This window comes from Peromyscus eremicus, chromosome 3 (genome assembly GCF_949786415.1).
Source record: "Peromyscus eremicus chromosome 3, PerEre_H2_v1, whole genome shotgun sequence".
In the NCBI taxonomy this organism is placed as follows: domain Eukaryota; kingdom Metazoa; phylum Chordata; class Mammalia; order Rodentia; family Cricetidae; genus Peromyscus; species Peromyscus eremicus.
Window position 1 is genome coordinate 73072470 of NC_081418.1, and position 144179 is coordinate 73216648.

Below are 144179 nucleotides of genomic sequence, written 5' to 3' on the forward strand. Positions count from 1 at the left end.
ATCCACCCTACTCCACCACCTTTTGCCATATACTAAAAGGACACAACATTCTACTACTTGCTTAGCCATGTTTATTGCCGTTCTGTTCACAATAGCCAGGGAATGGGGCCAAAATAAATATCCTTTAACTGATGAATGGAAAATGAATAGGTACACACACACACACAAAATGGAATACTATTCTGCTGTAAAGTAAAATGAAATCATGAAATTTTTAGGTAAATGGATGAAATTAAAATGTATTATAGTGAGTTTTGTAGCCTAGAACCAGACAGACAAATGCTACATATTCTTTCTTATTTGCAGTCCCCTGATCAAATCTTTATGTTTGGGTATATAATGAGGAGTAACTGCAGAAGACAGAAAAGTAGAAAGGGGCCATGGGTGGTGGGGGAGAAGGAACTCAAGGTGTGGATAAGACACAAATGTTATGAATGCATAAGAGGTAAAATGGGGGTGGCAAGAGGCTGAGAGTTAAATGGGGAGAAGGAAGGGAGGGTAATTCAGAGGGAGAAGGAGGGAGAGAAAAATAACACTAAGGATGTTAGAAAAAGTCATAGGGAAATATTTTACAAATTTACTTAAAGCATATATATGTATGTATATATATGCATACATTTATGTATACATATGTATACATGTATATACATACATACATGTATATATAAATGTATGTATCTAATTTTTAAAATGAAGTTAATACCTCATGGGTTGACACTTTTCCCCCAGTAACCATAGACTAACAAAAACTTCAGTACCAGTGTGGTGGTTTGAATTGGAATGGCCCCCATAAGCTCATAGATTTGAATGCTTGGTCAACAGGGAGTGGTACTATTAGGACAAATGGCCTTGTTAGAGGAAATGTGTCACTGGGAGTGGGCTTTGACATTTCACATGCTCAAACCAGGCCCCGTGTCTCTCTCTCTCTTCCTGCTGTCTGCCAATCCAGATGTAGAACTTATGGCTCTTTCTCTGGCACCATGTCTGCCTGCATAATGCCATGCTTCTTGCATTGACGATAATGGACTAAACCTCTGAACTTGTAAGCCAGCCTCAATTAAATGTTTTCCTTTATAAGAGTTACCATGGTCATGGTGTCCCTTCACAGCAATAAAAACCCTAACTGAGACAGCCAGATATGGGAAACACTCTTCAATTTGTTGGTCAGGGGAGTCCTAGGACTCCCCAAATAATATAGGCTACTTTCAATGTCCTTGGTTGCCTCCCAGAACTTGGAGGTAAGACCCTATTGCTGAAGACACCACAGCAGACACAGGATTTGGAGGATTTGAGCTGTAACTGACCTAGAAGTCTCTTCCCTGAGGATTAGCTGTTACAGTATCAGAAGGTGTTATGTAAATTGACAAGGGAGAAAAGCAATCACTAGTCCTACCCAGCTGTAAATCCTGCAAACCACAAAGACTATCCCAGCAAGATATTTCCAGTGGTGGCACTTAGATCTTTGGGCTAACCAACAGCTGTCTAATCAGATTTAAGGCCTGCTCAGTAGGTGGGAATTCTTGGTACTATAAACCTAGCCAGTTACCTATGACTGGAGAGGTCATAGACCTTAAAAGAGAACCTACTATTGCCATTTTCCTAAATTAATATAGTTTTTAACTATACTCTTAAAAATGTACTATCATACCCACAGATAAGTGTAGCGCTTGACGCTTGTCTAAAGAAGTTTCTCTTTTTGCAGTAGATGGAGGCTGTTATGAATTTGCATGAGTGGGGAACCCCCAGCTGGTCAGGCCAGGGTGTCCCAGGGTATCCCACAGGCGTGAGGAAAAACATGCTGGGCAGATGCAGCAGGGGTGGTGGTGTGTGGAAAGTCATTCACACCCAGACGCTGCATCCACGTGGAGAGTTTATTATAATAGAGAGATGAAGAGAAAGATAGAAAAGAGGGAGACAAGGAAGAAAGAGAAGGGAGAGAGAGAGGAGGTATGCACACCTCATGGGAATGGAGAGAGAGAGCAGAAGAGAGAGAGGAAGGGGGGTTTCCTTTTGTCAGGATGCAGGGTGGCCCCAAGGGGTGGGATTTCAAGGGGCAGGTCAGAATATTAACAGAGGCTACTATAAAAATCACAACTGGCCAAAATCCAGAGAACAAGTGACCAAGGGAGCTGAGCTTCAGTTGATATATATACAATACAACCTCTATACCTAAGGTTCTGTGAACATCATAGAGTAGGGCACAGAAAGAGTGTAAGAGCCAGAGGACCAGGCCACCAAGTGACACGTTTTCCCTGATATGGCAGGATTGCTATACCCATGGGATCTCAAAAGTAGGTTGCCCAAACAAGATCTGCATCATGTCTACCCCATTTGACAAGCTAGTGAAGTTGGGGGAAATTCACAAGGTCCCACTCTTAGATGAAGAGCTAAGGGCAATTAATGGTTGTTAAGAGGGAGACTAAGTTTTCTCCAGGAACGAGTCCCCTTTTAGGTTATCCACTCTCAAGTGGTCAGCCCTAAACGTGTTCATATGAACAACACTAAGTGCACTCAGTATGTTATATAATAAAAGTGTGTGTATAAATGTAACAATAATAATTGAAGAAGAGGTCTGTTGTGGGATATTTATACACTGTGTGAAAATGTATTGCTATGATTGGTTCAATAAAAGCTGAATGGCCAATAGCTAGAAAGAAGTTAGGCAGGACTTCTGGGGACAGAGAGGACTCTGGGAAGGAGAAGGGCAAAGTTGCCAGACAGGAAACAGGCAGTGCATGATGAAAGAGAGATAACACCATGTGACAGAACATAGATTAACATAAATGGGTTGATTTAAGTTGTAAGAGCTAGTTGAGACAAGCCTAAGTGTAGCTGGAGTTTTCTCCATTCCTGCTCGGGCCTGCAGCCGCTCAGACCCAATTAAACACACAGAGACTTGTATTACTTATAAACTGTATGGCCGTGGCAGGCTTCTTGCTATCTAGTTCTTATATCTTAAATTAACCCATTTCTATAAATCTATACCTTGCCACATGCTCGTGGCTTACCAGTATCTTTACATCTTACTTCTCATGGTGGCAGCGGCTGGCAGCGTCTCCTGACTCAACCTTCCCTTTCCAGAATTCTCCTCTCTCCTTAGCCTGCCAATACTATACTTTCTGCCTGGCTACTGGCCAATCAGCATTTTACTTATCAATCAATCAGAGCAACACATTCACAGCATACAGAAAGACATCCCCAGCACCTAAGCTAAAGGCCAAGCTTTCATAATTAAGAAGTCTCATAACATTATTTGGGGCTATTGGGAGAAAAGAAGTCCATCTACAGAGGTCATATATTTGTGAGGAAGTGGGAGGGTACAGGAGGAATTGGGGAGGGGAAATGGAGGAGTGGAATTGTAAATATATAGTACTCACACATGAAATTCTTTAAAAAATTAAAAAGTTAATTAACAACAACAACAAAAAAGATTTGTAAAGAAGGCAAAGTTACTAGCCTAATAATCCTTTGCAGGCTTTGAGCCATTCCTGTGTGCACACAAAAGTTCCCCAAAAGAAACCACTTGTAGTGACCAGAAAGCTAAGAATACCATCATGGCCAAAGCAGAGACTTCCCTGCTTCACTGTCACCCACCTATTTAATGTCACCCACCAACGGTCTTAATTTTTGTCCTTCTTTATTTTGTTACTATAAAACTTCATGCAACTATCACTGTGCTGGAACATGGAACTTGGGGTAACCATGACATTTCCCCCCCACCCCCACCCCCCGGCTTTACCCGCCAGGTGTTAACAGGTGTGGTTTCATGGTGCATGCTCTATCTTAACCAAATAAGTCATGTCCTGAAAGTTGGCAAAGCATTTTAGACTTGCTTCATGAAAGATCTATCTTTGTAAACTTCTTCCATGACCTGTTGGAGGTGGTTCTGTTCTTTAACTAACTATAGTTATTAAAAATATTTAATTTAATTCATTATTGTGAGTGTATATGTGTGCGTGTGACGTGTTTGTGAAAAGGTACGCACATATGCCATGTGCTCATGTGGAGGTAAAATGAATTGATTTTTCCTGTCTTAGAATTCCAGGGTGGAATTCTCTTCCTCGGACTTTCCCGGCAAGCATTTTCACCTGCTGAAGGATCTCTCTGGACCTAAGGACTCTATTTTCCTGATCTGTGCACTCAGCACCCTGTATCACACTTGTTTAAACTAGGTCTCTCTTTAGACTCTATGAGCTGTTTTCTTGTCCGCCTCTATGGATGTATCAGCTTAGGTCTGATACATCTTACAAGTTCAGCCAATGCTTCAGTAATTTCTTGAATTAGGTGGCATCTGAGCCTTGTGGAAAAACAAAAAGACAGTGTCTGCGAGCAAGTGAGAGTGGGCACGGCTGTCAGCAGCAATTCTCTGTGGTTAAAGGGTCTATCTACTTCAAAGGTACGTTGTGGGCTCCAAAGTTGGGGTCCTAGCAGAGCCAGACAGAAAGATGCTGGCATAACCCTACATCAACCTTTGGCAGTCAGCTGTCCTTTCCTTCCAGTTTAACTGTCCTTTCCATAACGCTGGGGCAGGGTGAGCCTCCCACCTCACCTGTAGAAACCACAGTGAGAATGTCTCAGGAGGGCAGAAACTTCAGGAAGGCCCCAGGGACGGGCTCATCCGTATCCATCTCCCCCAACACGGCGTCCTTTAAAAACCTTCCCAGAACTATCGAGGTGAGACGAGATGGTCTCCTCCCGGAGAGGAGACACCTAGCAGCAGTCTTCGCCCCCTAGCCCGCCGTCTCCGCGTCCCGCAGCGCGCTCTCCAGACCTTGCCGGCTCCGAGCCCGCGAGCGCGCGCCCGTGCGGTGGGTCGGGGGCGCGCGGCGAGGGCGGCCCGGCACGTCCTCGAGCTCCGCCGGCTTGCGGCGCGTCCCTGTGCCGGCGTCGGCCGGTGTCCCCGGAGTCTGCACACCGGTCCCGGGGTGTGGACCGGCCCTGAGGCCGCCGTGCAGCCGGCCTTCGGAAGGGGCCTCGCGGGAACCATGAGCCGCCGGCTCGGCGGGGCGGCGGCGCTGCTGCTCGGGCTGCTGGTGGAGGTAGGGCCGCCGGTTGCCCCCGCCTCCTGGAGTGGGGACGCGGGAAGGGCAGTCGCGGAGCTCGCGGATCTGCGGTGCGGGGTGGCGGAGGGGCCCGGGGCGGGGACGCCCCCAGCCCGGCCTGCTCCCGGGGTCCCCCGCTGCTTGGTTGGCTTGGGGAGGGACCTTTGTGCGTGTCCACATGCGCTCCCCGCTGCACAGGGCCTGGGGCGGCGCCACCCGCAGCTGGTCGGAGGGAGAGGGACATTCATTTCTGCTTTGGGAAATGAAGTGCTGGCCTGTAGAGACGAGGAGAAAATTCCACGGGGAGCTTGGGTCGGGGGTGGACTGAGGGGAAGCCGCGGTAACTTGGTGGTGGGTGGAAGCACAGCCGGGGTTAGACAGCGACCGCGGGCTGTGGAACCGCGACATCCTGTGACGCCAGACACCCTTCCTGCTCCAGCGGGTTCATTCAAAGGCAAAATAGTGGACTTGTGGTGTGTAAGATCTGAATTGGGGCTTGGGGGTTTGTTCACTCTCCTCCAGCTTCACTCTTTTGAAAGAATTTTGCACTAATAAAGTCAGTGTAAGTGGGTAATGATAACCCCCTGACTGTCGCTGTCCGAGACCTGCAAAACGCCCTTGGTTGGGGATTCAGCAGTGCTGGGAGGACTTACCGGTTTTCTCGGAGACGCTGGAGGGAAAGTCTTAGTTCTTTAGAAAGGAAGGTTACTGGAACAGTTTCTCCTTGCTCCAAGTTCCAAAACGGAGCAAAGATTGCTTGCTTTTCTTCGAAATATCGCCTATCGGGCATTTAATGTTTTTTGAGAAGAAGTGCCACCTCTCACTTTCTTCCCACTTGCTGAGATTTAAAAAATCTTAGAAACGAACCCCTCTGAGTGGTGATTCAACATTAACTACTGTGGGAAAGCGAACCAGAGACCACTGTTTACAAAAATAACCATGTGTTTACCTTAACACATCGCTGCCAGTTTTTGTAATCCGATTTGTGTGTGTGTGTAACAGTGCTTGATAAGATTATCTAGCATTCTCTGGTTTCTGTTTGTGCCACTCCTGAGTCCTTCCTAGCCTTGTGTGTGTCTATTCTAGAAGGCTGCACAGGGTGTGTGTGTGTGTGTGTGTGTGTGTGTGTGTGTGTGTGTGTGTAGCGGTGTTCTTTTCTGTCTTTTTGTATTCCAGTGATGTTTATTGAGGAAATGAACAGGAGACGACTGCTAGGCAGGCCAACAGTCAAGGGCTTCATATTCAAGGGTGGAAGTGAACAAAATCCTCCAAACGGAGTCAACTGTATTAGCTTTTGGGGAAACGAACCGGAAGTAACTTCAACTCTGATGGATAACCTGTGGTTGTTGCTTGTCATCAGTTTTTATTCTCAACGTTTTCATCTACGCCTTATGGAGGTGTTGTCTAGAACTGCAGGAATAGACTTTTTTCCCCCTGCTGATTTAAAGAATAAGAAGGCAGTAAAAAACAAGGTCTCAGCACTCAGCCAAGTTTTATTGCAAGCAGAAACACATGTGGGGTGCGGTAAGGAAGAGAGAGAGGGGAGAGAGACAGAGACAGAGAGACAGATAGAGACAGAGAGGAAGGTAGGTAGGTAGGAAGGCAGGGGATGAACACAGAGAGTTTCCCAGTGGAGAGGAGAACCAGACCTGGAAATCAGAGTTTGCCCGGCAGAGCTCAAACTTTGATGTTTGGGGATGGGTTGATTTCCCCTTTTTTCTCTTAATTGGCTGGTTTGGGCTAGTGCAGGAGATTGGGTAACCCAGACAAAGAAAGGGAAGCTGATTGGTTCCTACTGTAGGACCCCCCACCCCCTCCTTTTGTGGGAGATTTGAAAGCCCACTGAACACTTTCTGGATGGAAAAAGCTCACTAGTCTTGGTGAGGAAGAAGGAGCAGGAAGTCGGTTGTCACAAACATTCAAGTGAAAAGTGTATTAATCCACCTAGAGCCTCTTTTCCCTGTCTGTCTGTCTGCTGGGGAATCTGTCTAACGCCTAATCCTTTAGTGTAGAAGGTTTTGTTTTATCCAATAAGCTGGTTTTTTTGCATAGGAACTTTTTTCAAGTGCTGAGAATGGAACCCAGGACCTCAGGACCCTGAACATAGTAGTCAGACAGGGCACTCTACCTTCAAGTTGCATTCCTGTTCATTTAATTTTATTTATTTATTTTTTTCTTAGCTGCTGGAGATTGAACCTTGGGTTCAAGGTTAGACACATGTTAGACAGGTACTCTATCCAGCCATAGTCCCTGTTTGTTTTTTAAGACAGGGTCGTCCTACGCAGCCCAGGCCTCAGCTCCCCCAAGTGCTGTCATTACAGGGATGGGTCACCAGGTCTGGATGGAAGTTTTTATTTTAATAGGGAATTTAAAACTTCTTTGAAGGGTTGAAAAGACCCCAAAAGCAGAGCTATTTTGCTTTCACAAGGTACACTATCTGGGTGCTGGTAGCATTTCTAGATAACCCACTTATACATGATGGTGATCCTCAGTGCCTGATTTCTGGTAGGGAGGTATGCCTCCGAGGAATTACGGTTTTTTAACAATTTATCACATGCAAGTTTAATGTGAGATTTTAGTCTGAGCTTTTCCATCTTAAACTGTCTGCTTTGACTATTTTATTTGCATCCTTTAGATGCTTTTGATGTCCTTAACTGTGCAGTTATCTTTATAGAGTGTGTGAGGTGGCAGAGGGTCCCTTTTGAGGACACTAGAGAAGGCATTTAATGGCTTCAGTTTCTGACTGTTGACTGACCCTCAGGATACTTGTTTTGGTTTCTGTGTGCTGCTTGGGATGATTTCAATGTGTACATTTGTTTTGTAGTTGGCTTTGAACGTGTTTTGTGGCAGTGGACATCTCATTTCTGCCCTCTGGCAACCTTTCGTCAATGAATGCTGTCAAAATTAGTTTTATTAGTGAGATATCCTTGACTAGAGAGAGAATCTTAACAGTTTGGAGAGGGCTTTCCCATCCCACCCTGACATCCTTTTATAGAAGTTTACTTGGATGGAGAAATTTGTATTTTTGTTTAGTGAACGTTCACAGAATAACTTACTCTATCGCCAAGCCCTGCTCTGAGTACTTTACTAATGCTAATTCATGATTCATCCCGGCAATTATCCTCATGCCCATGGTTATTTTAAGTGGGAGCTATCGTATAAATGGTCCCAGGTTTCACTGTTGTTAAGTAAAAGGGGTTGAGATATAAATTCAGGTACTTAGTTCTTTTGTTCCCCCACCATGATGTTCTTCCCCAAAGTGTTTACATGGAACATGGACCGAATATATGCTTTGCATTATCCCAGAGAGATTTGCAGAGGTGTGCATTCCAACATGCAGGCAAACCACCAAAACTCCTCCAGAAACTTAAGTCAGTTCTCCTTTGGGGGATAATCTAATTTAGCACTTAAATGTGACATTTCAGAGAGGGAAGTTGGATGTGTACTGGATACCAGACATCAGCATGAACATCCCAGGAATCCTGGCTGTTCAACCAGACTTCTAGGTCAGGATTTAAACAGGAAGAGGCAGCTGACAACATCTTCCTACCCCATAGAGGCATATTGAAGCTCATTTCCTGGAACCATCCTTCTCCCCAATTTAGTTTCCTGTGAATTATATGATCTGTTAGTGGGAGTCCCTGTCTTATACTCCTCACACCTCCCAGTCACGGTCTACCATCTGGTTAAATACAGGGTTAAGTGCAGGTCAGAAATGTTGTGTACTCTGTAGGTGGGTCACAGACGAGTTCCCACAAGTGGGTGACACTAAAAGCCCCTTGTGAGTCCTAAGATTTTAAGGTTTGCTGCTTCAATTTTGCTGGCTCGCTCACAAGAGCTCCTTGTAAGATAAGAGAACAGGGATCCAGCTCCTGTCAGTGCCGGTAGGATTATTCCTAGTAGCCTTCACTGGACCACAGTAAATTGCAGGAACAAACTAAAAATCTGGTTGCACCTTGTTTGTAACAGGAGTAATTAGACACCAAGTGTAGATGCTTTCCTGGGACTTTTCCTCGTAATACATTGTTTCATAGCACTGTACTTGTTTTTTTTTTTTTTTACTCTTTGGGGACCCTGCCATCCAGCTTCTAAATAAACACACATGGAGGCTTATTATTACTTATAAATACTGGGCCTTATCTTGGCTTGTTGATAGCCAGCTTTTCTTAAAGTCATCCCATCTACCTTTTGCCTCTGGGCTTTTTCCTTTTCTTACTTCTGTATATCTTACTTTCACTCTTACTCCATGACCGACTGTGTGGCTGGGTGGCTGTCCCTTAGTATCCTCCTCTCCTTCTTTGCTTTCTCCTTGATCTTCTCCCAGATTTTACCTCCCATTTATTCTCTCTGTCTGCCAGCCCCACCTATCCTTTCCTGCCAAGCTGTTGGCCATTCAGCTCTTTATTAGACCAGTCAGGTGTTTTAGACAGGCAAAGTAACACAGCTTCACAGAGTTAAACAAATGCAACATAAAAGAATGAAACATCTTTGCATGATTAAACAAATGTTTCACAGCATAAGTGAATGTAACACATCTTCAAATAATATTCCACAGCATTTCACCCTTTTTGTCTACATAAAAATGAAAGGTTATAACTTTAACATAGTAAAACTACATACAACAAAAACAATTACCAAGTAAGAATTACATTTACAATATTTAGTTCATTTGTATTTAGCAAATTCAGAGAAAACATTCCATTATCTATCTTATCCTAGTGACTCCAAAGTTTTATATCTAATTTACTTCCCATCATAACTAAATAAAAACTGAAACTCTAATTGTTTAGTCTTTAGTTCCATCAAAGACCCGAGAAGGAATTAATGTTACCTAACAACAGAGACATCTGCCTGGATAGTTACCTTACAATGTTGAGGCATCTATCTTCAGCCTACAGGCCTAGAGTATCTGGCAGACTTTTCAGTGAAGCAGGAAATTTGAAGGACTGTCCTGCCTTGTGTTGGCAAAGTTCATCACTTGCTTTCCTCTGTGTCTTGCAGAATGTCTGGCAGACTCTTCTGTGAAGCAGGAATCTTGAAGGACTGTCCTGCCTTGTTTTGGCAAAGTTTATTAGTCACTTTCCTGAGTCGTGTATGTCCATTCTACACAGCACACAGTCAAGCATTCAAGGCAAAAGCAGTTTCTTGCCCAAATGGCTAACCTTGCCACAATGAAAGCAAACTCCTATGGAGTTTCTTTGATACCCATCATCCTTTTATGAAGTAAATTGGTACTGCCAGGAGCAGATGTGTCTGAAATTAATAGTTGTATTTTTATCCTATATTCCCCTAAATTATAACATCCATAACCCACCAAATAACCAAAAGCCTCCCACAACTCAACTCTTGGGAATGTGGACATCATTTTCTCTAAACTACTTCCTATTGTCTGTGGGTGAAGGAATCTTTAGGGGTCTCTGAGAAAATTAGAGATAATGGCCAAGTCCTGAGAAGACCAGCTATAATCTTTATTGATAGATATCACCTGTCAAGTTTCAGGAGGTCTTCCCTGATCAAACCTGATCCATATTAACCTGGAATGAATCCATAACCTCTCATTTCCTGTGCAAACAAAAACAAAACCTCTTCTCCAAAGCATTTTTGATTTCCATTTGAAAAACACATTTTTTTTAAAAAAATTCTTTTTAAAAGTTATGTTGGCCCTAAGGTATCTAGGCTGGTTTAATTTTGCAGTCCTGTTCACAAGCCCATGTCTACCACAATTGTTTGCTCATCAGCATTCAAAAAATTCAAGATCAGCACAATACTATATAGGATCCAGAATCCCTGTGTGTCTATGTGGCTTATTCTTTTTTTAATTTTATTATTTTTACTTCTCTCTTTAAAGACTTTATTATTTTTAAACTATTTCTTTCTTTCTATGACTGCCTGTACCCATATTCTTTCTTTTTAAGCTAGGCACATTGTAAAACACACTGGAACCTGTCTAGAGGGTTCTTTCTGTCTGGATCTGTATTTACTGTGTATCTCTTAATCTTTTTTTGACCCTGCAAGCAAACTTTAAACTCCTGAGCTACAGCTGGGTCCTCTGAGCAGCTCTATCAGCTGGCTCTGCCCACTGCTCAGTTTGTGAACCAAGCCTAAATCTTTTTTTTTTTTTATTAAGAAAATTTTTTTATTCATTTTACACACCAAAGATCCCCCTATTCCCTCCTCCTGCTCCCTCAGTCTCCCGCTCCCAACCAACCTCTTGTTTGCCTCCACAAGAAGGCAAGGCCTCCCATGGGTAGGCCCATCCAGTAGAGGCAAATCCAAGCCCCTCCCCCTGCTTCAAGGCTGTGCAACGAGTCCCACCATAGGTAGTAGGCTCCAAAAAGCCAGCTCACGCACCAGGGATGGATTTTGATATTATCGCCAGGGGCTGCCCAAAGCAGATCAAGCTACACAATTGTCTCACCATGCAGAGGGCCTAGTCCAGTCCCATGCAGGCTCCACAGCCGTTGATCCAACTTTCATGAGTTCCCACTAGTTTGGTTTGGTCGTCTCTGCAGGTTTCCCCATCATGATCTTGATTCACTTGCTCATAGAATATCTTTCTCTCTCTTTGACTGAACTCCTGGAGCTCTGCCTGGTGTTTGCAAAGCCTAAATCTTGAGGCTGGGTCAGAGACACACTTGACCAGGAAACTGCATTCAGTCCCCCATTTATAGAATGCCAGTGCCCTGCACTATGGCAGGTGTTTTTACTCAGTTTTTTTTTTGTTTGTTTTTATTAGCATGAACAAGGCTGTTTCTGTATGGCAGAACTTCTTAAAGGAGTCATATCCTTTTTTTTTTTTTTCCCCAAGCTTTCTCAGGCCCTATGGAAATTTGACCCTCACGCTGTACACCAAAATCTAGTTGGTTGGTTTCTACTCTTTGCTTTTTTGGGGGGCCCACCACACAGCTCCCAAATAAATACACATGGAGACTTACTAATACTTATTAATGCCCAGGCTTAGCTTGGCTTGTTGCTAGCCAGCTTTTCTTAACTTATCCCATCTACCTTTTGCCTCTAGGCTTTTACCTTTTTCTATTTCTGTGTATCATTTCTTTCTTATTCTGTGTCTGGCTGTGTCTGGCCCCATCTTTTCTTCCTCCTCCTTCTCTTGCTCCTAGATCCTCTCCCAGATTTCTCTTCCCATTTATTCTCTCTGCCTGCCAGCCCTGCCCGTCTCTCTCTCTTGCCAAGCTATTGGACATTCAGCTCTTTATTAGACCAATCAGGTGTTTCAGACAGGCAAAGTAACATAAAGGCAACATAAACGAATGCAGCATATCTTTGCATCATTAAACAAATGTTCCACAGCATAAACAAATGTAACACACCTTAAAATAATATTCTACAAGACAACAGTCTCTTTCTAGGAGTTAACTTGGTGACACTTTTGAAATATATTAAGTGTTTGTTAGAAGGGCTCCATCTTTCCTGAAACGTATACTTTAAAATTTTACTTATGTATATATTACTTTTTTTTTTTTTTTTTTTTGGTTTTTCGAGACAGGGTTTCTCTGTGTAGCTTTGCGCCTTTCCTGGAACTCACTTGGTAGTCCAGGCTGGCCTCGAACTCACAAAGATCCGCCTTTTTACAAATATCTTGTCTGTGTTGGGCATGCCCTTGTGCATGCCAGAAAAGTGCTATATCTCTGAGTTAATCCCCACTCCCCTCAAATATTATTTAATATGAGTCACCAGTGCAAGTCTGTAAGTTCATTTGTGTTTGTTCACAGGGGCATGAACTCATTTTATGGGTGGGGTCAGCCTCAGACTTTTCCTGATCTGTCCCTGGCACCAAAGCTGTGCATTAAATGATGCTGCCTTTTGCTTCAAGGCTGTTCTCCAAAAGAACAGCTGTTCTTGGCTGGGAAGTAAGGGTGGTTATCCCTGCGCGAGAGAGGATGAGGAAGTGAATGTTGCCTTTTGAAATTAGGAAAATAAGGGGGTTAGTGAGTGTTTTTCTGTACTTCTATGTATTTTGATACTCAGGAATCTCAAAATTAGAACTTCATTATTTCAGAGTGAGGGATTTTTGTTGTTTGTCAAATGTTTCATGCCCTGGCATTCCAACTTGTGAGCTTTCTGAAATAAACCTTTCAAGTATCTTACTTCAAAGAATATTTAAAATCTGAGCAACAGTTCATTTTGGATGGAAAAGGGATCAGGTTTATCCCTGGAAACTCCGGGGAGGGCTGGGTGGCTACAGGTGAGAGAGGAAAGGCAAAGACAGGCGAGCCAATGGCACATCACAGCGGAGGCATTGCTCTGAAGTGGGGAATGGCTGTCCCAGATGTCCGGGGAGCCGGGAGCGTTGTCCAGAGCTGGGGCTCTACATGGCCTAACTGGGAATGGGCATGACGGCGACATGCACAGCAAGGATAGGGTTATAGTCATGGCTGGCCACTTCATTAGGTACACGGTGCATGTAATTCCTAGCACTTACTTTTATTGTATTCTCTTTGTGAAGCATCTCACATGTCTCCTCGGCATAGCTGTCTTGACCACCCAAATAACTTCCTTCCCAGTTGCCCTCCTGGCTATCTCTGTCTTCCCCGTTAATCCCCTTCCTGCCGAGTACATATCAGCTTCAAAATATGATGGAATTTATCTTCTACTATATAAGTAGCTTAGAGACAAATGTTTTAATACTGTTTATTAACTGAAATATCCTCGGAGACTGGGGGTGTAGGTCAGTGGTAGAGTGTTAGTGTTACATATGCACAGGCTGGAGGTCCAGTCTCAGTGCCACCAACTATATACGTATCTGTAAAGCATGGCACTAATAGAAACTTAGTTAATATCTAAATGAGTAAATAGATAAATGGGTATGTAATGACATGGCAGGAGCTGGGCAGGGCTGTGGTAGGAGGAAGGTAAGTGAAAGGCTTTGAAGAGGGAGTGGGTGCCTGTGCAATGTGCATGAAAATCTGAAGCATTTGTTGAACTTGTAAGATATATCAGATATATCAGTTCATACTGAGGGCCACCCGTCCTCACCCTAGTCACCAGTTATTTGTTCTAGTCACCAATCCCATCCCTGTCTCCCTTTCAACTTCCTTAATTTTTGTTTTTGTTTGGTTTGGCTTGGTTTTTTTCAAAACAGAGTTTCTCTATGTAGCCCTGGCTGCCCTGGAGCTTGCTCTGTAGACCAGGCTGGCCTCGAACTCACAGAGATCCACCTGCCTCTGACTTGTCAGTGCTGGGATTTAAAGGTGTGAGCCACCACTGCCTGGTGTTACTCTTTATTTAAATATAATTCTCCTTATGTACCTGTTAGACCATTGTAGAACTTAACTGCCAATTTTTGTCTTTTCTTTAACTACAATGTTGTATTGCATCATACAAGATCCGTAAGGTTACTTTGCTGTTCATTTCTTTTATGCTCTTTTAGGACCCTGTGGTCAGTTTGATTATAGAGCTAAGAGTTAGTGAGAAGTGGGCTCTTTCAGAAAAAAAAAAAAAAAGTTCACTGGTGTGTACATTTTGTCCTGAAGCCTTTGGTTCCTAATTCTTCCCCGTGAATACTAAGGACACTGTTCTGTAAGTGTGACGTGGCTGACATTGTTATAGCACGGTTTCCCCTTCTTGTCCTTATGCTATTAAGATTGTGTTAGTTTGTGATCTTGCCTTTCGCCTCAACTTCTGAAACAAAGAAGGCCCACACCAAGTTGTGGTGCAACTGCACTCTTTATACCACATGTTACTGAATACAGTGGGCATGGAGCTGTGTGTTACATTAAAAATATAAATTAGTTCTATTTCAAAATTATTTGTCTTTTTAAACCGATCAAAATCTAGCTGTGTAATATAGTTTTTAATCTATTATTATTATTACTATTTTGTATCATTGACAGCTTTGGTTAATATACTATTCATTTTATCTAACTGATTAATAAAAATATTGAGCAGAGTAGAGTCTGAGATATTTGCAATTTTTCGTGGCCTAAATTGTATTAAGTCAGACTTCAAGTTTAGTACAGCTCTCAACTGCTGCTCCAACACCTGCCTGCATGCCACCGTCCTCCTCCCCGGAGGACTAAATGTCTGAAGCTGTAAGCAACCCCCCAATTAAATGCTTTCTTTATGAGAGCGATGCCTTGGTCATGGTGTCTCTTCACAGCACAGAGCAGTGACTAAGACAGAGACCCAATATTAAGCTTTTCTATTCACATGGAAAGAAGAACCAGGAACCAGAACCATCCAGAAAGGCCATCTCATCAAAACTCAGTCTCATGGTCTCACGAATACCTATTTTGACCCTTTTGTTGATGATGAAACATATAAAACAGCAAGTGACCAAGATGGTGGCCAGCTAGGGGGTAAGAATCACCTCTACTCTCAAGTTAATTGACAGCCAACATGTCACCTGAACAGCTGATGCTTTCTGCTTGACCCTACCCTGGCATCCCAGGCAGAGAGATGGTTACTTTGTCTTATTGGTTTACCCAGGTCAGAAAGTAAGAGCCAGGGATGACAGTCCTTTCCATCATCATAGAAAAATGAAACCTGGGATCTTAATCTGAACTGACATACTATAACTCCAAGCAAGGACTTTATTATTTTTATTTTTATTTTTATTTATTTATTTTTTTTTTTGGTTTTTCGAGACAGGGTTTCTTTGTGTAGCTTTGCGCCTTTTCCTGGAACTCACTTGGTAGCCCAGGCTGGCCTCGAACTCACAGAGATCCGCCTGGCTCTGCCTCCCGAGTGCTGGGATTAAAGGCGTGCGCCACCACCGCCCGGCTATTATTTTTATTTATTCGTCAACAACTTCATACATGTGTACAATGTGTTTTAGTCACGTTCTCCCCCATTACCTCTGACACCCCTCCCACTCTTTTTGAACCCCTTCTTCCCAGTAAGTCCCCTTCTATTGCATGTTGCTTTGGTTTTTTTGTGTTTTTGTTGCATTTTGTCACCCATGGATTTTAATTAGGGCTGCTTGCATGAGCACAGATGTGGAGTTATTTTCTGGGGCATGGACAACTGCCTAGAAGCACACCTTTTAAATAAAGGATCAATTGGAGCTCTTTCATGTAGGTAGACAGCTGATCTTGGTAGGGACCAGGACGTAGCAACCTTGTTTGGGAATTGCTGTAATAGTCATCATCTCGTTAAAAAAATATTTTTAAAAATTATTTTCATATAGGGGGATCACATGAAAACAGTAGATCCCCTGGAGCTGGAGTTAAAAGCAACCATAATCCACCCAAGTGGATGCTAGCCAAACTCTGGTACATTACAAGAACATTATGCTCTTAACAGAGCCATCTCTTTGGCTCCTATTCAGTGTCTTAATCCAACCTGTGGAACCAGTTAAATTCCACATGGGGATTTTCCAAAGAGCTCTGTCAGTGTCAAGGCATTTCTCTTTTACAGAAGAATCAACTGAGTCAGTGAGAGAAGGAGAGTTTAAATCTATAATTTATACAAAGATTCCCAGCTATTCCATGAAGAGCCAAGAGCATGTGTCATATGGTCACAATACCATCCAAACATGAGACTTAACTACTACCCAGATAGCTCCCGTGCTCCAAGCAAGTAACTAATCAATTTCAAATCTCATTTATAAAATAACATCTCTTTGTTGTAGTCTGGGGACACAGTTTTCTTAAAAAAGAAAATCTTTTAAGTGCACAACTCTGCTTCCATGGATTTTGTGTGTGCAAGTATGTGAATACTCATTTCCTCCTTGTCTTCCCTAAACCCTGACTACTTAACCCCAACAGGCAGTCACCTTTTCTGTTCACCAAGTATCAGGATTTTGTGGGAGGCTCCTTTTCAAGATACTTCATAGTTTCTGAATGCCAAGAACTAATCAGCAGGCAGAGTGAGAGGAAGAGTGGGGGTGGGGGAGAGAGAGAGAGAGAGAGAGAGAGAGAGAGAGAGAGAGAGAGAGAGAGAGAGAGAGAGAGAGAGAAAGAGATAGTAAGGGGGCAGGAGAGAGACAGAGACAGAGACTGGGCCTGACATGGCTTTTGAAACCTCAGAGCCCACCCTCCCAGTGACACACTTTCTCCAACAGGGCCACACCTCCTTCTATTCCTTTCAAACAGTTCCACTCCCTGGTGACTAAGCATTCAAATGTATGAGCTTATGTAGGCCGTTCTCATTCAAACCACCACAGTCTCTGTGCCCTAGGGCATTTTTCTAAAGCCCCTGTAGACCTCCTCTAAATAAAATCCTGCAGCCTTGGTTCTTCTCTGTTGCTCTCAAGATCAACTAAAACACTTTCACTTCCTCCCTTCTTTTCTTTTTTTTTTTTTTAAATTCTCTTTCCCTCCTATTCTCTTTCTCCCTGTCTTTCCTTTTCCTCTGGAACCCCTTTCCTTGACATAGAGGTTATCAGCACTTTTTATATTCCCCTAAGAATTTTCCAAAATCTGTATTACTTTCATGCCAGTTTTTAAAACTTTTATTTATTCTTTGTGGATTTCACATCATGCATTCTAATCTAACTTATCTCCCTGCCCCCTTTCATCCACCTTCTACCCTTGTGAACCGCCCCCCCAAACAAAACCGAATTTGAAAGCAAAACCAAAAATCAAAAGAGAGAGGGAGGGAGGGAGAGAGAGAGGGAGAGAGGGAGAGGAAGGGAGGAATCTTATTGTGGAAGCTGTAGTATGGCCTGTTGAGTCACACAATTTACCCTTAGTCCATTTGTCTTTACTTGCAAGTGTTCTTTGCCTTGAGTCATTGGTCTGGCTGGAGATGAATATGCAACCTTTTATTATTGGTTTTAAAGAATTGTAATGGATTTGATTTCTCATATATTATAAAAATATGAAGTAAAATTATAACATTAATAATCAGATGTACTTAGTAGAATCTAACTACCATTCGTAATTTGATACTGATTATTATTCCTTTGAAAATACCTAAAGATCTTTTATACCAGTTGAAAATATAATTTTCTCAAATCTTTGAGTTTCTACTTTTCCTAAAGAATTTTTTTGTAACAAATATGTATTTACGCTTGAAAATCTTAGCAACTGTGAAACATACACATTATATGACCATTCATTTATCTCTCTGGATGTCTAGTTAGGGTTTCTATTGTTGTGATAAAGACTACAGTCAAAAGCAACTTGTGGGGAGAGGGGCTTATTTCATTTACATTTCCATCATTTAGGAAAGTCAAGACAGGGACTGAAGGCAGAAACCTGGAGGCAGGAACTAAATCAGAAGCTGTAGACTGTGAAGAAATACCACAACCAAGGGAAAGTATTTAATTAGGGGCTTGCTTACAGTTTCGGAGGGTTAGTTACATGACCATCGTGGTGGGAAGAGTGACAGCAGGCAGGCATGGCACTAGAGCAGAATCTGAGAACTATCTCTTTATCTTCAAGCAGCAGGCAGAGAGCCACTGGGCCTGGCATGAGGGTTTTGAAACCTCATAGCCCACCCCCAGAGACATGCTTCCTCCAATAAGGACACACCTATTTCAACAAAGTCACACCTCCTAATCCTTCTAATCCTTCAACAGTTCCATTCTCTAGTGACTAAGCATTCAAATACATGAACCTGTGGAGGCCATTCTCATTCAAACCACCACATTTACTATACCTCAGGATCTGCCTGTGGGTGGTACTGTCCCCACATCAATCATTAATCAAGAAAATGCCCCACATACATACCAGCAGGCAATCTGATGGAAGCATTTTTTTCAATTGAGGTTCTAGATAGTTCTAACCAATTGGGACATTGGATAATGTTTAAAGTAAACAACAAAAAGGATGGAAGAGTTCTCTTAATTTTTATAAATTTAACATTAAAGAAATCCATGTTCTTTTGATATTCAGAAAGCTATGTGTAATTAATGTATGCAACTTTACAAGTTTCAGTATAGCCGTGCTGCACCTCTACCTGGATTCTAAACCTCTGCAGCTGTAATGATAATGATAATAATAATAACCTATTATCTCCAAAAGTTTCTACTTGCCGTATGTAGTGGTTTGAATGAAAATGACCCACAGAGGTTCATATGTTTGAATACTTCAGTAGGTGAAATTGTTTGAGAAGGATTAGGAGATATGGCCTTGTTGGAGATGCGTCACTGGGAACCTTTGAGGTTTGAAAAGCCCACACCAATCCAAGATAACTCTCTACCTTACACTTTTGGATCCAGATGTAACCTCAGCTACTGTGGCATCTCTGTTGGCCTGCTGCAAGGCTCCCTGCTGTGATAATCATGGACTCACACTCTCAGCTCCAAGTAAATGCTTTCCTTTATAAGTTTCCTTGGCTATAGTGTTTTATTATAAAAATAGAAAAGTGACTAAGACAGAAGTTCGTACCAGGAGTTGGGTAGTGTTGTGATGGCCCTGACCATTCTGGATTTTTCTTTTTTTCTTTTTCTTCCTTCCTTTCTTTCTTTCTTTCTTTCTTTCTTTCTTTCTTTCTTTCTTCCTTCCTTTCTTTCTCTTTTTCTTTCTTTTTTTGTTGTTGTTAAGAATGTGGAATGTTTTAGGACCTTGGATTAGGAAAGCCATTAAATGTTGTGAGCAGGGCTTGACAAGCCATCCTTATTGAAGCTTGGAAGACAGTAGTGCTGAGAGCAATGTGGACTTTGTAGGCCCAGCTCAAGAGGTTTCATAGGGGAACAGTATTAGCAACTAGGCTGGAGATCAGCCTTGTGATTTCTTGGCAAATAATGTGGCTGCTTTTTACCCTTGTCCTAAAAGTCTGCCTTAGGCTAAATTGAAAAGTTTTGGACTAACTTCATCGGCAGAGGAGATTTCAAGACAGCCTAATATTGACTCTGTTGTGTAGTTACTAGCGGTCACTCTTACACTGCTCTACAATGACAGAGGGCAAGCAGGGCAAAAAGGAAGTACAGTTATACAGTTTGAAGCAAAAATAGTACTAGACAATTTACTATTTGAGCCAATGCTTATGCTGAAAGAGATAATGAGAGGCCTGGTGTGAAATGGAATAAAGGGAATAGTGCACTGAGGGTCAGACCCCACCCAGCAAAGCTTCCAATTTATAAAAAAGGAACTTCCCAAGGGCTTTTCTGCTCTACAACCAAGGGAAGCTTGTGTAACAAAGGAAAGCAGGGAAAGAAAGCTTATGCAAATATAATTCAAGGAGGAAGCCAGACTCCATCCTAAGCAGGCAGCTGAACTTGGTAACCTTGGCCAAGTGGTTCTGGCTGTAGAGAGTCATGAAGGAGTTATCAGTAAATGGGTCACGGAATCTTTCTCTGCAGAATCTTTCTTTGCTTTGGTCCAGTATTTCCTCAGGATGTCCCATTCTGCCCTTTTGGAATGGTAATGTTCTGTGCCATGTTCTGCATATGTTGGAAATATGTCATTTGCTTTTGATTCTGATTTTACAGGGGGTTGCAACTAAGAGCTTGCCTTGAGTCTCAGGAAAGACTTCAACTTTGGACTTTTAAACTGTGTTGAGACTGTGAAAGCCTGCTCTGGCACGGTGCCAGCCCGCCTGCCGCCTGCTGCCTGCCATGATGGTCATGGACTCTGAACCTCTGCAGTTGTAAGCCCCAAATAAACTCTGTCTTCTCTAGGTTGCCTTGGTCATGGCGTCTTATCTTAGCCATAGAAACGTAACTAAGATAGCAACTCAAACAGTCATTTTAAAAAATTGAGCATGCCAGCACACTGTAATCCAAAGCTTTGTCTGTATGCTGAGGAATGACAACAGGAAAGTAAATTAAAATCTTTGCTTTTTGTACAGTTGCGTCTATAAGAACAGAAATGTTTATATATACAGTCAATCTGTGGCCAGTTATGACATACCGTGCATCTGAATTTGAGTAAGGTGTTTCAAGTTTCATTTCTTGGCATTTCGAGGGTGTGCACTGTATAAACTGGGCGTATTGTATGTTCAGAACTAAGGCTGCAAAGAAGTCATGTAATGTACTGCAGAAGAATGCTCCTAGAAACACCTTGGATTCTTCATGCAACTAGTTTTGAATTGATTTCTGGTTATCACACATTCTGAAGTTTCACAGCAATGAAAATTTCACCCCACATTCAGTAATGTGACCCTACTTACAGATTAAGAAACTGCAGTTTGAGAGACTGACTCTCTTGAGCTGGTCTTGTATCTTTGGTTCTATGACTGAGTTGTGTTATATCAGGGAATGATTTCCAGAAGTTCTTGCTCTTACTATGTAGTAAAGGAATGTCTATGTCCTTCCACAAACAGGCATTTTCTGTGTCCTTTTTCTTTCTGGAAAGTAGGGCCTGGGGCATGGCTTCCCAGTCCCCCTGACCTGGGTCATGTGGTAACCCTGTTTGTGTCCAGGGAGTGAATATGCTCTGGATGTGGATGGCCCATAGACTGTTTTCCTGGTCATGCGATCCATCTCTGCAGCGAACATGACCAGATTAGGAACGGCTATAACTGAAGGCTAATACGTGGGACTTTACTTAAAGTGGAGATTTCTTACTGAGTATTCCCATTCTATATTGACTATAAGGAAGAAGCAGTATACTTCCTAATGTGGCTGTGTGTATCTATTTAGAATGGCCTGTTGAGGATAAAGGCTAAAAACCAATCTCATTTGCAGACACTTCCTCCTTTTGTTTCTGTGCATGGTTGCCCTGCCTTGAATTGTTGGGGGGGGGGTACCCCTGCTCCTGTCAGTCACTTTGGGGTAGATGCCTTTTCTAGATCACCTGCCCTGAGAGAGGGGTGAATGATTGGAACTTTTGCTACCATTTTTGTCCCATGTCTGTGCATAGTAAGTTGACCTTTGATTGATGAGCTTGGATATCTCTAATGATTGAGAGTTGTCATGATGAACTAGCTCTGTGTCATTTGTCAGAGCTTCAGATTATTTGGAGTTGACTTGGAATACTGGTCTCTATGTGCCAGGACTATTCATTGTTTTGCAAGACCTCTTGCATATGATTAGCCTTGCTGGACAGGCTAGGACAGTCCCTGTACCTCACTCACCCCAGAGTCAAATCCTTTAAACTTCAATGTCTCATAGGCCTCCAGCTCCTAGAGACTTATGTCTCCATGCACCTAGTCCCACTGTAGCCACCTCAGCTAACTTCTAGATGGTAATGAAGCCTCTCCAGTCCCAGGACTGTGGGCTTTATTGGCTATAGGAAGTGCTAGGATTTCATTATCCTGAAGTGCCAATTATAGAACTTAAAATATATGTTGACTGCCTTTATCTTCTAATGTGTCATGGCAAAAACAGTGTTAATTATGGACTTTGTATGGTAATTATGGATCCTTTGTGTAGAAGGCCAGGCTCATTATGTTTTCTAGGGAGTCAGTGGCCCTGGGGACAGGGGATGTGGGGTACTTGCCATCACTCTGGTGTAGCAGATTTTCAGGAAGTCTTTGGTTTTTCAGAAGGAAATGCATATCTAGATTTTTATGTTAGGTTTCTATAACTTAAAATTACTATGGGATAATTAAAACACATGCACAGGTGGGTAGTTGGAGATCATCTTTCCAGTTCAATTTCCAGTAAGGCCTGTGAGTGTAGTATGGATCGAGTAATGCCTATGTTTAGTTGTGTGTATGCAGAGGTCTCTGTGAGTGTGTTTTCTTGCTATCTCTTAAATTCATGTGAGATTCTGTAATTTACTGGAAGTTGGGAAGATGTATTGGTTTGCAGAAGGTTAAATTAAAGACCACTGCATGAGAAGTATGAGGTTTCCCTATAAAATGCACTAAAATGAATCTAAGAAGGCTAGGTACTTCCTACCATGTTGTCTCTTCTTAGAAAGCCTCAGAGGTCACTGGAGCCAGCCTACTGCCTCTCACAGTTATCTTGTTTTATCGGGGAGAGGCAGCCTTAGTCTGCCAAGATCCTGTGTCTGTGGTATCTCTGGAGTGTCTATTTTAATTCCTCAGACTCTGGAGGCAGGCAGGGCTGGGTTAAAACTGGCTATGAGCAGGTAGGTGGTAGGTGAGAACAGTGGAATCAAAACTCAGTTCTCTGCCACTTCCGAGAGCTGTAGACTATTCTGAGGTTTTACAGCTCACCTGGGGCTGCTAAAATCCAGGTCAGTGGGATTATGATATGTCTGGCCCTCTGCCAGGTAGGACAGTTAGTGGGATGTGGGTCAAGTGTGATGCAGTTTCATTCATTTGCAAGTCAAAGACTTCCCTTCTGTGTCCCAGAGGCACTCAGGGCAGAGTAGGGGAATCCTGTGTTCCTACCTATGGCAGTAAAAACTGAGGCTCAGCTCTTGGCACAAGCGGGCTCTGTGTGATTCAGCCCTTATGCTTCAGCCTCTTGTCTCTTAGCCCTGCTATTCCATTTCCAAGCAGAGGCCTTAATTCCGCTTCTCATTAGCTTTTGGGTTTTGGGTTATACAGGGAGATACACAAAGTATTTGTATGTTTTTCATGTTAACTTTTAGTCTTAGAATAGGTTTTAGATTTGGAAAAGTTGTAAAAGTTGTACAGAGCTCTGTGTGTAGCAATGACCCGATTTCCCCTCTGTGAACATTTGCACTGCCATCCTATGCCTGCCTGAACCACAACAGTAAAACCCAGCATTGGCATGGTACTGTGAATTGTTGTTGTTTTTTAACGTTTATTCCCTCCTACTAATGGCCCGTGTTCTATTTCAGGATTCAATCATAGATCCAAACCCTCTCCCACTCTCCTTCAGATTCATGGCTTCTTTTTCCACTAATTATTATTGCATACACGTATGTATTTGTAGATGTATATGCATATATATTTTCCTAAATATAACCTGTTCAGTCTGTATACTGTTACTTGTATGGATGTTTTCAGGGCTGACTGTTTCACACTGGGCAACTGATTGGCATGCTCTTCCCTGGAGAAGACTGTGTCTCCTGCTCCCAAGATTTCCTAGGTTGCCTGTAGTTCTTTGTGTAGGGTTGAGGCCTTGTGGGCTTTTCCCTGGCCATGTTGGTGTCATCCTTCTTCAACTCACATTTGGACAGTTGTGTTGGTAAGATTTTATGATAGTACTAGGAGACACAAACTCAGGGTGATTTTCTTGGTACTCTGGCTCTTAAAATCTTTTTACCTCCTCTTCAGCAGTGTTTCCTGAGCCATAGGTGCTGGGAGTGTTTTGTAGACATATCCATTAAGACTGGGCTCCACAACTCTGCATTTTGATTGGTTGTGGTTTTCTGTAGTGGTCTGGTCTCTGTCTGTGGCAAAGAGAAGTTTCCTTGATGCGGAGTGAAGACTACACTTATCTGTGGATATAAGGACAGATGTTTATGGATTGTTGTCAGGAATTATGATGACTTAGTAAATTAGAGTTATAGATTCTCCTCCAATAACTATGATTTCAGTAGCACCGAATAGTTAGCTAGGGTGTTTTGCCAGTATGTAAGTCTGTGAACCATATGCATGCCCCAGAAGGGCATTGAATCTCCTGGAACTATAGTCACAGACTTCTGTGAACTATCATGTTCATGCTAGGAATTTTTGTGCCTTGCTGTTGGGATCTACTTTTTAGAGGAAGGTACTTTCAGTTCTTTTAATTGATTCTGGTAATACTACATCTACCTTTAATAAGGAGTGTACATGCACTTTTTAGTCTTGATTTAACAGTGTTTGCATTATTTTGTCTATCCTTTCAGTATATTTTGTTATTTCTGTAGGTTCAAATACAATAAGGTATTGTATACACTCTTGTACATATTGTATTTTTATGTCTGTATAAGAATACTTTATATGAATATAATATATATATATATACACCAATGTTTTATTAAATCCATACTAATCCTAATTATATGTATTTAAGTTTTGTTAACTCTTGAGCTATGTAGAATGCCAGAATTGCCCTTAAATGTTTTTATTCTTTGAGAATTTCATACAATGTATTTTAGTCATATTCACTCCCCAGCCTTCCCCCATTCAAGGTCTACATCCACCTTTCTGCATTCTTCCCCAACTTCATTGTTCTCTCTCTCTTAAAAAAAGGCGGGGGGACCTATCAAATCCAATTTGTGCTGCCCATATCCTCCAGGGTGTGGTGCCATCCATTGGATGGTGGTGGGCCTACCAGGATCCACCCTTAAATCAAACTGACTCTCCCTCCCCCAGAAGCCACTGTCCATAGCTTCTACCTTAGAGGGCTTACAGGTGAGGTTCATGAATCATTTCCCACTTCCTGTTAGAATGTTGACTGGCTTGATCTTGATGCTATGTAGCCTCCACAGTTGCTGTGAGCTCATGAGTATATCCTGTCATGTACAGGCGACAGTTGTGGTTTCCATACCTCCTCACCTCTTAGCACCCCTTTCTAAGCCATTCTTACTAAGGTGGGGTAAAGTTTCAGAGGTTTAATTTGCATTTCCCTAGTTGCTAAGGTTGATGATCATTTTTTGAAATATTTCCCTTTCATTTTTTCTTTTTTCTTTTCAGAACTCTCTGTTCACATTCATAGCCCATTTTAAAACCTGATTGTTTTCTTGACCATTTTTTTGAGTTGTTTATATATTTTGTATATTAATCCTCTGTTGGATGTATAGATGGCAGGGATTCTTTTCCACCCTTCTTCTTTAGATTCCTTAGACAGTTTCCTTTGCTGTACACAGCCTTTTAGTTTTATGAGGGTCCACTTGTCAATTGATGGCCATAATGCCTGGGGTTCCATTCTGAAAGTCATTTTGTGTGGTTCTGCCTGTGGGTTTTTTTTTTTTCTTTTCTAGAAGCTTCAACATTTCAGGTTTCACATTGACATCTTTGATCCACTTGGGGTTAATTTTTGTTCAGAGTGCTAGGTATGGATCAGTTTTCTTCTTCTACATGTGGGTACCTAGTTTTCCAAATATCATTTGTTAACGATGATGTTTTCTCTCTGGTGTATGTTTGTAGCCTGCATGTAATAGACTTCCCTATGTTCTCCTACCGTATGTACTGTGTTCATGTAGAACTCGGTTTACTCCTTTCAGAGGAATGCATCTGCATGTCCATGGAATGCCTGGGGCAAGATGTTTCCTTCTTCCTCAACATATGCTTTTGGCATCTTTGTCAAATCTCAGATGGTCGTAGTTATGTACACATATGTATACATATGTAGTTTGTATATATCATGTTTGGCTCTTCAGTTTTGCTGTATTGGTCAATATATGTGTTTCTTCACTGGTGCTGTACTGTTTTTATTACTGTAGTTCTGGTAATTGCTTCAGCATTGTTCTTTTTGCTTGGGATCACTTCTTCCATCTGGGGTCTTTTGAAGTTCCACATGAATTTTAGAATGGTCCTCTCTTTTTCTTTGAAGAATGTTGTTGGAATTTTGATTGGGATTGTATTGAATCTGTAAATTGCTTTGGGTAGAATGGTCATTTTCTCAGTACCAGTTCTACAAATCCATGAGTATGGGAGTCTTTCCATACTCCAGTGCCGCCTTCAATGTCTTTTTTCAAAGACTGAAAGTATTCATTGTAGAGGCCTTTCACCTCCTTATTTAGATTCCTTCCTAGATATTTTATTTTCTTTGAGGCTTTTATGAATGGGAATGTGTATTTTGTTGTTGTATAGAAAGGCTACTGGTCTTTTGTAAGTTAATTTTTTTTGTATCTTTCCTCTTCCGTGAAATTATTGATCATTTCCAGAAGTTTTCTGTTTGTGGCTTTGGTATCTCTTGGGTATTATATTATCTGCAAGAAGGGATAATGTGACTTCTTCTTCTTTTCCTATTTGTATCCTTTAATTTCCTTCTCTTGCCTTATTGCTCCAGCTAGTGTTTCCAGGACAATATTGAAAACCATTAGGGATAATAGGAAACCCTGTCTCATTCCAAGTTTTAATGGGAGTGCTGGGAGTTTTATTCCATTTAAGGTAATGTTAGCTGAGGTTTGTCGCTTGTAGCCTTTATTGTGTTGGGATTTGTTCCCTTCAGTCCTACTCTCTTTGGGACTTTTATAGTGAAGGCATATTGGATTTTTGTGGAAGACTTTTTCTGAATCTTTTGAAATGATCATGTGGTTATTTTCCTTAAGTCTGTTTATATTACTTATTTATTGACTTCCAAATATTGAATCATCCTAGAATCTTTGAGATAAAGCCAATTTGATCATGGTGGATGATCTTTCGATACATGTCTGTATTTGGCTTACAAGTATTTTATGAGGATTTTTGCAACTGTTCATCAGGATATTGACCTGTAGTTTTTGTTTTTTGTTATGTCTTTAGCTAGTGTTAGTATTAGAGTAATACTGGCTTTGAAGAAGGAGTTTGGTCATGTTCCTTCTGTTTCTATTTCTTTGATTAATTTAAAAATTATTGATTGCAGATCTTTGAAAGTCTGGTAGAACTCTGCTGTGAACCCATCTGGCCCTGGACTTTTTCTTATCTGGAAAGTGTTTTATTACTCTTCAGTCTCCTCATTTGTTACTGATCTGTTTAGGTTGTTGACCTCTTAGTTTTATTTTGGTGGCTTGGAGGAATCTAGAAATCCATCCATTTCTTTTAGATTTTTAAACTTGATGGCGCACAGGTTTCTAAAGTATTCCCTTACATTATTCTGAATTTCTCTGGTGCCTGTTATAGTGTTTCTCTGTTCATTTCTGATTCTGTTCATCTGACATGTCTCTTTCTTCCTTGGTTTAGTTGCGCCAAGGGTCTGTTGATCTTGTTTGTCTCCTAAAAAACAACCAACCAAATAAACAACAAAGACTCAGCTCTTCAATTTCTGGCATTGTTTTCTTTGTTTCTGTTTCATTAATGTATGCTCTGATTTTTTTATTTCTTACAGTCTATTACATTTGGATTTGGTTTGTTCTTGTTTTTCCGTAGTTCCGAGTCGCATCATTAAGTCATTTATTGGTGCTCTTTCTGGGTTTTTAATGTGGGAGCTTAGAGCTATAGCCTTCCTTCATAGGACCGCTTCTGAATGTGCCCCAGAGGTTTTGTTGGGTGTGTTTTCATTTTCACTTAGTTAAAATAGTTTCTTATATCTTTCATTTCTTTGACTCATTCATTATTCAGTAATTAGTTGTTTAATCTCGGTAAGTTTGTGTACTTACTAAAGATTTATTTGGTGTTGATTTTAAGTTTTATTTCATTATGGTTAGACATTATGGTTATTTCAATGTTTCTGAATTTGTTAAGATTTGTTTTGTGACTCATTATGTGGTCTATTGAAGAGAGGTTCTCTTGGGCTGCTAAGTAGAAGGCGAATTCTTTAACATTTTGGTGGAATGCCCTGTAGATACCTTTTGGGTCCATTTGATCTATGCTGTAATTTAATTCTCATGTTTTTCTGGTCTGTTGTCGTCCGTATAACCTGTCTAGTGGAAACAGTGGGTATTGAAATCACTTAATATTGAGGTGGAGGTGTGGATGGAGCTCACCAATCTGGATCGGTGCTGTGGCAGGTTTGGGGCCTGGGAAGTGTACAGGCAGGGTAGGATAAGGTGGACTCACTGGGCTGAGCCAAAATGCATGCTGTCCTGGGCTTGGAGATTGGATGTGCTGTGAGTGGGATTAAGTTCAGGAAGACACATGGAGTTGGGATTGTGCACAGGGTGTATATTCTGGCTCAAGCCTTGGGGTCTGTTTGGAGCATTCAGGGTCTTTCCTCATGAGGCCTATACACTGGATGTGCAGTTTGGGCTAGGTCTGAGGATTGGGGTGGATGCAAACAAGTTAGAGTGAGGCAGCTTCACCAGGCTAGGGTAAGGCACAGGATGTGCGGGCCAGTCTGGCCGGAGAGGTTAGATATGATGGGGTCAAGATAAGATCAGGAGGATGCAGGCCAGGCTAGCACACGGGATATAATTCATTGCACAAGCCTGGAATTGGGCAGGGCACAGGCAGGGTTTATGTGATGAGGACTAAGTCTGAGAATTGGAGTGCAGTCAGGACTCACCTTTCTGGGCTGGAGTATGTAATGTGTGGGTCGAGCTGGCACTGGCAGATGGATATGGAGCAGGCAGAAGGTCAGAAAGGCACAGTTTTGCTTTTGTTTTTGTTTGTTTTGTTGTGTTTGAATAATATTTTTATTTATCATTTGAGAATTTCATACAATATATTTTGATCATATTCTTTTCCCTTCCCAACTCCTCTAGATCCTCTCCTCGGACTCACTCTATTACATTTTCTCTCTTTGTCTCTCTTCAAAGAATGAATAAGATTCATGGAGTCCAGCTTGTTTTGTCCAGCTGGTCAACTACTCCTGGATGTTGTGTCTGCCCTGGAATGTGTCAGTATACTGTTAGGTCTCAGAGAATCCCAGGACAAATGGCCAACTGAGGTGCCTATTTAACATATGAGACAGACACTGGCCACCAGGCTCTTGGCATCACAGGTATCCTCTAACAGGGTCCTGGCTCCTCCCAGCACCCCTTCCCCCTACCCTAAACTTCTCCATCCTCCCAGCTTCTCTTCCTATATAACCTCAGCCATTTTGGCTCTGTGCAGTCTTGGTTCCTCTTGGTTCTCTTGGTTCCCATATGCTCTCTTGGCCTCTTGAGGCTTCTCTCTTCTCCTCTTGCTTAACTCTCCACCCCCCTCTCATGGTCCAGTTCAGTCTGGACCCTTCCAGATGCCTCTGGCTGTGCTCTCCCTCATATCTACAGTAAAACCTCAACTACCTAGGAGCAGTCATTTCTTCATTTTCATTCATCTTGTACTGAAATCAGAGATGAATGAAAGTCGAAGTCATGACTGCTCCTAGGTACAGTTGAGGAGAAGGTTTTTATTGTAGATATGAGGGAGAGCACAGCCAGAGGCATCTGGAAGGGTCCAGACTGAACATGACCAGTTGAATAGACTGAGCCATGAGAGGAAAGAGAAGGGGAGCCCTAGAGAGGATGAGAGAGGAGCCAGGAGGTCAAGGAGCCCAAAATGGTTGAGTTATATAGGGAAGAGAAGCTGGGGGAAGGGAAGCAAAGCTCAGGGGCTGGAGAGGTTTAGGGTAGGGGGTGTAGGTGAGAAGTGCTGAGAAGAGCCAGGACTCCATAGAGGGTACTAAGTGATGCTAGAAGAACCTGGTAGCCAGCATCCACTTTGACATGTTAAATAGGCACCTCAGTTAGCCATTTGTCCTGTGCTTCCTTGAGACCTAACATATTTCAAGTATCACTCCACTAAAGAAAACTGACTCCTCTCCCGCCCCCCGCCCGCCAGCAGCAATCAAGTGCCCATAGCTCCTTGGCTAGCGGTTGGACTCCGTGCTTTCCTCCCTCCATGTTGGGATTTTGTTTGGCTTGAGCTTGTGCGGGTCTTGTGCGTGCTGACGCAGTCTTTGTGGGTTCATATGTGCCTCTGTCATGCTGTGTTTGGAAAACACTGATCCCTCAGTCATCCACCACCTCTGGCTCTTAGAATATTACTGCTTCCTCTTCTGCATAGATCCCTGAGCCCTGAGGAGAAGGTTGGGATACAGATATCCCATTTAGGACTGAGCATTACAAAGTCTCTTAATCCGTCACATTTTTCAGTTATAGGTCTTTATATTAATTTACATCTACTGCAAGAAGAAGCTCTGATGTGCACTGAGTGATGCATTGATCTGTGGGTACAGCAATATGTCATTAGGAGCATTTTATTGCTATGTTCATTTAGTAGAATAATAGTAGTAGGTTTTCCCCTAGGACCCATTAGCTATGTAGCCTCCGGTTCTTGGTCTCATCAACGGTGTCAGATATGAATTCCATCTCACAGAGAGGGCCTTAAATCCAAAGAAAAAAAGTGGACGGTTACTCCTATGACATTAGTGGTGATATTGGTGTTATGAATTATTACGAGGGGACCCCGAGGGTATCCTGAGTGTCCAGGGAAACATGCTGGCATGCTGGGCAGATGCATCGATGGGCTGGTTGTTGGTTTTAATGCTGCAGTGCGGCAGTGCAATGTTATTCATTAAGCGGCGCTGTTACTGTGTGAGAAGAGGCATGACAAAACTCACTATCAGAGTTTTATTAGGAGGAGAGAGGGGAGAGGACAGAATGTGCGGTCAGGCCTGTTGGAAAGACACGTGAGGAAGAGGGAGAGATGGGGGAGGAGGAGAGAGCCGAAAAGGGGGAGGAGTCTGTTAGCAGCTTTTTAAGGATTCCCCTGCACATGCGCCTATGGGCTTATGGAGCTACGCCACACATGCACAGATTGTGTGATCACTCTGCATGCAAATTATGCGATCACTCAGTGCATGGATTACATAGGATGTAAGGCCCCTTGCTTGGCTACTGAACTGCACATGTGCAGTCATGCAGCTGGGGGAGTGGCCAGGAATCTCAACACTGGCGGGCAACCCCTTCATGCAGGCATGGCGGCAGGGCGGCAGGTGGACATTCACAACCCAACTGCTACATCCACGCGGAAATGGTTTATTATAATAGAGAGACAAAGAGAAGATAGGAAAGAAGAGAGAAGGGGGGGTTGAGGGGTGCACACCTTGTGGGAGTGGAGGGAGAGAGAGAGAGGAAGGGGTGGAGTTTTTCTTTAAAAAGAGGCTTTTACGTCAGGACACAGAGCAGCCCCAAGGGGCAGGTCAGAATATTAACATTGGACCGATGTGTATTTATCTACAGGCAGGTTGTTACTGTATCTTGCAAGTTTATAGCTGGGTATAGTTGATGCTTTTCTCTTCTAGCAGCATGTATAGCACCTTACAGCACCGTGAATGATAGTCAGTAGGGCTAAAGCTTCTAGTAGAGTACCAGTTAGATTTCTCTAAGATTTATGACATACGTATGTGGTGTCTTGCCATCAAGTTGTGGAGGGTAACCCTTAGCATTGGCAGTAGCCTGTAATGTTTGGGGGTCTGTGGGACCTCACACACTCAAAAAAGAGGTTAACTCATTTCTGGTAGTGGGGGCTTTATTTAGTAGGATATGGTATCTAGTTTGGGTGTTCTTCCCAGTCATAGAGTAACTCCATTTAAACTCTGTTTATGTAGATACTTTAGGAGGCTTTCCAGGAGTAGGTGTTCATATGACATTTTCAAAAGACCTTTAGTGGAGTTATCCTTCCCCATAGTCTCTCTTCTACCATACCCTCCTGTCCTCACCACACTTAATTCTTGCTCTTCCAGTTTTCCCTTTATGACTCTATGGTCTATTTACCTTTGCTTGGACAATCCTGTTCTCACCTATGATCCCTTCCTTCCAAGTGACCTAACCTTTGTAGTTAAGTATAGAGAATACCTAACCTGTATTTCTAAATGAGACACACATATTTAAAGCTTAAAAGCTAAGATCCACGTATAAGAGAAAAATCCAGTGTTTGTCTTTCTGGGTCTGAGTTATCTCACTCAGGATGATTGTTTCTATCTTTTACCTCAATATTTCATTTTTCTTAACAGTTGAATACTATTCCATTGTATAAAGGTACCACATTGTTATTACCCATTCATTAGTTGATGTTTCTGTTTTCTGGTTATTATGAGTGGAGTAGTAGTGAACATGGATAAGCAGGTCTCTCTTTAGTTAAATATAGACTCCTTTCAGTACTGCTATCTATGACCCCAAAACCACTACCAAGTGGAAGACTTGTGTGCATTACTAAGTTTGGCTCCCAGCTTTGGACCTGCTAACTCCCAGATGATTTTACCCTCAATGGTGCTGGCCTCTTCTTAATCATAGTTCGTTATTTTTTAGCCTCACTTTACCACCATTAATTGTCTTAAGTACCTCAAAGATTTCACTTATTAGTCCTGGTCTGTTGTTAATCAAAGCTGATTCTGTAGCCCCAGTTGACCAGAAACCACGGATTCTTAATTCAAGTGCATCAGATGAATGGTCCTGAGAGTCTTTGCTTCCCTCTGAACTTCACAACTGGGCCTCGTTTCCATTACTTTCAATCCGTCACTTCTAGGCTCACACAGGACAGCCTATTAATCTTTGCACACTCAATGGATTTTTCCAGCCTAGACTTCCAAACACTTCCACACTCCTCCCCCCAAACAACATGGCCAGGTGTGTCTCAGCAATAGTCTACATACTCAGGTACCAGCATCTGGATTTGCGTTTTTGTTGTGGTAAACACCATAACCAAAACCAACTTGAGGAAGGGGTTAATTTGGCTTGGATGTCCTAATCATACTCTGTCATCAAAGGAAACCAAGGCAGGAACTCATGCAGGTCACCAACCTAGAGACAGGAACTGAAGCAGGGAATATTGAGAAACTCTGCCTACCATCTTGCTCCTCTGGCTCCTTCAGCATGTTTCTTATAAAACTTGGACCGCCTGCCAGGAGTGGCACTGCCTTCTGTGGGCTGGACTTGACCCCTCCCATATCAGTCATCAATCAAGAAAATGCTGCACATACAGGCCACAGACCACTTCCCTCTTCCCAGATGCTCCTAGCTTGTGTCAAATTCACACACACACACACACACACACACACACACACACACACACACACACACAAAACACCAAACCAAAACAACAACAAAAAACCCAGCCAGCACACTGGGTCTTTTCGATTTGTGCTGCTTGTCCTTGTTCCCACGTTGAGTAAGTCTTTCTTACCTCTTCACTATTACCTGTCTCTTGGATTGGCATAGGAGAGTGACTGACTGAGCCTGCTGACAAGGCCCAAGCTTTTACTTCAGTAACAGTACAGAGGTAAGTCTCAGTGAAGCTATTGGTCAAAACATAAAGCCAGAGAGGGAGTTCATTTATTTTAGGAACTAAACAGAAATCTGCTGGCCAACCAGAAAGTTATACTATCATTGCTGTGACATAATGAGCAGTAAATTCTACATTATTAAGGAGTTGGGAATACATTTGTACTAATAATTTTTATTAATGCACCAATGATCTTTCCGGTAGCTATTTCATTTCTTGAGACTTATTGTATGAATGTTTATCTGTCAACCATAGAAACATTACCCACCGCACATGGTGCATGCATATCTGCATTTATATACACACACATACACATAGATACACCTCTGTATACACATGTGTATATTAAATGTGTGTGCATTTATCCCAGCTTTTGTCTCTTTCATTGGCTAAGCAGCTACTTATTGAACTGATGTTGGGCTGTAATCATCCTTGTTGGTCATACTACTCTAGGACTTCTCTCCTACCTCAAGACCTCTTGAGCAAAAGTGAACTTCACCCTGCCCAGATTCTTCTGCTGGCTGTCAGCTATCTGGTTGTGAATTAGTCAGCTCCTTTGTTCTTCATCCTTTCAGGCACAAGCATTTTTCACAGCCCATTGCAGTCCTTTGAGTGTGAATGGCTCCCATAGGCTCAGTGTTTGAATACTTGGTTCTCAGTTGGGTAGGTTTAGGTGGTGTGGCCTTGTTGGGGGAAGTATGGCACTGGGGGCAGGTTTTCAGAGTTTAAGTTCTCGCACCATTTCAACTTCATTCTCTTTGGCTGCTACCATGATGGTTGACCATCGTGGACTCTCACCCTCTGCAACCGTAAGCCTACACAGCTTCTTCCTTCATTTTTAACTTACCTATGTGTATGATACATGTGTGCAAACCTGTGCCATGGAACACGTGTGGAGGTCAAAGTCAACTCATAGGAGTCAGTTCTCTCCTTCCTCTAAGTTGGTCCTCGCAATTGAACACAAGTCGTCAGGCTTGGTGACAGATACCTTTATTACCACCTGAAATACCACTGAGCTATTTCACTAGTCCGCTTCTTACTACTTTGTAGATGAAGAAGTCAGAGCTGAAGTAATCAGTGAGCAGACTCGATTCTCTGTATGCTGTTGAGGCACAGAAGCAGGTGTTGTGCTAGGTCATGTGATATGTTCATTCTGTAGATGGGAGTGATGCCACCATTCAGCCCAAGGCATGGTTTAGTCTTTAATCTCACTTGAGAAGCTTTTGGTTTTGCTTTGTTTTTGTAATCCTTCAGGTGAGATTCCTGGGCTTTCAGGAATGTACGTGTCATCAGAAGCTATGGCATACTCTCTTCCTGACATATAACTCAGATGATAGGCAGAGGGAGTACATACAGTGTGTTATGAATGCTTTATCTACTTTTTTTTTTTTTTGAGCATTTTTCTTTTGGACCCAAGGCACTTCTTTATCTTTCTGGATATTTCTATCTACAAGAGGTGAAAGTTGATTTTTGGTCCTTGGTCTGAGTTTGAGATTGACTCAGTTTGGGTTGGCTGAGTTGTGGCTTGCCTGGCAAAGCATAAAGGGAATCACTTGCCTTGCACAGTTCTCAGGCAAGCCCTGTGATATCACCAGTACAGGTGCCTTGGTTATAGGCTGTAAAACTGACTTGTGGGCTTTATTCCCTAATGTATTGTTTGTATCCTATGTGATTTTGTTTGAAGGGGTAGGTTTACTGGGGTAGAGTCTTAGGGAGCATAGGAAAATTTGGTCTCTTCAGTATGTCTGTTAGAGTTGGACCCAAAATTAAGGTTGATCTTTAACCATTTGTTGTCACCAAGTATCAGTTGCCATATCCACTGGCTGTGTTCACCAATCAGAGTCATGTGTTTTAGACCAGTCACCACCTTATACCATAATACCACTGTGGTCCTTCTATCTACCAGGGGAAGTTCTCTCCCTTTGGCCAGGTAGAAATGGTTCATAGAAGCTTATGTTTGCAGAAAGTTTACTATACTTTTTCAAACAGTCCTGACTGGCACTCTTCCTTCCTGAAAGAGCCAGGACAGTTAGCTGTAGTTCTGGATATTTGTCTCAGGGTATTCATAGGTTGTTCAAGATGGCTAGTGTTGGCATAAGGATAGTCTAGCTGGCTGTTAGTTCTTTTGCTCAAAGCATCTTGGGCAGCAAGACGGAGTCTAACACTGATAGGGAGTTGTACTGCTCTGTCTCCACTATTTTTACTTATTTATAGGGAAATAAACACCAGGAATGCTTACAGTATAAGCATAAGCACATCCTGACACTAATAATGATTTTAACAGATTTTAGCAATGCTTAATACTTGCCCAGTTCCCAGGTAAAGGTAGATTCTCTTTGTTTGCCTCATTATGCTTTCAGAACATTCTTATTCATTTTTACAGTCTTCAGTTTTGAAGGATGGTGTTTTTTGTGGCATTTGGAAAACATCACATAAACCTTTCCAGCTGAAGCCCATACATTAATTTCATATTACTTAGTGGCCCAAAGTTACCTCTGTAAGTGGGGATTGGAGAAACGGCTCATCAGGTAAGGGCACTTGCTGCTCTTGCAGAGTACCTGGGTTCCTTTCTCATCACCAACGTGGTGGCTCCCACAGTCCTGTCACTCTAGTTCTCGGAGTCTGATACCCTTTTCTGACTTCTACATGCACATGCACATTACACACATACATATAAAGTAACTATTTTTATATATTAAAATACTAAATTCTATTTTTTTTTAAGTTAAGATCTCTTTTTCTGAGAAAGAAAAAGGAATTTTTTCATGAGTTGCCCTCTGCATGGGCTTTGGGTTCCTTTTCTCTGTGGTTTGTTTGTGGAGGGTTGACCTTTCAAAACACAGAATGGAGGTTCTTTTAGCAAAGTTGTTATGTACTTGGTGCCTTGTTTTTATTCCTGGAGATGTGGTAAGTAATAGTGTTTTGTTTAGGTGTTGTTGTAGTTATTTTTTACTTACTGTGACAAAACGCTATGACTGACACAGCTTATAAGAGTTTCATATGGGGCTGGTTCTACAGAGTTAGAATCTGACCATGATGGCAGTTACCATGGCCGCAGACAGGCAGGCAGGCATGGTGCTGGAGCAGTAGCTAGGAGATTTTATCTTGATCCATAAGAGTGGGACAGCACTAGCTGGTGGCACACCTCCTCTATCAAGGCCACACCTCCCAGTCCTTCCCAAACAGTTCTTCTTTTGACCAAGAATTCAAATATATCAGCCTATATGCCCCATTCTCATTCAAACCACAGTATTCCACTCCTTGATACCCATAGGCTTGTGGCCATATCACAATGCAGAATGTATTTATACCAACTTAAAAAGTCCTAAGAATCTTTCACAGTTTCAACATGGTTTAAAATCCAAAATCTTTTTTGAGACTCAAAGCAGTATCTTAATTGTAACTCCCTGTAAAACAAAAGCAAAAAGCAAATCAGGTATTTCAGGCATACGATGGCATTAAATATACATTACTATCCCAATAGGGAGGAAAGGGAGCATAGTGAGGAAATACTGCACCAAAGCAAGACTTAAATCCAGCGGGTCCAACTTCAAATCCTGTAGCTCTGTGTCTGATGTCAAAGGGCTTCCACAGCCCCACCCTTCTAGCTTTGTTTTTACTGCAGTACACTTCTCTCTCTTGGGCCAGGTTTCACTTCCTGTATGCAGTTTTCACTGACAGACATCCCACTGCTCCGGCACCTCCAACATCCTGGTGTTTATAATTCAATCCAGGTTTCGCTTTCACAGCTTTATCCAATGCCCTCTCAGGGCCTCCGTGCACACATCTGGCCTCACCAGATCCCCTTAACCAAGGAGGCAGATTCCACAGCCCCTTACTCCTATATCCTTTTATAATTCTAAAGTCAGAATAGATGGCTGATGTTGCCAGGTTCAGCTGCCATCTTGGGATGGAGCCCGACTCCCTTCTTGAATTACCCTTGCATAAACTTCCCTTTGTTGTATAAACTTTCCTTTATTATTGGAGCAGAAAATTCCTTAGGCATTTTGTTTTTCAATGGAAGCTTTTCAGGGTGTGGTCTTGCCCCAAGGGCATCACACCTTTATTTCATTTAGAATGAAGCCTTTCCTATCCTTTACAGCACAAACCTTACTGAAATATTAAATTGCCTGGTGCTCTTTTTTTTTTTTTTTTTTTTGCTTAAATCTGTACATTTTGTATTTCTTTTTGCTCTGCTTGCTCTCTTTTGTTGTAGACCTGCTTAAGAACAGTTACTAATAATCATACTACAGAGTCAATATGATGCTTTCTTGAAATCTCCTCTGCCAATGAAAACTAGTCCAAATCTTTTCAGTTTTGCCTCAGTCACAATTTTATAACATGGGCAGAAAGGAGCCACATGCTTTGCCAAAATATCCTAAGAATGGTCTCTAGCCCAGCTGCTAGTATTGTTCCCTTCTGAAACTTCTTGAGCTGGGTCTCCATAGTCCACATTGTTCTCAGCACCATTATTTTCCAAGATCTTACTAGTATGGCCTGTTAAGCCTTGCTTACAGTATTCTACCACTTTCCTAGTCTGGAGTTTTCTACATTTGTCCCTCAATCAGCATGGTCAGGCCTGTTACAGCAATACCCACCTCCTGGTACAAACTTCTGCCTAGTTACTTTTCAATTGCTGTGATAAAACTCCATGGCCAAAGCAACTTATAAAAGAGTTTCATTTGGGGCTCATGGTTCTAGAGGGTTAGAGCCTGTGACAGTAATGGCAGTGAGGATGGCAGCAGTCAGGCGGACATGGTTCCCGAGCAGTAGCTGAGAACTTATAGCTTGATCCACAGGTGTGAGGCAGAGACAGCTAACTGGGAATGGCCTGGGATTTTGAAACATCAAAGGCTACCCCCAGTGACAGATTTCCTCCAACAAAGCCATGCCCCCAATCCTTCCCAAACAGTTCCAGCAGCTTTGAACCACACATTCAAATATGTGAGCCTCTGGGGACCCTTCTCATTCAGACCACTGCAAGGGTGCTCTAAGATCCTGCGTAATATGTCACAAAGGTTGTTGGAGTTGAGGCTCTTTCATTTGGGTTCAGATATCAGTTTTATTTTCTGTTAGTGAAATAATGTATACAATAAATCTCATGCCATTTCCTATGAAGGATGTGACAGCTATTCTGAAAGGTAGGATGATTGGTTGTTGGTGGCACAAGAAATGACAACATCCATACAGTGTTTAGCGAAAACCCGTAAACATTGAAAACCACCATAACATGTTCCAATTTTTTATTTGCTTCCTGCATTGCATTTGCAATTCACCCTTCTATGGCCTAGGCTTATTTATATATGGATATTCCATCCAACTCTCAGCATGGCCATGATGTTAAGTGGGATTTCATATGAAAATCATCTGTGGATAATCACACACACACACACACACACACACACACACACACACACACACGCCCCTTACATATGTAACATCAGTTACTATTTCCCCCCATTTAATATAGCTGGAAGAAGAAGCATGCATTATTAGGAATTATGAGAATGGCAGTTAAGCCACCATGAGATACTAGCACAGTGCCAGATGGGTAATATCAAAAGGACAGATGATAAGAGTTGGGATATGGAGAAGCTTGAGCTCTGTTGCATTTTTAGTATGAATATAAAGTGATATAACTGCTATGGAAAACTCTGACAGTTTCTCAAAAGTTATGCAAGGAAGCTGTGAATAGTGATGAATACCTGTTTTCTCAAATAATTAGGAGGCTGTGAAGTGGTAGGGTCACCTCAGCCCAGAAAGTTCAAAACCTTGTCACTTAAAAAAAAAAAAAAAAAAAAAAAGACACTGAAAAGTTATATATGGTGTGTCTTGTTGCCTAGGAATTCTATTCCTAGGCATTTACCCAAGATATAAGGACATGCATGCAAATGTTTGTCAAGTTACCAGGGAAACTGAGGTTTCCATTTTGAGTTCCTAGTCTTAATTAGGAAATAATTTTAAAATGGACTCAGAAGGAAGTGCAAGGATAATTTTATTTGAATTTGATAGCAAACAACAGAAAAGGTAAAGGGACTGGCATCGGCTCAAGACACCCCAAGGCCAAGTTCTCAGCACAAAGGAGATTTATTTGCCCCTGAGAGGAAAAGGGCAGGGATAAGAGACAAAGACAGGAGATGGAGGGTGAGGGAGAAGGGGAAGGGGATAAGGGAGAGGGGGCAGGAATATTTGTCCCAGAGGGACCAAGGACTGCCTCTGGATAGAGAGGAGACAGACATGGCCCTTAGGGAAATGGTGGTTTATAAAGGTAAAAGAGAAAACCCTGTGTTAGGATGAGGTGTTTAATTTTAATTGAGCGTGTCAATTAGGTGAGCTAAAGGGGTTTTTGATTGCTGGACTTCAATACTTTGATATCTGGACTATAGTAGTCAGCCTCAGGAGGAGGAAGTGGCCAAATAAGGGAATAGACCTTGGGGGCTAGCTTTAGGGATGTAATCTAACAGTTTTTTAGCATGGTAGAGGGAGTGGGGAGAAGGGTAAGGCCTGCCAGAGCCATGTGTGGTATGCTCGGGCTGGCTGGAGTCCCTTCAGTGGGCAAGCTGCAAATCTTGATATATATGCAAATCTCCTTAGAGTAGGCAGATGGAGCAGAGGGAAGGGGAAGGCCATGGCTTCTGCAGTGGAGCTTAGCAAACCTTGGTGGAGGGTGGTAAGATCTCAGAGCTTTAGAAGAGGAGTGGGAAAGCTCAGCACGTGCCAGGGAAAACGTTCTCAGACTTTGGTCAGTATTCAAAAAGAGATTTAAAAAGGGGGTTGGGGGGCGGAGTTAGACTGCTCTAAGTTAGGGTGCAGGAAAGTGGGCAGGCCACATGGCCGAGGGGCCACAGTGCTATATGGTGTAAACTCGACTGATAGCTGCATAAGAAAGGCTCCTCTTAGAAGGTTGAGCACATTCTCACATGTGAGAGTAGTTGGTCCTTCCCTCTCCTGAGCATGTCAGGTGACTCAGAAGTCTTGCAGGATAGAGTGCTGAGGGTGGGCCAGGTGACTGACAGGCCAATTTGGATTAACTTTATTTATTTATTTTATCTATCTATCTATCTATCTATCTATCTATCTATCTATCTATCTATCTATCTTTTTGAGACAGGATCTCTGAATAACTCTCCCTGTCCTGGAACTTAATATGTAGATCAGGTTGGCCTCAAACTCACAGAGCTCTTCCTGCCCCTGAGATTAAAGGTGTGTGCCACCACACTCCTGTATGGGTGTTTAGGCCATATTGTATGTCTGCACCGCATTCAAGTGGTGTGCGAGGAGACCAGAGGAGCGCATCAGAGCCCCTGGAACTAGAATTAGCAGTTGTGAGCTGCCTTGTGGGTGCTGGGACCTGTCCCTGTCTTCTGGAAGAGCAACTGGTACTCTTAAGCACTGAACCATCTCTCTAGCCCTTGGTTTGAATCTTAAAAAGAGACAGCAGTGTGTTTAGCTCTACACCCAGGGCAGGATGCTAAGTTTAAATTCTATTCCTCTGACTTTGCCTTACTGAAAAGACTACCTTTTCACATGGCAATTCAAGTTCTAAGGAGTAGCAAATCTGATGTTTAGTTTTGTAATGCTACCAGGGAAATGGGAGTTAGGGTTTAAGCTACTGTAACAGTCTCCCTTCTGAAGAAGTGACCCTAAAACGATTTAGAAATCGGAGCAGAGAGTAGAGCCCCCAAGCACTTTTGACATTTCTGGCCTCCAGCCAGTGTAGACGTAAGGCGTTTCCTGTTTCCATCCAAGGACAAGAATTGAGGCTTCTGTCTCTCAACTGCCTGTCCTATTTCTATCAATCACCATCAGTAGCAGCAGCAGACGTACTAGCCTAAACATAGGAACAACACAGATGTCTACCAACTAGTGAATGGTGTTCCCACACAGTGGGATAGAAGCACTAAAAATAAATGGAGTGCAACAACACAGACAGAATCCAGAAGAAAATGTAACTTAAATGATTTTACTTTATTGAATCTTATAGAAAAGGCAAGACTATAGACTAGAAAGTCAGGAAATACTGCTTGGAAATGAGATAGGAGGTGGAGTTGATTGTAGAACTCTGGGGACAGGAAGCTATGTTGTGAAACTGGCTTGGGGGGAAAAGAGTACCACTGTACCCATTTCCTGAAGTTCACCAAACCACTTGAGATGAATGGCATGGATTATATAAATTAAGCCTCAGTGAATTGAGCTGGAACTTGGTTCACTCAACTGTCCTGAATTATGTTTTATAATTGTGTTGTAAAAGTTGTTAAGAAGATCTTGAGAACTCTGTTCACAAGGGCATAAGTAGTCCTTCCAAGTGCCTGAGCATATGTAGTTTGGGCTTTTCAGTGGCCCCTGCTCTTTGCACTGACTTACATTCTTATGTTCCTCTTGTCTTTTTGTACAGCAAATTCTGGCTAGTGTTAGAAGAATTTGATATAAATTAAGAGCATGGGTGCAAAACAGTCAACCCCCCCCCCCGAACTTCAGTTCTCAAAAGGTATTTTTACAGTAATTCTAAAGAGATTATGCCATCCAAAAATGACTATCTACATGTATGAATATTTATTTTTAGTAAGTTGAAAGTAAACATATGTAATATTCTAAGTTGACTAAAGAATACTTTTCATATTAACCTTTTTACAGTCTTAATTGCTGACTATGGAGAGTATTGTTTGGGATATCCTTCTACCCTTATATGTTATTTTTCATAATCTTTGCCCATGTTAGTGCTTATTTATTCCTTGTTGGATGATTTTCTTTATTAAATGCTTCTATTTTTATATCTTAAATATCTCTTCATTTGTACTGTCTAGTTCTTTAATAGATACTAAGATGTAATTGAAAACAAATGTGAAGAGTTTCCTAAAAGAACTTGGAGAATATCAAAATATACATTAGAAAAAAATCTCTGCTACCATATAAAAGATAACTTCTCTTGAATATTTTGGTACATTGATCCAGGTTAGCAGGTTGTTCTTCAGTGACAGGGTCCTGAGAGAGGACCGGAGGTCAGAGGATAAATAGAAGTTTGGATTTGGGAATATTATACAAGCTGTGTCTTATACCAGTAGAACTTACTAAGAAGTACATCATTTTATATACTGTTTCCTGGGGAGAAATGGTGCAGCATCAGCAGAAACTGTCATATGATGGGGTGAAGGCAGCAGGAGACGAATCAAACATCGTTGACTAGGGGACCATCGGGTATCTCAAGAGCATTGCGGACAGCACACAGTGGCCTTAGAACTACTACCTCTAGTCTCTTCAGGGAGAAAAGCTCTAAGCCTTACCTCCTTTGAGGTCCAAGTCCCAGCCCAAGACTGGACCTTGCCAAGTCTGCCTCTGGGCAAGGACATAGAACTAGTTTTCTTTTGTCCCTTTATCAGGGCCTCTGAGAAAGCCTTGGATTGGTCTGGCTCTTAGTAGTACACGCCTTTATGGACAGATGTTTCTGGGAAAAAAGCACACCTTTCACTGAACCTTCTGAAGGGTGAAGAACTGATAGGAACCTGAGTGATTGTAGAATGGCTGGATTGTGGCAGATCCCTACTCTAATCGTAGTTTATCTTAGGTTATCTTTATCCCCTTCACAGCCCTTCTTGACTCACTTTTGTGTCAGACCTAACATCCTCAGGACTCGCAGGAAAAGCCCTTGAAATGTATCAATATGCCGCTAGCTCCCACCAACCAAAAGGTAGTCACATACCGTCTGTGTTCTGTAGCTGAGATTTCCCACTTTGCTTTATCTAACGTTTCCACAAGTGTTTTATAAAATGTCTTGATCTATGACTTTCTTTGCTCTGTGTTTATAAAAAACTTCATAAACCTTTTACTGCATTGAGACTTGGAATTTGTGGTAATCTGAATTCGTGTTCCTAGGCGATGGTCACTCATATTTGACTCCAGAATAAACTATTTTTATATTCTTTGAGGTGAGAGTTGTGTTTTCTTGTTGACACTTCTCATATTATTTCATTTCTCTTTTAATGTATAAGAAAATATGCAATTTTAGAAATACTATTTTGTTGGCTCTCTTAGCAGAATATTTCTAAGTTACTATGTTTCTCCACAATATGAAAGTGAATGCCTACTACTGCTTCCTTTGGGTATATGATAAATTTGTGTCTTTTTTAGGGTTTCTATTGCTGCAACGAAACACCATGACCAAAAGCAAGTCAGGGAGAAAAGGGTTTATTCAGCTTATACTTCCACATTGCTGTTTGTCACCAAAGAAAGTCAAGACAGGAATTCAAGCAGGGCAGGAACCTGGAGGCAAGAGCTGATGCAGAGGCCGTGGAGGGCTGCTGCTTATTGGCTTGCTTCCCATGGCTTGGGAAGCTTTCTAATAGAACCCGGGGATGATTGGGCTGGGCCCTCCCCCATCAATCACTAATTAAGAATATGCTTCCCATATAAACCTTATGGAAGCATTTTCTCAATTGAGGTTCCCTCCTTTTCAGTTAACTTTAGTTTGTGTGTCAAGTTGACATAAGACTAGCCAGCATACTTTGTTAGCTAGATTATATTGAAAGTATAATATGAGAGTTTATGTCTTAAATTATAAATTTCTGATTTTTATTTTGGAAATTTTGGTTAGTTTTTTTTTTAAAAAAATATTCTTTGATAATTTTGAACACTGTAGTTTTCTTATGATTCATACCTTCCTCAAATCCTCTCAGATTCAGCCCATCCTTTCCTAAGTTTGAGATCTCATCTTTTTTAAGCCCATCAGATACAGTTTGCATTGCCCATATACTCTTGGATGTGTGGCCTTCACTGGAACAGGTTTACTACCAAGGGCTACATTTTAAGAAGAGTGATTCTCCCCCTCCCAGGAGCTCTCAGTTGCCAGTAGATCCTTAGCTATGGGTGATACTTTCTGCCCACCTCCCTTTCCATGCTGGCATTTTGTCTGACTTGAGCTTACGTGGGTTTTGTGTATGTCATGGCAACTGCTGTGAGTTAATTTGTACAGCTGCCCTCCTGTGTCAGTAGGACACTGTTTCCTTGTAGGTAGTCATTGCCTTTCGTTCTTACAATCTTTCGACCTCCCTGTGCTTCAGTGATCCATGAGCCTTGGGAGGAGGGGCCGAGATAAAGATGTCCCATAGTGGACTGAGTACTCTGTAGTTTCTTATTATCTGCACATTGACCAGTTGTGGGTCTCTAAGTTAGTCAACCAAAAGAGGCTTCTCAGATGAGGGTTCAGAGAGGAACTCTGTCCATTTAGCACAGTAATGATAGTGGGTGCTCCCTTAGGGCCTATGACCTGTCTAGCCACAGGTTCTTGGCTCTGGTAATGATGCCAGATAGAGTTCAACATGTGGAGTGGGCGTTAAATCTAATCAGAAAGTGGTTGGTTACTCCCATGGTGTTCATGGCACTGGTGCACCAGTGAGCTTATCTTGGCATGCTTATTGTTGTTGGACTCCTCCGAGTTCACAGCTGGGTCGGATTAATGGTAGCATGGGTAGCACCTTTGAGCACTCTGAAAGTTAGCCAGTAGGAATGACGCTTCCAGGTCTCCACCTTGATTTCTCCAGGTTCTGACTCAAGTATATAGTCTTCAGTGATTTAATCTTTCCATTACACTCTGGAGGACAACCAAGAGTAGTTGCAATTGCCTCTTATGTTTGGAGGACTATGGCACTCCACTGGCCAACAACTCCAACAATGGTAACCCATTCCTGGCAATGGGATTTATATTTGATAGCCTGTGATGTCTAGTAAGGGCATTGTTGCCCCATTGTAGGGTAACTCCGCTTAAACTTTTTTTATATAACTCTTAGGCTTTTGATCCCAAATACTTGAGAGGCTGACGCAAGAGGATAGCAATTTCAAGGCCTACCTGGGGCACAGAGTATGTGCAGGGCCAGTGTAGGCAACTTAATGATCTCCTGTCTCAGAATGAGAACAAATTATGGGGCAGGCTGGCCTGGGGTATGTGGCTGGAGCACATGCCTCACAGGCAAGGCTCAAGGTTCAGTCTTGCTACAGAAAAATGAACAAACATTAAAAAAAAAAATAAAAAGCTGTTGATGTGTTGAAAAAGCACAGTCCTCAGACACATTTATTCTCCTTGCAGCATTATATGTCTTATCTTTTTTTTTTAAATACTCTCATCCATAGGGAATATCAGGACTTTCTTTTTTATTACTTTTTTTTTTGTTTGTTTATTGAGACAGGGTTTCTCTGTGTAGCTTTGTGCCTTTCTTGGAACTCACTGTGTAGACCAGGCTGGCCTTGAACTCACAGAGATCTGCCTGCCTCTGACTCCTGAATGCTGGGATTAAAGGCGTGCGCCACCACTGCCCAACTACTATTTTTTTTTTAAATCAAAATGCTTATTTTTTTCTTAGTGAATAATGTAAGGTCTTTATTATTGTTAATCATGAAGAAGTCATTTCAAAAATGTCCTAAGTGGTGATACTTTCCCCAAACCATGTTAACTTGGTTTCCTAGATTACTGTTAATGCCCCCTTGTAGACCCCTGATAAGGGCCATACAGGGACATTTGTGGATTACCTCTCACCTACTCACCATTTGGTTAGTCCTAGCAGTGGCCCTTCTTGGGCCAGAAAATGAAGTTTTTTGTTTGTAACCCCCTCCCCCACAACGTTCTGTAATTTGTTAAGAGGGCAATGGTTGCTTTGATTTCCAGATATGGATCCCTCCCCTCCCTAGATTGTCTCTGAACCCGTTTTCTGTTTTCTAATTTTCTATTGTAGAAGTTGATCATTTCCTTGTGTCTTTCTTTCTGCCAATCTTTCAATTGTTTAATGATATCACTCTTACTGTATTGTATAGATGTTTTCTTTTGTTTGACTTTTAATTTTGGTTATTGAATAATTTTATCTGCAGGAGATAAGGATTTTTATCTAATTTAGTTCAGATCCTTACAGCGCCTTTTGTCCTGAATCTGTTTAATTAAAACCTCAAAGCAGGCAGAGAAACTGTATTCATAAAGTTTCGTGGGCTCACAGTATTTTCCCAGCTATATGTAGTTGGGACTAACTTGTATCATACAGTGTGCATGTCCCCATAGTCTTTAAGAGAATCATTGACTTGAGGAAATATTGCTTGTAAGAAGTCATCAAGGTCCCTGAAGTGCTGTTAGTGATGGGAAACAGCGTACTTGAACTCTTCCATTAGACCATCCATCCAATCCCTAAGTGCTTACTGCTCAGTCTCAGTTTTAAGGACACTTTCTGTTCAGCAGCACTTCCTCAAAATTTTTAGAAGTTAGAGGATGAGGCTTCTTAAACTTTTTTTTTTTTCGAGACAGGGTTTCTCTGTGTAGCTTTCCGCCTTTCCTGGAACACACTCTGTAGACCAGGCTGGCCTCGAACTCACAGAGATCTGCCTGCCTCTGCCTCCCGAGTGCTGGGATTAAAGGCGTGCACCACCACCACCCGGCAGGATGAGGCTTCTTACAAGCAATATTAAAATGAAGAAAAAGGAGTATAATACTTAGACTCCTTTACAGTCTAATGGGGGAAAAACCCAATCAACAATTCACACACTATGGGTGAGTAATGATCAGAGATTTAGCACTGTCTACCACTCTTAAAGACCTTAGGAGGACGGGCACTGACTCTGGAGGTCTTTTAAGTAGGCCCTGTGGAGGGCAGCAGAGGGAGAATTGGGTGTACCCTGAGGCTGGCCAAGGATGGTGATGAGTCCCAAGAATGTGGAGACGGGCTGGGAGGATGGGCTGAGGTGCACAGGACTGACAGATTAGGTGTACCCCAGAGAGACCAGAATGGGAAAAGAAGGTATGGCAGCCTCCCTGGGTCCCAGCCAAGTGTGGTATTTGTGGAGTCCCTGTAAGGTCCTTGGGGAGTCCCAAAGGAATGCAGATGGCTAGTAGGAGGGGTGAGGCAGCCCTCTCCCTTCTTGCATCTAAGGGAACACCTGGGCTGGAGCTCTTGCATGCTGCCCAGGAAACCTGACTTGTGCTGTCCAACAGACACAGGTCCACCACTGCAGAGTGAATAGCTGAATGTGACTATTGATATTGTGAAGCATAAAGATCTAGAAATGGTGACAGCATGGGGGAGATGTCTGTCAAATTCAAAAGTTTGGGGCAAACAGAGTTCCTGGTGCTTTGTTTTATTCACTATTTACCGCTCTGAAGTATCATACTTTTTTAAAAATGGGGTTCGAGTGTGCTCAGTGGTTAGAGTTCTTGCCCAGAGTACACAGGGCCCCCCTAGGTTTTGATTTCCAGCACCCAAACTCCCACCCCTAAAGGACTATCTCATTTCCCCTTTTAAGGACATGTTTGTATGGAGTGTATTTAGAGGTATGGGAAGCTAGAAAAATAGCTGCTCCCCCCCCCCCCCGCCCCAAATGTTTGGATGAAGTAAAGCAGCTCCAAGGGAGGGAGGAGGTTGAATTCTTCCTGTCACTGATTGCTGGCTTCATCTGCTCCTTTTTTGTGCTTCCCCTGCTGCTGTTCTTCCTTGTTCACTTCCTGAGACCTTCCAGAAGTGTACAAGTTACTCACCACTGACAATGATCTTTTTTCTTTTGCTTTTATTTCTAGTGCACAGAAGCCAAAAAACATTGCTGGTATTTTGAAGGACTCTATCCCACATACTATATGTAAGTATTGTGCTTTCCTGTTGATTTGACTGGGCTCATTTTTTTTTTCCTCTGGGAGGAGTTTCTTTAATAGATCCAGAACTGGATCATTGGGTAGGGAAAGCCCAGGTATGGCCCAGCCTGCCCCCCATCTCCTGCAAGGTTTTATACCTGCTTTTGCTCATGGACAGCAGGTCACCTCACCAGGGCCATTCAGCCTGGTCAGATGAGTTAACCTAGAAATATGAAATGCTGCATGCTCTGTTTTGCTAGGCAATTAGTTCCTATAGGATTGGTGAAAAACAGGAAGATATCTGTAGAAGACAGACATGGTGTTGGCTTGTATAAGTTTTCTTAGACAAAGAGAACAAAGATTTTTTTAGGAGTATTAGGAATAGACTTATGACCTTGAGCTTGAGAAGAAAGGGCCTTAACTTGGTTGCTATGCTTGCGTGTATATGAGAGAGAGGGAGAATTTGAGATTTTACAATGGTTATCTTCCTCCAAGATAGATACAGTCATGGCCTTGGCTCAAACGGGTTGTACTCCATCTTGTATACCAGTCAGGCTCACTGTAATTAAATCCCATTGTTAGTTTTTCTCTGATTTATAGTATTTTTCACTATTGTCTGGTGTTAGTTACTAACTATATAGAGCCAGCTGCCCTTTTAAGGTAGGTGCCTGGTCATTCCCAGTTACTGGCTACTGTTTTTAATTATGCATTGAGGTTCCATAGGTTTGAGGTTGAATAAGCCAGACAAATTTCCCTAATAGCTTTGTTATTTTAATGTTAAATTTTGTCAGATATGAGAGTTTTCAGAAATGCACATAAATTATTGTAGCAGAAACATTGTATGTATGAGGTATTTGGACATGTGAAGTAATTGAACAAGGAATATATAATATAGTCACCTCTATCATGGGTTTTATAATCCTTGGAACATATCTTAATAATGTAAAATTGTGCCTGTATGAAATACTCAGACTTTGAAATTTCATCACCATTTTCTAAACAGTACAAGTGCTATACAAGTACCATTTATATTGTGTTAGATATAAGCAATCTAGAGATAATTCAACATTTACTGGGGATATATGAAGGCTGTATGCAAATGCTAGTTCATTTTATAAAAAAATTTGATCATCCTTACATTTTGGCATCCAAGGGGGCCATGGATTGAGTCTTTTCAGATAATTGAGGACAATTATAATAACAAAGATTATTTCTACATTATTTCCTGACCACACTTTTCTGACCTGTCCTTCTTGGAGTGCCGTGTGGGACAAGGAATGTTACTGTGAAGCAGAGGAAGTTGCCAGTGTCTTCGGTTGGTTTCCTGCTAACAAAAAGGGGCCTTCACTGCCTGCTTTTGGTGGAGGGTCCTGAAAGAAAGCCTTTGCAGCTAGAAAAAGAGAAAACCTATTGGGAAAATTAAGCAGCCACATCAGGACTTTGTCTTGTATTGAAGAGCTGTTACGTTGAAAACAGTACTTACAGGATAGATGAGGAGATAAAATACTTGGTACTTCTCAGAATAAAACATTTCTATTGCTGGACATTGTTCCTTTTATTCAGCTTCCTGCATTAATGTATATTAACAGCTGCTTCTTTCACCGTGGTCTTTGAAAACATGGTTTCCCCCTTGTTTTGTTGATCAGCTACTCTTGTATTTACTTGTTAGTTTATTCTTTATCCATTGACATATTCACTAATAATTTCTGAGCGTTTTGGCAGAGTAGTGTCCTGTTCTTGTCCTTTCCTTTCCATTCTCATCCCGTGGTAGAAGGAATGGTCTGGAACCTTCAATTGCTCTGTTATGAAAGTTGAGACAGTAATGATTAGAATGTTGAATTGAGTGTTTAATAGAAGCTAGGTAATTTCCTTTACCCACTACATAAATTAATTTGTTTAGTTTCACAACCGCCCCTGAAAACCCATAGCTGCCAGCCCCCTGCCTCTGCTCTTCCTGTCTCTCTCCTGACTCTACCTGGAAACAGCTCACCTTGGTACTTGTTGGCACCATGACTCCACCTGAAACCAGCCCCTGTTGGTGCCTGTTGGAACCAGTGCAAAGACTCTTTTTTTCAGGCTTTTCTGGTCTTTTCTCACTTCTTTCTAAATTTTCATGTCCCTTATTTTCTGCTTAAAACCATCTAGAGCAAAGTTCAACATTTTAGCCAACTTTAAAATAGTGGTTTTCTCTTTGTTTTGAGTGTCGTGAGGGCAGTGACTTGAATACTGGCAGTTTCTGTGCCATGCCCCTAGCACACTCCTGCAGGGTGAGTTAGTCTCTTCCTTCCAATCCTCGGTACCCACAGGCATCTTTGGATGACTCTCCAGACCCCTGCTTTGTACCCCCCTTCTCTGTGAAGACTTCTGTGATGCACTGTCCTTCCCAACAGCTGGAAATTGCCTGCTTCTATTCAGCGCTGGTGTAGCATCTTGACTAGTCCTTCCTGCCTGCACTACCAACTCTACTTTATATCCACTGCATGTTTCTAGGAAGTGGCCAGAGATTATACAGTCCTCAAGCATAGATAGAGTAGAGGAGTTTGACCACACAAGCAAAGAAAATAAAAATTTAAAAAAGAAAACAGAATTAAAAACTACAGGAGCCAGGCGATGGTGGTGCACGCCTTTAATCCCAGCACTCGGGAGGCAGAGCCAGGCGGATCTCTGTGAGTTCGAGGCCAGCCTGGGCTACCAAGTGAGTTCCAGGAGAGGCACAAAGCTACACAGAGAAACTCTGTCTCGAAAAACCAAAAAAAAAAAAAAAAAAAAAAAAAAAAAAACTACAGGAAATGAAACAGTCAGAGACTGTGGCACATTATTGAAAAGACTCAATCTTCAAATTATAGATAGAGATGAAGGAGAAGAATTTGAGGTTAATGGAATAGATCAGATATTCAACAGAGTCACAGAAGAAAGTTTCCCCAAATAAAGACAAACTCATATAGATAAAGAGGCACACATAACACTAAATAGATAGGACCAGAAAAAATTTCCCCATGTCATATAATAGTTAAAACACTAAATATACAGAACAAAGAAAGAATGTTGAAAACTGCAAGAGATAAAAGACAAATCACATATAAAGAAAACCCATCAAAATAATAGCTGATTTCTCAATGGAAACTTTAAAAGCCAGGATGACCCAGAGCAATGTATTCTAAGTTCTAAAGGACCATGGGCAACCTAGACTGTTGTACCCAACAAAACTACTGGCCATATTTGGAGAATAAGGAGAAAAATGTCCATGATAACAACAGGCTAAAATAATTCATGCCCATCACCTAGCCTTACAGAGAATACTGGAAGCAATGCTATGAATAAGAATGGGTAGCCAAGGGGTTACCAAAGAAATCGCATGAAGCTGTAATGACTGGCACCCAAAATATGGTTAAGAACACAAGCAAAACAGCAGCAACAACAACAGCAAAACCAATAAAATCACAGTAGTCCGTGTACACCGTTCAGTAATTATTGTGGGAATATTTCCAGAACAAGCACTTGGACACCATTGAGAGTAGAAGAGAGAAGATGCACTCACTGGTGGCCTGAAGCCAGGAGAGCTCCTGAAATGCCTTGGTCCCAGGCCCAGTTTGCATTCTCATTTTATACTCTAAAACCACACGGTGTGGTGAGCGAGCAAGTGAGATTTTACAGGAGCATGTATGGCAGTCAGCTTTTTGGGTTTTTTTTTTTTTTTTTAAAGAATCTGTTATAGTTGAATGGTATAAGCTTTTGTGGTCAGGCCATTAAGGGCAACAAACTACTGTGTTTTAGATATTTCTCCAAGTCATTTTGTTCCAGGTAGCAAAATGAAGTCATGCTTAGAAATGAACAGTACAAGCAGTGCTTTAAGTAAATCTAATAATTGGTTTTTTCTACCTTATTCTGCTTCATAATGACATTAAATATTAATGGCATAAACTCCCAATAAAAAGACACAGGTTAGTTGAGTGAATTACAAAACAAATTCCATCTTTCCATTGCTTACAAGAAACTCAGCTTTAAAGATAAGCATCACTTAAAGTGAAAGGATAGAAATTTTTTCCAAATAAATGGGTCCAGGAAGCAAGGAAGTCTCAAGAACCTAATATCTGACAAAATAAATTTTAAATTAAAACTAATCAGAAGAGATAAAGAAAGGCACTTCATCCTAATCAGTAGAACAGTTAACCAAAAGGCATTGATGTTCTAAAGATTATATGCACCAAACTCTGGAACAGCCAATTTCATAAACAACATATTATTGCACTTCAAGACACAGACTAACATCAACTCCTTAATAATAGGTGATTTCAATATTTCAGTGTCTCTACTAAAAGACAGGTCACGTGGACAGAAAATAACAGAAAAACATTAGAATTAATTGACATCAATCATATGGACCAGGCAGATATCTGCAGAGAATTCCACCGAAACACCAAAGAATGCACGTTCTATTCAGCGGCCCGGGGAAGCTTCTCTGAAATAGATTACACACTGGGACACAAAACAAATCTTATATTTAAAAAAGTTGAAATAACATTGTGTATCCTATTGACCAAAGTGCGATAAATCTCTAGTAATTACACAAACTCATTAAGACTAAACAACACATTACTGAATAATGGATGTGTCAAAGAAGAAATCACGAAGGGAAAGTTTTCCTGGAACTAAATGAAAATGGAAACACAACAAAACAAAACCCTTGGGACACATTGAAGAGCAGTCCTGTGAGTTACAGCTCTGAGCTTCTACACTGAAAAATCAGAGAGAGCACAAGTAAATGATTTAATACAAATTGAAAGTTTGGACAAAAAAGAACAAACCAATTCCAAATGCAGTATTTGAGAAGAAGTAGTGAAAACCACAGCAAAAATTAATGAAATAGGAACAAAGAAAATAATACAAAGAATCAATGAATCTAAGGAAGGCCTGCTTCTTTGAGAAGATAAACAAGATTGACAGACGGTTGGCCTAGCTAACCCAAAGAAAGAAAGGCTCAAATGAGCAGAATCAGAAATTAACAGGGAAGCATTACAATTGATACCAAAGAAATTCAGAATATTATAAAGGAATACTTTAAAATCATAGATACCATTAAGTTACAAAATCTAAAAGAAATGGAAAAATTCTAGATTCATCAAAATCACCAAAGTTAAAACAAGGAGAGAGCAACAACCTAAACAGCTCAATAGCACATACAAAGATTGAAACAGTGATAGAAGACGTCCAACTGAACAAAAAGCTCAGGCCCTAACAAATTTGTAGAGAATTATATCAGGCTTTCCTAAATCTCCAGCCAATATTTCTTAAATCATTCAAGCAAATAGAAATGGAAGGGGCACTCCCACATTCCTCCTACAAATCCAGTATTATGTTAAAACCAAAACCAGTTAAAAACGCATCACAACCTTCAAAACTCCAAGTCAGAATTTCCTGGTGAACACAGATGCAAAAGTTCTTAACAAAATATTTGTAAGCTGAATACAGGCACGTATCAAAACGAGCATCCACTGTCATCTAGTTGCCTTGCTTCTGGAGATTCAGGGATGGTCTGACACATGTAAGTTAATAAATGCAATAAATCATATAAATGAATTTGCAGATAAAACCCACATGATTGTTCTGTAGATGCAATAAAAGCTTTTGGCAAAATTCAACATGGCTTTGTGATTGAAGTCCTAGAGAGTGTAAGACTGGAGGGAATATACCTCAGCATATTCAAGGTAATCCATGACAAATACACAATATTTATACAAAATGGAAAAAAAGAAAAAGAAAACTCCAAGCAATCCCATTAAAATCAGGAACAAGACACGGCTGTTCACTTCCCCATTCCTTTACAGTAAAATTGCTCTAGTACTAGAGCAGTCAGATAGAAGAAAATCAAAGGGATAAAAGTAAGTAAAATTACTCCTGTTTGCAGAGGATATTATACATAAGAGATCCCCAAAATTACAACAGAGAACTTCTCGAAATGATAACAATTTCAGCAAAGTGGCAGAATTCATAATCAGCTTACAAAAACTAGAGCCCTTTCTATATAACAACAATAAACATGCTGAGAAAGAGATCATGGAAACATTTCCATTAAAAGAAATTATAATAAGTTCACCCAAGGAGGTAAAAGACCTACAATTAAAACTATATCTCTGAAGAAATTGAGGAAGACATGAGAAAATAGAAAGACCTCCCATGCTCTTTAAAATTAATATAAAAAAGTAACCTAAAAGAAGCAACTTGCAGATTCAATGCAATCCCAGCCAAAACCCCCACAACACATTTCACAGAGACAGACAAAATTATCCTAAAACTCACATGGAACCACAAAAGTCCCTGGGTAGCCAAAGTAACCCTGAGCCAAAAAAAGAACAGTGCCGGAAGGATTACCACTTGAAATTTGTGGTATATATTGTTTTGCTACAGTAATAAAAAGCATGATGCTGGCACAAAAAGGGTCATGTAGACCAATAGAACCAACAGCAGAACCAAACTTGAATGCACACAACTACCACACTCCGATACTTGACGAAGATGCCCAAAGCATATACGTCTTCAACAAATGGTGCTGGGAAAACCAGATTTCCACATGTAGAGAAATGAAATTAGACTTCCAACCTGTACAGACATTAACTCCAAATAGATCAGAGAGCTCGGTGTTAATCTCAAAACACTGAAACAGCTAGAAGAAATTACTTTCAGTACCCTACAAGATTTAAGTGTGGGAAAGGATTTTCCAAATTGGACTCCATTTGTCAAGGATTTAAGGCTAACAAATGACAAGTAGAACCTCATAAAAATAAAAAGCTTCTGTACAGCAAAGGAAACATCAGTTGAGTTAAGAAGAAGCCCACAGGGTGGGAGAGAATCTTTGCTAGCTATATATCTGACAGTGGGTTAATATTCAGAATATATAATAAAGAACTCAAAAAACAAAGAATCAAAACAAATGACGTATTTGAAAAATGGGCTATTTCTGCCACCCATGAGGTTTGAGTCTGGAAGCCTGACTAGGCCAGTGAGAGAATGCAGAAAAGACAGAAAAATGTACTGAAAAGCCAGGGTCAGGTAAGCTGATCAAACTCTGATGAAATTCTGCAACTTATAACCTCAGTGCATTTATTATGTGCAGCGTAAGGGGAGGGGCTTGCTAGTTTTGATATGAAGTCTCTGTAGGTGAGCAGTCTCAGGCTGCAGTCATCCTGGAGGAAGAAGCTGCAGTTGCTAGTGTTTGTACACACTGGTCAGTTGTTTGCAAACAGTGATACTTGGGCAGAGGATGGCCTTGCCTTTCTGAAACTGACCCGGAGGAAAGGTTTCCCATGGGTCCAATTCTGGGGTCCTTGATATGGTCAGCTCATGTCAAACAGTACACACTTAGTCCGAACTTTTTTGGGTCAGTACTTCGTTCACTCCCTATAGGCTATGGATCTGAGCAAAGAGTTCTAAAAGAAGAAAGAAAAATGTCCAAAAATATCTTTAAAAGTTTTCAAAATCCTAAGCAATTAGGAAAATAATTAAAACAACCTTGATATTATATCTCACCCAAGTCAGAATGGGTGGGGTGATCAAGAAATAACTAACAGCAAATGCTGGTGAGGGTATGGGAAAAGGGAACCTTTATTCACCCTTGGTGGTATAGCAAACTGGTACAGCCACTGTGGAAGCTGTGTGGAGAATTATCGGAAACACATCTATCATGTGACTCATCTATACCACTGCTCAAAGAACTTAACATCTTAGTCCATAGTTGTTTCTATAACCATGTTCATTGATACCCTAGCTACATTAGCTAGGAAATGGAAACAGCCTAAATGTCCTTCCAGTGATGAGTAGCTATGAAAATAGAGTACATACACACAATGGAATATTATTCAGCTGCAAATAAATGTGAAATCATGAAATTTGCAGGTACTGAGTGTGGTAACCCAGCCCCAGAAAGACAAATATTCCTTATTATTAGTGGTTCAGATGTGAACATATAACCTGGAGAAGCTGCAAAAACTAGGAAAGTAAAAGGGACTGCTTGTGGGAGTTTTAGGGAAGTGAATAACAGGGCATAGGTGTCCTCAAGTAAGAAACTGGAAAAATGGGGGAGGACTTTGACTGGGGGTTTGAGAGAGGGAAATAATTAGAGAGAAAGAGAGAACACTAAGTTTTTTTTTAAAATCCTGGAATCATTATTTCATGTTTGCAAAAAATTAAGTATATAGCAATGTATCTTATATACACATTTATTATTTAAATGAAATTATGCTACATGGGGTGATAATACTCACCACTAAGAGCCATAGACTATCTAACAAAATCGCTGTAAGAGACATAGCAAACCTCCTTTTCACCAAGAGAATCTGAAAACAATATAGGCTATTGCCTTTGGTTGCTTCCCAGAATTTGAAGGTAAGATTCTATTGCTGAAGACACCTCACAATTCAGGCACATGACTTGGAGGTTGGAAGCCCCCTGCCTGAAGACTGCTTTTCATACTAGATGGTGATAGGCAACCTGCCAAGGGAGGAAAGTAATCAATAGTCCTAGCCAGCTGTGAAGCCCAGAACCACATCAATGACCAGCATGGCATGATATCCCTAAAGGTACAATAGTGGAATTCATATACTAGTGGTAACCAGTAGCTATCTAATTAGGCTTAAAGTCTGCTCAATAGAAGGGAGCTCATGCCTGGTGCTGTAAAACTAGCTAGCTACCTATGGCTGGTGAGGCCATGGAACCTAGAGGAGAACCCACTACTGCCCCTTCCTAAACTAATAAAAATTCTATCTGCTTTCTAAATACTTGTCCTTGTACCTAAAAATAGTGCAGCTCTCTCCCCTCATCAAAGAAGCTTCGTTTTTGCAGCAGATGGAGACCATGACAGAAATCTGCAATTGGTCAAAATGAAGAAATCAGCTGACTGGCATGCTCAGCTTTAACTGATACATCTACAACACAACCCCTACTCCTAAGGTTCTGGGAATAAGGAGGAAGGGGTAGAAAGATAGTAAGTACCAGAATGCCTCTTGGGAGATTGTGTCTTTTATGTGTGACAGGCTAGCTGTGTCCAAGAAATCTGAACCATATGGTTTCCTAAATAAGAACTATATAATGACAACACTACTTGACATACTGACATGGATGGGGGAAACCTCACAAGGCACCACTCTAGATGAAGAGTTACAAGCAATGAATGACTACTGAGAGAGGGAGAAAAGTCTTTGCCAATGTTGAGCACTCCAATTTGTTATCTAAAGCCAAGTCGTTTTCTTTAAAAATGTACACACACACACACACACACACACACACACACACACACAAACACATATATGTGCCTTACTTAGGATTTCTGTTGCTATTAAGAGATACCATGACCACAGTAACTCTTATAAAGGAAAACATTTCATTGGAGCTGGCTCACAGTTCAGAGGTTTAGTCTGTTATCATCATGGTGGGCAGCAAGGCAGCATGCAGGCAGACATGGTGCTGAAGAGGTAGCTGAGAGTTCTATATCTGAACCTTTAGGCAGCAGGAAGAGAGTGAAACACTGGGCCTGGCTTGAGCATCTGAAACCTCAAAGCCCACCCCCAGTGACATACTTCCTCTAACAAGGTCAGACCTACTACAAGGCCACACCTCCTAATAGTGCCACTCCCTATGTGCCTGGGGGGCATTTTTATTCAAGCCACCACATACATATATATGTGTAACAACAATTAAAGGAAAAGAGGTCATGAATTTAGGGGAGAACACGAGGGAGCGTGGAAGGAGTTGAAGGGAAGAGAGGGGAAATGATGTAAATAAAACATAAATGAAATTTAAAAATTTTTTAAAAGAGTTATTCCAAAATGAGAAACTGAGTGCATGAATTATATGTATTTATGATTAAGTGAGTCACCAATGATGCGCTGGTGTCACATTAAGGTAAGAAATCAAAGCACTTCTACTTGGAGCCATTTAGCCAAGAGCAAGTCTAGATTTGAATTCTCTACTTTGTGTTCCTTGTGTCTTCTATCCTTTGTCTGTCTGCATCGTCTGTCCGTATGTGTGTGTCTGTCCCTAACAAAGGGCTCCAATCTGTATTTTTTGAACAGCACATAAAGCATCACATGTGGAAGGAATGGAATACTTTAGGGAGATCTTTGAGGATTAAGTCTCTTGATTTCAATGGATCCCAACTGACCCAGATAACAAACATTATTGTTTATCAACCCGTAACCATAAATGGATGATTTTAACCTTTACGGTTGATTTTAGGAAATTGCTTTCAACTTCTGTATTTGCTGCTTTCAGCAAATGATATTCATGCATTGTCTGGGTCAGGGGCATGGAAGAGTACATACTTTAAGATTACAGCCATGCATTAGCTTAGGTTGTGAAAGTTGATTACATGGGGAATCCAAGGAAAATAAGGTTGGGTGGTACATTGTTCTCTTAAAGGCAAATTAGTTTGAGTATATAGTAGGAGAGAGATCTTAAATCTTAGATGACTTCAAAGTGTAATTTGGCTGTGGGGTCCCAGCAAAGGTTCCAGTCTCGTAGAATGTAAGAGATATTTTATAATACTGTATACCACAGTTGAGGAAAAGTGATAATTTAAGAAAAGCGAGAGAAATTTCCAAGGATGAGAGAGGTCTCAAAGGGAGGAAAAAGCCATTGTATTCCATTATCTAAGGAATTTTTATGGCCATGGGAGAAATTGGAGAAAGGCTGATGTAATCTCTGTTGAAATTGATTCATTCTCTGGGGGATCATGAGCTAAGCTAATGGATCACCCACATGATTTATGCCTGTCCCCCTGACCCAGGCAGGGAAATGATCATACGCTGTTTATGGACTGCCCACCCAAGAAGCCTTTTCAGTGCTCCTGTTCAAGTTTGTCCACTACCTGGCTAGTGATTGAGTGTCTTTTTAACTGAACACGAATGATTTAAAATAGTAAGTAACCAACCCCATAGTCGTGTAAGTTCTGGCAGGTAGAAAAGACTTTACCCCAAAGACAGCACTCGCCTCGCCTCTGTTCTCTTAGAATGCTGAGGAAACCTTAAGATCAGTGCAGTAAGAGACCACTGGATGCTCAGCCGTTGCCCTGAACCTTAAGAACCTCCAGAGACCTTCTGCGTGTTCGAGTCACATCTCTGGCCGCCATATTAATGGGGCAGAGTGACAGAAGGGCTCTCGGTTCTGGTTCAGATGTAAACGCACTTAAAGGAAGGAGTGTGAAGATGCCTCTTGGAAAACAAGTCCTCAAGGAAGGGAAACCGTACACTGAGTGGCTGAGGAAGAGGACGGAAGGGACTATAGGATAAAGATAAAAGGCGGACAGGCTTGCCTCTGGCTTCTCTAGCACCTGACGGAACCTGTTCTTTCCAGTACTGCTGTCCTCTGACCATCACTGTTGACCAGGCCATGTAAAAGCCCCACTTCCCAAGTCCCATGTTGCACAGAAACTTCTTTTCAAGAACTTAGTTCCCCCTTGACACGAACAATGCTGAGTGAGTAAATTGCCATTTCTGGGTATCATGCTGCATTGAATAGCTTTTCCTGGGGAGACGAGAACTTACCCCAGACAGAATGCTAACAGCCAACCACAGAAAATATCTTGTTCAAGACTAGCTTAGTGAACTAGTGAGTCTTTTGGGCTTCTTACAGGAGTATGAGTGACTCCCGTGGTGCCATGGAAAAGCCTACGTCAGCTTGAGGGATGACTCCTTGCATCTCTGGGGGCTCCCTAAGTGGACTGAAGGCAGATAACCAGTACACCTTTCCCCCAGCAGTTGTTTCGTGGTGTATAGCTTTGAGAATATTGTAGGCTTTAGCTTTCAGAGGGTTGAAAGTTTTGTTTACTTCCTGAGTCTTCTGAGCCCCGCTTCTCCCTGTGAGAGGGAGTCTTTTAGTTGGGAAGCCGCAGCACAGCTGGCCAAGAGCCCAGGAGCAAGGTGTGTGAGCCAGTGCCCCGTAGAGTCCCTTTACCTGTGGTCTCCAGTGGGAGGTACCAGTGTGAGATCCAGACACAGGGTCTAACTACCTCTCATGGCTCCAGTGTGACGCTGGCTTAGCATCTGTGCTCATTTGAATGAGAAATGGCCTCATAGGCTCATGAATTTGGACACTTGGTTCCAGTTGGTGGCCCCGTGTGCATGTTGTGGAAGTTTAGGAGGTGTAACCTTGTTGGAAAAAGTCTGTCATTGGGGGTGAGCTTTCAGGGTTGATAGCCTGGACCCACTTCCTGTTTTCTCTGCTGTGGGGCGTTTACCCAACCACCCCCACAGTTCCCCAGAGTTTTCTTGAGTGCGAGCAGCAGGAAATATTAGATAGAAGGATTTATTGCGGAGAATATCGCGGAGAGAAACAGATAGAAAATAAAGGATAGCCTCAAGAGGGCCTGGAACCTATTCCAACGGGCCCCGACTGTCTCTGCCCCAGGGTTTTTATAGACACACCAAGGGGTGGAGCAAAAGACCTCCTCCCCCAGCACAGCCAAGTGCAGACCATCTCAGACACCTGCACTCAGGCCTGTAGTCTAATCATCCTCTATGTGGACCTGCTGGGTAAAGCCACGAGGAACCCGAGAACGGGCTCCCACAGGTCCCCCTTTCTTAATATATAAAAAAATAACTATAATGGCTTACAGCAATCTCCATAGCTGTTACACCTCCCAGTATGGGAGTAGAGGATGATATAGATGGCATTTCTCTTTTGAATTAGGTCCAAGGTGACTACAGCAGTCTTAGCTGCCTCAAGCCCTTTCTAAGCCAAAAACTCTTAAGGCAACTACAAACTTAAAGAATCCCTTAGCTTCATCATTACCATTAACAGGTTAACATAAATATTGCTGTACATAGTCACAATTCTCTCAATCTTATAACACAAAGCAAACTCTTAACAGAACCATTTGAATTAGCATATATGGTGCTAAATATAGTTAACAATTTTCTCCACCTTACAACTTTAACTCAATCATTTGAATTTTCTTGCTAACAGAACATAGGAAAAACTTCGATGTATTCACATCAAACTTAAATATTTTCTTAACGCCACAAAACCAGGGTGCATTAATATCAATAGGGTAAATATAATTTCTGCAAACATAATTCAACCTCATAACTCCTCCTTTTCTTTATAATTTTTTAAACAAAATCTCAAACCTGGTTAGAAGAACCCAAACTCATACAATTCCTACAAACCCATATTGAAAAGCAATCTTCTCAATCTAACCATTAACACTTTGAAAACTTAGCAAAACATCCAAAAGCAGTTTCTTAATAAAACTCTTTACACTTTAAAAGCAGTTTCTTAATATACCCCATTTGCATTTCTTACTAACAAAAACATGACATTAATTCACTCAAACAACTTTTGAAATTAGACTAAGGAATATTAACTCTCCCCCTTTTCTTTATAATTTAGGCAAAATCTCAAGCCTAGTTAGAAAACCCAAACTTTTCCATTTAAACAGTTCCATTTGTAACACAAAACCAGTTCTGTAAGTAATTTCATTTTTACATAAACAGTTCCACAAAACAATTCATGAATCACCAATTAATGAAGCATATATGCATACACATCTTGACTCTAGGTAGAAATAATAAATTTCTTCATTTAAACAGTTCCATTTTTAACCCAATTCCAGAAAAGAGTTCCTAGGTCATTACTATAAGTAAACTCAAAATTGTCCCATTGCATGAAATCTCTATTGTTCATTTCATTTCTTAAGTCCCAAAATTCAAATGATAAATTCTGGTACAAGCCTTCCAAATATGAAGAAATCCATAACCAAAGTCTTTTTGTAATTTTATCTCATTTTAAGTTCAAAAAGTTCAAACAAATAAATTCTGGTATTAGGCTTTCACTTCAAAATATGAAGAGACGTTTTTCAACCAAAACTTTTTGCAGTTAACAATTTTTGTTCAAACAAGTGTCTCTGAACTTATTCTCAAGCCAGAGACCTTTTTAGGTACAGTAGTATTCTAAACCGCACCGTTTTTGATGTTAGCTCAGGTTTTTCTGTGTTGCGAAGATTTTCCATGGATCTCAGCTGCGGATGCCTTGTGCTGGTTCTCGCGTCCGCCATTCTTAGCTTCTTAGCGGCTTCTGGAACTTTTGAAAACCGCTCAGACTGCCTGCTTTGCAGTCTGCTAGGACACTAACTTCTGTATGTCTCAGGTTCTTTCACCATATACATTAAGAATAGACTCACACTTAACATTTACACTTTACAAACTCACATATAACCTTTTGCCTTGCAAAGCATTTAGACTCACATTCAACATCTACATTTTACAAACTCACATATAACGTATTAACATCTACTTATTTATACTCCTTAAGGAAACTATAGAACTACTTTAGCAAATATATTTCTTATTACTTATATATTTCTTATATTCATACCATCTTATTTCTTATTTAAACTTACGTTTACAACTAGCATCTTTACTTCTTACAAGCTTATCACTACATGTCTTAAGACTACCTTAGATACTTCTTGCAAGCTTATATATATTCTTAAAGGAACTCTATAGATCTATTTTACAAACTTATATAGGGCTACCATTAGCATATATTTAACTTAGCAAACACCTAAAGATTTCTTAACACAGATCTAACAAGAGAATTTTTACAAACTCACATATCTTATTTTCATCTTTTTCTATTTCTTACTCTTAATTATTAGTACTATCTCTTATTAGACAGATTCTCTTAACTAGACAGGAAGTACGTACATTATTTCTAAATTTTAGAGTTTATAGTCAGCTTTGTTATAAAACACTGGGAATTTAGTGAGTGTTGTTGTTATGGAATTGTGATAGTTGTTGCTAGAGGACTATAACCTTCCCAGGACGATGCCACACTCCAAAGTTGCCAGTTCTCTCAGCCGTTCCGGACCGGCAGAGATGCACTGTCAGCGGTAGACGCTTTTTAACTAGAGGCTGTCCCTTCACCCAAATTCACAATAGTTCCCCTAAGTACTTCAATTCAGACAAACATTTCTATTATAGCAGTACTCTTGGTTTGCTCTACCGAAAAAACTTCATTTCATACTGAGGGTGAAATTACCATGTTTAGCTGCTGTAAGGTCTTTGCCAAATACCGCACAGCTATTAGGTGATATAAAGTATTTTTCCAAAGGAGCTAGTAAAGCCAAAAGTGGCACAGCTCCGAACTCTATTTCCTCACTGTTTGCATCAACCAGTGACAAAACCTCAGAAACACTAATCGAGCCACTTTCATTCTGGTTCCTTTATAGGAACGTCATTGGAGCTGACTTTTCCTTAGTTCCACGCTTCTTACCAGACGCTCCGGTAAACACCGAGCTTCATTCTCCTCTTGTGAAAAAACACAAACATGTCCTAGACCCCATATTAACACAGGACTAGTACCCTTCCACAATCCCGAGCAGGGATCTTTCTATTTCTCATTACCCTCAGCTAAAGGACCAGGAAGATTGGCGTGAGCTCTAATATGGCCCACAAAGCATGGCAGCTTGCTTTTGTGGAATAGCATCTTGGAATTGTTGAAACATTTTGACTGGATTGTTGTTAGTTCCAGTATTTTAACCAAAACTGTTACTATTCAAAGGAGTCAAGAACATAAATGTTCTTTCATGAAACATATCCTTCATTAGCTTACTTTGAGAAAAAGCATTTCCAGGATTTAGTATTTTCATTTCATTAGCTTTAACTCCTGATGTTATTAGCAGCTGTGATATTTAGCATTGATTTCTTATAAGGAACTTTCAGGTGAAGCAACTCTTGCAAGACAGCTTTTCTGAAGTTTGTTTCCCATCTATAAAGCAGTCATTTTTTTGAATGCCTGTTTCTTATCCCCTTAATTAGATTTGCGAAGGAATCACTCATTGCAGGTTCTTTGTTCAAGAGGTAAATAACTTTTAATTTCACATAAGTTTTTTCATATCTAAGACAACGTTCAGTGTATAAACTGCTTTCTCTTGCTTTCTTAAGGATTTTAAAGTGGCTTGTTTGCTCTTAAAAGGTAGCTTTTTGTCTTCCAACTACCGTAAAAACTTTGCACAGCTATTAGGGTAAATAAGTCATTTTACCAACCCCCAAACCGCGAAGTGCCTAGTTCCATATCCTTTCATTGTTTCATTGGAACTGACACTTAAACTCTTAGATGATTTTCCTCCTTATTCTTTTAAAAGCTGTATTTTAAGTTTACCATGAACGTATTTTCGAGCTGACAAAAGTGTTTCAGGGCAATGTCGCCATCTTTAGTGGAAAAACTACCTTTCCCAGAATGCATTTCCCTTATATCAGTCTATAATAATATCAGTCCCTTATATCAGTCTATAATAATATCAGTCCCTTATATCAGTCCTTTATATCATTTCCCTTATATCAGTCATTTCCCATAGTTCTTTTTGGGTCTGAGAGTCAACTGGTTCTCTTTTACCAGACTTGCTTACAAATTCTTGCCCGGGAAGTTTGAACAAAGTTTTTTGCTTTTGCAACGGGAGATTTGAACAAGCATTTTACAGTTTCAATTATGGGACATTGGGAGATTCCTATTCTCTCAACTGGCTTTAGCAGGTGTCTCTCCTTTATTTGACACTGGCCCCCAAATCAGAACTGCACCTGCCTCGTTAGTACGCATTGAGGTGGGCAATTTCTGTTAGCAACTTTCCTCGGGGCTTGTGTTTGTCTTAGCCAGTCAGTGAAAAACAAGATCATGCACTACAGCTTTTCCATAGCTCTTTCGGAGAGATTTTTCTCCCACTGATCTATCTCATTTTGCTTGTTCGTTCCTTCCCCAGATGCAGAGCTTCAAGTATCTGCGGCTCTGTACCTCTGCTAGCTGCCCTTGGAAGTAGGGGCTTTTTTTTCTCCCCCCGAATCTGCCTCAAATTCTAGCAGCTTTTTCAGGTCATATTTTTCTGGGGAGGAATCAGTCCCTTCTGTTTCTTCAGAGTCTTTCTCCCAGACAGTTCCCAGTTTGGTCTCAGTTTATCCCCTCTACCCCAGAAACAGTTTCCGACACTACAGTGGCGGCTTTCCCTGCTCCTGAAGGTAGGGACTTTTTGTCCATTTGTTTTCTGGGTCTGTGTGGTTTGCATACAGACTGAAAATCTAACAAGGGAGGTTTTTGCCGTTTCTAAACTCCCATTAAGACAGGCGTTTTGTTTCATCAGGCCTTCACCTGGCCCAGTCAGTCCCCCAGTGGGTTGTGTTTGCTTGTCTGGGTGCTCAAGGACAGAGCTTATGCCAGAGGCAATCACCCCTCAGGGCTACACTCCCTCATCTCAGGGAGTCAGTTGAAACAAAGCTTTTCTCAAAGAGATGCTTTCTCTGACAGAAAAGAAAGCTTTACTAGTTCTGTTCTGCCCTGGCTGGGCTCTTTCCCCAGACAGTGTTCTGACTCGGCAGCACAAATGCTTCAGACAGTTCAGCTTTACTGTTTTCCCAGAAAGGTCCTTTCTCTGATAGGAAAGCTTTTTCTCAGATTTCTTTTTGCAGCTGTGGACCCATAAACCCAGGAATTGTAGGAAAGCGGGCAACTGTGCCGTTCCCACTGGCTTTAGTTTTGTTTGTTCATTAGCAATCTTCCCCTGGGTCCTGCACCTTCCTGCCTCAGCTCTGTGCTCCAGGAAGTTTACAACTGCAGGAACCCTAGTATCCCCGAAACGCACCCCAACTCAGAGATGCTGGCCAGTCGCCTCTGGGTTTTTGGTCAGAAGCGAGATGCTAACAGTTTGCCTTGCTTCAGGGGATCTTTGCATAAGGACGATTAGGAGCACCTTTTCAAAGACGCTCACTCACAAAACCCTTGATGCCTCAGTTCGGCTGTAACTGAAAAGCTTGGCTTTTTTGCTTTTCTCAGGTAAAGTTTCTGGCCCTTTTGGGCTCTCTGTAGCTCTTTACCCACACTCTCCCAAGCGTTTCCCTCAGGGTACTCTGACCCACTGTCTTTTACTGGCTTGAAGAGACAGAGCTTAGAAGAGGTTTTTAGGAACTTGTCCCTGCCTCCTGCATTGCAGGGACAATTTTTAAGGCTTGAAAAACAGAACTTAGAGGTTTTGCTGTCTTAAGAGGTTTGTTGTTTTCCCTTTGAGCTAATCACAAGTGGTCCCCATACTAATATCTTCAGGTGATTCTAATTTTTGCCCTTTTGAGAAAGTTAAAGTCTTTAGTTTTTAAGTTTAAGATTAAGGCTTTTTAGAGAGATTTTTTCCCCCAAATTTTCCAAGAAAAGCTTTATAGTTTAAGATTTTTTTTTTTCCCAAGAGAAAGACCAACTTTTCCCAAAACTTCCCAACTTTAAACTGGCTTCTTACACCCCCATTTTTGCCTCAGGGAGAAATCACTTTCTCCCGCAGCTTGGACTTAGCATTTTAGCTGTCCCCAGGTCAAAAGCTTCCATAGGAAACTTTTTCTTCCCCAAAAGCTCAGAGAAGAGCTTTTTTACTACCCAAAAAGCCCAAAGAAAGATTTTTTCCCCAGTTTGCGTTTATATCCCCCAAAGTTAGAAAATTGAAGAGTTTTTCTGTCTAGTTGCCTATTTTTTTCTACACAATCTTACACTTCTAAGTTTTTCCTAAACTATATTACTACCCTATGCCTTATACTTATTTTTCACAGATAGAAATTGAGAAAGGGATAGAAGATAGAAAATTTTGACAGAAGAGAATTTCGCTGCAGCATCGGACATCCTTCCAGTCCGCTTTCTTTTTCTCTCGAGGATAAAACCCCTGCCTCTCAAAAATATATATAAAAAATATATATTTTCCATAACACCGGCATGCCTCATCCACTGGCAGGGCTGAACTCAGCACTTTCGCCAAAAACTCTGTAATAAAACTACTATTTTCCTTTATCTTTAGTCCCTATTACTTTGTCTTTAGTCCCTGTTCATTTGTCTTTAGTCCCCCCCTTTTTTTTTTAGTCCCCCCTTTTTTTCTTTAGTCCCTTTTTTTCTTTTTTCTTTAGTCCCTGTTCATGGCACCATTCTGTGGGGCGTTTACCCAACCACCCCCACAGTTCCCCAGAGTTTTCTTGAGTGCGAGCAGCAGGAAATATTAGATAGAAGGATTTATTGCGGAGAATATCGCGGAGAGAAACAGATAGAAAATAAAGGATAGCCTCAAGAGGGCCTGGAACCTATTCCAACGGGCCCCGACTGTCTCTGCCCCAGGGTTTTTATAGACACACCAAGGGGTGGAGCAAAAGACCTCCTCCCCCAGCACAGCCAAGTGCAGACCATCTCAGACACCTGCACTTAGGCCCGTGGTCTAATCATCCTCTATGTGAACCTGCTGGGTAAAGCCACGAGGAACCCGAGAACGGGCTCCCACACTCTGCTTCTTATAAGTGGTTGAAAATGTGATCAGCCAGCTCCTGCCTCTGTCTCAATGCTATCACTGCCTATCGCCATGCCTTTCTCACCATGATGAACTCGATCCTTCCGGAACAAGAAGCTAAGTAAACCCTTTCTTTTTGAAGTTGTCTTTGGTCATGGTGTTTTATCGCAGTCACAGAAAAGTAACTAAAACGGTCTCTCCTCACTCTGGAGATGTGCAAGGAGGAGGAGGGTGTGGAGAAAAGCTCTTGTTCCAGTGTGATCTCCAGCCCCTACTACCCTATGCTTTTTAAAATCCCGTTCTTTTCTGTGGTTGATCAGACAGCTGAGCACAGCCTTTGATTGCCAGCCTGGGGAGACATAGGGAGCCTGCTCTGGAGAGAGAATGCTTATAGATTACCTGTCGGTGCTATTCTCTTAAACCGTCTTCATAGACTAAGAGAGCAGTGCAGGTAAGGATTAAACTGAGAAAATAAGTCAGGCATCAACCTAAACTCAGTTCCTAAATCGGGGCAATTGGATTGGTCTCCCTTTCATAGCTCATTGCCAAATGCACATTACCCCATTTGTATTCTGTGTGATTTCAATGGTTATAAACTTGTTATCAAATTAAAATATTACAGGGTTCTAGGAGGATTTCTACTTTTCCATTTTCCATATTACCCTGCTGTTCGGACAGGGTGTATATTTCTTAATCTTACCATATCTTAATCAGAATCTTACTGAATCAGAAACTGGAAAGACTGTTTCCAAAGACAGATGTGAATCAAACTAATTTTAAATGAACAACAATTTACTAAAATGAAAAAAGAAAAATCTGGATCCCAGGAACACAGTGTAGACTTTCAAAAACTCTATAGAGTCAGTGGAACTCAGCAGAAGTGTGAAGACCCTCTGGTCCATCCAACATCGGCCATCTCAACCCTGTTATAGATGTGTTATTCAGGAGTTACCAATTATGAGAAAAGGAGCTCTTTCTAATCCATCTGGATTGCTAATTATAGGGTGTACAATATTTATGATACTTTCCCTCAGGGTAGTAATAAAAGTATAATTTCTTCAAGTAAATGCCACAAACCACCTTAAATACAAGAAATTTGGGCTAATTCAAGTTTGAGAGGGTGTCTGCTGGTAATAAATAGATCTCCCAAGAAAGGGCTGACAGGCAGTTGTCCCTCCCTGAAGCTACCCTGATGGCATTGACCTTGGATATATTGATCAGATGGGAGTTAAATGACCATCATAGTATGTCTCAACAGGCAAGTACACTTCTTGTAGGGAAACCAAGACAGACCAGGAAAGAAGGTTCTGACCTACAATCAACTGATGATGATAGAAAAAGAATCAGAAATGTATCCTCAATCTGTGACGCTTTTGACCTGATAAAAAGATAGATAAAAATTCTAATGCCTTGTGTCTGTAGAGATGGAAATTATTTTAAAATATAGGATGTTACATACACGAAGATGTACACTATTAAAATGATCAGAATGTCTGTTCCATGGACTATAGTGAGGATCTCATGTATCCATACTCACCCCAAACTCATCAAATTATATTAATGCATCATAAATGCAGCTATTTATATATCACTTATACTTCTGTAATTTTTCTAAACAGATCAGAATAGCAAAATAGCTTTCCCCATCCGCCTGGACTCCACACTTCCCACCCCCACACATACCTGCTAGGTACAGGAAATTAAAACAGATTAAAAGCTCCATGTTTAGGTCATTGGTTCTCAGTTCTGACTATACTAGGATTGTCTGAGGATTGACTCCTAAACGGGAGCTGCCAGTGTTGAGAACCATTGCTTCTTCGATTGCTCCCCACAAAACTGTAGTACTGGAAGCAGAAGACCCACCTGACCCCCTCCTCCTTGCGAGAGTTATGTCCACAAGGAAAGGATTCTTCATGGGTGGAACTTACTGCCACCTTATTCAAATGGGAAGTACTTTTCTAGGGTAGGAAAACACCCTAAGAGAAGGCTGGAGATGTAATCCTTAAGATTGTGCTAGAAGGACCCTGTAGATGATTATGTTGCATGAAACATGAAAAAGCTTGTTATTGGAAGACCAAATTGGAGGTTAATGGTAGCCATACCTACCACTGTGTCAGAACTAACATCCTGTGACTAATAGATAAAAACCCTTTCAAATTTATTGACTTAGCGGACTATTAGCTTTCTCTAACCCAAAAGCTAAGAATGTCATCAGATAGGCATCTTAGGCTTATGGAAAAGCTTCCCTTGTCCTGCTGTAACCACCTCTCTGATGTACTCACCAATGTATTGTAACATTGCCAGGATTTATGACTTTCTTTATTCTATAAAACGTCATGAAACTGCTTCCATGTTGGAACATAGGGTAAGCTTAAATCTGTGTTCTTGGGCCATGTTCAGTCAAAATGGCTCCAGAATAAAATCTTTCGTATTCCCTTTAAGCTGAGAACTGTGGTTTTTACGTTGAGCTGTGGTTTTTACGTTGAGTTGATGTTCACAGGGTGTGTGGAAATGGGAACACATTGGGATACTTCCTGATGAGGGGAAGTCAAGATTGTGCCCAACCTGGGCATCGTCTTCCAGGGAGGGGAAGAATTATATTGGTAAAGTTGTATTCAGAGGTCTAGACATCGAATGAAAATACTTGATACTGCAGAGAAACAAAGCCAAAAAGGAACAACAACAACAACAATAATAAAAAAACCAACCCTTCTGTTCTGACAAACTCAGAAATGAAGATAATGGTCTGTGGACACTTAGTGCTGTATTCAGGGAAAGGATTTCCTTTTCTTTTTCAATAAGTTGGAGTGTCATGATGTTGCCAAAACTGAACTGGAAATCCTGGACTTAAATCATTCTTCTGCCCTGGGCTCCTAACTAGTTGGCACCACAGACATGCTACTCTCCTTTGCTGAGAATTGGATATTAAATCAAATAGCACTTAAAGGATAAAATTATAAAGTTTAATTATTAGCCATATGTAGCATGAATCTTAAAAGTTCTTATTAATAAAATCAAACCTGAGCCAGGTATTGGGGTGAACACTGGAAGATCAGAGAGACAGAACAAGCCACAGCTATCTCACCTTGCCAATTCCTCAGCTGGTCCTGTTTCCTCAGACTGGAAGCCTCTGAGTCCTCTATCCAGAATGAATCTCAGCTGAACTGTGTTGCTCCAAAGCCTGAAAGCTTAACCAGCCAAATGCTTCTAGTTTCTGGTCCTCATGCCTTATAAACCTTTCTGCTTTCTACCACCACTCCCTGGGATTAAAGGCTGCTTTCTGGGATTAAAGGTATGAGTCACCATGCCTGGCCGTTTCCAATGTGGCCTTGAACTCACAGAGATCCAGAGGGATTTCTGTCTCTGGAATGCTAGGATTAAGGGTGTGAATGCCACCATTTTCTAGCCTTTGTATCTAGTGGCTGTCTGTTCTCTGACCCCAGATAAATTTATTAGGGTGCACAATATTTTGGGGATCACAATACCACCACAGCCATATGTTGTCATCTAACATTGCCCCGTGACGATGGTTTACAGATGTTGAGATCTGTATACTTTGCACCCTGCACTCATGTTATTGTTGCTTTACCACATTCAGAGTTATTTCCTACATCCGCCTGGGGTTGGCTTACTGTAACAAGTTCAAGTGTTGGTTTTAAACAGCAAAAATTTATATTTCTATTGTTCCTGAGCCTAGAAATCCATGATGGTACCAGCTGACTCAGTGTGGTTTGTAGACAGCCATCTTCCCTGTAGAGAGCACAGAGAAAAAGCAAGCTGTCTCCTGCCTGGCCCTGTAAAGGCACTAATTTCATTCCCGAGAGCTTCACTTTAATGACCTGATAACTTGCCAAGGGCTGCCTTCAAATGCCATCCCACTTGGGATTAGCATTTCTGAATATGGATTTTGTGGAAGATGCAGGGGAGGAGGACAAGTCCATCTAGTCCATCACAGTAACCAAAAGGAAAAAGAATGTTTTTTTCTTGAGATGTCCACTGATATAGTACTGGATGGTTTAGAACTCACTCAGTAGACCAGGCTATCTAAGAAATCACAGGATCTCCCAGCTTCTGCCTCCTGAGTGCTGGTGTTAAAGGCTTGGACCACCACACCAAGCCCCAAAGGAAATATTTATATGCTAATATTTTGCTATTTTCAAACTAGAAATATTTGTATTTTATTGACATTGAGCATTCCCTAGCCTGATATATCCACCTGTTCTATTCTTGAGATTTGTAGAATAAACGTGTCTAAAGGACAGACCCTCTTCACTTCTGGATGGTGGTAACAATGACAAATGCTTACTCTCATCTTTAAAACCTTGGCAGAAGGACCATGTCATTTTTTGAATTATTTAACTGTTGCTGGCACACACTGTAAACTCATGGCTCACAAGCACCCCGACTTATTCTTCCTTTCACATTTTGCACCCTAAGGACTACATCATTTATCATTTATCCAGAGAGAGAGAAACTTAGACACTGTGGTGTTATCTTTGGAACATACTGAATTACAGATTAACACCTGCTCAGGGTGATGATGTGTCCTGTTCTTCGACCTTATCTACATTTGGATCCCAGAATGCAGTGAGAAGCCCTTGGCTAACAGAAAGCAATTTCAGTTGCCCATTCTTGCCAAACAGAAGCTCCAGGCCCATATAATTAGAAGTGCTGGCCAGTGAGTTTGGGCAAGAATGGTGTCCTTTTCTGCTTCCAGTCTGAGAATTTGTACCTGGTCCACGGTAGAACGAGATGGAAAATCCCCTGTTATCACCATCTGCTCTGTACCCAGTTTAGTAATGACTTCCTTTGGAACATAAATGCTTTTTCCAGGCCTTGGGTACTTGGAATGTGTTAGATGAAGGGCTTATTCAGTATCCTACACCACCCAGTAATATTTTCTACTTTTAACTAAGCTCAAGGTTGTAGTTAACATTTTGTTTATAATGGCCGCTATTTGAAATAGCAGCAGGGTGTGCCTAGTTCTCCAGTACACCATCAACCTTATTGGAAGAAAGCAGTAGAAGGAAAGGGGGTGGGAGTGTTAACCTCTGGGTAACTGTGTGTTCCTTTCAGAGGAAAACATCTGCCAGCATCTGACACTGAGAGTCAGGCCAGAGCTGCAGAGGAGTGTAAGGATGCTTAAGAATGAATGGATGTCTAGCTGAAGAGGCCATAATGAATGCCTTGTGTTTTGAGAGAAGAAAATAGGCAGTCATTTGACAGTGTGTATTTGCTGTTTCCAAACTGAAAACTTAACTTGGGCTTGGATGTTGAGTCTTGCTAAAAGGAAGAATCTGAGTTAAGATTCACAACCCACTATGCTCATGATCTTCTGGGACAGATGTTTTCAGACTTAGTGGTGCGTGTGTTGTTATAACAACAAATGCAGGTAATAGTTACCTCTACAATTAAATATTAAATATATAAGAGCTCCCAGAATTCTAGGCAAGGAAGTCTAAATGTGTGTATAAGCTAGTCTATCTTCCTGCTTCTTCTATAGGATGTCAAGGCTTAGGTTGAGGGGCTGTTTCCTTAAAAGGGTAACAGTGAAAGTGAAACATTTTAGCAAATGTGTAGGGGACTGTGTGGGGAATGTTCCTACATTTTCCATCTTTTTTAGGGTTCTTATGAGAGAGGGATAAGAAAATATTAAAGAGACCTAGCCAACGAGAAGACAGAAACACAGGATAGCTTCAGAGGGTCTGGATCAATACCCAGTGGCCCCTTCTGCCTCTTCAAAAGGGCTTTTTATAACAATGCCAAGGGGTGGGGCAAAAGACCTCCCCCTTACTAGATCAAAGCACACTGCATAGCCAAGTGTAGACCCTTCCAAACACCTGGTAACCATGCCCGTGGTGGTCAATCATCCCCTTATGCAGCCTTGCTGGGTAAAGCAAGCTCAGATTCTTGGACCCGGAGTAAGTTCTCACTAGGAAACCTCTGTAGGTCTCTACACAAATGCAGTTCTTGAAAGACAATATGATTATCAAAAGTATCAATGTATACCTATCACATATAAAGTTACGGATTGAATGGACTCCATCAGCAAGGTGAGATTTTCCTTCTGGTTTATTGTTGCCATGTACGCAAGTGCTCTGACTGGCAGGAGAGAAGAACAGCTTCTATGAGAGCTGAGGGGAAACCCAGGGGAGGAAACTCAGAGACACCATGTTGCAAATGTGGCCCAGCAGGAGAGCAGTGGTTCTGAAGAGCTCCGCCTGGCTCCTCCACTGCCCCTATGCTGTCAGGACAGAAAACTGCTCCTCTGTAGCAGGTGAACAGCGTGTTCCCATTAACAGCACCGTAAGAATTAGACCTTGTAAAACTGAGCATTGTGGGATATCATATAGAACAACTGGAGGCAAAAGTGACCATTTGGCCAACTTTGTTTAACCCTAGAACATGGAAAGATCTTAGCTTGGGACTACTGATAGTAGAAAATTACCTCAGAGCCCAGAGGCTAGGTCTTGGGGCCACCCAGAACTGCCCAGGGGGGTGACAGAAGCCAATTTTGGACACAGTAGCGCTTTCAGCATATTCAGGTTTTTGTTTTTGTTTGTTTGTTTGGGATGTCCCCAAAAGTTGCTCTGAAAAGTACAATTTATGTTACAGCCTATTACATACACATTTGTATACGACAAAAGTCTGTTTCAGAAAATATTTTTTATAAAAGAAGACACCTGATTTTTTCAAATCAATTTTCACCTTCATAGCATTAGTTATAATCACAGAGATTTCAGCAGCTGGGAAATATTTAGTGCATTGTGGGTTCTCCCCAAACCAACACCATACCTGTACCTTGTGTCACCTGTCATCATATTTCTTCAGTCCTTTAATGATGGTTACCCGCTAACTATAGCAGGTGTTTAACATAAGTGCTGCAGTCTTCTCTGGGGAGGGGGGGGGTCTTTGTAGCCAATACAAAGTTCCAGGTTGAATTGGGAACCCTTGCAGTTGGTATCAAAGAGCGGTTTCTGATTTCTGCTGTGGGCTCAGCTCGAGGACCTCTTGCCCTTGGCTCAAGGGTTATTGTGCACCTTCATGTGATCTCTTCAGTTTCCAAGCAGAAGGGCTAAGAGCAAAGGGGTAAGTCAGGTGGGAACACGGAAGGTGGCCTATTGTTAGTGATAGTGTTCCAGAAGACTACTAACCTCCTGGCTGTCGTACCTTTCTTGTTGTAGTGGAAAAAAACACAACACAACAAAACAACAACAACAACAAAACCAGCCTGGCAGAAGCACTTCAGCAAGGAAGGGTTTATTTTGCCTTTATGTATTCCATCATGGTGAGAGGTCATGGCAGTGAGCATGGCTGGAGCTGTGGCGGTAGGAACGTGACGCAGCTGGTCAACTTGGCGCCTGCATTCAGGAAGCAGAGGGCGTGAATGTAGGCGCTACACTCACTCACACTTCTTTTTCCCATTTCAGACCACAGCCCTTGAAGGGGACCACTCACATTCAGGGCAGGTCTCCCTGCTTCAGTTAAACTTAACTCTTTGGAAGTTTAACACACATCCTCAACAGCACATCCAGATGTTTACCTCCTAGGTATTTCAAGCCCCATCAGGTTAACAACCAGGGTTAGGCATCACCCCAGCCAAGTTCACTCTTGCTACCAACAGACAGTAACCAGAGCAAAGAGGGTGGTACAGCAGCCCTTAAGTGTTATTTTGTGGGTATTTGCGACTTGCATATGGTTACTAGACTTTGGCAAAACACTTAGATAGGTATCTGTAAGAAGTGTTTTCTTGGGTGGCTCTTCTGGGTTAGGACAGTCCTTGAACATGCCCTGTGAGTCTGGGTCCTGCCAGAGACCTTGGCTATGTAGAGGTTTGTGGGAGGAGGGAGCCTGAGCAGACATAGTCTTTATATAAAGATGAGGCCCTTAATTAGCATGTGAAGGGTCCCCATCATTCTGTTTATTTTGTAGTAAAGAAACTAAGGCTGATAGATTTAATAAGAGAAATCGTATAGCTAGTAAGTGCCTGACCACAACTAAGCTTCTTCTCTGAACTTGACTCTGTAACCTTTGCTTTCAGCTCGTGAGGGCATATGGAGGCAGTCCCACCTTTCCCGTGGTCAGAGGTTAGCATAGCATAGGACAAGTCTTTGTTAGTACTCCTGTGTTGCGGAGCTTCTGTGGAGCATGGATCTGGTAGACTCAATGCCTTTTCTGTTCCTGAAGACTCCTCAGGAAGAACCCATTATGATTTTTCTTTCTAAGAATGCTTCTGCTTATGGTGAGTCTGGGTGGAACTTAGCAGTGAGAAAAACTACCCTTTTTACCCAGCCCTGTGCCTCTCTCTCCTGCAGATGCCGTTCCTATGAAGACTGCTGTGGCTCCAGGTGCTGTGTGCGGGCCCTCTCCATACAGAGGCTGTGGTACTTTTGGTAGGTTACAATTCGTTGTTCTTGTTCTGAGTGCCCTTTCCTGGAACTGCCTGCAGTCCTCAAGTGTCCACTGTCAAGTCTCAAGAGGTCATGGTCTTTGGTAAAGTCTGGGCAGAGTGAAGGAACATTTGGCTTGCCCTCCTCCAGGGCTGTTAGAGTAAGAGTTTAACAGAACCTTTTCCCATCTCCCTCGGCGCTGTCTGGGTATGAAGAGCTTGGAGGGGTGTGGCCTCCCCATGGAGCGGCTCCTTAGCCAGTTTCTGAAATGGCCTCGGGGGTGACTGTCTTGAGCAGTCAGAATCAGCAGGCTGAGACTTGTGACAAAGTTCCTGTTGCCTGAAAATCTCCCCTCATCTGTATCTCCTGCATCTTTACTCCTCCCCAAGCTTCTCACAGAGGTCTGGGGAACATACAGAATCCATCAATGGCGTGTTGAGAGAAGTGTGGGAGGCACACTGTCATTTAGAGAGTCGCCTTGTGCAAGTCTTAGTTCTCAGAGAGGCCCCCCGAAGGTCTCTGGAGATACGCTGCTCTGTAGCCCAGAGGCAGTTCACATGTGGGGGGTGGCACAGTGCAGCAGAGGGGGTTTCTGGAGAAGGAACTGAGCGTTTCTTGAGCTCATCTGCCTGGCTTGCTTGTGATCCTCTGTGAGACCAAAACTGGAACAATGTCCTTGAAGGTTAAGTGTTCTGTTGGCAGCTAAGACAGTTAAGAATAAGTTCCAGGTTCTTCTATGTTAAGTCCTTGCAAGTTAAAGTTTCTGTCTGCAGTTGAGTAAGTTCCTGTTTGTCCTGTGTTAAGTCCTTGTGAGTTAAGGTTTCTATCTGTAATCAAGAACAAGCTCCTGTTTCGCAGCCCTGATAGAAACCGCTTGCAGCCCCACTCACACGATGTAGATCCTTACCCTGCTCCTCTCCTTTCATTGTATTTTGCTAACTCTTGTCCTGTGCTCACCTTCTCTCTCCTGTAAGAGACTTCAAAGGCCAGCCGGAGCGGCTCTCTCAAATCCCAACTTAGGGTGAGATAGCCAGCTGGCCAGTCCCGGGTGCACCCCAAAACACAGCTTGCTTAATTAGATAAACGTGGATTTGATCTTTTCTTCTTTTGTTTTTGTTTTGTTTTGTTTTGTTTTTTTCGAGACAGGGTTTCTCTGTGTAGCTTTGCGCCTTTCCTAGAACTCACTTGGTAGCCCAGGCTGGCCTCAAACTCACAGAGATCCGCCTGGCTCTGCCTCCCGAGTGCTGGGATTAAAGGCGTGCACCACCACCGCCCGGCGATCTTTTCTTCTTTTCTACAAACAGATGTAGCAGTTTGTAAAATTTTGTGTCGAATCAGACCCCATTCCTAGGGAACCACTGTGGCTAGTCCTGCAGGAAGCTTTATGACTAATATTACTGTGAATCCAAAGGGAGGAATACCCTAGTCATCCCTATCTCCAGTGTCCCCTGTTGAATTCCTCAAGCTTCTGCCACGGAGACACCTGTTGACTTCCAGTGGCGGCAGTGCTGAAGCAGCTGGCTATGTAGTTTCTAGAAGGTGACTCAGGCTGTCAGGGTAGGCTTTTACAGTCCAGGTCTTCTCCTCAGGCGTGGTACCTACCACTTAGTGTTTAAATGAGTGGCCATATTTCAGCCTGCCATGCTGAATGGACCTGTGACAGAGGCTCCATTTTGTATTATCTAAAACTTTCTGGAGGACTTCCTCAGATGATTGTAGGGGCCATCCCTCAACCCCACATTTCCCCAGAGTACTCTGGAGTAGGAGCAGCAGGAAATATTAGTTAGAAGGATAAAGGAGAGAGAAACAGAAAATACAGGATAGCCTCCAGAAGGTCTGGATCCTAATCCATTGGGCCCCACTGTCTCTGCCCTAGGGTATTTAAAGGAATGCCAAGGGGTGGAGCAAAAGACCTCCTCCCCCAGCACAGCCAAGTGCAGACCATCTCAGATACCTGCACTTAGGCCAGTGGTGTAATCATCCTCTCTATGTAGACCTGCTGGGTAAAGCCACTAGGAGACTTAAAAAATGGGCTCCAACAGATGATTACCTCTGAGCCCTGGGGATTAGTTTTTGCTAAGAAAATCAAAAGTCTAGGTAATGGGCATGGCCAACTGAACTAGGATGCAGGTCTCATTCCAGTCAGGTGGTAGACTTGGGTACAAGGTACCCCTGTTCACAGCATCCTCGTATGTCAGTACAGGAGACATTGTTGGCAGAGTAATTGCTCTTTGCCTCTCTGTTGCTTGAAATATTTAGGACGTGGGTACAGACTCTGAGATCCTCTAGTGAGTGAGAGAATCCATCCCCTGTCATGTGAGACATGAGAAGGAATTCATCTTTCCTGTAGATAAGGAAGTGGTTTTCCTTGTTCTGGCCTACACACTGGGAGCAGCAGGATCTGGCAGATCTTGTTTTCCCATGCATTCTCATCCTGTAATGATGCTAGCTACTCTAATGGGGACAGTGTCCATTCCAGGGAAAGGGTATGACTTGAGCCTGGGGATGTCTTGTCATGTAAATGTATTGTAAATTTAGCCTGTTTCACTCAAGCATTCAATTTTCTATAACTTTAAAAAATACACCCAATTTCGAATATTATTTTATATTAAACAAACTGTATTTTAAACTTGTTTTGAGTAACTTCCTTTAGGCTTGACATTGACAACATATATAGAAGACTATGTAACAGGAGATAGAAATTGGTTTCTCCCTTTAATCTTGTCTCTGTAAATGAGTTAGATTTGTGTTTACCATGACTACAAACAAATTTCAGGCACATTAAAGACATTTGATCAGAGCCGGGCGGTGGTGGCGCACGCCTTTAATCCCAGCACTCGGGAGGCAGAGCCAGGTGGATCTCTGTGAGTTCGAGGCCAGCCTGGGCTACCAAGTGAGTTCCAGGAGAGGCGCAAAGCTACACAGAGAAACCCTGTCTCGAAAAACCAAAAAAAACCAAAAAAACAAAAAAAACCATTTGATCAGTTATAAGGTGGTTGATGATTAACATTTATGTCTTAATTATCTTTGTTGTTAACAGTTTACAATAGACTAGCAACTCTCATAAAATTAAGATTTTTATAATTTTATGTTAAGATTTTAAGCCTTAAAATTACAATTTTGAACCAAAGCTCTTTTAGTACCAAAATACATTTTAAACTGTAAATACAGTCCATGGGGAAACTGGAGACCTCATTTTCTTGATCCTTTTATAATACAATTTTATAAAATCTAAATCAATTTAATAAATATTTTCTATTAAGTAGCTTATTTTGTCATATATGCATAATTATATACGAATATAATTAGAAGAGAGAACAGTATGATCGGCTGTCATAAGGAGACATCAGAGTAAAAGGTGTGTCATTAATTTTTACCATGGCTTTTTTATTTGTTCAATCTCTCCAAATAGTTAAGCTTAACAAAATTATCAAAGATATAAGTGATTAGACATACATCTTTAAGTTATTTTTTGTTAACAGGAGTAGACCATTATAAACTTAGCAATTTATAAATCTTAATCATCAAACATACATCTTCCTTAAGTCCCATCATTTTTTGACAAAATTTAATTTTATCATAAAAAATTTATTCTTATCCAAAATATTTTAATCTTTTTTCCCAAAACATAACCTCATATTTTATAAGACATATTTATATCTACTTATTTTATGTCTCTAAGCAAGAGTTGAATTCAAGTTACATGCATGGCATCCTATAGCAAATTGAGAGTGCCTGTGCACAAACTGTTAACTACCAACCTTCTAATGTTGTAAGTTTTGAGTCATTTTTCTGATTGGAATTTTACAGTTTTTTTTTTTTTTTCAATCCTCCCCTTCCATCCCCCAACGGTCTTACAGATCCTGAGAGGAAGAAAGTTTACATGTCAGCAAAAGCTTTAAAGGTACACATGACTTGGAATGGGGGAACATTTTTGTAAACAAGAACCAAGAAGGGGACAGGTATTCGAAGGGCATCTGGAATTACAGTTAGCCATCATAACCTTTATATATAAATCTTTCTGATTAAAAAATTTTAAATACTACGTGAACTAATAATAACAAGTAAACTTACCATTTGTTGTAAGAACTTTTTCCTAAGGAGGGTATTAGGCAATATCTATTTTTATTGAGGTCTGTGTGGGCCCACCGAGGTTTCCTAGTGAGATCTGAGCTTGCTTTACCCAGCAGGGCTGCATAAGGGGATGATTTGACCACAGTTGTGGTTACCAGGTGTTTGGAAGGGTCTGCACTTGGCTGTGTATGCTTTGGTCTAGCAAGGGGGAGGTCTTTTGCCCCGCCCCTTGGCATTGTTATAAAAAGCCCTTTTGAAGAGCTAGAAGGGGCTGATGGATATTGATCCAGGTCCTCCTGAAGCTATTCTGTGTTTCTGTCTGTCTTAGTCTCTGATATCTTTTATCTACATGTTTTCTCATCCATCTCTCCTCAAGAGTACCCTGGGTAAAAGTGGAAGCTTCCCACAGAGGTTGTTACACAGTATATATAACAGCTTTTTCATTACTGCATAGGTAGGCCCCCTTCCCATTCTTAGTTTTTAGCCTGTATGCTCTAGTTTCTCCAGAAAACCTTGAGGTCTCATGAAATTAATTCCTAATTGCATTCAACCAGCTGGGAGTGACTGGATACTCAGATGAGGGTCTAAAGAACTTGCCTATCTCCTCCTTTCTTAAAGGGGTACTAACATTTAACAAGCCCATCTGTGGGTAAGTAGGCACAGCTGGAGTTATTATTGAGAGTTTTTAGACATAGGGTTTTCGTGGTTGTTTGAATGAGAATGGCCCCCGTAGGCTCATATATTTAAATACATGGTCCCCAGTTGGCGGAGTCCTTTGGAAAGGATTAGGAGGTGTGGCCTTGTTGAAGGAGGTGTGACCTTGATGGAGGAAATGTATCATTGGGGGTGGGCTTTGAGGTTTCAAAAGCCCAGGCCAGGCCCAATGTCTCTCTCTGCCTATGGATCAGGTTGTAAAGCTCTCAGCTACCTGCTATGCATATCTGCTTCCTGTGGTGATCATGGATTAACCCAGATCCTTAGCTAGTTTGTGTGTGACTGCAGACAGAGGCAAACTTTATAAGTATGTTTTTCTTATAAAGACACCAAGTTGCAGAATAACATCAGTATGGTAACTAGAGAGCATTTAACAGAAAACTGTGAAAATCAGACCAGGGAACTCAGACATGGTGGCATCAGGTTGTTGTTTTTCCCCCCTCTAGTTGTCTCTGTCTTTAAAACTGGGAAGTACAACTGATAGCAAGAGTATCCAGGCTCTGCGGGGCAGAAACAAAGGTAGACCACAGGTATAAGTCAAAGGAGTCCCAAGAATAAGGAGAATCCTATCTCAGTTAAGAGAAGCAGACTTAGAGACCCAGTAGAAATGGCAGGCATTAGGATCCAGTATAGAGCCTACCTCCAGTCTCCCTCCTGAGCCACACAGCGAAGGGGTATTCCCGCACTGAAACTTGCCTGTACCTTTTGGTCACTCTGAGGTGGCGTCCTGGGTTCACAGGCTGATGAGGCTACCAGGACGCCTGGGGTCTTAGCTGGGGTAAAGAAACAGGAGGGGCGGCTTTGCTCCTGTGCACATGACAGCCCTTGCTCCATCGCTCCTGCAGCCACCACTCACCCTGTGCCGTCGGCCACTCTGTCACAGCTGGGGCCCTACCTTACAGGGTTCCCTCAGCAAGACTTTATGGCTAGCTCCCTGTGGACCCGGGCAGCCCTTCGAGAGAAGGAAGGTGGAAGTTGACTAAGTTCCAGGCTCTGAGCGAGATCGTTAAGTAGGAGCTGAGGGACGAGGATGAGGGAGGTGAGGTAGGATTCTGAGGCACTGAGAGCTGGGGAGGACAGAGGAAGAAGCGTTTGGGAAGGAAGGACCAAGTGGCGGGGTGGGAAATAGTCTTCAGACAGAAAGGCAGTTAAGGTAGGCTGGTGGACAGGCACAAAGGACATTTTAGTTTCCTGGGGAGTAAGATGAGTGTGGTACCTAATTTTCAAAGGTCTCTGCCTAGAAGGGGAAAAAGGCAATCCAAGACCACCACAGAGGAGTTTGTGACCCAGGATCACCGTCCATAACTGTGAGAGTGGCTCCCTGAGCTGGCTTCATTTTTGTTTGTAACTGACCCTGTTCTGCCCCCGTGTCTACCAGAAACTTACCTGTGTGGCTTCCTACTGATTGAGTAACCAAGGGCTCTTGGAAGCCTAGGAAGGTGGAAACCCAGCCCCCTCATTGTTAGTCACGGTCCATGTCTCATGGTAGGGGGGATTAGTGCTTCCTTGGGTTTGGGACAGTTTGGATGTTCATTTGGTCTCTTTCTAGTGCTGACTTCCCATTCTCCCCAGCTTTTTGTTTCTCAGTATTTTGGTTATCGAAGACTTTGAGCCACCTCAGTAAGCTAGGAGGTATTTATTCCAGAAAAACCCTCTAGTTTCTAGGGGTTTTTTGTGTGTTTGTTTTTTAATGTGAATATCATGAACAGACTGAGTGACAAAAGCCACATTTAATACCCTAACATATAGTTGGCTGGTCATTCATCCAGACTAAAACCAAACCAGATCTCTCATGAGGGTGGAATCAGAAAACCAAGCTCTCTACTATTGGCATCCCAACTTAGCACAGGAGGACAAGGGGAGGATGCTCATTATGAATTTTCTTCAGAAACCTTAAGGCTTCTCAAAGGGGCATATCCTCCTCAACCCTAGATCAACTCCTCAAAAGACCTGCCCATCTTCCCTGAAAAAGGGTCCTCAAAGGCCAGTCCTTCTCCTCTCTAAGAGGGCTCCTCCAAGAAGCCTGTAAGAGGCACAGACTTTCTAAGCAGAACCGAATTCAGTACACAGACTTGCCTAAGGGTGTCAGAAGGACTCATCCATTTTGTCCGGGAACACAGCAGTCATTCCAGATTTTTTTGGTTTCAGCGACTCTGGAATGCTTGTCAGGGGATCCTCACATGCAACCTCTCCTTGGCCAAGAAGGCCCAGAGTGAGGCTGAGACCTGTGTTGGCGTAGGAGATCTCGCTGGGGCTTCAAATGAAGTAATCCATGTGGGAAAGTGATTGCTGATCGTGCTTTATTAAGCCAGTGCAAGTATAGTGAGTTCTCTAGCCTGCTAAGGTAGACTCATGGTGTAGAGACCAAAGAGGGGAGGGCTTTTTAAAGTCAGAAGGCTGCAATCACATCACACCTGCTGTGGGCCAAGGGGTCTTGACAGTGTGACCATTGATCTTGTAAAATATCACACAAGGCCTTTCATCCAGAGGGACCAAGCTGTTTTTATGTATCAGGATCCTTTCTCAGCAAGGAAGGAGGACCCTTCTGGTATTGTAAAGCACTTTATGAAGAGGGATGAGAAGATATTTGTTTATAGGCAAATGTGACTTCCAAGAGACAACCTGACCTTTCTTAAGCTATTTCACAACACCCGTGCGTGGGTTGCTGAAATCTGTGGAGCATCAACTGAGGGTTATTGACGAGCGGCCATCCAGTAAAGTGGATGGTGACAAAAATATACTAGTTTCAGAAACAGTGAAAGAAAGGACTTAGCAGAGAACATGGGAGAATCTAGAGTCCATTCCAGAGGGCTCAGCCCACATCAAGGGATGCCTTCCTTGTAGTGTGGGCACAGTTTCAGAGGGCTGAGAACACAGCTATGACGAAGAACCTCGGAAAAGCTGTGCTCTACTAAAGCTGTGCTCTACTTTCAATGAAAGATCATTGGGGTGGGGGTGGGGAAGGTGGGGGTGTCCCTGGTGCTGGAGGCTGAGCCTGCCGGAATGGACTCTAGACTTTCTCCTGTTTCAGGATGGGGAAGGAAAACATTTTCATGTAGTTTTATAGTTTTACAGAATAAAGGAAGTCGTAAGTACTGACAATTTAAAAATGCATTGGTGGGTTCTTCAGAAGGATTGTTACAGCAAGATAAAGGGAGCTTTTCTATAAGCCTAAGATGCCTATCTGATGACATTCTTAGCTTTAGGGTTGGTGGAAGCTAGGAGTTTGCTAAGTTAATAGGTTCCAAAAGGTTTTCCTCTGCTAGTCACGGGGTGTTAGTCCTGACACAGAGGTGGGAAAGGAATGGCTATTTTGGGACTAAAGCTAGCCCAAGATAAGTAATTAGCTTCTGGACCTGCAACATTCCAACTGTGTGCATACCACACAGGGGGCTTTTGCATGTATAGGGCCAGAAAGGGGGATGGTAGATGACATCTTCGGGTCAGTTCTTCTGCAGCCTCAAAGTGGTAAATACCAGCTGGTACACTGATCTCCTTATCAGGAGCTAACTGGATCCCAACAGCCCAGTGTGTTATCAGTCAAGTTGACTTTCCTGTCAACTTGCTCAGTCCACCTGAGGCTCTTAGGTCATTAACCCTTCAGCAACAAGTAGATCATTGTATAGGAATGCTCTGCAGACAGTGCACAAAACTTTTTAAAAAATTATATTTTATGTGCATTGGTGTTTATCCTGTATGGTTGTCTGTGTGAGGGTGGAGTTACAGACAGTTGTGAACTGCCATGTGGGTGCTGAGAATTTAACCCAGATCCTCTGGAAGAGCAGTCAGTGGCCTTAACCACTGAGCCATCTCCCCAGCTCTCCACAAAACTCCTAATGCCAGGAATTTGGGGAAAAGCTGCAAAGCTTTTGAGTAGCTCTTCAGTCAGGTTGTTACCAGCATTTTCGGGTAAGTGTTTTGTGGGGAAGGTGTCTGGGGCTGAGTGAGAGATAACGTCAGTGGGATCATTTCAGGGCCCTCAGCTGACTTCGGTTTCTTTGCTGTGGTTTGGAGGAGACCACTTTTAAGAGGCCCTGCCCGCTGTGGAATCTTGAGCCAAGGTTTGAATGAAGTTGTCCAGTTTTAGTTCATTTAGTTCTCTGGCTAGCCTTAGCATTATAAAGCATGTGCTGCCAAATGGGAAAGATGGGCAGGGGTAGCTTTGTGGATGAGGCTGCTTCTGCAGGTTCCATCCCTCTTCTGGAATGGCTCCAGGCCGCAGGGTCTTGGGTTATTGGTGCCTGTCACCAGAAGGCTGCAGGATGGACAACTGCCACGTTAAAAGAATTGAAAAGGCCAAGTGAATTAAAGAAGCTGCACTACTTCTGGCTTTAGAAAATGAAAACTGCTCCTCCTCACCCTTGGGAAGCTTCCCAACTGTGCTGTGGGACAGAAGACTGCAGCGGGCAGCCTGCCTGTGGATAGAGTCCTTTGAAAACAACCTTTCTCATTCATTGCCATGACTCTTGCCAACACGAAGTTCACTTTCCTGGCCTTTGTCAGCCCCCCTTATTAGGAGTAAGTCCTCAGGCTAATATTTCAATAAGGATCAGATCAATTACGTGTTACACCGAAGACACAGTTGGTCTCCTGACAGGTGGCTGTGCTATCCTTGCTTCTGAAGTGCGAGGTACAGTGTCATTTTTCATCTAGAAGAAAAAAGTTCCACTTGGCAGTATAACCAACATCTCGGCCTTTTCTCATGGTGGAGACATCCGAGGACTTATTTGGAAACCAGAGAGCCAGGTCTGTTGGAATGGCCAGCAGTAAATCCCTGCACAACCTACCACTCTAGGCTTTACATAACCGTACCCAGATATGTATAGTAGGACTTGGCATTAAAGGGAAGATGATACATTTGAAGAGACAAGTCCAGCTGGGCCTGGTGGCGCTGCCCTGTGATCTCTGCTGCCTAGGAGGCTAAGACAGGGAAATTACGTGCTCAAAGCCTGCATGGACTACAAAGTGCATTCAAGCCAGCTTAATGAGACTCTACCTGAAAGTAAATCATGTAAAAAAGGGTCTGGGAATATATAAGACTGTACTGTAAAGAGTGGGAGAGGGAAGAGAGAGGAGAGAAAGAGATGGGGGAAGAGGAGAAAGAGTGAAAGAGAGGGAGGAAGAAGGGAAGGAGGAGACAGACAGAGAGAGACTGTCGTCCCTTTTGTGATGAGAGCATCCTTGCTGATGTGGTTCCTTACTTTTCCAAACCTCTGAACCCACTTCCCGCGTCCAGCCAGAGCCATCTCTTACATCTCTTCCCTGAGCTTTCCCTGCTCTAGGCCTCTTCATGGCGTCGTTCTCCTGTTCCTCCTGCTCAGTGTTCCTGCTCATTCAGAGCCTAGCTCAAACATGGCTGAAGGAGAATATTTGTCCATTCTTAAGTGCAATAATATCTTTGTGTAAACCTCCCAGTGCACTGAATTATACACTTAAAGTATAGTGATGAGTTTTGACAGATAATATTTCTCACAGGTCTGTTCTTCCAGCCTTCATTTTTCTTTCATTATCACTTTCTTGTTATGAATAAATAGTCGTGTACATTTGCCGTTCAGTTTCACTCTCTTCTATTAAAAATGAAGTCCGTCGAGATGTGGGGAAGGGACTCACCCACTGTCTGGTAGGATTTCTACTGCTGAGATAAAAACGCCACGACTGAAGCAACTTGGAGAGGAAGGGAGGGATGTATTATTCTTACAACTCTCAGGTCATACTCCGTCCATCACTGAGGGAAGTCAGGGATGGAACTGAAGCAGAAGCCATGAAGGAGCACTGCATACTGCCGTGTTCCTCACGGCTTTCTCAGCCTGCTTTCTTGTATATCCCAGGTCCACCTACCCAGGGTGCCATGCATTGCCCACAGTGAGCTTGCCCCTCCCACATCAGTCAATCAATCAATCAATCAATCAATCAAGAAAAGGCCCCACAGACTACAGGGAGTTGTGCATTTTCTCGATTAATATTCCATTTTTCCAGAAATGCCAACCAGCACACCCACTCTCCTCCCTGTGGTGCCGTGAACATCACAGGTGCCAAACAGTTCCTTACTGAATAAATGACTAATTGAAACAAAGAGCACAAAGACCATAGTTTCAGCCGTTTTCTGAGTCATTTCTGCCTTCATCTGCTTTAAATTCCTGTGCAGTATTCCAAGAGTATCTGGTAAGTTCCTGTTGACTGACTGATGGCCTCTCACTTTGTTATCCTGTTAGTATTCTCAAAGATCCTATCACATACTCTTCACTTAAATTTTCCTTTTTAAACACATTATCTGGTGTCATTAGCCATGACCAACTTTGCTGTGTGCCCAACCCATACAAGCCCCAGACTATGGGCATGTTGTATGAAGTTCTAGAAAGTTCCATGGGCCAGAGATGGGTAAGAATTTATCCATTTTACCTGGTATTGCCCTTATCTACTAGTCAATGGGAATCTTATGTGACTTGGGCAAATGTCTTATCTGTAAAGCACTCATTTCCCTTGCCTGTTAGACATCAGGATCAAGATGTGGAGAGTCACCCCCAGTGTTTACAGCCTGGAGTTTTCTGAATATTCTTCTGTTTTGCTGACTGTTTCCTCTCTCTTCCTGTATTTTCCTACTAATTAAGCAATGCTCTAGGTGCTTTTTATGATTATTAAATGTTCATAACATAGAAAGGTATTAGAAAGGATAAATGTGCATTTTTATAGTTGTGACAGTGAAGAATTGGAAATGTGGAAACAGAATGACAGAGACTGGATTTGGCAACACTTTCTGTTTAGACTAAATACTGTGTTGTGTCAGAGACATTGATCAAAAAGTAATACACCAGTCCTTTGTAGCCACTGAGATGCAGATTTTTTTTAGCAAGCATCTTAGTGTTAGTGGCCTCCATCCTGGGGACACCTCAGGAATTTGTAGAGCAAGTATTTCACTGATATCATCCTTAGGAGGAATGTCCCAAAGTGAAACATTCCAGAGAGGGGCCAAGTCTAGGCTCCTGCCCTCCTAGCTGGAGGCTTCCCACAGCTTGCTGGATCTCTCCGCTTCGCCATTGGGGAGTGGTATTTCCGGGTATGCCCCCTGGGAATCCTCAGGCATTTTTGTTCCCATTCTAGAGCCTGGCCTCGGCCTGTGGCTTGAACTCTGGCCTCCTGTCTTGTTCTGTGCAGGTTCCTTTTGATGATGGGTGTGCTCTTCTGCTGCGGAGCTGGTTTCTTCATCCGCCGGCGCATGTATCCACCACCACTCATTGAAGAGCCCACATTCAATGTGTCCTACACCAGGCAGCCACCGAACCCTGCTCCAGGTCAGCCTACCTCATCCTTGTCTGTCCTCATAATTTGTGTGTCCTCTTCAGGCATTTATAATGCCGCAGAGTGTGCTAAAAGAGATAAACCAGGCTATTTGGCCCTCAAGTTCTACTGACCAACTTCGTTGTTTGTTTCTGCTGGTAACAGTGCAATGTATTCTGTGCCCACATCTCATGTTTTTATATTATGTTGATGTACGCTGTGTGAATGATGCATGGTTCATATATACATACATGCTTTTTCCTCTTTTCTTTAAAAAGCTATTTAATGTAAATTTTTATATGTCAACAATAATGACGCTACCATCTTAATTCATCTGGAGTAAATATGTTATTAAATGATAGTTTGTTTGGTATTTTATGATTGCTAGTGATCTTGTTGATTTTTTTGTTTGTTTTGCACTTTAAAATATTACTCAGTAAGTATGCATTGTGTACCTATTTGAATATTCATATGCTGTGCAGCAGTAGACATCTTTATAGAAGTTACCACTGGCCTTGTAGAGCATATTTCCTGAAGCAATGTTTCAAGATCACAGAGAATTAGCTATTTCTTAGTTCTTACAGGACAATTTTGCTTTAACTGTGTAAATTTCCTTCATACTGTGGTAGTTGGTCCTGCCTCCCCTCAAGGCACAGGCTGGTATGTGGGTTTTGCAGTCCCTCTGAGGTCCCCTTCCTTGGAAGGAACCTTCTGAAAATGGAGAGTTGCAAGGCCCCAGAAGCCAGAATAGGCTGACACTGCTCATCCTGGCTCTGGACTAAAGAATTTATGTTTGATGAAATTGGGGCCACTGTGTTGATTGTGTTCACATTGCTCTGCTCCAGTCATGGCATCTACCTGGAGTCCTGGGGAAAATGTGTCCATTCAGCTTCCACTGCAGGTAGATGAGTGGACTTGGTTCTTTCCTTATGCCATGTTTCTGTTATACAGAATGAGGAAGTCCTGTAGAGCTACTTTACATCTTATGGGCTATGATGAGTAAAATTGTAATTAAAAATTTGCTTTGAAACCTGGACTTACGTTTTCTTACCACATATATAAATACTAATAGTAAGTCAGATGACAGAGGTGATAGATATGTCTATAATATACACTGTAGTATGGGTCATGATGATTTCATGGATATTACCTTCAGGTTCATCAGCCTGTATATAGTCAGTCATCACGGTGTTGAATTTGTCAATCATGGTTTAAAAAGAAGTAGAGGCGTAGGAGGGTTGAATATAAAGGGATAAAATGCCCCGTCTTCTGCTTTCTGACGACATGCTGTTCAAGATGTAAAGAGAGTTGTTCTTCCTGTTTCCTTCTACCAGACACTTTGCAGGATTTCCTTTCAAAAAGGACTTTCTTTAATATCTTTAGGATTATTACCAAGAAAGATGTGAATGTGAGTTTTCCATACCAGTTTACTAGGAGCCACACCTTAAACTTACATTCAGGTTTAGAATCCTTTTGTGTTCATATATGGATTTCATTCTTTACCTCTGATATTCATGTTGTGTTATAAAGTAAAGTACAAATATTCAGTTAAAACAGAAGACTAAAGCTGTTGTTAGATTTCATCTGGATTGATCACTCTTGGATAATGAAGGGACATGCTGGACACATGTCCTTCATGTCTAGTGCTGGCCCAGTGTCAGCATTTATGCTCCTCCCATCATCCAAACTGGAAGCAATGTTCTGAACAGGTGATAATGTTAGGACCACACTTTTGTCTGTGCAGTTCACCTTGAATGACCTTGAGGACCTGAGTGTCTCTAGAAGAGACTATTACAATCACTCAAATTTCTCTTTTTAAAAGCAATGGACCTGTCAGTGGGACCTTTAGTCTCACTTACCAGCTACGCCCAGTAAATCAGCAGCTCTTACCAAATTTTACTTCAAACCCGTACTTTGCTCAGGAAACACTTGCTGCTTGTTTTCATAGTTAATAGTCTCACTCGGCTCCCCTCTGCCTTCTGTGTATTTACCCAGAAGTTAAGAACCAAAAGGAATATGTTGGGGAGCTAAAATTACAGCTCCTTGGTTCTCTGAATCCAGTTTTAAGGACAGAGACTTTATCATCTAGATACCTCAGCTGTCGATTTGGGATTAACTTTCCAACACTTGATTTTGCTGAGGAGAGCAGATCACAACTGTATCAGCTCTAGTCATTCACACTGAGTACGAATACTAAGTTCCCCAAACAGCCCATATTCATGGCATGGCTTCTACCCTAGTGTGGTAGCCCAAAGCGCTCACAGAAATGACCTTGTCAGCCCTCCACATCTAAGGCTATATAAATAAAACAAGCCTATATTTAATATCATGCTAAATGGAGAAAAAGTCAAAGCATTTCCACTAAAATCAGGAACAAGTGTGTCCACTCTTTCTACTCCTTTTCAATATAATGCTTAATGTCTTGGCTAGAGCAGTAACAAGAGAAGGAGATTTTTTTAAAAGTCTGGGAAGGAAGAAGTCTAAGTATCTTTCTTTTCAGGTGATGTGATTCTAAACATAAAAGAGCCTAAGGACTCCACTAGAAAACTCCTAGAGGTGGATGATAAACACTTTCAGTGAAGTGGCAGGATACAGAATTAACACATAAAAATCATTAACTTCCTATGTACCAATGACAAGCATACTAAGTGACATTAGACAAACAAACAACAACAACAAAAAAAAAAAAACAGAATAAATGTAACCAAGGAATTGAAAGACTTATACACTGAAAACGTTAAGACACTGAAGGAAGAAATAGAGGACAGCATCTGAAGATGGGCAGCCCTCCTGTGTTCATGGTTGGGCAATTTAATATTGTAAAAATGGCCAGCCAGCAAAAGCAACCCACAGAGTCAGCACAGTCCTAATAACAGTCCTAATAAAAATACTAACTCTATTCTTCACAGGAATAATAACCAACCCAAAAATTTGTATGGAAACATGAAAGACTGCCCATAGTCAACGCCATCCTGAACAATGAGAGTACTACTGGAGATATTGCTCTGCCTGATTTCCACATATACAACAGAGCTATCGTAATAAAAATGGCACAGTAGTAGACTTACAAATCAGTGCCATGGAGAACTCAGATATAAACCCATACAAACTGTAACCTCCAGATTATTTTTACAAAGAGGACAAAAATGAACACTGGTTAATACAGCTTCTTCAGCAAGTAGTGCTGGAGAAACTGGATGTCCTCATGGAGAGAATTAAACTGGATCCTTTCTCCCTCTCTGCACAAAAATCAACTCCAGATCCACCATGTACCTTAACATAAAACCCCAAACTCAGAAAATTCCTAGAAGGAAAAGTAGGTTACACACTATGAAATGTAGACATGGGTAAGAATTTTCAAACTATGAAGCCAGCAGCTCAGGAAATGTGGTCAGCAACTGAAAAATGAAACTTTGTGAGGTTAAAATTTTTCTGTATGGCAAAGAAAACTATCAATCTGGTGAATAAGCAGCCTACATAATGGGAGAAAATATTTGCCTTTTATAAATCTGACAGAGGATTAATATCTAGAATACACAAAGATCTAAAAACAAACAAACAAAAAACCTAGACATTAATAAAGTAACCTAATGAAAATATGCTTTGGAAATAACAGCATTCTCAAAACAAATGGCTAGTAAACAAAAGTGTTCACAATTGTTAGCTTTTGGAAATGCACACTAAAACTGCTTTAAGAGTCTGTTTTATTGCAGTTTGAATGGCTATTATCAAAAAAAATCAAATAATAGAAGATTCTGGCTAGGTGATAGGGGAAGGAGAACCACCATTCACTGTTTGTGGCTGTGTAGACTTGGATAGCCACTATGAAAATCAGTGTAGAGATTCCTTTTTAAAAAGTTAGAGCTACCATATGCGCCAGCTCCATCACACCTGGGCATGCACTCAAAGGAATCTGTATCCTGCTACAGAGACGCTTGCTCATCCATGTTTATTGCTGCTATATTCACAGTAGACAGGAAATGGAATCAGCCCAGTGATGTGTGTGATGGAATTTTCTTCAGCTCAAAGAAAAAAAAAAAGAAATAATGAAATTTGTAGAAAATGGATAAAACTGAAAAAAAATATGCTGATAAAATAACCTCGGCCCAGAGACGATTGTTACATGGCTCTCTGATATGTCGTTCTTTAGTTTTATGTTTTATGTGTTTAGCATGGAGCATCTGTATAAGCCAAGAAACTAGAACAGGGCCATTGGAAGGGGGTTGTCTTAAGAAGAGGGGATTAATTTAGTACAACATATGTTTAAATAAGAGTAGAGAGAGGAAACACTGTGGGTGGAGAGTTTCAAGGAAGGATGGGGTGGGGGAGGGGAAAGACCAGGAGATGAAGGGAAAGCAAGTGAGGCCTAACCAAAAGTAAAGGACCCGTGAAACAGCCGTATGGAAACACACTATTTTTAGTCCAGTTAAGAATGTAAGCTAAAAAATAAAAATATATCTTCCATGGCTACATAGTGCAGTTTCTTAAAGCCATTATTTAATCAAACAAAAATCCCAGTGCCCAATGCGTGATTCCTCTTCATGAGTTGTGGGTTAAGGAGGCCCCCAAGGTAATGCATGGTACTGCTACTCTTCCTGTTTGCACACTTCTAGATGATAACACCTTCCTGCTGAAGATACCATGTACCTAGGTTACAAGAGAAAACTAAGCAAGAACTGAGCTGGAAGCTGACTGTCTTTCACAGTGTTGGAAGACGCTATGCTTTGGGGAGAGATAGGTTTCAACGGTCTTACTTAGTTGTGACCTCTACAGTCACAACCTGTCAGGCAAAATGTACCCAGTGATACAATAATGGCACATTTGTTACAGGGTTAACCAACCACTCTCAGGTGAGATTTGAGGCCCGCTTCACAGAAGAGAATACATGCCTCTTACTGTAATCCCAGTCAAAACCCCCTGGCTAGGAAGTCCTAGACTTTAGAGAGGATCTCATTATTATTGCTTAACTAAATTGACAAGACACCAAACTGTGGTCTCAATATTTAACTTTATGCCAATAAACACGTTACTCTCATCATTATGAAGAGAAGCTTCTCTTTGCTGTAAACAATAGTGAATACTGAAACACTTGGCAGCCAAGTGTGCTTCGATTAAATTTAAATGATGGTCGAATGCTCAGCCATAAAAGGGGAGTACATATCACCTCCTCTAAGGCTCAGGGGGTAATGTGAGAGAGGAAGTGCCAAGATGTAACAGTCAGAGGGCAGTGAGAAGATGTGAAATGCTACATTCAGGGCACGATGTAGCCACTGCCCTCACAACAGCTCCAGTTGCCTGCACTGGGCCTAAATAAGACTAGCCCTGTAAACAGCCAGTGTGGATCAGAGAGAGGCTCATAGCGCCCTACCCACTGCCGAACTCTTGGAAGTTGACAGATTCTGGGGGAGGGACAATCATTGCCTTCAGTTGTGTATGAAAGGGTGAATCCACCACTCTCCACCAATGGAAAGGTGAAGGAGAATAATGTCAGCTAATGTCTGTCTGCCTGGCTGTAACCTGCCTCTCTGATGTACCCACCAGTTTAAAATCGCTTTGACTTGCTTTGTTCTGTTCATATAAAAACCCATGGAACTGTTTTCACACTGGAACAGAGAAACTGGGTGACCTAGCTCCACGTTCCTGGGTCATGGTTACTCGGATTAGGCTCCAGGATAAACTATCACTTAGGTTCGCCTCCCCGAACCTTTATTTTTTACAATTTTCATCTGCATTTGTAATCCCACTTTGCAGATTTTCCTTTACAATGAACTGTATGGGTTTTCTTAGGAGCTTTTGTTCTTACCATAGCATTTGTGATGCAGTTGACTGTAGTTCTGAGGTGCTTTTCATTTCCTTAGACTCATGGGTACATTTGGGAACAGCTCTTTGAAAGGTTCTCTCTGAAGTCTAGGGACATCTGCCTAACTTACCAGCCTTGTCTCCATGGGTTTCATACATGCTTGTTTCATACATGCAATGCTGTCTTTCTGCTTTTACTTGCTGAGTATGCATCTCTGCCTCAGTCAAACCCGGATCCACCTTCTTTCAGTTACTCTCTGTGGGTGCTTAAGTCATTGGTCAATGCCTTGGAACTAGGTCCTCCAGCTAAATCTCAAAACTATGGAGAGGTCTGGAGTGTGCACCTCCTCTGAGAACCTCAGCCCCTGGTTAAGCTGTGCCCATTCCTGCCTAGTTGTCTGTCTGGTGGGAGCCTTTGGCTGCTAACCACTAGTAGACATGACCTGCTGCTGCTGTCCCTATAGCCTCAACCACAGGTTTCCCAGCATATTCAAGTTTGGTAGTTGTCACATTTCTCCAGTAAAGGATTTATGTTCTTGATAGATAGAACTTCCCCACCTTTTGTCTGTTCTGCTTTTTAAAAAAATATTCTAAATGGATATCTTGTCAAATATTCTGTAAAAATTTAAGATATATCTAGCTTGTCCATTCCTACAAAATCCATGAGCTGGTATTGCAGTGTAAGTCTGAGTAGCCCCACTGTGGGGACATTACGAACACAGCCCAAGCTCTGTCTCTGCACAGAGACAACAGCCTTCCCTATGCTCACCTGTCACAGGCAGTTGGGTCCCCCTTCCTCCTTCTCTGGTCCTCAAGAGCAGAAGCCTCAGTGAACACAATAGCCACTTCCTTCTGTCACAGAAGAAGGACACCTATCTCAGGAAATTGCCAACTCTACCCAGCTTGGGCCTGTGGGAGTTGCCTACCTGCCTGAGACCTTTGTCCCACCTGAAAGACAAATACTCTTTGCCTTCATAAATAGTACAGAAGATACAGTGAATTTCCAGTGAATTGTGTTCAAAGTGCGTGGAGGGGACTATGATAAATCTGAGCCAAGAGTCAGGGGACCAGGTTATTTAGGGGATCTCTTCACAGCCAGGGTACAGTGGTGGCTGTCTGCAGTCCAGCTTCTTCACCTTGACTTGGGCACACCCCTGAAACCATGCTTCACCAGCACATGCTTCACCAGCTCTATCAAAGCGAGCGGCCTTGTTTTCAACTCTCAGAGTTTATGACGGCTGTCTGTGCCTCCATAGGATACTCCTGGTTCTTTCATACCCTGTACTTGATTGCACTCTGGAGACTGATAGATTTCAGCAATATACCTCTCCAGAGGAATTGTGCTCCCTGCAGGCAAGACCATGTATGTTTCTCTTGCTTGTTACCGAATCTAGGTGGTTACTGTCTCAAGGAGTATTTGGTTCCTAATAGACAGAAGGATAGTGAGTGATGGGGACAGAAGGGACCTGGTAGCACAGGGATGTACCAGATGGTGGCTTTTTCTCTTTTGCACTCACATATGGATATCTGTTTTTCAGGAGCCCAGCAGATGGGGCCGCCATATTACACTGACCCTGGAGGACCCGGGATGAATCCTGTTGGCAATACCATGGCAATGGCTTTCCAAGTCCAACCCAGTTCACCTCACGGAGGCACAACCTACCCACCCCCTCCTTCCTACTGCAACACGCCCCCACCTCCCTATGAACAGGTGGTGAAGGACAAGTAGGAAGATGCTACATAGAAGGCAAAGAGGCTGGACAGGCCCTTCTGTGTGTCCTCGCCATCCTCACTGATCCTTGCTAACAGGGTGGTCCAAGGGCAAACTGCTCTTTGATGTCTTCAGAGCAAGCCCAGCTCTCTTTCAAGTTTTTTGTGGAGGACATTTGAATTTCACACTGCGTCTCCTCTGTTGCTTCTGTTTCTGATGTAGTCTGTGCTCTCTGAGAGAGTGTGGCAGCAGTCCCCGAGGGTTGACATTCCTGCCGTGGCCCAGGGAGATCCTCGGGAGAGAGGCTAAGAGGAAAGGAAGGCATAGCCTATGTGCCGGGGCAGATGGAGGGTCAGGCTGAGCTAAGAATCGCATGATGCAGTCATGGGCAGACAAGTTCAAAGGGCCACTATCCACTGTCCTAGCCCATCCTCCTAACAGAAGCTGTGGAAATGTGCTGGGGAGGCCTGTTGATGCTGTTTGGTCTCCACTCACATCCTGAATATAGGCTATCCTCTGCAGAGACAGGAAAGACCCAAGTCTATGCTGCTTCCACTGCAAGATGACGGTCAGAATCAGGCCCCAGTTGGACATCTGCAGTTAACTAAAGGCCATTAAAGAGAGGAAGTCTTTTAAGTTAAGGGAAATTATTCCCTGCTCCAAATGGAGACATTGCATTTTCCGAATCACACTCTGGCTTCAGATGGAAAAAGTTTTTCTTTTAGTGCATTTATTGAAGTGACAGCCCTGTCCTTTGAGATCAGATGGAGAGTGTGAAACCTTGGGGTCACTTCTCCGAGGGCTTCAACACCCTTCCCTTAGGTAGTTCTGGTGATGGGTTTCATGAGCCATTCAGGACAGGGGACACATTAGGCCGGGTAGTTACACCGACCCTTGGAGCAGGAGAGAAGAGCTAAAGTAGCCCTGCAACACAAGACCAGCATTGCTGAGTAAGAGCTAGGCTTGTAGTTGACCCAAGCAGAGATGTGCTGGGCTCAGAAGAGGGCAAGTTTATGGATAAAAACAATGGAAATCTACTTAGTTTCACAGACCATATAATCAAAGTTAGAGAAAGAAGGTGTAGTTAGAGATGCTGTTTCCCAGGTGAGAATCAGAGCTCACCCATAGATTTACAAGTAGTGGAGGGAGTTCTCAACAGTGAAGAGTGCTGTTCCCTTGCGTAGTTAGTCACGTTGATGTGTATTTAAACCCAGATTGAGCCCTTGTGTCCTAAGAGCAAGGCAGTATAGCTAAGACGTCTAGGTTACTTTATGTGTAGTATTGTGGGGAGTGGGCCGGGAGTAAGGGGACTGACATTTTAAATGAACTAATCAGAGCCTTTTGCTAAATTGTTACTTGTTGGATTGGGCATCCAAACATCTCCCTAGAGTGGACATGGAGTGTTCTTTACCACCTACCAGACCAGGAGGCGTGGTGTCATGCTCTGTTGGGGTATTTGTGTAGGACAGGGGTCCAGGAGTCAGGACAGTAGCGGCATGGGCTTAGTTTAAGACAGAGAGCATGGGGACTTGGTAGACAGTTTCATAGGAAATCCCAGGGAAGGAATGAACACCCCTTAAGGCAGTTCATGGACACAGTGCTGCTGCCCAAATCATTGAGCACCCTTGTGTCTCTGGCATCCTGTCCTGGATCCAGTACCACTCCAGGTTTGGGTCCTTGTTTTAATTAAGACGACAAAGCACAATGTCTGCTGTTTACAATCAAGACAACTACATGGTCCAAACATTTCCACTCCTATCACTTGTGGTTTTAACTTCCGTTTCCTCCGTTCCTTTTTAAAATAAGCACAGTCAGAGCTGTTCCTGGGATCACACCGGAGACAGCTGTCGAGGCATTAGTGTCCATGGCTACATTTTATCTTTTTGATAGCAAATCCTTTTGAGAAACTGAGTGGCTGGTAGGGCTCAGCAATTTTATACTCCAGTGTCTGTGTAAAATAAATTTTATCTGCCAGTAAGCCTGCATTGGAATTCCTTCAGCCGTAAACACTGGCAGCGCCTATGGAAATTGCACTTTTGGGGACATTTCCCAGCATTCTTGTTTTCTTGTCTTCAGTGAGTAATGCTCACCCCTTCCAACAACTCCACTTAAGTGTGCTGAGGTCCTACAGAGCGGTGCTTGGGGACAGACCCGAAGCAGACTTGTGCATGCTCTTTCTTGGCAACACTTGGCTCATGTTTCTTTTTTGTTCTCTTTTGATAGAGTCCTGTTTCCTATGTATAAAAAATAAAAGTGAATTTGGTCATATGCTGTGATTATTTGCTGGGGTGTGGGAAAGGGATGGAGATGAAATTTCTAATGAGAAATTATGCACGGTTAAGTAGTTCATGAATTCACATGGAAAGGAGGGTAGGGTAGATGATGCTCCCTACCTACATAGCTTGGAGTTAAGTGTTAATCTAGGAATTTATGTTTCTTTTGATCCAATGACACATTTTTAAATATCAAGATAGGAAAAAGTTGTCCTAGGCAAGCAAGCAGCAGAATTATTTACCTCACAGGGGATGCTGGTGTTGGGGGAGGAATGTGGCCCTGTTCTCCTACAGTAAGTTGGCCCTCTCTTTAAAGTACCATTCTAGAACTGGGTGTGATGCTCTGCAGGTGTTCTCTCTGATGCTCAGAGACCTGAGGCCGAAGGACTGCGTGAGTGCAGGAGTTCAAGACGGGCGGGACAACAGAGCAACATTCTCACCTCAAGACTGCCAATGTCCTGGTCTGTGTTGTCAGGAACTGTGCTTCTTGGATATGACTGATGATTTACCTGCCACAGTTAAGCTGCACTTCGGATGAACTACGAAGTGACATAAAGTTTTTAGTTTTATATTCTGACCTCTTCAAATACTTGTCTTAGGAGCCTGATCCCTTCTGTTTGTGGACCCACATATGGGGGATTTGTTTCAGGGCTTTTGCCAGACTGTGTTCTTTTCATTGACCATTCTGAGAAGCATCTTAATTCTGCAGTAACTTATTCTTTACAAATCTGCAAATTATATAATCCTCTTGAGGAAACAGGGAGGGCAGGGTTGGAGATATCGCAGCCCTTCAGCTCAAGACCATACCTAAGGATAGGTGATTCCACAGGAAAAATGAAGAAAAACTCTGGTCTTCCCATCTCTTTATTCCACACCCTGTAGCCGGGCCTTTTATTAAAGTGCTTTCTTTGGTGCTTATTACAAAATACCTCATTTGGCAGGTACATCCGCTGGATACACGGTAGGACACAGGACTTTCAAATGTCTATTTATATTGTCTACATACATTTCTCAAGAAGGTTCAACTCACAATAACCCATTTCATGTTCAAAACTAACTCAAGTTAAAGGTGCAGCCTCAAAGCAGTGCACGGATGTGAAATGGACTTCAACATTGTATGAATGATGCTGCACAGGGGATTAAACTCTGTGTGGCTGTACACAGTCGCCAACTCAGTTCCTCAGGAGGCTGAGGCTCTGAGGATCCCTGGAGCCCAGGAGGACAGGATTTGTTTGAGCAATACACTAGGACTCTGTTGCAGAAAAATAAATAAATGTATCTCTGTGAAAATCAACAAAACAAAATGCCAGTTTCTAAACACATCGGCCGGATAGACTGAGCTTAGAAACAACTCACCCTAGCTCCAGGATTCCTAGAATGCTGAACCACAGCAAAATGTCATTGAGATATTTTGTCATAAATAATTTAAAACACACAAAGAAATGAGAAAAAATTAGTGAGAACACCCATAAACCCACCACTTGGTTTCGATCACTCTTGGGTATTTTAAAATAATTTCTTCATAGCTGGTGTGCGCTCTCTGACCGTTTCTGTGACACGGTTTAAAGCACGGACAGTCACTTGACAGAATAAGAAAATGGTCTATGTGTGAGTTTTAATGTGTTTATGCCTCCTGCCCTGCCCCCCCTTTTTTTTTTTTACTACTTCTGGGCTCAGTTCTGGTCTTACTTCTTCAGAACACTGCCAGTGTGCTTTGTGATAAAATGCCTGAGAGAATCAACTAATAAGCAGAAAATGTTTTGTTTGGACTCACAGCCCGAGAGATTTCAATCCATGGTCACTTGGGCCTGTTGCCCCACAACACATCAGAGGGGCATGGAGTGGAAGAGGCCTTGTTTACCACAAGAATGATAAAGAGGACCGGTTACAAATATCCCTGTCAAGGGCATGCTCTCAGTTACCTGAGTTCCTCCCACTAAAGTCAACCTCCCAAAGGTTTCACTACCTTCCAGTAGCACTGTGGGCTGTTACCAAGCTTTTAACACACGGCCTGGTGGGGACATTCGTAATTCCAAGTACAATACTACCTGATTGCGTACTTCTTCACAGGCCTATAATCTCAGGGGTCCCTGGGGCCTCAGCTCTTAAGAGTACCAACTTGCCTCTGTCTTCTTGCTGCTGCCACTGTGCATTTGTGGCACCTCCCATCTGTGGACATGGCTGCTCAGACCTGGTAGCCGTGCTTCCCTGGTGGTGGGGCCACCCTCCAAACCATAGACCAGGTCTGGCCACTTATACAGGCAACTTACTCTTAAGGCCACTCTGAAGATTTGTCTGCAGTACCATCCAAAGCCATCATTGGATGTGAAATTTCTAGAACATCTGGGAAGGGTCTACCTCCGTCCTTCCCTGGGGACAGTAATTTACTCCTTGGCACTCTGCGTGCGTGCCTACCTCCTTACTTTACTCTCAGCTGCCTGGAGAGTTCTAGGCCCCAGTGGCCCTTAGGACCTTTTATTTAAATGTTTTAGTTTGCAGTGGGTAACTATCCATTTTTTTAAAATGTATTAAATTTTAAATTTTGAGTGTGTGTGTGTGTGTGTGTGTGTGTGTGTTTCTGTCTGTCTGTCTGTCTGTCTCCCATGTAACACCATACATGTGGAGGTGAGCTGACCACTTTGTGGAGTCAGTTCTTCCACATTTCCAAGGGATGGAACTTGGCTTGTCAGGCTTATGTGGCAGGTGTCTTACCCACTGAGCCATCTTGCAGGCCCTTTAATTTGTGTGGTAGTTTGAATAAGAATGCCACCATAGCCTTATATATTTGAATGCTTGGTCATTAGAGAGTGGTCCTACTTGAGAGGGATTAGGAGGTGTGGCCTTGTTGGAGGAAGTGTGTCACTAGGGGTGGGCTTTGAGGTTTCAGGAGCTCAAGCCAGGACCAGAGGCTCTCTTCCTGCTGCCTGCTGAAATGGATGTAGAATTCTCAGCTCCTTCTCCAGCACCGTGTCTGCCTGCATGCTGCCATGTTTCCCCGCTGTGACGATAATGGGCTAAACTTCTGAAACTGTAAGCCAGCCTCCATTAAATGTTTTTCTTTATAAGAGTTGCTGTGGTCATGGTGTCTCTTCATAGCAATAGAACACTGACTAAGACGATTTGTTTTGATGACTGCCTAGTTTTATTTGGTTAGGATTATTACAAGGATAGGTTTGGCAAATTCTGATCTCAAACCGCTTTAGGTAGACAGGAAACAAGACAGAAGAGGCTTGCCTGCTTGCATGCAGCTTCCTCAAGCAGGGAAGATACCCACTCTGGCTAACTTCTCCTGGGGAAAAGGTCATGACTTAAGATGGAAAATCTAGAGCTCACTTTCATCTGTTTTTTCCAAATTCCAATGAGCTTCAAAATATCCATAGTGTCTGTCAAAACAAAAAACAAATAAACTAAAACTAAAGCAAACAAGACTAGAACAAAAACATGGAGTAGTCTCTGAAATAAAAGAAAGCTGGTGAGATTTACTGATGAGAGAACAGGGAAAGAACAGGTGGGGCAGGAAGGGCGTACAGGGGTGAAGGAAGGAAGAACTTGAGAGTGCTTTTAGTGGGCTCCACCTGGACATGCTCCAGGCACACCAGTGGCCAGAAGCTCACTCCTTGCCTAGTGCACACAGAGTGGTGAGACTCTTGCATGGTTCTGGGAGGTGGACTACTCAAATTGTTACCCAGTCTTAAGAAGTGACTTTCTGTTACTCCTTAAAATTAAAAATCTTCATGGCCACCGGGCGGTGGTGGCGCATGCCTTTAATCCCAGCACTCGGGAGGCAGAGCCAGGCGGATCTCTGTGAGTTCGAGGCCAGCCTGGGCTACCAAGTGAGTTCTAGGAAAAGGCGCAAAGCTACACAGAGAAACCCTGTCTCGAAAAACCAAAAAAAAAAAAAAAAAAAAAAAAAAAATCTTCATGGCCCAGGGCTCTTATGAAGTTCCCACAATCTCTAGATCTCTGCTATACTTAGAATCTAAAATACACAGCTCCCAAGGCCCATGTGTTAAAGGTTGGGTCCACACCTGGCTTGTGTTATGGGCGGTAGAAACTCGAAGAGGGGGGACCTGGTAGGAGATCTTGATTGTTAAGGGAACATCTTTAAAGTGGGTATTGGGACCTCAGCTCCTAAAGCTGAAATATATATATTCCTCCTTGGCCATGAGATGAACAGCTCTGCACCATATGCCTCTGCATGATTTAGTGCCTCATCATAGGTCCAGAGCAGCAAGACCAACCCATCATCATGAGGTGAAACCTGGAAAACTGAGCCAAGATAAACCTGTTTTCTTAGTTTTTTTTTTTTTTGCTATTTGTTACAGTAATGCAAAGCTGACTAGACTGTCATCCAAATGGATGAGGAGATGCTGTGCAAAGTAAACCTGATGGGCTAGAGAGAGTGACCCCAGTCCCTTATCACCATCCTGCAGATGATTTTCCTAGCACCAGAGAAGACACAGCTGTGCTGCCTGGCTCCTTTAACACCTCATCCACATGACTGTGGCTCTGAGTCCAGAGGCTTGCCTGCTCCTTTTTGCCCCTCAAGTGTTGTCCTGTTCTACACCAGCCCTCCGATCTAAATGCAGAAGCACTTCTCAGCAAAACCGGTCCTTAGTATTTTGAATTCTTATCTTAGTCCTTTCAGCTTATAAAGCACAGAAATTTTCTCTCAAGGTTCTAGGAGCTTAAAAAAAAAGCTAAAATTACTGCACCAGTGGAGATCCAGCTCATTGTGCCAGCTCTAGAGGCCAGAGACCGGGGAGAACCACAGCGTTACAGTGAAAACAAGCGTCAGGGTTAAATACAGTGAAGTCAGGAGCACTGAGAAAGGTACACAGGAGGCCGTAAAGCTCTCCAAGTGTTGGCCACCACGTAGACAGAGGAGCCAAAGGGGTGCAGGTAACGATGGTGAGAGCAGCTGAGGGTGTCCCCTGGAGGGTGAGTGAAAAAGGTTCAAAGAGATGCTCCTAAAGAGTGTGTGTGTGTGTGTGTGTGTGTGTGTGAGAGAGAGAGAGAGAGAGAGAGAGAGAGAGAGAGAGAGAGAGACAGAGACAGAGAGAGAGACAGAGACAGAGAGAGAGACAGAGAGAGAGACAGAGAGAGACAGAGAGAGACAGAGACAGAGACAGAGACAAAGAGAGAACACCCTGCTTGCTGTTGAGGTGCTGGCCCAGCAGGACTACTTGGTCACTGAACCCCCAGTACCTCCATCTCCTCCCACAGAAGTGGGATGAGGAGATACATGGGTATGGGGAGGGCTGAGGAGTTCTGAAATCCCACGTGACCACAATGTGGTGGAGGTGGTGGAGAAGAGTATGGGATGTGCTATGATCAGGAAGATGAAACTGGGCAGTGGTGAGGGGCTAGGGGACAAAGGCTGCCTCATACACAATCTACCATGGCCCTGAGCAGTACACGGAGCTCTCCGAGTGTCGGCCACCGTGTGGACAGAGAGGCCAAAGGGGCACAGGTAACAGTCGTGAGTGGGGAGCCTTGGAGCGTGAGTCTGAAGGTCCAACGGTGATGAACAAAACCTGCTTTATTTTTTCGTTCAGAGAACAATACACACTCATTACCTACAACATGAAGCGGAGGCATGAACGGCACCGAAGCCGGGTTTGTGTAGTATTTGGGGTGTTTCTGCTGCCTTCCTCCTCTCTAAAGGGACTCAGGATAAAAACAGAGATCTCTGTAGCCCATTTTCCTCCAATACTTTTCACAGCAATCTTACAGTCTTCTCTGATGCCTGAACTACATCCCAGCACGCAGCCACTCTGCAGCCCAGCCACATTTGATGGGACCTTTAAACACACTTTTCTACTTGAAACTAATAAAATATTTTATACATTCAAAATTATGAATGGGATTTTTGGATAACATATGGACAATGCTCACTAACCCTTAATACTTGCACTCCGTGGGCCTCCTGTCCCAGCCCCAGGAAGAATGCCAGGGCCACAGTGGCTAAAGATTTAGGAAACCAGTGAACCAGGCTGACCCTTCCAGAGTCTACTTGTGGGACCTAAAGGTTCTCCCACCCTCCCTGTAGTCTGGAAACAGAGGGCCAGGCTGAGCATTCCCAGGCCATGGGAGCCTGTGTCTATGAAGCAGAGATCTCTTGCCAACTCACAGACTTGAGTAAAATATTAATCTTCACCATGCTGTCTGTTTCTTGGCATTATTGTGGGCAAGCCAACCAAATAAAACAACATGAACATGCCACTGCCCTATCTCATGAATAAATTGAGGCCCCTGTGGATCTCTTCCTCCTTGTGGCCCACCATTATTTCAAATTTTGTGATTATAATTCCTTCAGTTTACCTGTGAGTTTACTAAGCTTTGCTCTGTCCTGTTTTCCATTTTGAACTTTATAATCAATATTTTTCCGATTTGTTTGGCTCACATTACTTTTTCTTTATTGTGACTACTATTGTGCTGTGTAATTCTCATTCTTTTTATGAACATCTGTATTTTGTAATAAAATATGAGAAACAAGTTGCTAGATCAAAGTAGGAGTACTCAGTTGAGGGCTTTTGCCATGTTCAGCATTAGCGTATTGATTTTTCCCATCAGGCTCTGCCAGCCCTGCTTGTGTGTTATGTACAAGTATACATGGAAACCATTGTAGCCATAATACTGCAGCATTGTGAGGAATAATAATTTTGAATGAATTATAGGATCATCATAATTATGAGACATATTGATTTAGCCCACGTATGATTGCCAATGTGAGAGGTAAAGAAGCCCCTATGTGTGTTCCTTTGTGACATGGTCCTCTCAATACTTATGGGCACCACCTTCTTGAAAAGCTTTGGCAAATCAAGATTGGCAAGATGACGATGTCATAAGAAGCATCATGTTTCGTATCTAAGATGTTCTCTAGAGGCCATATGTTAAAAGCATAAGAGCAAAATGGACTTTTGGGAAGTGATTAGAACCTTTGGGCCTCAACATCATCAGTGGGTTTTCTATTGATGGGTTTATAATTAATGACTACTGGATGGTGGTTAAAAACCACAGAATGTAGCACCTAGTGGGAGAAAATATGTTGTCCTTGACCCCCACCGCACCCCTGCTTCCTGGCTTCCATTTTGGCTCGCCCCCACTGCACCCCACCCCTGCTTCCTGGCTGCCATCTTTGCTCTGTCACACGCTTCTAATGCCATGATGCTCTTCTTCACCGTAGGCCTAGAGCAATGGAGTCAGCCAATCATGCACTGAAACTTAATGAAGTTATGAGCCAAATAAACTTTGTTTCTCTGAAATTGTTTCTTTTGAGTACTTTGCCACAGTGATGGAAAACTGACTAACATATAAGGGTTAGAGAATACGAAACACAGCATTAACTATGTGAAATATATACATATATGAAATATAGCATTAAGTACATACATGTGAGTGCATTTCAGGTGGAAGCATCAGTGTCCAGGGTCAGCCCCACAGCACTCACTCCTTGCTTTTGAGGACATGCAGATGCCACCAGTCAAGTGTTTGAGCCAACCTCAGACCCAAGTGATATCATAGGACTCACCATATTTCAAGCCTTACTCATTGTGGTAGTTTGAATGAGAATGGTCCCTTATACTCATATATTTGAATGTTTGGTACTCAGTTGGTAGAACTGTTTGGAAAGGATTAGGCCTTGTTGGAGGAGATGTGTCACTGGTGATGGGCTTTGAAGTTTCAAAAGTCCACACCATTTCCAGTCAGCTCTCTCTTCCTTGTGGATCAAGGTATAACATCTTGGCTAGTGCTAGAGTGTAGCACAAACCTTAAAAGTTCTTATTAATAAAAACAAACCCAGAGCCAGGTATTGGGGTGAACACTGAATGATCAGTTAAACAGAACAAGCCACAGCCACCTCACCTTGCCAATTCATCAGCTGATCCTATTTCCTCAAACTGGAAGCCTCTGAGTCCTCATCCAGAATGAATCTCAGCTGAACTGTTGCTCAAAAGCCTAAAAGCTTAACCAGCTCTAGTTCCTGGTTTTCACCCCTTATATACCTTTCTGCTTCCTGCCATCACTTCCTGGGATTAAAGGCGTGAGTCACCATGCCTGGCTATATCCAGTGTGACTTTGAACTCACAGAGATCCAGATGGATCTCTGTCTCCAGAAGGCTAGGATTAAAGGTGTGAGTGCCACCATTTTCTGGCCTCTATGTCTGTCTAGTGGCTGTTCTGTTCTCTGACCCCAGATAAGGTTATTACGGTGCACGATATATTGGGGAACACAATACCACCATACTAGAGCACTATGCTTACCTGCATGCCTGCCTGCTGTCCTGCTCCCTGCCACAATGGTCATGGATTCTAACTCTTGGGAACCATGCACACTATTACATGTTTTATTTTATCCTTGACCATGGTGATTTTTCACAGCAACAGAAAAGTAGTTAAGACACTTATAATTCATTTAAAGCAGACTCGCACCCTGCTCTATACTACCATTCTTTTTTTTTTTTTTTTTTTTGGTTTTTTGAGACAGGGTTTCTCTGTGTAGCTTTGCGCCTTTCCTGGAACTCACTTGGTAGCCCAGGCTGGCCTCAAACTCACAGAGATCCGCCTGGCTCTGCCTCCCGAGTGCTGGGATTAAAGGCGTGCGCCACCACCGCCCGGCTATACTACCATTCTTAAATGCTTCCTTATGTGAATCATGGAGCAACTCTATGGTCACCTGGTATATCCAACCCCTCACTCCTAACCCCAGCCTTGCCTTTTACATAATCAGGAAAAGCCATATATATTAATTTCCCCGGTCCTTATAGTGGGAGGTGGTGATGTGACAAATTCTGGCTAGGAAACATTCCTCTAAGGGTTTCTAGGAAAGATTTGTCTTTCTCATGAGTAGGACTGAAATTGCTGGTATTGCCACATACCTAGTCACATCATTTTGATTATTATAACTACAAAAGCTAGACAGTGACCAAGAGGTAAAGAGCAAGATAATCTCAGAATTACCCACTTTCACACTGTTGAACTGAGACAGAAATGAAGAAATATGAAGATTCCATAAATCATCACCACAAAACTGTCTTTTATTAACAAAACCAAAGAACCCCAAACACTTTGTGGACATTAACTTTTTCCCTCCAGATTTTAAAATGGTATTCTGTGTGTACATTATTTTTAAATTTTCAACACATTTAGAAGAATACAGTTGTTGACATAAAATAGGCCTAAGAAACAAAAGTGAGATGTTCTTAAATTTGATTTCAAACATTTATAACTATCAAATGGTCTTATGTGAACCCTCAGTCCTGGCTCACGTGCCTTTTCTCCTTTGCCTCATGGGATGGGGGCTGCAGATTTTGTAGTACAGCAGCACATGTAGTGGGTCTGAGGAAGGAAGTCAATGCAGACTCACAGAGATACACATCTGTTGATACACAGTGGTGAACAGGAAGGTGGCAATCCACCGGTCTGAAAGGAAATCTGTCAACAAAACCTTCCCCATTCATCCTGTGGGAATTTTGTTTTTCCCTCAGCATGTTGGTCAGAAAGAGACTAGCATTTGTCAAACAGGTGTGAGTGAACACAAGGGGGCAGTCACCACTGCTGCTGCTGCCTTGAGGGCCTTGGCCAAAGCCAGAGCCCTACAAGCTGCCACCTGGAGTCAGAAAAGGGCTTCCTGCACAGGCCCAGGAGCGTCCTTCAAGAAATAAACAATCAGGATCTCAAAGATTAGCTCTGCCGTGTATTATTTTTGATAAAATGGGCAAGAGGATGAAAAATGTACGGTTCGGATGAGACCAGACAACACATGAGGTCTACAGAATGTTCTGCAGAATGGCTTCCCTTTAGCCTGTTTGGGATGGTTTGCCCTGCCTTCAGGTAATGAGGTGTTGGACAGCCCTGAGAAGCCCACTATCAGGCTCAGGAAGTGAGTTAAAGGATAATCTTGGGGATTTATACACAGAGAAGTAATCAACCCAAGGTGAAAAAGAATAGTCATGACTCAGAATCAAGAGTACCTGTAATGAAGAGACTTATGAGGCATCACTTAGAAACTGAAGTGCTGTGGGATGTTCTGTATGGCAAATGTGTTGCTCTGATTGGTTGGTAAATAAAACACTGATTGGCCAGTAGTCAGACAGGAGGAAGTGTGGGCGGGATAAGGAGGAGAATAAAGCTGGGAAGCGGAAGGCTGAGTCAGAGACACTGCCAGCTGCCATGATGACAAACAGCATGTGAAGATGCCGGTAAGCCACGAGCCACGTGGCAAGGTATAGATTTATAGAAATGGGTTAATTTAAGCTGTAAAAACAGTTAGCAAGAAACCTGCCACGGCCATACAGTTTATAACCAATATAAGTCTCTGTGTTTACTTGGTCAGGTCTGAGCAGCTGTGGGACTGGCAGGTGAGAGAGATTTGTCTTGACTGTGGGCCAGGCAGGAAAACTTTAGCTACACTGAAGGACAGATGTTTAGGGTACCCCACAAGCAAGGTTCAACACTAAAAATGGTCTATGCACGAAGAAGCCTTCTCTTTCAGATGCTCCCCATTCTTCCTGCTTTGTAAGAGGAGTAGAAACTAGGGCTAACGTCAAGGAAGTACTGAGGTCCAGACGATTACACCATTCTGCTTTGTCTCTTATGACAGTATCTCCACATCAAAACACACTTAGGAAACCTAGCCCACTTGTATTACGAACAGCCATCAAACTTGGAAAATTATGTGACAGCATTACTAACCATATGTGATTCTAGCTTAATGTCCTTAAAAATAATTTTAAAAATCACCTAGTTAATAATTGTCTTGGTTAGAATATTTTGTTCCTTATGTGTATAAATTCAGCCTAGAATTTATTTTATCACCTCAATTTGTATGAAAAATAAGGAATGTATTATTTTTAAATTCAGACTTTACCAAAATGTGAAATAAATTTTTGAAGGGATATGGATGGATCTGGCTGGCATTGTATCTACTCTGTTTTATACGGTAATAAGCTATACTGCTAACAGGTGGAGCCTGTTTCAATAATATGTATCTGGGTGAATGTCTGAGAACTGCTAATATTAGTCACTAGCTGTGTTGACCACAAGATACAAAGAGGGAAGCGGTGTCAACTGTGCCTTCCCGAGCTCTGCAATGCATGCTGACTTGCCCACTTTCCTTCTGGTCCAGGAAGCTATCTTTAACTCATGCTCTTCTGAAGACTGCCCACGGAAAATGCTAACACAGTGTTCTCACAGGGTATCTAGATTTTCTAGATGATGTTTAAGAGACATCACACAACTGTTTCTTTGTTGATAGAGATGACACCCTACTTTAGATACTATATACAAAAATGTGTGGCTGTCACCTTAAACACTCACACATGCTCAGCTAAGAGTTCATGTGACGAGTGTGGCTCTTCTATTTAGTCAATTTACATCTACAGACAAGCACCAAGAAACATGCACACTACAGGGAGCCTAGATATGAAGAATTCATATTTCACCATTAAGGGAAACACTGTCACAAAATGCTGATGATGTGGTTTCTATCACTCATGCTCTAATTTGGGGGTCTTTGCAACAAAAGGGTCTTGTGGAGGTTTTTGCCCTTTTTTTTCCCTTCCTTTATTAGGATTTACAGTAGGTTCTGTGTCAGGCACTAATCAGTCAGGTGGCTTTTGGTCCAACGGGTATGTTAGTTGTCTTTTTGCACCTTTTTAATCCTTCTGCAAAAAGCCAAGTTCAAATGCTGGAAACCGTGATGTCTCTGGTACCAAGATATCAGAGAGAAAGTGAACAGCACCAGCCATACCTGCAAAGCAAAATGTGCATCTTTTAAGAACCACACAAGTTACTGATAAAACAAAGTGACATTTAATCCCTTCTGCTACAGGGGCTGTAAGGACATAAGGAAAAATACCATCATCAATTAAAAGTGACATCATTAAAAGCAACACCCGACAGGCAATTATTATTCTCTATTATTGAGTGAGTGAGTGTGTGCGTGTGTGTGTGTGTGTGTGTGTGTGTGTGTGTGTGTGTGTGTGTAACCATGCACCGCCTCTGGCTTCCTCACTGAGTTAGGTTCCTTCAGTTCACATCTGTCTGTGGGTAAAAGTAGTCTCCCCTTCTTGCTGAATAGTGTGTCCTTATTTTGCTACTGAAGAACATTTAGGTTGGTCTCAGCTTTATAAGTTTTTTTGTTTGTTTGTTTGTTTGTTTTTTGATGAAAGGGTTTTAGAAGATGATTTTAAAGAATAAAAAGAACATGGACCTATTGGAACCCATTAGAAACAAAAAGTGGCCCTTGGTGCCTTTGAGAGGACCGTAGAAAAGCCACTGGTGGAGTGAGTGCTCCAGGAGGGCAGCAGATACAGCCCAGTGTTGTCTCTGGGTAGTACTGTCTGCTGGACTCCTAGATAAGAACTTGGTTAATAGTTATTGCTAGTTCTGTCTGCCATGCATTGGTGAGGCAGAGGGCAAACAAGACCTGTTGATTTCCTAGCCATAGGGGAGCTGCCAGGTTCAAAAGTGGAATTTTGATCCAACGAGCAAAGTTGCCATTTTAAACTTGAATGTATAAGCATCAGTGGCTCCACTTTAGAGTCTAGATATTGACTCCTGTTGTCTGATGTAAATTCATCTCATGTTTATTTTTTTCTGCAACAGGGCTTCAATATGGATCCCAGGCCAGACTCCTAATCATGATCTAATGCTTTAGCCAACAGTATGATGAAATTACAGGCAAGGACCACCATGCCTGCCACAGGTTTTTATTATATAAACAATTAAAGTTTTTATTCTGGGAAATGTTTTTCCTTATTACTTCAACTGATACAGAAAAAGCCTTGATAGAATCCATTGCCTATGTACTTGACTTGATATAGTTCAATTACTTACTGCTTAGGAAGTTTCCTCTGGGATGTGGTTTAAAGTTATTATCAATCTATCCTAATGTTATGAAGTCTTTGCGCTGTGGCTTATAATTTAGTCAAAATATGTGCACACGTGCATGCAAGTACACACACACACACACACACACACACACACACACACACCACACACTCACAAGATATTTGTAAGCCCAGTGTGGTGGTGCATGCCTTTAATCCCAGCACTTGAGAGGCAGAGGCAGATGGACCTCTGTGAGTTCGAGGACAGCCTGGTCTACTTAGCAAGTTCCAGGGCAGCCAAGGCTACATAGAGACCCTGTCTGAAAAATATCAAACAAACAAACAAAAGGATTTCTAACTTCAATTATAGTTATAATACTTATTAATTATAGTACATTCTTTTTTATATATTTATCAACCTGGGCAGACTTAATTATTGTTGTTTTTAACCAATGGCCTTGTTATAGCCATCAGTACAAATATTGAACTGTCTTCAATATTCACTCATATTTTTCTAATTATTAATATCTAATTACTACTTTCCATTAATATTAGTTACTAGTAATTCTTTATATAATTTAAAGAATTAAGTGTATTTAAATAACTAAGTTTCCTATGAACACATAGAATATATATATTACAGACAAAATGCAGAAGAGAAGACTTATTATCTCCCCCCATCCAGTAAGCCTTCCAGGTTTTGTTTGCATATGTATTTCACAGAAGTTCTATAATTTTTTAAGACATTCGTGGAAGCAAAATGCAGGCAAGATAAACAGTCTTGCTATCATTTTGTTTTAGTTCTGAAGTGTTATTCAAGAAACATCGAATGTACTAATGCTAGTCCTCAGAACAGAGGAACCAGATATTCAAATGTATGGTTTTATTTTTCATATTCTCTTACCTTCAAAGAGGGAATAAGGTCTGTCAGGAATGCGACACCCATGTGCTCCATAATCTAGACACCACTCTGCAAACTGAAAAGAAAGACAATTCTTTTTAAGACTAGAATTCTTAAGAGGCAAGGAATGGGACACTTGAATGCTTCTGTAAGAACTGAAGAAGGGTTCCAGTGGCTCAGTGGTTAGGAGCAGAGAGTGCTCTTCCAGGGGACACTAGTTCAATTCTAAGCACCCACGTCAGGTGGCTCACAAACACCTGAAACTCCAGCCTTACTGGGAACTGACTCGTTTGGCCTCTTTGGGCACCTGGACTTTACATGCACATTCCTACATACACACACAGACACACAGTTAAAAATTAATAAAAATAAACACTGAAAAACTAGTTAAAGAGGCCAGTTTGGACAGTAGTGATTTCAGGGCTCCCAACTGTACTGTTTGACAAAACCCCTAGCAGGATGAGAGCTGGGGACCTTTCCTTGCTTGTTTTGGCTTCTGTAGGTCACATTACCTTCAAACATTGCAGGGACACCCAGAGGAGAAAAGCACAACTCAACAGCACACCCCTGTTCCTTCCAAGCACCTGCTCCACCTGAATCAAAATCCCTGCTCTGAACCTGCCTTCAGAGTTGGCCACCGGCTCCCCCTGCTCTCGGTTACTTCTGGAGAACATGCTCAGTGGGATGCTTTGTCCTCAGCGTCTCTTTACTGTCTTTTAAACTGTTGCTGGAACAATTCTACATTGTGGAAATACCTCAGCCCTTAGCTCTCTACTCTACAGGTTTTACATCCTAAATAAGTTAATGCCTTCCTTTTTATATCACAGATGTTGCCTTGGTGTATAACTCATCACTTCCCCACTAATGATTCAATAAACCCCAGTGTGGGAACCCAAGCTCTTCCTGATTCTTCAAAACCAGATCCATAGTGACTTTTCTAAAGAAGAGTCTCCACATGGACCCTCCATTTTCCAAATTGCTGTTCAGTGCTGTCTGGTTTTTAAAAATCATCTGTAGGTCCTGAAAATCACTGGTAAGAGGGATTCTTTATTTAAATGATCTAGAGTGGGCCACAGTGGTCCTCAGGTGTAATCAAGGTTGAGAACTGCTCTGTGCATATGTGACTTTAAGTCTTAACATCCCCCTCCCATGGCATCTCACAGCACTGAAACACTCCTTCTCCAAGACACACTAAGATGTTTCCTGACTCTGTGGCTTTATACTAGCTACTCTAAAAGGAATGTATCCTCTTCCTCAGGCTACTCCCTTCCTAACTGACTTGCAAACTATTATTATTGAAGAAATAGGTCTCCCTACTTATGCAACCATCTAGTATTATACTTACCTCTTCCTCTAGCTCCTGTTCTGCCCTGACCCCGTGATCTAGCAACCATGAATTTTGTATCATTTTCTCGGGTGCTTCAACCTCCAGGCCACTGGGCAGGCAGTTTCTGCTCTCTACAACATTCCTCAACCCCTTCTGTATAACTTCCAGCTGTCTTCCTGTTTTGGCCTACACACCACTTTCTGACCTCCCATGACTAGACTGGGCTCTGCCCTATTACATGCTTCTACAGCATCCCGTGATCAAACTATGAATGTGGGCAACCGATAGATAAATGCATCCTCAGGGATTCCAAAATGGGGAGGCCATTTTATTTGGGTTGATAGAAACAAACAAACAAACAAACAAACCTCATAATGGTAGCAGGTGTTCACTGTCCAAATGGTATAAAAAAAATGTTACCCATAATGTCTCTTTCTATCAACAGCCACTGTAAACCTTTTGGTGTATTTTCCTCCATCATTTTAGTGTGTGTGTGCACATAATTACACCATGTGAAACATGCATAGTAACAAAAACACAAGCAAGCATTTACCAAGTCTAGCTTCCTGCCATTCATGAAAATGTATTCAAGGCATATGTAATTGTTTCTATTTGGGGCCATGAGCTACTGATGTACATATGATAGAAGAGTAACCCAGACAAGGACGATCATGGAGCTTATATTTCACCAGTTTGAGCCAATCAATACACTCAGTAAACAACTGGATGATTCTCCCATGTGGCAGTCTTAAAGAATGTGAAAAATGTCATAGTTAAACTAACACTGAATGGCAAAGAGTTGCTATCTGAATTGCAGGGGAAAGTCCATTTTTGCTGAAGGAAATAGGTAATAACAGTTTAGACTCCATCCTATTGAGAGGGAAGACCAGTGAGGTAGTATCTCTGAAAGTAGTATAAGATGAAACAAGGTAGAGAAACAGGCAAGGGTCAAGGGATGTAGACTACAGAAACTTGGAGAGGAGTGTAGGTCTGACATGTGAAACTTATAAAGAATTTAACTAGGAACAATTGTAGACAGTCTGCATGTTATCTCAATTAATTCTTAAAACATCCTTGGTAGATAGGTAGTCCTCTTCTCCCCATTCTTTCAAATAAAGAAATGGAGGCTTGAAGAATAAATGAACTTTAAGACAATAAATCATATGTATAAGCTGGGTATGATGCCAAAGAACTGTAAACCTTGAACTTGGGACGGGGAGGAGCAGGAAGATCTGAGTTCATGGTCATCCTAGGCAACAGCAAAACCCAGGCCCATCTGTGCTAGCTCAGACTCTTCAAACAAACAAACAAACACATAAATAATGCTTATACATAGTGCAGTAATTCTGGCCAAGTAGTATGACTCCAGAACTTGTGTTCCTCAGAGGACCCTTTATGTTTGCTGCCCTCAAACATAAAGGGACAGAGGGCCAAGGACAAGGCCGTGCCAGAAGAAACAGACTCAGTCAAGATTGGGAGGAGTCGACTCAAAGAGGGAAGAGGAGTTGTGCTTTTGGACTCTGTTCTGGGAAGTTCCTGGGCTGCAGGGATAGAGGTGACCTCACCTTACAGGCTCGATAGAGGTACTTCTTATCTTGCGTAAGGTGGTAAAGGGTCAAAAAGGAATAACCATTTCCAGAGGTTCCATGGCAGATTCCATAGCCTTTCCGGAGCAGACCTCGCTGCCAAATCACATCACTGCACTCCATGGCCTCTTTCAAGTATTTTTCCTCCTTAAAAACCTGGAAAGTAAGAAAACAAAAAAGTTAGCAAAATGTTTTCAATAAAGAATTAGAAAAATACTTCTCCACTGATTAGAAAAATATACCTCATAAAAACTGAACAGGTATTACAGTTAAACAAACATAAGGACCTCTGCACCCAGTCAGGTCCTGCTCAACCTTTTCCTCCAGAGTCTAGCCCAGTGAGTCCCCCTACACATCCTCCTTAATCAATCAGATCTAGCCCTGGTCCCACATCCAGTATCCAGGCCTAGTCTGGCCACCTGTGTCTGTATGGCAGCTAACCTCTAAGCTGGGCCTCTTCTCCACAAATCCTGAGCACCTCCCTCAGACTCCTGAGGATTTTTAAACTAAAAGGTCAAAAGATTTTAAACTAAAAGGTCTTCTACTAGGCTTAGAAACTTCCCCCAGCCTGAGCTGAGCCCCGCCTACATCTGCTACCCCATTTGAGCATCAACACTAAACCCTAAACCCCACTCAGCTGAAGACAATCTGACAAGTGGAGGTCACTGGAAACACAGATCCAAACATCAAGTCAACAAAGTAGAGACACGATTTCCGTGCCCAGAAACACTACCAATAAACTAACTGCAGATGTCTAGGTCCCACTGCAATAGCACAAGCCCCATAAAGAACAGAGAAGACGAGATCCTCACTGAAAACGCAGCACTTCCACAGTGATGTTCCCGGAACAAAAGCAACTCAGATGATACACGAAACGATGGTTTAAACAGCAACAATACATATGAATGAGGAACTTAAAGGAGATACAAACAAACACCAGAATGAAGACTGAAAACTGTGAATGGAATGATGAAAACAACACGATATTATACGAAAATATAATTTAATAAAGAGAATCTCAGAAGAAAGTCAAAATGAAATAACTCAGAGGAGAACCTCATCCCTAGATCGGATCAAGTTGAAAAGAGAGTATCAGGCTTTGAAGACAAAGGAAGGAAATTTGATCACCGAGTCAAAGAAAATCTGAAGTCAATAGAAAAAAAGAAACCATGAACAGAACATGAAGGAACAGAACACTATTTAAAAAAACAAAACTGAACTTACAAATAGTAGGTATAGAAAAAGAATAAATCCAGGTCAAAGGCAAAGAAAGTATTTTCTACAAAATTATACAAGAAAACTTGCCTCATCTAAAGAAAGAGATGCCTATTAAGGTCAAAGAGACATAAAACACACCAAACAGACAGGACCAGAAAAGAAAGTCCTCATGTCATACAACAGTCAAAACACTAAATTTATGGAATAAAGGACTTTGAAAGCTGTAAGAAAGATCAAGTTACTTTAAAAAGCTCCCCATTAGAATACCATCTGATTTTTAAATGTCAATTTTTAAAATATCTTTGAGAATTTCATGTGTGTACTGTATTTACATAATTTCTTCCTTTTCTGCTCCCTCTCACTCCTTCCACGACCCCCAGGCCTTCTCAGATTCATGGCCTCTAAATCATTAATTACTATTGTTACAGTTGGGCAGTGGTGGCCCAAGCCTTTAATCCCAGCACTTGGGAGGCAGAGACAGGCAGACCTCTGAGTTCAAGGCCAGCCTGGACTACAGAAGGAGTTCCAGGACAGCCAGGGCTACAAATGAGAAGACTCATTAAGGATGAGTCTTAATCTCCCTCATTAAGGATGGGACCTTGTGAGATTTTCCCATTCACAGTGGCATGTCAATTGGTGGTGTCATTTTTTAGGTCTTGTTTAGGAATCCATATTGTTGAGATTTCATGGGTGCAGCTTCCCTATCATATAGACAAGAAGTTATCTTGCAGCAGAGCAGATGTCCTGGTCCTTTGGCTCTTAAAGTCTTTGCAACACCACTTCATGGTGTTCTCTGAGTGGTACATGTAGGGATTGTATTGTGGATATATCTGCGGTGATATATTATGTATCCCAATAAAGCTTGCCTGGGGACCAGAGGACAAAGCCAGCCACTATATTAAACACAGAGGTCAGGCAGTGGTAGCACACGCATTTACTCCCAGCATTCAGGAGGCAGAGATCCATCCGGATCTCTGTGAGTTCAAGGCTACACTGGAAACACAGCCAGGCATGGTGGCACGAGCCTTTAATCCCAGCACTAGGAAGGAAGGAAGATGGCAGGGCACAGAAAGGTATTTAAGGCTTAAGTAAACAGGAAGTCTCTCTCGAGGCTCAGGATTTCAGAGAGGTAAGAACATGGCTGGCTTGTTCTGTTTCTCTGATCTTTCAGCTTTCACCCCAATATCTGGCTCCAGGTTTTTTTTTTATTAATAAGACCGTTTAGCAATTCATGTTACATGTATCAGTTGCTGTTGGGAACCCCATAGAGAGTTAGTTGTTCTCTGAATTCTGACCAGTGTGTCTTTCTGTAATGGTCTTTGGCTACTGAAAAAAGAAGCTTTTTTAAATGAGATATGAGAGCTACACTTATCTGTGAGTAGAAGGTAAGTTTTTAGAATGTGGTTACAAATTACCCTGGTTTAGAGAAGAGGCTATAGGTTCTCCCTAGGGTCCTTGGGTGGTCCCAGCCCTGGGTAGTAGGCTAGTTTTACCATGTCATGCATGAATTCCTTCCTGTGGTACTCTGAATGAGAATATTCCCTGTGGGCTCTGGAATTTGAATATTTGGTCTCCACTTGGGGGTGCTGTCCAGTGAGGCTTGGGAGAAATGGCCCTGCTGAAGAAAATACATCAGTGGGCTTTGAGGTTAAGAATCCATATGCCTTTCCTAGTTCACTCCCTGCTTTCTACTTGCAGTTTAAGATGGGCGCCTCCAGCTTCTGCTCCAACTACCATGACTGCTGCTCCCTGCTGCCATGCTTCCTTGCCAGGAAGAACTGTAAGCCAATAAACCATCCCTTCTATAAGTTGCCTTGGTCACAGTGTTTTATACAGCAATAGAAAAGTAACTAACAGAGGAAACTGGTACCAGAATTGTGGGGTACTGCTGTAAAGAACCTGACTGTATTCTTTTTCTCAAGGAATGGTGAACTCTTTGAGACTTCGGACTAGAAAAGTGGTTGAATCTGTAAGCAGGGCTTAATGGGCCATCCTAGCAGGATTTGAGAGATTGTGAAGAGAAAAGTAGACTGTAGCAGTAGAGCTCAAGAGGTCTTCAGAGGGAAGCAAGAACCTTTAAATATACTAGTATATCTAGTATCATCTATCTATCTATCTACATATTTAACTCTATGTACACACTAAGAAATACATATACACTAGTTTGTTTCCTAGTTAATTGGCCGTTCCTATGAGATTTTGGTAAAGAAGCTGGTGTTTTCTGCCCTCATCTTGACAACTTACCTTCGGCTGAATCAACAAGCAGTAGACTACTTTCTGTGGCAGAGGCAACTTGAAGCCAGCATAATACTGAATCTGGTACGGTCATTATGAATGACTATGATGCAGCTCTACAGTGAGCAAGAGCAAGTGGGGCAAGAAGAAATGCAAACGCTGTTTAAAGATAAGAAGAGCACTAGGAAGCAGTGTTATAGCCAAGGCTTGGAAAGAAGTGGCTGCATCATCCTCCACAGTTTCAGAGAGCCACCCAGGCCAGGCAACGTGTGGCAGGGAGTTCCTGTGTGAAGTCCTCAAGAGGGCAAGAGGCCCTGAGATATATACTAGACCATCTATATACACCCTAGTACAGTGCTCCATCCATCCATCCATCTATCCATCCATCCACCCATCCATCCATCCATCCATCCATCCACCCACCCATCCATCCATCCATCCATCCATCCATCCATCCATCCATCCATCCATCCATCCATCCATCCGTATATACTTGTTTCCTAGTACATTGGTTTTGGTAGGATGATTATTTTCACAATATTTATTCTACCAATCTGTCAGTATAAGAGGTCTTTCCATCTTCTAATGTCTTGTTTGATCCCTTTATTCAGAGATTTAAAGTTTTCACTATAGGGATCTTTTACCTCCTTAGTTAGGTTTATTACTACTTTTCCTTGTCTTTTTTCTATCGTGAATGTTATCGATTCCATGATCTCCTTCTCTATGTGTCTGCTGTTAGTGTATAGAAAGGCTACTAATTTTTACAAGTTGATTTTGTCTCCTGCCACTTTGCTGAAAGTGTTGATCATTTCTAGAAGTCTTCTAGTGGGAATGTGTAGCTGGAGAATTTCACTCCAGCTCCCACCAACAAGTCCCGCCAGTCCCAGAGCCTACTTATAAAATAAACACACAAACTCTTACATTATTTAAACTGCTTGGCCATTAGCTCAGGCCTGTCATTGTCTAGCTCTTACTCTTATATTTAGCCCATTTCTATTAATCTTTACTTTGCCACATGGCTCATGGCTTACTGGTACTTTACATCTTCCTTGTCCTGGTGGCGGCTCCAGGTAGTCTCTCTCTTCCTTTCCTGTTCCCTCAATTCTCTTCTCTGTTAGTCCCGCCTATACTTCCTGTCTGGCTATTGGCCAATCAGAGTTTATTTACATATAGCGATATCCACAGCAGGAATGTTTGGGATCTCCTATGTATGAGATCATGTCATCTGCAAATGGGGAGAGTTTGACTTCTTTTCTGACTTGTGTCCCTTTGGTTTCTTTTTCTTGCTGTTTTATCTAGTGATTCAAACACTATATTGAAAATAAGTTGGGATAGTGAACGGCCCTGTCTCAGTCCTGATTTTATTTATTTATTTTGTTTGGAGATAGGATCTCTGTATGTAGTCCTGGCTGGCCTGGAATTTACTATGTAGACCAGGCTGGCCTTGAACTCACAGAGATCTCCTGGCCTCTGCATCCCTTGTACTGGGATAAAGGGAGTACACCTCTATGCCCAGCCTTGTTCCAGATTTTAAACTAAGGAATGCTGAGAGTAAGAGAAAGTCTTCCTCAGGGAAGAGCACAGAAGTTGATTATGTGATATGAAATAGTCAGCCCCTAAAACACATTTACAAGTAATGTCACATAGAGTGAACCCATTGTATTTATATATTAGGGAATATATATACATATATCAACAATTAAGGAAAAAGAGGCCATGAATTTGAAAGAAAGCTAGGATGGATACATGGGAAGTTTCGGAGTATGGAAAGGGAAGGGGGGAATTAATATCATTATTTTATAATCTCAAAAATTATATATATAATTAAAACAATAAGTGAGATTTGTTGGCTTGTAATCCCGGTGCTGGGGAGGTGGAGAAATGCTGACCCCCAAAGCTCACTGGCCAGCCAGTCTAGCCAGTCAGTGTGTTCTAGGGCTGTGAGAAATCCAGAAAAAATCAGATGAATGGTACTGCAAGGCTAACCACTGGCCTTTAAATACATGGACACTCATATGTACCTAAACATACATGATCACACAATGTACACAAATACACAAATAATTAAGTTAAAAGGTGGAAAGTGAGGTGGGGATGATGGTTCAGTAGTTAAAGCTCTTGCATAAACATGAGGCCTTGAGTTCAGACCCCCAGAATCCATGTGAAGGTGGCTGTGATAATGCACATCTGGAATCTCAGCACGCCTATCAGGAGAAAGGAAGCAAGGGAAAGAAAATCCTCAGAGGTGCACAGGCCAGCTAGCCTAGCATGCACAGCAGCAGAACAACAACAGACCCTGCTCAGACATGATGGAAGGCAAAGACCAACAGCACTTGGCACGTGCGTGCTCACATGAACACAGAGATTACACCCAAGGTTGCCCTCTGAGCTCTATACATAGGACCTGGCACATGTGTACTCACACTAACACAGAGGTCAAAATTTAAAACTAGTCTTCAATGTACACTAGCATGGGCTTTGCAGAAGCAACCCGAGAGCTTGGTGGTGCAGACTGTGGTTACCCTTGGACACTTAGGGTAACACAGGAGCACTCACCTGATACGCCTGTAAGAGCATGTGGATGACTCCTGGAGCACCGTGGCACCAGTGGACCAATCGGTCTGTTTCATTGCTTAATGAAGATGGATAGTTTCCAGATCGGAATTTTTTGTGGCGCACATAATCAATACTAGGTTTCACCATTTCTGTTAAGGTTTCTTGGTCCACTTTTGCTTCTGGCTTTAAAGGCACAAAAAGAAAACAATTTATTTTTTCTGTTTTTTTTTTTAACTACTGTAGCATGGCTAATCTAATAAAGCATTAATTATCCACAAAACTAAGGAAGATACAAAATTAGAATTCAATCTTGTGGGGTTTTTTTTCAGACATAGCTTTTCTGTTTGTTTCTGAGGGACTCTACTGAACCCTGAACTATGGAAGATTTGTGTGTGTGTGTGTGTGTGTGTGTGTGTGTGTGTGTGTGTGTGTGTGCTGTCCAAATACTAACCTTTCATTTCCTCCTAGTGACTCTTGTCTCCTCCTAAAGGCCAAGTACAATACACCTCCCAAATCTATCAACTGGCTTTTCCACTTTGGGCAAATTATTGAACTGTAATTTCTTTATAAGGTATTCAGAAAAATTAGCTCCCATTGAAAAGTATATGCTTATTTCCTTCATTCAATAATTTGTATAATAATGGTTATTACTGAAAACATTCATTAGCTGTTACCTTGTAGAATGAATCAAATTTGTGTTAAAGTTTTACTAAAGAGAACTACAAACAGTTGGAATATATTTACTATTCTGAGGGATTCTTGTTTTGTTTTTTATAAAAGTAGTGAATTATAAAACATTCGAATGGTTTCAAGATGCTATACAGATTCTCATCAAAAACTGTCGGCAACCAACTGCAAGCGAGGCTAATTGAATGTGTTTGGTGAGATACATTAGCAAGCCCTCACAGATCTGCAGTACTGATAAAGTCTGGCTAAAGAAGTCTCTGTCCGTTGACTTAATTTTCATTTAATTCTTAGAACAAACTTCCAAATGAGGTATAAATATTATTGTGACTAAAAAGAAATATTGCTTTGAAATTGCTATTATCCTATTATAGCTATAATATAACTATTATGTAAGATAAAATCTTATTTCCTTATCAAAAAGATCTTGTTAAGCATGGAGTAAAAGACAACTTAAAGAATACACTTGCTTCTAAAATTTGCTGAGGTAAAGTTAGTTTAATATTTAAAAACATTTACATATTAGAAAACCTTTAGGTGTTTTCCTGAGATACATTTAGAGAATGTGTCAAGTATTTTTCTAACTACAGTTTATGAAGTTTATTTTCAAAATACTAAATTATGCTTAGAAAATCATTTTTTATATAGCTAAATTCTTAAGTATGCATGCCTTTAATTCTAACACTCGGAGGCAGAGCAGAAAGATCAAGGGTACAAGACTATTATTGATTATACAGGGAGGTCAAGGTTAGCTTTGCTACATTAGATCTTGTCTTAAAAAATTAAGTAAAACATATAGCATAATGTTTAGAAAATGTATTATGCAAAACAACAACTATGTTCCTTCATGAGACACAAATGGCCTTTTCTTTTTTAGTGATTTCCTCACTATTCTTTTTTTTTTTTTTTTTTTTGGTTTTTCGAGACAGGGTTTCTCTGTGTAGCTTTGCGCCTTTCCTGGGACTCACTTGGTAGTCCAGGCTGGCCTCGAACTCACAGAGATCCGCCTGGCTCTGCCTCCCGAGTGCTGGGATTAAAGGCGTGCGCCACCACCGCCCGGCTTCCTCACTATTCTTTAAATAACACATACAGTTACATCCTGACCTACAGATTTTAGACTTCACTGCGTTTCCCTTGCTCAGCAGATAAGGTCACTTTCCCTCTTCTAATCAGCCCCAGATCATTTTTTTTTTTTTTTTTTTTTTTTGGTTTTTTGAGACAGGGTTTCTCTGTGTAGCTTTGCGTCTTTCCTGGGACTCACTTGGTAGCCCAGGCTGGCCTTGAACTCACAGAGATCCTCCTGGCTCTGCCTCCCAAGTGCTGGGATTAAAGGCGTGCGCCACCACCGCCCGGCCTCAGATCATTTTCTTATCACCATTTTTGGTTATATTCCTACTCATTGTGTTCTTTCTAGACTAAACTACGCAACTACTGTTTGATATTAAGGAACTGGTTGCTAAATTATATTCTACAAGCTTAACATGTGACTGGGGTGGCCACCAGGCTGCAGATGTAGGGAAGAGTTGTAGTTCAAGGCTGAAGGCAGTCTGCCCTGTTCCCAGGAGAGCTAATGCTATCCAAGTCCAGTGAGTCTGCTGGAGAACACCCTGTGCTTACCCCATGTCAACCTTTTGCTGTATTAGGAACTTCAGTTGACGAGCTGGGCTCAACCACATTATAAGGGACAAGCTGCTTTACTCAAAGTGAAGCAATTTAAATCAAAATATCATCTCATCTCATCTCAAAACAACCTCAAGGAAATGTCCAGGACAATGTCTCACCAAATGTCTAGGCACTATGGCTTAGGCAGACGTAAACATCAAATGAACCATTCAGATGCCTAGCCAATGCTTTTAGTGGGGACTTGAAAACACCTGTTGTCTACGTATCTTCTACCTGAGATAGGTATCATGTTTTGAATGTGAAATACATCTGCCCCCAGCTGGTGGTGCTGTTTTAGGAAGTCCTGGGACCTTTATAAGAGGTGTGCCCTCGCTAAAGGAAGTGGGTCACTGAGAGGTAGGCAGGCTTTGTTTCTGGCCTGAGCTCTGACTGCTGATGCCTCCCATTCCTGGCACCGTGCTTTGCTCAACTGCAGTGGACTATCTTCTTGAACCAGGAGTCAAATAAGCCCTTTTCCCCTTAAGTTGCTTTTTGCAGGAATTTTTATCACAGCTGCTAGTTAAATATAAGCAGGATTAGGACATCACAGCTGGACTTCTTCCTCATAATCACAGCTTGTAAAGCTAAGAACTAGAACCTCAGGATTCTAGTAACTGGTCAGAGGAATGGGATCTGAGTCAAATTTCTGGCCCTGAGAACAGACATGGCATCCTGAACTGTCCTCAAGTTCACTGATTGATATCTATCTAGACCTGGTTTCTGTGTCCCTAAACCTTATAAGATTATTGTTTAACAGGAACCTTTTTGATAAATAACAAAGCTACAGCTTTGTTCCCTCCTGCACAGGCTAACCACTTGAATAGGACAAAAGGCCCAGGAAAGCTGCTTGTCTCAGAGACTTCAGAAATAGTATAAAACCTACCTACAATGAAGATGATCCCTCTGCAACTCCAGTGTGCTCTCCTCTCTGAAATAATCTATCTATACTACATTCTGTGTGTGTCTCATCTGAAGGTTTTCAACAGATCACAAAGACTTTGGGAACTGAAGGGAGTCCAGAGTGAGAGCCCAGAGTCACAGCAACAACCAACAAAAAGTTACAAAATCAGTGTCTCCAAAAGGAGAATTTAGTCTCTTCCCTGGGGTAGAGGATGTATTGCCCATTGTTGTGAGAGGTGGAGGTGTCTGAGGTCAGTAGTACAACACGGTGTTCCCACGTGCCATGTGGAATTTAAGTCCCTCTGCTCTCTTCTCAGCCTGGCCTTCTCTGATCAAAACAGATGGTTTCTTTCTCAAGCCCCAATTCCTTTGGCTGCTTGTAGAAATTGCTGCAAGGAAGAGTCTAACAGATCCGAAGGCTCCTTAGGGATGTGTGAAGAAGCCCCTTCCTCCACTACGCTGGCTTCATCTCGACACAGATGTGTGCCTGGTGCAGCTTCTGTGCCACCAGTCATTTAAGTCCCCTGGTTCTACGGTTCTGCGGGAGAAACCAGCTCGTTTCTTGCTAACAACCTCCTTGGGCATTTCTGTGTAATCGTCTGTCCTGTAGGTCACTTGCCATTTTGTACACTTATTTTCAGTTTACACCTTTCATTTTCGGGTCCTCAAACAGTTGGAATTTCTGGTTTTGTTCTTCCTGTTATTTAGAAAGGATTTGTATGGGAACTTTGTCTTTGTCCCACTGCTGCAAAAACGGACTCCCATTTTTCAAAGGCAACTGAAAACGTGTTCATATGGACTATACCAACAACCTTTGAAACGACAGCTGAGAGATGGCATGACCACAGGACAGTGGTCATGTGATATGTCCATACAGCTCTTAACCGTTTCACTACTTAACTACGTCTGTAAAAGCTGACACACATTTCTCAACAGCAGTTACTAAATAGTGCTTCTATGTACTTCACCTTAAGAGTGAAGCAAAGGTTTCATAATTTGTATTTCTCTTAAAGAACAAAATCAACCTAAGCGTGTGAATTTGAAGCACATAACCTCCATCAGAGTTCCTGCTTCATCAGCAGGACAAGAACAGAAGGAAGCTGTGGGTGACAAGTGACTATTCTGGTACAAACTATATACAGAATGTCCTTTCAGGAATTCACTGCTGTGAAGCCAAGTTCATTATCTGTGAGTCAAAGTGGAACCTTCAATTCAGCCTCTTTGGTCTCTATGAAGAACTTAATGCCCCATTCATATTGGTCTAATGTATTGTAATACAGTCATTATATTTATTATCCCAGAGAATTGCTACATACTTGCATTAACATATAGTAGATTCCAGCCATGCCGTGGGCTGCTCCAACATATTGCTTCCTGTGCCACTGATATAACAGGGGGCAGCGCTCAGTTTTCCTTTCTTCCCTTGACAAAGTCTTTCCTGACTCAATAATAGCGGCGACTACCTATAGAGACAAGGAGACATCGGAAATCAAAACAATTTACAAGATTAAGATTACAATCTTAATTTACTCTAAAAACATTAGTGTGTGGGAGAACACAGAGATATTATTTAATAACAAAATTTAAGCAGCCATTATCTAACTGTAAATTGAAGTATTTCTCCTGTCCTGTGCAACCATTCCCAAATAATCAACATGGAAACTTAATATTACTTACAAATATTCAGCCAATATCCCAGGCTTGTTACTACCTAACTCTTACATTTAAATTAACCCATATTTCTTATCTATGCTTTGCCATGTGGTTCGTGGCTTGTTACCTCACTTTCTACACATCTTGCTTCCTTGGTAGCTGGGTGGCTGGCATCTCTCTCTCACTCTACCCTTCTATTCCCTTCCTTAGTTTGGTTGTCCCACCCATACTTCCTGCCTGCCAATCAGCTTTATTATTAACAATGACAATAATACACATTCATAGTGTACAAAAAGATTGTTCCATAGCATCTAACAATTACTTTCATTTAATAAATTCAATCAAAGAGAAATCAGGAAGTAATGCTTGAGAGAAAACATGTTAAGAAGTCTACTTATGGAATTGAAGTTCTTAGTATGAAAAGTTGACTAAATTCTATAGAGCCTTCCTATTAAAAACTATCCCAAACATCTACTTGCTTCAAAGCTGTGACATTTTCTCTAACAGGCAGCAAGTACATCTCCAAGAGAGTGTATACACACTAGCTTCATTGATGAAGGGGGTGATGAGGAAATGTGGTCTTCTGTGTTATGGTCTAATGGAATGACTCTGTGGCAAAGACTCACTTTAGTAAAGTGCTGCATTTTAAATGGGCATCCAGCCCTCTGCCAGTCATCTAAGTTGTGGGAATGAGACGTGAGCAGGCATGAGGTGGACACCTTCTAAATGGAACCCTGACAAAGGAAGCTGTTTCTTTTCCCTTTCCAAGCAGGCTAAGGGTGCCAAACTAATTTGGTTGTGTGGATAGGGTATATGTAGAGGACAGCAAAATAGAACGAAATGAGTATGGGTACCCAATTACCATCACCTTACTTTAACCTTTGGAAGTTGAACTATGTAGTTCCAATGAAACACAACCTAACCAATATATATCACTGATTTTTAAAATACATTTGAGAAGAAAGGTAGGATTTTCTAAAAAACATCTTATGACATACTTTTTAAAAACTCAGTACCACCTACAAGCAGAGGCTGGGTATTAACACAACTGTATGCTGTCAGCTAGCTTTGAACATCAGTAGGTCCAGTAGGCCCACAATACCTCTTTAATAGCTGTCTCACCAACTGTGCCGGGGCCAATCTCTGTGTTCACGTAGAGTAAGGCATACAGGTAACCTGCCCGCCCATACAGCAGCTCATCAGGAAGCTCTGATTCTTGAGAGACAACAGTTCTATGCATCTGCAGAAGTCTAACCAACAAGACAAAGGATTATCCCAGAAAATGTCTAAAAATCAACTATGACTGAAAAATAACACCAAGTTCATAAAACAATCAAAACCTCTCTACTAATTTCTGTTTCAAACAACAAAATTAGGAACAAAAATATCCAAGTTAGAGATGTAGGTCAGTGTTAAAATGTATATAGGGTCCTGGATTCAATCTCCAGCTCTGAAAAAAAATCTTTCAGCTCCAAATGTCCACCTCCCTATTGCTCTAAAAAATACAGTAAAAACAGAGTTCACACTTTAAAATCTAGTATTAGAAGAAAGTGATGTAAAATCTAAGATGGAACTGAGAGACAGTTACTGCTTAGGCAAGACTCAGTCGCTCCATCTTTCAACAACATCAATGTCCTCATGTGCCAGATACTCTACCATATCCAAGGAAGGGACCTTGCTTTCTGCTTGTTCAAGAAGATTATACACTAACCACTGTAGAAATCTTCACAGTCCATCATCATTCCTCCTCACTGAAACTAAGAGCTAAAAACTGAACTCAGGGTTAGTTATTCTCAAACTATTTTCCTGGATGTGAACTCACTTTCATGCACTGAAGGCATTCAAAACTTGTTTAGAATGACTATTAAAGTCCCACTGAAATTAAGGCACACTCATGCATGCATAGGAAAAGAACACATGATCCCACCACTAAGACAAACATACTTTACTTTTCAGAGAGACCTGTTTGCAATTGCAAATTAGAAAATAAGTTAAATGTTGAACATCTTTGCTCAGTAATTCTTCAACAAAACATTTGGAGACATTCTCAGTTTTTAAAACTCACTTTGTGATGCATTCCTGGGACTCACATTCACTTTTGAGTTTATGATATATCACAGCGCCCACAGCAAGGGGCCCAGCATCTCCGCACAGGAAAGTGACTCTGCGACCACTCAGGTTTCGGAGTGTTCTCTTCACGTAGTCCAGGGATCGGAGCAGGTAGGTCTGGTCACCAGTGACCCGGTACAGCTGTAGGTACAGAAGCGCTATGCCTGGAAGGAGGCCCACCCCAAAAGAAAAGCATTACTACCTCCCTTTTACCTCAGGGAGGGGTTTGTAATTTGTGTAATCTGTAATTACACAAAACATCCTCTACAAAGACTACGTATTTAGAAATGGACAACATAAACAATAGCAACAAAAAGCATAATTGAAACTGCTGAAGAGACATAAAAATTAGGGTGGAAAAGGCCATGAAACAGGTGAAAATTTATCAATCTGTTAACTAGCCCAATGTGGTGAGTCAGCAATTTCCACTTAGAAAAGAATACACAGACACACTATTGCTCCATCTCCTCCCAGGTCTTGCTCATGCCCAGCTTATCCTCAGTCAAGCTAATGGAATTCTTTGCTTCTCCTCAAGTCATTTCCTTCTATGTGATTCCACAGTAAGTGATTATCTTTATGGATTTTCTGCCTCCTTTCTCATTTTTACATTTTCTACAGTGTTTCATTTTTTTTCTTTCCTCTTCAAGCAATCAGTAACCAATCAGTAAGTCAGACCCACACTCAGGGAACACCACGTGACCTGGCAGAACCGGGACAGCGGGGGCAGCCTGTCACCAACCTCTTCCAAAACAGAAATAGAAATCCGGAGCAGGTGTGGGGGCTCAAGTCTGTGATCCCAGCATCTGGCAGATGGACACAGCAGTCTCAGGAATTCAAAGATGTTCTCAGCTATATGACAGTGACTCGGAGGCCAGAGCAGGCTACACTAGATTCTCTGTCAGTCTTCCCTCACAATGGACGAGAGCCAGGAGTTCTGCTGAGAGCTCTTTGGAGAAACCCTCTAGAGAATGATTCACTCTGGAAGCATACTCTGACTCCTGAGCTATGGGTAAAGGGTGCTTGGATTTGATCAGCACATGCAGTGGGTCACACTGAACCCCACTAATATGTTCAATTAATATGTGTTAGTAAAAAAGAAGTCAGCATGACAGCTAAGTAAAAAAGGAATTAATATAAATAAAGCACACTGTGCAAGAGCGTACTGAAATAAATGTTGACAGTAACTAGGTCAAATAAGACATTCACTTAATCTAAAACTGAGGTTCTTTAATAGTCTACACTTCATCTAATTTACCTAATCATCTGATTTTTCTTCTTTTTATTTTAATTTTTAAATTTCTCTAAATATTTAGTGGCTTATTTCTTTAGTAGTTAATTCAGGGTACTTCACATCTTCAAGTTTATCTTAAACTTATTTCAAAATTACAATGACTATATGCCAATTTAAAAACTAGGGAATCTGTAAGATCTCATTTTCCTTTACCCAAACTACAAAGAACAGCCAACTCTATATCAAAATGGAGACAAGGAGGGTAGCCTTGGCCCATGCCCCATTATCCCTAAGAAAGAACCATTTACAGATGAAGAGACACAGTTCTAACCTTTGTCTCACAGATTTCTATAAATTGTAAGATAAGGTGAGTGGGTAATAAATCAGAACACCCACCTTGCCCAAATAGTAAATGACTCCATTTTGCTTTACCAATTTCTGTGACCTGATGCCTATGGAAAGCATGGAATCTGAGATGGTGGGCTTATAATACCAATTCTCCTCACAGGTCAACCTCTCCTATTTAGTAATGCCTTATAAAGAGGTTTGTATGCTGCTCTCTACACACTTTCTTGTCTTTTCTTCTCTGCCACTCTGAACATTATTTTGCCAACTTTTCACACATAAAAATTTCTTCTCAGGGTATACCCATTCCTTCTAGAAATATTTCCTTTCTAGAGAGGGGAGTGTTAAGGACAGAAGTAAACATCCCAACTCGTCTACAACATAATCCACCCCTGATCATTGTACAGCCTCCATAGAAAGAGGGTGATTTGAAAGGAAGGAAAGACAGAAGGAAGGAAGGAAGGACAGAAGGAAGGAAAGGAAGGGAGGAAGAGAAGGAGGGAGGAACGAAGGAAGGAAGGAAGGAAGGAAGGAAGGAAGGAAGGAAGGAAGGAAGGAAGGAAGGAAGGAAAAGAAAACTCTACCAATAAATGACACCAAGTCCCAGCAGTAAAACAAAAGTGACAAGAAAGACCAAGACATCATATCACTTCAAAAAGTTACTAATAAAACAGTAATGGTTCCCAATGAGAACGAACTGGAAGAAATCTCAGCAAAAAATTCAAAAGAATGATTATAGCTCTGCTTGAACAACTCAGAAAAGATATGAATACAGCCCAGGAGAACAAAAACAAAGAACTAATAAAATGAGGAAATCACTACAAAATATGAAAACAGAATTCAATAAGGAAATAGAATTGTTGGAAAAAATCATATTGAAATAAGCTAGAAATGAAAAAAACACAATAATCAAATTATCTCAGTGGAAAATTGCACTAATAGAATAAATCATGTGGAAAACACAGTATTGGTACTGGAAGACAAGGTAGAGGAATTGGATCACTCAGTAAAGGTCAATGATAATTTTTTAATATGTGAATGGAACATTGAAGAACTTTGGGACACCATAAAAATTTAGAATTACGGGCAAATAAGAAGAAGAATACATACCAAAGCCATAGAAGCTAATTGTAATAAAATTAGAGAAGAAAATTTCCCAAATCTATAGAAAAAGATGTTTAACCAGGAATAACAAACACATAGAACACCGGGGCCATAGAAAAACAGGCACATACATACACACACAGACCAGGACAGAAAATAAACAACACAAAACTTCACTATGACATATTATAGCTTAAATACTAGAAACATAAAGAAAGGGCATTGAAAGCTGGGAGAAGGATGTGGTCAAGTATCTTATACAGTTGGGCCCATTAGAATAATATTTGATTATTAGACAGAAAACTTTAAAGCCAGAAAGTCCTGGTAAGATGTATTCTAAATCTTGAAATACCACAACTGTCAATCCAGACTACTATGCTCAACAAAACTAGCTATTGAAATTGAAGAAGCTCTGCAAAGCAAGCAGAAGAGGTTAATCTAAGGAGGAGAAAAAAAAACACCATAAAATCAACAAAATGGCAAGTATTAGTACATATCTTTCAGTAGTAACTCTTAACATTAATGGTCTCAATCCACCCCACTCTCAAAAGAGGTCAGTGTACTGGATTAGGAAATATAATCCATCTTTCTTGCCTCCATGAAAATATCTCACTGTTGATGATCTAAATGGCCAATAGCTAGGCAGGAGGAAGTATAGGTGGGAGAGCCAGAGAGAAAGTACTCTGGGAAGAAGAAGGGTGGAGTCACCAGCTAGACAGACAGAAAGCAAGACATACAAGAGGGCAGGTAAAAGCCAAGTCATGTGACAACATGTAGACTGATAAAAAATGGGTTAATTTAAGTTGTAAGAGCAAGTCAGTAACAAGCCTAAGCTATCAACTGGGCATTTATGATTAATAATAAGTCTCTGTGTGATTATTTGGAGCTGGCTGGTGGGACAGAAAATTCCACCTACAGTAGATAACTTCAATACCCCATTCTCACCAACACACAAGCCATCCAGAGAAAACAACAGAAAAACACTAAAATTAAATAGAATAACAAATCAAATGGACCTAACAAACTACAGGACATTCCACCCAAACACTAAAGAATATATATTCTCATTAGCAGGCTATGAAAAATTTTCCAAAAATGGCCCTATATTTAAACACAAGCAATTACTGATAAATATAGAAAAACTGAAGTAACATCCTGTAGTCCCACTGACTACAATGAGATAAAGCTAGACATCAACAGCAACAGAAACCACAAAAAGTATAGTCTCATTGAAATTAAACAACACACTATTGAATGATAAATAGACCACTGAAGAAATCAAGAAAGAAATAGAAAAATTCCCAAAATTTAATGAAAATTAAAACAAAGCACACCAAATTCTTTGGGGCAAAGTGAAGCCAGTCCTAAGAGGAAAGTTTTTAGTGGTAACTGCCTACATAAAAATAATTTGAGAGATAGGTCCCCAGACACATTCCCCTGCCTGCTTGCCTGTTTGTCTATCACCACATTCACCAACCTACCTAGCAATGACACTTCATGCAGTCTGACCTAGAACTCCAGGAAGTCACTTTAACCACACCCCATCCGGTACCATGTGGAGTCTGACCTGAAAATCCAGGTAGCTCCCACAGACCAATTTCTCCACCTGCTTTCTACTCACCTATCCACAGCATGACCTGGCACTGGTCTTGCATGAATTCTGACCCAGAATTCCAAATAGGACCCCCAGACACATTCTGCTCAACCGCCTACCTATCAGCCATCCTACTTACCATGGTACTAGAACCGTGTGAAATCTGACCTGGAACTCCAGGTAGAAGACCCCAGAAACAATCTATAAACCCACCTACCAAGAGTCCCCAGGACCAATGTAGCATTCTGAGTCCTTGGCCCAAATAAGTCACCAAATCTGGCTTCTACTACAACCACCTCCACTTGTGCCTAACCCCTGTGGAGAACCTGTAGAATCCAGTGAGCTCTCTACAAATTTCTAAGGATCACCAGAGAGAATCTCCAAGCTGACACAATATCTGTGTGAATGCTTGGACTCCAGTTAGTAGAATTGTTTAGGAAGGATTAGAACATGTGGTCATGTTGGAGATGGTATGTCACTGGGGTGTACTTGGAGGTTTCAAAAGCCCATGCCAGGCCCAGTCTCACTGTCTCTCTACTACCTGCCTATGGATCAGGATGTAAGCTTTTAACCTCTGCTTAGTGCCATACCTGCCTGCCTGCCACCATGCTCCCTATGACGATGATCATGAACTAACCCTATGAAACTATAAGCAAGTCCCCAATTAAATGATTCTTTCTATAAGTTGCCTTGGTCATGGGGTCTCTTGGCAAAAGAACAATAGCCGTGGGATGACTCATCCCTAGCAAGCTTGAGGGCCAGCTGGCCCAAACAAGTAAAAAAGATACTTTCTGAGAGCCAACCTGGGTCTGCCTAAGGGCCTTAGTAACAGTAGCTGAGACATGATCTGGAAATGACCTGGACCAATGAGAGGCAGCCATGTCACACCAGCAGGTGCATATTCATCAGACATTCCCCCAGGGTGGGGTGGAGGGTATATAAGGCTTGCCTCTTCCTGAATAAACTGACCTTGTTGTTTCAACATTCTCCCAGAGTCTGTGTTGTTGACTCTGTGCCTACTTGGCCCCCTCCCCCAAAGGGAACAACAACACAGGACCCTGTCACAAACAACTAAGGTACTAGGGATTGGGATATTGCTGTGACAATACTGACCACGCTATTGTTTAGAGCAGTAGTTCTCAATCTATGAGTGGTGAACCCTTTGGGGGTACAAACGACCCTTTCACAGGGGTCACATATCAGATATCCTGCATATTAGATATTTATTTACGTTGTGATTTATAATAGTGAAATTACAGTTATGAAGTAGCAATGAGAATAATTTCATGATTGGGGATCACCACAACATGAGAAACGGTATTAATGGGGTGCATCAGTGGGAAGGTTGAGAACCTCTGATTTAGAGGAATGTGGAAGACTTTGGGACTTTGGATTAGGAAAACAGTTGAACACTGTAAGTAGGTCTTAACAGGCCACCCTAGTAGGAGTTTAGAAGGCAGTAGTGCTGACAGCATTTTGGGCTATGGGGGCCCAGCTCAAGAGGTTTCAGATGGGAATAATAGCAACTGGACTACAGAACATGCTTGGAATATTTTGGCAAAAATTTGGCTGCTTTTTGGCCTTGTTCTAAAAATTTTCCAGAGTTCAAATTGAAGAGTTTGGAGTAATAGCAATGGCAAAGGAGATTTCAAAACAACTTAGTATTGACTGTTGTATGCTTATTAGTAACCATTTTTATGCAGATCTGTAATGAAAAAGAGCAAGCAGGCAAATAGAAACAATAAAATGTCTACTTTGAGGAGAAAAAGAGTACTAGGTAATGTAATACTGGGACTAAATTCTGTGCTCAAGGAGTTAAGTTTAAAGAAATGCCTGAAGCTAAATGAAGTTGTGCCCTCGGGGTGAAATCCCACCCAGGCTATCCTGTTTTCTATGAAATGAAAAGGCCAAGGGATTTCCCCAGCCTAAAAAATATTAACACGTTAAAGCTTATGGGAAAGGTCATTTAAAAAGGAGGCAATGTTCTAGCCCCAGAAAGCAGCAGAATTTGGCAGCTTGGCTAAATGATTCTGGATTTAAGGATACAAGTATAAAGGGGTTTGGAATCTTCCTCCACAGTTAAGGTCAGGTGTGTGGCAGAGGAGTCCCGGCATGGAGGCCCAGAGAGGCATGAAGCTGTGAACGTGCATTGGAGACCCCAAGTTGTTGCAGGTGCCAGAGCCATGGGATACCTGCCAAGGAGAACTGAATATAGAAAGTGGATACAGCTCCAGAGAGAGAAGTGTGTTGTATTCAGTAAAGCTGGAAGGAGTGGGAGATCTGAAGAGTCCTAAGAGCCTCTAGATATCAGACATAGAGATGTAGAATTTGGAATTTGCCCTGCTTGGTTTCAGTATTTCTTTGATCCAGTGTTTCTTCACTGTGTCCCCTTTCTCCCTTTTGGAATAGTAACACATATTCTATGTCATTGTATGTTGGATGTATGTGATCTGATTTTTGCTTTTACAAGGGGTTAAAGTTAAGAGTTTGCCTTAAGTATTAGAAGACACAATGAAACAGCTAATGAAATTAAAGAGAAGGTACATAAGGAAAATAAATGTCTGAGCGATGCCCAAGAAAACACAAATATAAGGCTGATGGAAATTACAAAAACAATCCAGGACTTTAAAACAGAATCCAGTGAATAAATAGAAACACTGAAAAAGACTCAAGCCAAAATGAAGATGAAATGGGACAACCCATAACTCAACTAGAAAATTCAAAGGAAAGCCTTACAAGTAGAATGAATCAAGCAGAAGGCAGACAGACTGTCAGGACTCAGAGATAAGGCAGAAGATCTAGTTCAAAAAGCAAAGGATATAAAAAATTAAAAAACACATAGGAAAGGAGCAGAGCAAACCTTCAAATGACAAGAATAAATGAGGGAGAAGAACCCCAAATCAATAGTATAGGCAAGATTTTCAGTAAGATCACAGAAGAAAATTTCACCCAATCTAAGAAAAGATATACCCATGCAAGAAGCACATAGGACACCAAATAGACAAAACCAGAAAAAAAAAACACCCCAAAGCATATCATAGTTAAAACCCTAATAATATAGAACAAAGAAAGAAATATTAAGAGCTTCAAGAGAAAAAATACAAATGACATATGTAACACGAATCCTAAATGGTCTTATAATAAAAACCCTGAGCCAGATATTGGGGTAAATGCTGAAAGATCAGAGAGACAAAGGAACAAGCCACTAGAGAAACTTCTCACCACTACCAAATCCTCAGGCTGAATGGAGGGCGAGATCCTATCTTCACGAATCCTCTGACTGAATCCTTCTGAGTCCTCAGCAGAAAGGGCTTCTAGTTCCTGTCTCCTCACACCTTACATGCCTTTCTCTGCCCAGCTATTTCACTTCTTTCCTAGTGCAAATACTGGTAGCAAAGGCATGAAATCTCAAGTGCTGGGATTAAAGGCCTGTGACTCCCAAGTACTGGGATTAAAGGTATGTGCCACCACTGCCTGGCTCTATTTCTCTCCTAGACTGAATCTATAGGCCTTGAACTCACAGAGATCTTTGCCTCCTGAGTGCTAGGATTAAAGGTATGTGCCACCATTTCCTGCCTTCTATGTTTAATCTAGTGGCTGGCTTTGTCCTCTGATCCTCAGGCAAGCTTTATTTGATACACAATATATCACCACAGACATATAAAGGAAAAACCCATCAAAATAACAGCTGATTTCTCAGTGGAAACTATGAAAGTCAGAGGAGCCTGAAGCAACAGATCCCAAGTCATAAAAGACTATGACAGATAACCTAGAGTAATACCCAGCAAAACTACCTGTCATAGGTGAAAGAATGAAAAACTTTCCATGATATAAACAGCCTAAACAAATGTATGTCCAACAAACCAAACCTAAAGGAATTACAAGAAGTATTGAATTCAGGCTGAAGAAAGGGATGAGCAAAGGAGAAAGACCATAGACAGATATAGGATGCCATAATTCCTAAAACCAAAGTACCACCGAAAACATAACACCAAAAGTCAGCAACACAATGATGGAAACTAACACAAATATTTCAATACTGACTTTAAATATGAATAGACTCAATTCTCCAATCAAAAGACATAGCCTGCCTGAATGGACCAAGAAACAGAATCAATGTATCTATTATCTACAAGAAACATACCTTAGCTTTAAAGATAGAAACAATTTTAAGAGGAAAAGGGTGGCTAAATGTACTCCAATCAAACATGTCTAGAAAATAAGCATGCATTGCTATCCTGATGTCTGACAAAATAGACTTCAATTTCAAATTAATCAGAAAAGTTAAAGAAAGACACTTCATTATAATTAAGGAAACAATTAACCAAGAAATTATTTATCCTCAACATATATGCACCAAACTCTAGTGCAACCAATTTCATTAAAAATGGAAATTAAATGGACAATTATAGAGAAAGAAGTCAAACTATCCCTGTTTCCAGAAGATAAGGACTATACATTAAAAATCCCACAAATTCTACCAGAAAATTTCTAGAAATGACAAAAAAATTAAGCAATGTGGCAGAATACAGAAGCAATTTGAACAAATCAGTAGCCTTTCTATACATCAACAACACACAAAGAAAGAGATCATGGACACACTACCATTCACAATAGCCTCAAAGAAAATAAAATATCTAGGAATGAACCTACCAAAGAAGTGAAACCTCCACAATGAAAACTTCAGGTAAGAGAGCTCCAGCAATAGCTCCATCCCACACCATGCAGCTAGGGCTGGTGGAACTCAACCAAATGTAGCCCACGCTTTCTAGCTCAAGCCCTTGAGAGGATTCCAACAATACCTGCCCACTAACCAGGAGCCCAGAAGTACCAGGCAGTTGGGCACTATTATGATCTCTTTGTGAGGAGAAAGCATGGTCCTATCCGGTGTCATGACAGACTGAGTGGGACAAGGAAACCCACACGCAGGCCTGGGGCGGTCTGCCATGGGCTCTGAGGAGAAAACACGAGTCCACCCTGCACCTTGCTGTGCCAGGCAGAATGGCACTATTATGGTAAGCAAACGTATGGTGTGGTATGGGAGAAAGAGGCAAAATGGCTCCTGTCCTGTGGACAGAGGCATATCAGAAGAGGTAAAAGTGGTGAGGAGGGGGCTGACATGGGTGGCTTGATTGCTGCCCAGGACCATAGTGAGGTCTGGGCCTGGGCTGCTGCAGGGGCCCATGTCTGGGTTCATGGCCCTGATGCAGCCACATTTTCTGTTGATGTTGGTGGCTCCTGATAACACCAAAGGCTGAAAATATAGGACTGTACAAAGTTGGCCCCATCCTTCACTGGCTATAATACTAGGGAGAACTGGTCCTGCCCCTCACCAGCTGCAGCACTTGGGAGAGCAGGCCCTGCACCTCACTTGTTGGAGGTGTGGGTGAGCCAGCCCCAAAGCTGTGAGCATGGGAGAACTGTACCCACTATGTGTCTGTTATGTGGCAGTATAGGCAAGAAAGAGATGTACCCCTTACCCTTCTCCCTTCTCTGCCTGCAACAGATGAGGGAGCCAACCCTCCCTCTTACCAGCTGCAGCACTCAGGAAAGCAGGCCCTGCTCCTCACCAGGGCAGCACAGTAGAATTGACCCTGTTGGCAGAGGCAGGGGTGAGCTGGCCTTAAAGGTGTGAGAGTGGGATAGCTGGCCACACCCCCTCATCAGCCATGTAGTGGAGAGAGCCAGGAAAAGATGCCCTCCCCACCTTGCCCCTGCCCCCTGTGATGGGCAAGGGAGCTGACCCTCCCCCTTACCAGCTGCAGCACTCAGGAAAGTGGGCCCTACACCTCACCTGGGCAGCACAGCAGAGCTGAACCTATTGACAGGGGTGCAGGTGAACCACCCCTGAGACCGTGAACATAGATCTGGCCCTGCCCCTCATCTGCCATATGATGGTGTGGGTGGGAAGAGATGTCCCCCTCACCACCTGTGTCACAAGAACAGAAAAGCTGTCCTTGCCCCTGCACCAGATGCAGCACTTGGGAGAATGGCCCCTGCACCTTGCCTGGGCAACAAAGTAGAGCTGGCACTGATTGTCTAGGTGTGGGAGAACCGACCCTGAGGGTGTGAAAGCAGGAGAACTGGCCCTGTCCCTTGTTCATTGCTACAAGGGTGACCTAGCCAGGGCAATGCTAGAGAGCTCACCCTGGTGGTAAAGACAGGGGAGAGCTGGCAGACTGACCAACCCTGTAACTATCCAGGCCCAGAACCAGGATTATGAATTGGCCCACCTCAACATCCACCCCATTTATGATCTGCAGGAGCATGTGAAGGGGCCAGTTCTGGAGACCCAAAGCTGCAGGATCTCCATGGCACAGGACAACAACAGGATATGCAAGAAGAGTCCCAGTGAAGGCCCAGCATTGATAGTGTAGCAGAAACTAGAGGTCTCAAAGCAGACCAATGACTCTTTGCACTGAACACTTGCAAGATATAGGGACAAAAGAGTTTACTGCATGACTGTGCTACACTACAGCTTCCATGATGAGATTTTTCCTTTTTTCCATTTTTTTCTTTTAAATTTTATTTTATTTGTGGGGGAGGGTTGCAAGGGAAGATGGTGGATACTAAGGATCGGGGGAAATTAATCTGATTGAGACACATGATGTGAAAGACACAAAGAATAAATAAAAATAAAGTAAAAAAAAACAACTTCAAACTGCTGAAGAAAGAGGCATGTTCATGGATTTATAGAATTAATATTGTAAAAATGACCATTTTTCTAAAAAGCTGTTTACAGACTCAATATAATCCCTATCTCACTCAACACAGAAATAGAAAAAAATCTATTCTAAAATTCAACTAGAACCACAGAAGACTAAGGATAGCCAAAACAATCCTGAACAAAAAGAATAATTCTGAAGGGATTACAAAACATTATGATACTGGTCCAAAAACAGACATGTAGACCAATGAAATAAAACCGAAGACCCAAACATGAGTACATGTAACTTCAGCCATTTATAGTTGACAAAGATGCCAAAAACATAAGCCGAAGAGAAGTGGTGCAGAACAACTGGACATCCACATGCAACAGAATGACATTAGACCTGTATCTATCACCTTGAACAAAATCTAACTTTAAATGGATCAAAGACCTTAATGTGAAACCTGAAACATTGGAACTGCTAGAAGAAAACATTAGCAATACCCCACTAAAAACTCAGTCAAAAGATCATGAATGGGAAGGCTATAGGCCCTAGGAATAATGTACTATTTTGATTTCACTAGATGGTCATATTTTCAAAGTGCCTTATAAAGATTTATGTTTGTGTAAATAGATCTGTGCTGATGTTAACCTGGATTGAGAAGCTTTTTGTTTATTTATCTGCAGTGAAAAATGCAGAGACTCGTAACTGATCAAAGTGCCGAGAATAAGTAACTGTCAGCATTCAGGTTGAGATAGGTTATCTATAGCAAACTCCTCCCTTCCACGTCTGAGGAAACATCACAGAAGATGATGCTGAAAGAATGTAAGAGCTAGAGAGCTAGAGGATGGGGAGGAGTTATGAAATGCTGTCTTCTGGAGATGACGTGGCTATTTCATACAGCAACTCACGGCAGCTTTGGTCGCCTGCACAACACCTCTACATGATGAAACCAGCCCAAACTCCAGCTGGTTGATTGGTTGATAGATGGGGAAGGACTGCCCTGGGTCACTTTGCAGATGTGGTGGCTGCTGGTAGACTGTCCTTGCCCTAATGGTTGACCCTGAACCCATGCACAGATACTCAACATGAATTTGACTCAGGGGGTATTATCATTATTATTAATAATATAAAAGAATACATGGAGTTGGGAGGAAGATGGGTTTGGGGTCCTGGGGAGTTGGAGAGAGGAAGTAGGGGGTATATATGATCAAAATATGTTGTATGCATGTATAAAATTCTCAAAGAATAAGTAAAAATATTATGTTAAAGCTAATAAGGAAAGTCTCTAAATTTGTACGTGAATTACTAGCATGATTGTCAGCCTTTCCTGTAATTCCAGAGAACAAGGTCTGTTCTTTTACATACCTCATATACATAGCTATGAAAATGTTCTGACTACCTGGTAGTGTGAAGTAGCCCATTAGATATTGTAGGCCTGGGGCACTTGGAGCTGCCCACTCCCTAATTTAGAACTTGTACAATCAAGGTCTAAAACTAATTATTAGTCAAAAGAATGAGACTTGAGTCATACCATTAACAGATAATTATCTAAACCTTCTTCCAGGAGCCCTAAACCTAGGAGGATTACTAGCTATTGGACATCCTCATAAAGGACAAAAATAGCCCCATGTCCCTTTCTCCACTAGTCTCTTTTCTCCAAACAGACTGCCAATACCCTGAAGGTGAAAAGGCCCTCAGAAAAAGCTATCTGTTCTAGAAATAGTGTAAATTTGGCCTAAAACACAGGTTGCACACTGACCACTTTGTCCATTGTTCACTCGGACCCTTTAACAATAGGTTATACTACAAAGTGATTCCTGTGGCCACTATCCACTTTCATCCCCTTGACAACACGCTCCACTTTAATCTGTAATAAATACTTGCTATTTCCTAAACTATGCTCTGTATATCTCATCTGAGTTCCTTCATTATAGATCATGGGAACCAGGAAGAAAAGATCCCAGTGTTAGAACAACAGCAAAAATGTAAAATTAGTTAAGGCAAGTTAATTTTGAGATCACACTTTTTTTGTTCTGAATTATATGACTTTTTGTTTAAATGATATAATAAACAGATCTATCATTAAAATAAAATATTTATGTATATAAATAATTTAATTAAAATTATTTGAATCAAATTAAGTATAACCAACAAGGTAATTATTTATGAAGCACACCAGATACACCATTTCATCACAACTTGTCAGAAAGAAAAATATAACGACAGACCCAACAAAACAAATCATAAGGTAGACCTTTTCTTGTCACACATTTGCATAGCTGTGTATGAGGTTAAATAATGCTATAAAATATACTACATATTAAAGATCAAACCTTCAGACAGTATTTCTTCAGAAACAAAATTACAAGACAGCTCATAATAAAACTGTCTAATGACTCAAGAGTATAAATGTCACCATTTTAAAGTAGGAGAAAATGTCAAAGTCTCAGCTTATATACACTAGTTCAGGAATGGAACATAATGTACTCCACCTGTCCAGCCAGTATACGCAGAGCAATCGTGAGGATCAGCTGTCTTCAGTCCTTCTTCCATTTGCTGAAGAAGATCTTTGATTTTGGTCTGGATACGCTTTGTGAAGTTAGGAACAATCTAAAAATTAAAGGAAGAAATAAATTAAATTGTACAAGAAGAGAACTTCATGGAAGCAGTGGAAAGCTGCTCTGGACACAACAGAAAAAATGGCCTTATTTGGCACATCTCAGGTACCCAGAGTCTATTCTGGCTTTTTGGAGTTAATGTTTTAATGAAACAATGCCATATACGATACGGATTACCATTCACAAATAGTATCATAAAGAATAATTTATAGAAATCAAGGACAGAGAAGAACAGAAAAGCAAAGGAACAAAAGATCTGACTACACAAACATTTTTGATCATATAAAGAACATAAGAAAAACTGGGTGATAGTAGTTCAGATCGCCAACTTGACTTGATTTAGAGTCACCTAGGAGACATGCCAATGAGTGTGTCTGTGAGGACAACTCTAAACAGGTTTAACGGAGAGGAAACCTACCCTAAGTGTGGGTGGCACCAACCCAGGAACTAGGTTCCGTAACTAGGTTCGAAAGGGAAAAGGAGAAAGTCAGCTGAATGCCAGCGTTCTTCTTGCTCCGTGACCGAGGACTCAATGTGACAAGCCATCTCAAACTTTCACTCTCCCAGAACATGTTCTTGCCATGATTCTTAAAGAAAAATAGCAAACAAAGCCTGACGTGGTAGGTGAAGACAAAGAGCTCAGTGCCGGTTTTAGCTATATAGTAAGTTCAAGGCTACCCTGGGCTCTGCCAGGCCCTGCCTCAAATTAAAAACGACAAACAAATAAAAGGCTCCTCCTGTCCCATCCACTGTCCGACTATCCCCTTTTGGTCAGGGACTGCACACCCACAAACTCTCAAGGTCCTTTCAACCCATGTGCCATTGGACAACCTCGGTGAGGTCAGAGACTGTATGCCCACCAGCTCACACATGCACTTGGGACATCCCAGTGAGACCAGATAATGTACCCACTCACCTAGTAATTTCCACCACCCCCACATCCCATCAGACCAAGCCTTTGAGGCCAGAAATGCTTGCCTGTACCTGGAGTCTCACCAATCCATAGAGCCTTGAAACACCCCCATGAAAAGAAACCTGGTCCCCTGGCTCACACTGATCTGTGCCCCATCAACAAAGATTCCGTTGAGGTTCGAGACTATTCTACAACTAACTAAGCAAGATCATTTAGCTGTAACTACAGCTACTTACCTACAAGTAAACACTCAACAATTTCTCTACAACTTAATTTCACATAGTACCTAACCAAGCCAAAAGAAGCTAAGTCCACAAAGAACACAAAGCACAAACACACACTGAACACAGAAGTGCCAGGAACTCATTCAAAAAGGTAAGAGGAACCCACATGCAGAATAAGTTCCAAATAGAAGCACCACCCAGAAAAAGTCTGAACCAAAGACAGAGCAGAGCCAAAACCAAATCAGGAGTAAGGGCCAGAAATGGAACACGACATGGACACTCATCCAGAATAGTCCTTAGAAATAGAGAATATAATAAGTACGAGACCATCCAACACAGAGGAACTCCTGGCAGTGAGTCAAGACTTCTAGGAAGTAGAAAAAGAATATGCAGAATGTCAGGTAAAACCAAGCAATCAGGGGTCCTACTGCTGGAGTCAGTAAGTTACCCTAGGGGAAGGTCTAGTGATACGTCATGGTACCTTGAATATGGTTTGAATATGGAAAATGACAACTTAACTAGTCTTCATTACAAACATACCCACCTAAAAGAAGAAATGATACCTAACAAATAACAACCAAATAACAAATTCCTGAGTAAAAGTCCCAGTGCATAAAAACAGCTGCAAACAAGACACCAGAGGATGGGAAGATCCCCTGTGCTCACAGACAGGTAGAATTAATAGAGTAAAAATGGCCATCCTACCAAAAGCAATCTACAAATTCAGAATTCTAAGATAATTTTTCATAGAAACTTAGAAAACAATTTTTAACTTCATATGGAAATACAAAATTGAGGATGGCTAAACAATCCTGAATAATAAAAGAACTACTGTTCAGTATTGCTATCCCTGACCTCAAACTGTACTATGGAGATATAGTAATCAAAACAGCACGGTATTGGCATAAAAACAGACATGTTGATTACTGGAATCAAATTGAAGACCCAGATATGAATCCTATGGACAATCAAGACCCAGATATGAATCTTATGGACATCTGAGGTTTGATAAAGAAGTACATAGTGAAAAAAAAGACAGCATCTTCAACAAATGTTGCTTGCCAAACAGGATGGCTGCATATAGAAATATGCAAATAGACCAATGCTTATCACCATGCACAAAACTCAACTTCAGATAGATCATAGATCTCAACCTAAGGTCAGATATACTGAACCTGATAGAAGAGAAGAAAGTGGCAAATAGTCTTGAACTCATTGGCACAGGAAAGGGATTTCTGAACAGGACACAATATCACAGGCACTAAGAATAACAATGAATGATACTTCATGAGGTTGAAAAGCTTCTGCACAGCATTTGGACAATGCAGCAGCTTACAGAATGGGAAAATATCTTTATCAATTATTCATCTAATAGGTTGGTATCTAAAACATATAAAGAAAAATTGAACATTAAGAAAACAACTGAATTAAAAAATGAGATACATAATTAACCAGAGATTTCTCAAAGATGAAACACAAATGACCTAAAAACACTTAAATATTCAACATCTTTAACCACCAGGGAAATGCAAATCAAAACCACATTTTATGTTACACCAGTCTGATGGCCAAAATCAATAAACAAATGATAGCAGATGCTGATGAGAATGCAAGAAAAATGTAAGACTTACTTAAAACAATCTTGAGCAATAAGCAATGCTGGAGGGATTACCACTCCAGATATCAAGTTATATTATAGAGCCACAGTAATAAAAATATCATCTTATTGCATAAAAACAGACATACAGACCAATAAACAAAATAGTGTATGTATACACATAACTACAGCCACCTGATATTTGACAAACATACACTGGAGAAAAGATAGCATCTTCCAAAAATGGTTCTGGGAACACTGGATGTCCACATGTAGAAGAATGAAATTAGACCCTATCTATCACCATGCACAAGCCTAACTCCAAATGGATCAATGACTTCACTGTGAAACCTGAAATACTTAAACTCCTAGGGGGAAAAACACACAAACAAATGAACACTATAGGCACTACCTTACATGAAACAGGTGTAAGAAAGGACTTTCTGAATAGGACTCCATTTGCCCAGGAATTGAGGCCAACAACTGACAAGAGAAACATCACATAACTAAAAAGCTTCTGGAAAGTTAAGGAAACAAGCAAGCAAGCAATAAAGAAGCTCACAGAGTGGGCAAG

At 41.8% G+C, this 144179-nt stretch overlaps 2 protein-coding genes across 2 annotated transcripts in view; one reads left to right on the forward strand and one right to left on the reverse strand.

Moving 5' to 3' along the window:
- Positions 1-4861: 4861 nt before the first annotated feature.
- Positions 4862-97652, forward strand: Vopp1 (VOPP1 WW domain binding protein). The gene is made up of 5 exons (XM_059257891.1): positions 4862-5039; positions 48085-48143; positions 75739-75816; positions 87754-87890; positions 95214-97652. Exons 1-5 carry the CDS (start codon positions 4986-4988, stop codon positions 95402-95404), a joined length of 519 nt encoding a protein of 172 aa, XP_059113874.1. The 5' UTR covers positions 4862-4985; the 3' UTR covers positions 95405-97652.
- Positions 97653-106675: 9023 nt separating this feature from the next.
- Positions 106676-144179, reverse strand: part of Lancl2 (LanC like glutathione S-transferase 2) — a 60015-nt gene continuing 22511 nt past the window's right edge. The window contains exons 2-9 of the mRNA XM_059257892.1: positions 140746-140863; positions 127283-127490; positions 126320-126467; positions 124881-125027; positions 120319-120501; positions 114289-114465; positions 111400-111472; positions 106676-109414 (exon numbers count right to left, since the gene is read on the reverse strand). Coding sequence (XP_059113875.1) covers positions 109320-109414; positions 111400-111472; positions 114289-114465; positions 120319-120501; positions 124881-125027; positions 126320-126467; positions 127283-127490; positions 140746-140863 — 1149 coding nt within the window. The 3' untranslated portion in view covers positions 106676-109319. The remainder of the gene's footprint in view (positions 109415-111399; positions 111473-114288; positions 114466-120318; positions 120502-124880; positions 125028-126319; positions 126468-127282; positions 127491-140745; positions 140864-144179) is intronic.

Excerpts from the sequence above, each read along its gene's own strand:
- Vopp1 (XM_059257891.1), top strand. The coding sequence starts at position 4,986 with ATGAGCCGCCGGCTCGGCGGGGCGGCGGCGCTGCTGCTCGGGCTGCTG. Across the intron at positions 5,040-48,084 it reads TGCTCGGGCTGCTGGTGGAG|TGCACAGAAGCCAAAAAACA; the intron begins GTAGGGCCGCCG and ends TTTTATTTCTAG. Across the intron at positions 75,817-87,753 it reads CAGAGGCTGTGGTACTTTTG|GTTCCTTTTGATGATGGGTG; the intron begins GTAGGTTACAAT and ends TGTTCTGTGCAG.